Raw genomic sequence first — 144,179 nt, forward strand, 5'->3', positions numbered from 1 at the left:
CGGAACAGCCAATTTTTAAAAAAAACAGCAGTTAATAAGAGGCCGAAGGTAGAAGCTCAGCTTTATTCAGTTGCAGCTTCTTGGCAATAATATAAAGAAGACGCGACAGGACAACACTCGGTGGATGCCATATCTGTGTTTTCAATGGAAAAAAACCTTTCAGTTAATTACTTGCAGGAGAAAGTTTTTGTAGCTGGTGGCCAATTTTTTTAAAAAAAAGCAGTTAATAAGAGGCAGAAGGTAGAAGCTCAGCTTTATTCAGTTGCAGCTTCTTGGCAATAATATAAAGAAGACGCGACAAGACAACACTCGGTGGATGCCATATCTGTGTTTTCAATGGAAAAAACCTTTCAGTTAACTACTTGCAGGAGAAAGTTTTTGTAGCTGGTGGCCAATTTTTTTTAAAAAAAGCAGTTAATAAGAGGCAGAAGGTAGAAGCTCAGCTTTATTCAGTTGCAGCTTCTTGGCAATAATATAAAGAAGACGCGACAGGACAACACTCGGTGGATGCCATATCTGTGTTTTCAATGGAAAAAAACCTTTCAGTTAACTACTTGCAGGAGAAAGTTTTTGTAGCTGGTGGCCAATTTTTGTACTGTACCAGTTTTTTGTTGTATGTGTTTTTGTTTTTAATGTTAAAATGTCTGCATTTGAGATCTCTCCAGTATTTTCTTTTTTATAAGCAAAATACTGCAGTTTTACATCGGTTACATGGATACACAGGCAGCTTGGTGGTCAGTGGAGGAGTATTTAAAGTAGGGACCGCAGACAGGCTATCAAAGGCCTAAAATAACAAACAATAGGCTCATGGCAGTTTTACATCGGTTACATGGATACACAGGCAGCTTGGTGGTCAGTGGAGGAGTATTTAAAGTAGGGACCGCAGACAGGCTATCAAAGGCCTAAAATAACAAACAATAGGCTCATGGCAGTTTTACATCGGTTACATGGATACACGGGCAGGCAGCTTGGTGGTCAGTGGAGGAGTATTTAAAGTAGGGACCGCAGACAGGCTATCAAATGCCTAAAATAACAAACAATAGGCTCATGGCAGTTTTACATCGGTTACATGGATACACAGGCAGCTTGGTGGTCAGTGGAGGAGTATTTAAAGTAGGGACCGCAAACAGGCTATCAAAGGCCTAAAATAACAAACAATAGGCTCATGGCTGTTTTACATCGGTTACATGGATACACGGGCAGGCAGCTTGGTGGTCAGTGGAGGAGTATTTAAAATAGGGACCGCAGACAGGCTATCAAAGGCCTAAAATAACAAACAATAGGCTCATGGCAGTTTTACATCGGTTACATGGATACACGGGCAGGCAGCTTGGTGGTCAGTGGAGGAGTATTTAAAGTAGGGACTGCAGACAGGCTATCAAATGCCTAAAATAACAAACAATAGGCTCATGGCAGTTTTACATCGGTTACATGGATACACAGGCAGCTTGGTGGTCAGTGGAGGAGTAGTTAAAGTAGGGACCGCAGACAGGCTATCAAAGGCCTAAAATAACAAACAATAGGCTCATGGCTGTTTTACATCGGTTACATGGATACACGGGCAGGCAGCTTGGTGGTCAGTGGAGGAGTATTTAAAGTAGGGACCGCAGACAGGCTATCAAAGGCCTAAAATAACAAACAATAGGCTCATGGCAGTTTTACATCGGTTACATGGATACACGGGCAGGCAGCTTGGTGGTTAGTGGAGGAGTATTTAAAGTAGGGACCGCAGACAGGCTATCAAAGGCCTAAAATAACAAACAATAGGCTCATGGCAGTTTTACATCGGTTACATGGATACACAGGCAGCATTGTGGTCAGTGGAGGAGTATTGCAAGGAGTGTCTGTCCCAGTACTCCCAAAATATAAATAGATGTTAATGTCTCGCAAAACAACCAAAAAAAAAAAAAAGGTGGCATACTTAGGTACAGGGGTGGGCTCATCTGCTGAGTTTCTGACATAGTAATTTGGCAGTAACTATTTAATGGTGCCAATATAGGACACAGACACAGACTACTTTAAGTTGCATCATAGATGTCTACAAATTTGTATTGTCAGTGCCAGACATTGAATGATGTCAGCGAATAGACTAAACATTGGTGGAGCTGTGCGACATAATTTTTCACGTGGTAGAGCACAGTTTGAGCTGGGGGAGGGGGGAACTCTCTTGAGGCCGGCGGGACCGCCCCAGGGCCCCTCATGTTACAACGGTGTGTCTGACGTTGGGTGCGCACCACCACCGCCAGAGACACTACATTGTACTATGAGGGACCCAGTAGCAATGCCGTCAACCAAAAGCGAGCACACCCACCTCTTCAGACAAACAGCAGTCTCACGGGTGTCGCGATACCACGGCCCCGTGTGGGGAGTTTGGCCATTTAGGGAGGTGTAAACATGTCGTATGCTGTACAATCAGCTGCAGCAAATTAGACATTAGAAAAGTAATTCACAGGCAAGAGCTTTTCATAGGAAAGCTAGGTGTCGGCCGGGCAAGGTGGGGCAAAAGATTTCGAAATCCAGTTGTGGTTCATTTTAATGAATGTTAGATCGTCAACATTTTGGGTAGCCAGACGAGTCCTTTTTTCGGTTAATATTGAACCTGCAGCACTGAATACTCTTTCTGATAGGACACTTGCTGCCGGGCAAGCAAGCTCCTGCAATGCATATTCTGCCAATTCTGGCCAGGTGTCTAATTTTGATGCCCAGTAGTGTTGAGCGATACCTTCCGATATCGGAAAGTATCGGTATCGGAAAGTATCGGCCGATACCGTCAAAATATCGGATCTAATCCGATACCGATACCCGATCCCAATGCAAGTCAATGGGACGAAAATATCGGAATTAAAATAAACCCTTTCTTTCCTTGTAGGTTAATTCTACATGAAGGAAAACAACTAAGAATAATGTAGGCTGTATTGGGGGACGTGGCGGAGACATTAAAGGCACAGAGGTTTAGCCCAATCTAATAGAATAGCAGGATTTTTTTTTTTTTTTTATGACGTTCGGCGTTAGAAAGATTTTGACTATGTTAATTTTTTTTTTATTTTGTCAGATATTGATGTTTCACTACTTCCACGCCCTTCACCTTCTTTTTTACTTCTCCCACACTTTCTTCTTCATTATCCTCATCATCAGCTTCTTTGACATCAACTTCTTCACCTTATTCATCTTCTTCTTCATCTTCTACCTATTATTTTTTGGGTTACATTGTTCATATTCTTTTTATTTTACTATTATCTTCATCATATTCTACTTCTTCATCATATTCTTATTTGTACCTACACATAAAGTGTGATCTATAAGTAACTTGATCTCCACTCTGGTACTGATTTAAAACAACCAATTTTATTTAAGCATAGTTAAAACAAGTGTGTTAAAATTACTACATGTCAACAATGGTATAAATCCATACGAGGGACTCTCAGCCTGAGGATAATGCTAACAGTGGATATAGGCTATATATTAAATCAATATATTCATGATAGTATCACATAACAGGAGGTGGGATTAAAACTGACTCCCCTAATAGGGAATATATGCTTGCAACGTGACAGTCATGTTACCGCACCTCCTAAATGGTATACAACTAATGCAATATACAGGGTGTATTACCTTATACTTTAAGCCTAGAGCAAAGTCCTCGGCGTCCCTCTGCCCCGACGCGCGTTTCGCTTTCGCTTCTTCTTTCTGCCTCCAGAAGAAGCGAAAGCGAAACGCGCGTCGGGGCAGAGGGACGCCGAGGACTTTGCTCTAGGCTTAAAGTATAAGGTAATACACCCTGTATATTGCATTAGTTGTATACCATTTAGGAGGTGCGGTAACATGACTGTCACGTTGCAAGCATATATTCCCTATTAGGGGAGTCAGTTTTAATCCCACCTCCTGTTATGTGATACTATCATGAATATATTGATTTAATATATAGCCTATATCCACTGTTAGCATTATCCTCAGGCTGAGAGTCCCTCGTATGGATTTATACCATTGTTGACATGTAGTAATTTTAACACACTTGTTTTAACTATGCTTAAATAAAATTGGTTGTTTTAAATCAGTACCAGAGTGGAGATCAAGTTACTTATAGATCACACTTTATGTGTAGGTTCCAGTTTGGTGGTACATATACCCCCTGTGTGAAGGGAATTGTAATTAAGCAATATAGAGCAATTTTTTGTGAATACATATTCTTATTTGTGTCAGGCATTCCCGTAGTTGTTATCTATAAAAGTTTGAAGATTACACCTTCCGTTCTGCCTGTCACAAAACAGTTACATTTGTCCGCGTTCAGTTTGGCCTGCAGCATCAGGCTTTATCCAGGGGCACCACGAGGAGGAACGGACTCACCCCCATACACTGCTTAGTCTTCTTCTGCTTATAATTTAGATAATATTTTTTGCTCTGATATTTAGTCTTATGCTTAATGTTCTTCTGCTCTTTGTTCTGCAGCCTCTTGTTCTTCTGCTTCTCGGTCTTCCAGGTCGTCGTCGTCTCCAGGGTTGTCGTCTCCGGGGTCGTCGTCATCGGGGTGGTCTTCAGGGTCGTCGTCTCCGGGGTCGTCGTCATCGGGGTGGTCTTCAGGGTCATCGTCTCCAGGGTCGTCGTCATCACGGTGGTTGTCGTCTCTGGTGTCGTCGTCATCTTAGGGGTGGTCTTCCGGGTCATCGTGTTTAGTCTCTTGAACTTGGAAATGTAGCAGAAGGTACAAGAAGGCTGAGAAAATGCCGAGAACCAGCTGATGGAACTGGAACTCGGATGGCTACCCGAAGGTCCAAGAGCCAATGGAACTACCGAGGACCAGCTGACGTTACTGGAACCCGGTTACTAAGCAGGAGGTACCCGTGCCTGAAAGCACTACCAAGGACCACCTGACATTGGTGGAACTCGGATACCCAGAGGGAGGCACCTAAGCCAAAGGCTCTGCCCGGAACCAGCTGACGGTACTGGAACCAGGATGGGGAGCAGAAGGTACAAGAGCAAAAGACACTGCCGAGAACCAGCTGATGGTGCTGGAACCCGGATGGGTAGCCGAAGGTCCAAGAGCCAATGGAACTACCGAGGACCAGCTGACGTTACTGGAACCCGGTTACTAAGCAGGAGGTACCCGTGCCTGAAAGCACTACCAAGGACCACCTGACGTTGGTGGAACTCGGATACCCAGAGGGAGGCACCTAAGCCAAAGGCTCTGCCCGGAACCAGCTGACGGTACTGGAACCAGGATGGGGAGCAGAAGGTACAAGAGCAAGTGTCTGCGTGGCTTTTGCAGGACACGATGCCGGCTGCACAGCAGGGGAACAGCTGGCGGTGCTGAACCCCACTGACACATTGGCTGGTGTTTTTCTCTGTGCAGCTAGCAGTACCGGGCCCCAACTGGCGGTGTTAGAGCCCGGGGTCAGCAGGAGGAGGAGATGGAGCAGAGTGTAGGCCGAAGCCTGCACTGGCGGCAGCTTTGGGTCTGTTGTGCCTGCGTGGCAGTTGCAGGACACGTTGCCGGCTGCACAGCAGGGGAACAGCTGGCGGTGCTGAACCCCACTGACACATTGGCTGGTGTTTGGCTCTGTGCAGCTAGCAGTACCGGGCCCCAACTGGCGGTGTTGGAGCCCGGGCTCTGCAGGGGGAGCAGAGTGTAGGCCGAAGCCTACTTGAACCAATTTCAAAGGTAACCTTTAACCCCCCCTCAGGGGTTACAAAGTAGAAGAGCCACAGCTTATGCAGCAGTAGTGCTGCACAAGTCAAAGGTTGCTCTTTTAATTTTGCTCCTTGCACACGCTGAATGAAACACGTATAACATTTAGCCCTTTATACAGTCAAACTGTGTTGGAGGCGCGAGTTCCCTTTGTAATGAGACGCAGCACAGATGTCAAGAATCCCACCTTGGTGCTGGGTGCAGCCTCCTGAGCGTTGTTATTTGCTGTACAGGAGTCTGCGCTGTCGTGTTATCCCCTGGCCTAGCGCTGTTAGCGCTGCCCATCTTCTGACATCATTTAATGTCGGCCGGTGCGGTTCGCGATGACCATGAATCCCAGCCCCGTAGTGTCTTAACATTGTTAAAACACTGCGGGGCTGGGATTCATGGCCTGGCGCAGCACATATGTTCGCCTCTCACACTCGGGTCCTTACACCCGCTTCAGACTGTGCGGCGTCAGCTGATCCCTTATCGCATGCCACGGCCATGAAGCCGCACAGTCTGAAGAAGGCGGAAGGAGATGAGGGACAGGCGAAGTGATGCACTGCTCATGCCCATCAATCACACCCTCGCAGTCCCAAGAAATAAGACACCGAGGGGCGTTGTGTGGGGCAAGGTGGCCGCAGAGGCGCACCCAGCCAAACAATGATGCCAGAAGACGGGCAGCGTTACCAAGGAGCTTGTTGCGTGTCAATACAAAGGAAAATCACACCTGAGGGACGTTTTAATGGTCACAGAGGACACATTTTAGACGTGTTCAGTTCCACGAGTGCAAGGAGAATACGTTTCTGAGCCACCTTGCACACATGCAGCATTACTGCTGTACAAGGTGGCTGTAAAACATAGAAACACCTGGGGGAGGGGGGACAGGTTCCCTTCAATTTCAGTTCTTGTGTCTGCGTGGCGGTCGCAGGACACGTTGCCGGCTACACAGCAGGGGAACAGCTGGCGGTGCTGAACCCCACTGACACATTGGCTGGTGTTTTTCTCTGTGCAGCTAGCACATCTGGGCCAAAACTGGCGGTGTTAGAGCCCAGGGTCAGCAGGAGGAGCAGGGGGAGCGGAGTGTAGGCCGAAGCCTGCACCGGAGCAAGTTGAAAGGAAACCTTTAACCCCCCCCCCAGGCGTTTGTAGGTGAAAGAGCCATTGTGTACAGCACTAATGCTGGAAAAAGTAAACTTAGCTCTTTTAATTATGGTCCTTGCACATGCTGAACCTAACACTTATGAAATGTGTCCCCTCACAGCGTTAAACCGTCCGGTAGGTGGAACTTTCCTTTGTCGTGTGACGCAGCACAGCCATCATTTTTACCCCCTTGGCGCCGTGCGCCGCCTCCTCAGCGTTGTTTGAATCTGTCCCGGAGTCTGCGCTGTTAGGTTAGCCCTTGGCCATGCACACATTTTGCGCTGTCTACATTAGACGACACTGCGAGGTGGGATCTCGGCCAGCGCACCCGCACAGGCGCAGCCAGCCTGACACCAAATGATGTCAGAAGACGGGCAGCGCAAAATGTGTGCATGGCCAAGGGCTAACCTAACAGCGCAGGCTCCGGGACAGATTCAAACAACGCTGAGGAGGCGGCGCACGGCGCCAAGGGGGTAAAATTGATGGCTGTGCTGCGTCACACGACAAAGGAAAGTTCCACCTACCGGACGGTTTAACGCTGTGAGGGGACACATTTCATAAGTGTTAGGTTCAGCATGTGCAAGGAGCACCACGAAAAGAGGCACTTTTTCCCTTTGCATCATTACTGCTGCACAAGGTGGCTCCTTCAGTAACAAACGCCTGGGGGGGGGGGACAGGTTCCCTTAAATTTAACTTGTTGTGCCTGCGTGGCGGTCGCAGTACACGTTGCCGTATACACAGCAGGGGAACAGCTGGCGGTGCTGAACCCCACTAACACATTGGCGAGGTGTTTGGCTCTGTGCGTACAGCACTTCTGGACGGCAACTGGCGGTGTTGGAGCCCAGGGACAGGTGGAGGAAAAGGAGGTAGGAGGAGGTAGGAGGGATTGCCACACACACAGCAGGGGAACAGCTGACATTACTGAACCCCAATAACAGAGGAGGGACTGTTGACTGTGCGTACAGCACTTCCGGACGGCAACTGGCGGTGTTGGAGCCCAGGGACAGGTGGAGGAGGAGGAGGTAGGAGGAGGTAGGAGGGATTGCCACACACACAGCAGGGGAACAGCTGACGTTACTGAACCCCAATAACAGAGGAGGGACTGTTGACTGTGCGTACAGCACTTCTGGACGGCAACTGGCGGTGTTGGAGCCCAGGGACAGGTGGAGGAGGAGGAGGTAGGAGGAGGTAGGAGGGATTGCCACACACACAGCAGGGGAACAGCTGACGTTACTGAACCCCAATAACAGAGGAGGGACTGTTGACTGTGCGTACAGCACTTCTGGACGGCAACTGGCGGTGTTGGAGCCCAGGGACAGGTGGAGGAGGAGGAGGTAGGAGAAGGTAGGAGGGATTGCCACACACACAGCAGGGGAACAGCTGACGTTACTGAACCCCAATAACAGAGGAGGGACTGTTGACTGTGCGTACAGCACTTCTGGACGACAACTGGCGGTGTTGGAGCCCAGGGACAGGTGGAGGAGGAGGAGGTAGGAGGAGGTAGGAGGGATTGCCACACACACAGCAGGGGAACAGCTGACGTTACTGAACCCCAATAACAGAGGAGGGACTGTTGACTGTGCGTACAGCACTTCTGGACGGCAACTGGCGGTGTTGGAGCCCAGGGACAGGTGGAGGAGGAGGAGGTAGGAGGAGGTAGGAGGGATTGCCACACACACAGCAGGGGAACAACTGACGTTACTGAACCCCAATAACAGAGCAGGGACTGTTGACTGTGCGTACAGCACTTCTGGACGGCAACTGGCGGTGTTGGAGCCCAGGGACAGGTGGAGGAGGAGGAGGTAGGAGGAGGTAGGAGGGTTTGCCACACACACAGCAGGGGAACAGCTGACGTTACTGAACCCCAATAACAGAGGAGGGACTGTTGACTGTGCGTACAACACTTCTGGACGGCAACTGGCGGTGTTGGAGCCCAGGGACAGGTGGAGGAGGAGGAGGTAGGAGGAGGTAGGAGGGATTGCCACACACACAGCAGGGGAACAGCTGACGTTACTGAACCCCAATAACAGAGGAGGGACTGTTGACTGTGCGTACAGCACTTCTGGACGGCAACTGGCGGTGTTGGAGCCCAGGGACAGGTGGAGGAGGAGGAGGTAGGAGGAGGTAGGAGGGATTGCCACACACACAGCAGGGGAACAGCTGACGTTACTGAACCCCAATAACAGAGGAGGGACTGTTGACTGTGCGTACAGCACTTCTGGACGGCAACTGGCGGTGTTGGAGCCCAGGGAGAGGTGGAGGAGGAGGAGGTAGGAGGAGGTAGGAGGGATTGCCACACACACAGCTGGGGAACAGCTGACGTTACTGAACCCCAATAACAGAGGAGGGACTGTTGACTGTGCGTACAGCACTTCTGGACGGCAACTGGCGGTGTTGGAGCCCAGGGACAGGTGGAGGAGGAGGAGGTAGGAGGAGGTAGGAGGGATTGCCACACACACAGCAGGGGAACAGCTGACGTTACTGAACCCCAATAACAGAGGAGGGACTGTTGACTGTGCGTACAGCACTTCTGGATGGCAACTGGCGGTGTTGGAGCCTAGGGACAGGTGGAGGAGGAGGAGGTAGGAGGAGGTAGGAGGGATTGCCACACACACAGCAGGGGAACAGCTGACGTTACTGAACCCCAATAACAGAGGAGGGACTGTTGACTGTGCGTACAGCACTTCTGGACGGCAACTGGCGGTGTTGGAGCAAAGGGACAGGTGGAGGAGGAGGAGGTAGGAGGAGGTAGGAGGGATTGCCACACACACAGCAGGGGAACAGCTGACGTTACTGAACCCCAATAACAGAGGAGCGACTGTTGGGACTGTGCGTACAGCACTTCTGGACGGCAACTGGCGGTGTTGGAGCCCAGGGACAGGTGGAAAAGCAGAGGAACACAATGTAGGCCGAAGCCTGAGAAAGTCGAAAGGGAACCTTTAACCCCCCCCAAGGCGTTTGTAGCTGAAAGAGCCAGCTTGTGCAGCACAAAAGATGCAAAAGGAAAAGGTGGCTCTTTTCATCATGCTCCTTGCAAACACAGAACTAAACACTTATAAAATGTGTCCCCTGAAACCGTGAAACCGTCCCGGAGGTGGGACTTTCCTTCGTAATATGACGCAGCACAGCCGTCATTCCTACCCCCCCCCCCGGCGCCGTGCCCCGGCTCCTCAGCGTTGTTTGATTCCGTCCCGGAGCCTGCGCTGTTATGTTATCCCGTGGCCAGGCACACTTAGCGCTGCCCATCTTCTGACATCATTTGATGTCAGGCTGTCTGCGCCTGTGCGGCCGCGCTGGCCGAGAGCCCGCCTCGCAGTGTCTTCTGATTTAATCCCACTGGGGGCCTGGGATCCATGGCCATGCGCAGTGCATATCCTCGCCTCTCACTCCCCTCCCTACGGCTTCTTAAGACTGTGCGGTGTCATGGCCGTGGCATGCTATTAGGGACCAGCTGACACCGAACAGTCTGAAGAAGCCATAGGGAGATGAGTGAGAGGTGGAGGTTCAGATATGCACTGCGCATGTCCATGGATCCCAGGCCCCCAGTGGGATTAAATCAGAAGACACTGCGAGGCGGGCTCTCGGCCAGCACGGCCGCACAGGCGCAGCCATCCTGACACCAAATGATGCCAGAAGACGGGCAGCGCTAAGTGTGCCTGGTCACGGGATAACATAACAGCGCAGGCTCCGGGACGGAATCAAACAACGCTGAGGAGCCGGGGCACGGCGCCAAGGGGGTAGGAATGACGGCTGTGCTGCGTCATATTACGAAGGAAAGTCCCACCTCCGGGACGGTTTTACGGTATCAGTGGACACATTTTATAAGTGTTAAGTTCTGCGTGTGCAAGGAGCTAAACAAAAATAGCTACCTTTTCCTTGTGCAGCATTACTGCTGCACAAGGTGGCTCTTTCAGTAACAAACGCCTTGGGGGGGGGACAGATTCCCTTACATTTCAGTTGTTGTGTCAGCGTGGCGGTCGCAGGACACATTGCCGGCTACACAGCTGGGGATCAGCTGACGTTACTGAAACCCAATAACACTGGGTCGTATGTTTTGACTGTGCAGACGACACTTTTGAGCTTCAACTGGCGGTGTTGGAGCCCAGGAATTACAGTTCAGGTGGTAGAAAGATGAACACAACAGGAGACCTGGATACTGTAGACAGTCACCTAATTATTTAATCAGGAAGATGAGTGGCAAATTCCTGCGAGATCCAGGCCTTGTTCATTTTCAGGATAGTAAGCCGGTCAACGTTATCGGAGGATAGTCGCATGCGACGGTCAGTTAGTACACCACCTGCAGCACTAAAGACACGTTCCGATAATACACTGGCCGCAGGGCAAGACAGCACCTCCAATGCATACTGGCTTAGCTCTGGCCATGTATCCAGCTTTGAGACCCAAAACTTGAAAGGGGAAGAGCCGTCTGGGAGTACAGCAAGAGGGCAAGACATGTAGTCTGTCACCATCTGACGGAACCGTTGCCTCCTGCTGACTGGAGCTGTCTGTGATGGTGTAGACTTTTGTGGCGGGCACAGAAAACTTTGCCACAGTTGGGCCATACTGGTCTTGCCTTGGGCAGAGGCACTGCTTCTGCTCCCTCTTTGTGCAGAGCCTCCACCACTGCCTGGACGCACTGAGCTGCTTTGGAATGCACTAGCAGCACTTCTCTCAGTTGGAATGGAGAAGATGATGGAATTCACCAGTGTGTCTTGGTACTCCCGCATTTTTCGCTCCCGGTTCAACGGTGTGATGAGGCTTTCTACGTTGTCCCGGTAGCGAGGATCGAGGAGGGTGAACACCCAATAATCAGACATGTTGAGAATGTGGGCGATGCGGCGGTCGTTTCTCAGGCACTGCAGCATGTAATCCACCATGTGCTGCAGACTGCCAACTGCCCAAGAAACGCTGTCCCCTGCTGGAGGCGTGATCTCTGCCCGCTCGTCATCACCCCACCCTCGCTGTACACACTGAGTACTGGACAATTGTGTAACTCCCTCCTCTGGACGGATGTCTTCCTCCTCCATTGACTCCTCCTCATCCTCCTCACAAACTGTCCCCTGCCTACGCGTTTGTGAGGAACCACGTGGCGCTGACTGTCCAGAAGATGATGGAAATGGTGAATCCTCATCCTCCACCTCTTCCACAACATCATCCCTTAGCGCTTGCAGTGATTTTTCAAGCAGGCAGATAAGGGGGACAGTCATGCTGACTAGTGCATCATCTGCACTCGCCATCCGCGTGGAATAATCAAAGGGACGCAAAACCTGGCAGACGTCATTCATAGTGGCCCACTCTGTGGTTGTGAAGTCTGTACGGCGCTGACTGCGACTTCTTTGCGTCTGAAGCAGCTGGTACTCCATTACAGCTTGCTGCTGCTCACACAACCGCTCCAACATATGTAACGTGGAATTCCACCTGGTAGGTAGGTCACATATGATGCGATGTTCCGGCAGGCGGTGTCGGCGCTGCAGAGCCGCAATGCGCGCTTTTGCCGTGCTGGAACGCCGCAAGTGAGCACACTCTAGGCGGACCTTGTGCAGCAGTGCATCAAGATCCGGATAGTCCCTCAAAAAGCTCTGCACGACCAAATTGAGCACATGTGCCAGACATGGGATGTGAGTGAGGTTGCCGAGGCCCAGAGCTGCCACCAGATTTCGGCCATTATCACACACTACCATGCCTGGCTGGAGATTCGCTGGCACAAACCACACATCGCTCTCCTGCTTGATGGCATTCCAGAGCTCCTGCGCTGTGTGGCTACGATTCCCCAAAAAAATTAATTTCAAGACGGCCTGTTGACGTTTGGCCATGGCTGTGCTCATGTCGGTCGTAACAGGTACACGTTCATCACGGGTCCATGTGGAGGTGGACTGTGACGGCTCCTGCAGCGATGATTCTGAGGAACTGGTGTAAGAGGAGGAGTCAATGCGTACAGAATGGATTCCTGCAATCCTTGGAGTGGGCAGGACACGTCCTGCGCCACTCGCACGGTCTGTACCCGGCTCAACGACATTAACCCAATGGGCAGTGAGGGAAAGGTATCGCCCCTGTCCATGTTGACTGGTCCACGCATCGGTGGTGAGGTGGACCTTGCTACTGACGGCGTTCAGTAGCGCGTGTTTTATGTGTCCCTCCACATGCTTGTGCAGGGCAGGGACGGCTTGCCTGCTGAAGTAAAAGCGGCTGGGCACATTGTACTGTGGGACTGCCAATGACATCAAGTCACGGAAGCTGTCAGTCTCCACCAGCCTGAATGACAGCATTTCCAGTGACAGAAGTTTGGCAATGCCTGCAGTCAGAGCCTGTGCTCGTGGGTGGTTTGACGAGAAAGGCCACCTTTTCTCCCATGCCTGTACTACCGATGGCTGTAGACTGGGCTGGGAGTGTGTGGATGACTGGGAAAGTGGTGCTGCGGGTGGAATTACAGCGGGTCTCTGGACAACAGGGCCAGAGGTTCTTCCACGGCGATCCTGGGAGGAAGCCGAACCAGCTGCGTGTGAGCTGGAGGAAGAGGCAACACGAGCTGAAGAGGTGGTAGCTGCCGCTGTTGGTTGGCCTAGCTCTTCAGTGTGTTTTTCTAACTCCGCCGGGTGCCTGGTGCGCACATGTTTCCACATGTTGGAGGTATTGAGGTTGCTGACATTTCGACCTCTTTTGACTTTTTGATGACACACCTTGCATCTGACATAGCAAATGTCATCTGCAACTGTGTCAAAAAAGGACCAGGCACTGCAAGTCTTGGGAGCGCCCTTTTTGGCTTTTGGAAGAGACATGCTCCTAACGGGTGCCAAAGCGGAGGCTGCAGGATCCGCAGTCTTCCCCCTCCCTCTCCTTCTTTGGGCCGTACGGGGAATCTCTTCCTCAGAGCTGCTCCTACCACCTTCCTGTCCCTCACGCCAAGATGGGTCAAGGACCTCATCATCTACACTACCCTCTGCCCCCAACTGCTCCTCCTGGGTAGTCTCAGCAGCAGAGCACGCACCAGTAAGTGGCACCTGAGTGTCATCATCAGCTGATGCGGCCTGCGATGTGGTGACCGGAGCCACTGGCCCACCCGCCTCTTCAGAGGAAGAGAGAAAAAGCTGTTGGGCATCACTGCACCCTGCCTCTTCTTCCATTTCTCCAATGCTGCTTGGCTGGCCCCCTGTTTCCAAGCCAAGAGATTCAGAGAACAGAAGTAGAGACGGCTCCTGCCCTGGGCTCTCTGTCTGCCTGGGCAATTTGGCAGGTGGTGAAGAGACAGATGGCTGCTCTCCAGTGCTCTGTGTCTGAGAGGATGTGGCACTAATTGAAGTTGATGCATTAGCTGCCATCCATCTGACAACGGCTTCAATTTGTTCTTCACGCAGCAGCGGTGTACGGCACTCTGACACAAAGCTGCGCATGAACGACTGTTGCCTGGTGAAAGTGGGTGCTGATGAGTCACCGGTGCCCGCAGCAGGCACAGAATCCCCACGTCCCCTCCCTGCTCCGCGCCCACGCCCACGTGCCTTACTCGCTGCCTTCTTCATCTTGGTTGACTGATAAAGATAAGCAGAAAAGTACTAACGGCTTTGTGTGCTTATTCCTGAACAACTCCTCCTAACAGGTATAAGAAACACTAATTTTCTAAAGTGTGGACTAGACTTTAATATGAGCTAATGTGGCCTACACAAATGTAAAGTGGTGTAACTGGTGTGTTTGGTGAACTTTATTATTTATTTATTTTTTGGGGGCTGAACTGACAACGGATAGAGCTGCAGTCACACGGAGACCGTGCAGACAGCCGTAAACGGCGCTGCAAGGCCCAAAAACCCTCCTCTACGTTATCCTATCTAGTGTTTTTCCACAAATTAGCTGGAGACGGGTGGAAAGACACTAATAGGAATTTTTTGAAAAAATGTGCAGCAGCCTGCACTACTTAAAACAAAATGAAAATTGATTTGGCGGTATGACGCAGTGAACAACCCTGAGCTGGAGACAACCAGGCTATGGCTGCTCACAGACTCCAGGGCGAGCTGCAGTCACACGGAGACCGTGCAGACAGCCGTAAACGGCGCTGCAAGGCCCAAAAACCCTCCTCTACGTTATCCTATCTAGTGTTTTTCCACAAATTAGCTGGAGACGGGTGGAAAGACACTAATAGGAATTTTTTGAATAAATTAGCAGCAGACTACACTACTTAAAACAAAATGAAAATTGATTTGGCGGTATGACGCAGTGAACAACCCTGAGCTGGAGACAACCAGGCTATGGCTGCTCACAGACTACAGGGCGAGCTGCAGTCACACGGAGACCGTGCAGACAGCCGTAAAGGGCGCTGCAAGGCCCAAAAACCCTCCTCTACGTTATCCTATCTAGTGTTTTTCCACAAATTAGCTGGAGACGGGTGGAAAGACACTAATAGGATTTTTTTGAATAAATTAGCAGCAGACTACACTACTTGGAAAAAAAAAAAAAAAAGGACAGTATGAGGCAATGAACCACCCTCCCTGAACTAAATACAACTAGCTATGGATGGCCTATGTGGCTGCACTCAGACTAGAGAGTGGGCTGCACTCACACACACACACACACAGACCTTGCAGATCGCTGTGAAAACAGCGCTACAAGGCAAAAGCAAGGTGAATAGTAGGTGAACACAGCGGTTGCTAAATTAGCCTTTGGAAAGCACAAAGAAGCAAATCGCTATCTCTAAACTGGCCCTCAGTCAGCAAACAGCGTCCTGTCACTAACTGAATTCACAGCAGAGTGATCGCAAAATGGCGCCAGCGACTTTTAAACTGCATCATGACATCATTTCAGCAGCCAATCACAGCCATGCCAGTAGTTTCATGCCCTCCATGCTGAACAGGATGTGCCCACACTTGAAATCATTCTCATTGGCTGAATTTCTGCATTTTGAATCTGGGAACTTCCGATTCTGGTATCCGATACGTGGCAAGTATCGGAATCCCGGTATCGGAATTCCGATACCGCAAGTATCGGCCGATACCCGATACTTGCGGTATCGGAATGCTCAACACTAATGCCCAGTAATCAAATGGGAATGACGGTTGAGGGAGAACATCGATAAGGGATGAAAAATAGTTAGTAACCATACTGGACAAATGTTGTCTCCTGTCACTTTCAATTGATGCAGCAGTACCTGTCCTGTCTGCGGTCATAGCAAAATCACTCCACAACCTGGTCAGAAAACCCCTCTGTCCAACGCCACTTCTGATGTGTGCACCCCTAACACTCCTAGTCTGCTGCCCCCTGGAGCTCGTGTGAGAACGATCACGTGCGCTGTGTGCTGGGAATGCCTGAAGCAAACGGTCAACAAGAGTTGATTGTTTGGTTGCTAATATTAGTTCCAAGTTCTCATGTGGCATAATATTTTGCAATTTGCCTTTATAGCGTGGATCAAGGAGGCAGGCCAACCAGTAATCGTCATCGTTCATCATTTTCGTAATGCGTGTGTCCCTTTTTAGGATACGTAAGGCATAATCCGCCATGTGGGCCAAAGTTCCAGTTGTCAAATCTCCGGTTGTGATTGGTTGAGGGGCAGTTTCAGGCAAATCTACGTCACTTGTGTCCCTCAAAAAACCAGAACCCGGCCTTGCCACGCAACCAATTTCCAGTGCCCCCGGGAAAGCTTCCGCATTAAAAATATACTCATCCCCATCATCCTCTTCACCCGCTACCTCGTCCTGTACACTGCCCTGACCAGACAATGGCTGACTGTCATCAAGGCTTTCCTCTTCCTCTGGTGCAGACGCCTGCTCCTTTATGTGCGTCAAACTTTGCATCAGCAGACGCATTAGGGGGATGCTCATGCTTATTACGGCGTTGTCTGCACTAACCAGCCGTGTGCATTCCTCAAAACACTGAAGGACTTGACACATGTCTTGTATCTTGGACCACTGCACACCTGACAACTCCATGTCTGCCATCCTACTGCCTGCCCGTGTATGTGTATCCTCCCACAAAAACATAACAGCCTGCCTCTGTTGGCACAGTCTCTGAAGCATGTGCAGTGTTGAGTTCCACCTTGTTGCAACGTCTATGATTAGGCGATGCTGGGGAAGGTTCAAAGACCGCTGATAGGTCTGCATACGGCTGGCGTGTACAGGCGAACGTCGGATATGTGAGCAAAGTCCACGCACTTTGAGGAGCAGGTCGGAGAACCCAGGATAAGTTTTCAATAAGCACTGCACCACCAGGTTTAAGGTGTGAGCCAGGCAAGGAATGTGTTTCAGTTGGGAAAGGGAGATGGCAGCCATGAAATTCCTTCCGTTATCACTCACTACCTTGCCTGCCTCAAGATCTACTGTGCCCAGCCACGACTGCGTTTCTTGTTGCAAGAACTCGGACAGAACTTCCGCGGTGTGTCTGTTGTCGCCCAAACACTTCATAGCCAATACAGCCTGCTGACGCTTGCCAGTAGCTGGCCCATAATGGGACAACTGGTGTGCAACAGTGTCATCTGCCGATGGAGTGGTTGGCCGACTGCGGTCTGTGGAAGAGCTGTCGCTTCTGCAGGAGGACGAGGAGGAGGAGGAGGGGGTGCGAACGCCTACAGCCAACTGTTTCCTAGACCGTGGGCTAGGCACAACTGTCCCGAAATTTATGTCCCCTGTGGACCCTGCATCCACCACATTCACCCAGTGTGCCGTGATGGACACATAACGTCCCTGGCCATGCCTACTGGTCCATGCATCTGTAGTCAGGTGCACCTTTGTACTCACAGATTGCCTGAGTGCATGGACGATGCGCTGTCTAACGTGCTGGTGCAGGGCTGGGATGGCTTTTCTTGAAAAAAAGTGTCGACTGGGTAGCCCGTATCGTGGTTCAGCGTACTCCATCAGGCTTTGAAAGCTTCGCTTTCAACTAACCGGTAGGGCATCATCTCTAACGAGATTAGTCTAGCTATGTGGGCGTTAAAACCCTGTGTACGCGGATGCGAGGATAAGTACTTCCTTTTTCTAACCAGAGTCTCATGTAGTGTGAGCTGAACTGGAGAGATGGAGATCGTGGAACTTGCGGGTGTGCCGGTGGACCTGGCAGACTGAGAGACGGTTGGAGATGGTATTGTTTCCGCCGGTGCCCTAGATGCAATATTTCCTCCTACAAAACTGGAGATTCCCTGACCCTGACTGCTTTTGGCTGTCAAAGAAACCTGCACAGATACTGCCGGTGGTGCGGAAAATGGTGGCCTTACAGTGACGGAAGGGATGTTGCGTTGCTGACTAGCTTCATTGGCCGAGGGTGCTACAACCTTAAGGGACGTTTGGTAGTTAGTCCAGGCTTGAAAATGCATGGTGGTTAAGTGTCTATGCATGCAACTAGTATTGAGACTTTTCAGATTCTGACCTCTGCTTAAGCAAGTTGAACATTTTTGACAGATGACTTTGCGCTGATCAATTGGATGTTGTTTAAAAAAATGCCAGACTGCACTCTTCCTAGCATCGGATCCCTTTTCAGGGATTGCAGACTGAGCTTTAACCGGATGGCCACGCTGTCCTCCAACAGGTTTTGGCTTTGACACGCGTTTTGGGCCAGATACGGGCCCGGCAGATGGAACCTGTTGCGATGTTGATGCCTGCTGCGGCCCCTCCTCCACCTCCGCTTCTGAACTACTGCCGCCTGCACCCTGTTCCCCCAATAGCTGCCAATCGGGGTCAACAACTGGGTCATCTATTACCTCCTCTTCGAGCTCGTGTGCAACTTCGTCTGTGTCACTGTGTCGGTCGGTGGTATAGCGTTCGTGGCGGGGCAACATAGTCTCATCAGGGTCTGATTGCGGATCAGTACCCTGAGAGGGCAATGTTGTGGTCTCAGTCAAAGGAGCAGCATAGTACTCTGGCTGTGGCTGTGCATCAGTGCACTCCATGTCAGAATCTACTTGTAATGGGCATGGCCTGTTAAGTGTTTCACTTTCTAAGCCAGGGACGGTATGTGTAAAGAGCTCCATGGAGTAACCCGTTGCGTCGCCTGCTGCATCCTTCTCTCTTGTTGTTGTTTTTGCTGAGGAGGACAAGGAAGCGACTTGTCCCTGACCGTGAACATCCACAAGCGACGCGCTGCTTTTACATTTACCAGTTTCAGAAGAGGAGGCAAAAGAGCTAGAGGCTGAGTCTGCAATGTAAGCCAAAACTTGCTGTTGCTGCTCCGGCTTTAACAGCGGTTTTCCTACTCCCAGAAAAGAAAGCTTTCGAGGCCTTGTGTAGCCAGATGACGAAACAGCCTCCACAGCTCCAGACTTAGGTGGAATATTTTTATCCCCACGACCACCTGATGCTCCACTACCACTACCATCATTACCAGCTGACAATGAACGCCCACGGCCACGACCTCTTGCACCAGACTTCCTCATTGTTTGAAAAACTTAACCAAATTAACTTTATTTGTTGCTGTCAAACAACTTACACGTTGAGCTATAACTTCAGTATGATTTCAATATCCCTTAACAGGTTGGTGAGACCACAAGGAAAATCAGGCACAATGTTACACACTCTGTTTTCTGTGGCACCAAATCACAGAGATGACACACACGCAGGACTGTCACTCAAGCACAAATGTCATTAATCTCCCACCTATTTTTTTTTTTTTCTCAGGGAGACTTTAGAAACCAAATAAGATAAAATGTTTTTTTCAGGGAGACTTTAGAAACCAAATAATAAAATTAAAAAAAAAAGGCTTTCTATGGCCCACTGAATGAGAGATGGCACACACAGGAGTGGCACACAAGCCCTGACTGAGGCCAATATTTTTCTCCCACTGATTGATGTAGTGTTTTTATTAAAGGTAGATTTTAGAACCCAAATCAAGCAAAAAATAAATAGGCTTTCTATGGCCCACTGAGTGAGAGATGGCACACACAGGAGTCAGGAGTGGCACACAAGCCCTGACTGAGGCCAATATTTTTCTCCCACTGATTGATGTAGTGATTTTTTTAAAGGTAGATTTTAGAACCCAAATCAAGCAAAAAATAAATAGGCTTTCTATGGCCCACTGAGTGAGAGATGGCACACACAGGAGTGGCACACAAGCCCTGACTGAGGCCAATATTTTTCTACCACTGATTGATGTAGTGTTTTTTTTTCAGGTAGATTTTCGAACCCAAATCAAGGAAAAAAATAAATAGGCTTTCTATGGCCCACTGAGTGAGAGATGGCACACACAGGAGTGGCACACAAGCCCTGACTGAGGCCAATATTTTTCTCCCACTGATTGATGTAGTGTTTTTTTGTTAAGGTAGATTTTCGAACCCAAATCAAGGAAAAAAATAAATAGGCTTTCTATGGCCCACTGAGTGAGAGATGGCACACACAGGAGTGGCACACAAGCCCTGACTGAGGCCAATATGTTTCTCCCACTGATTGATGTAGTGTTTTTTTAAGGTAGATTTTAGAACCCAAATCAAGCAAAAAAATAAATAGGCTTTCTATGGCCCACTGAGTGAGAGATGGCACACACAGGAGTGACACACAAGCCCTGACTGAGGCCAATATTTTTCTCCCACTGATTGATGGAGTTTTTTTTTTTTAAGGTAGATTTTCGAACCCAAATCAAGGAAAAAAATAAATAGGCTTTCTATGGCCCACAATTTGAGAGAGAGAGGTGGCACACCCAGGAGTCAAGACTGGCACACAAGCTGAAAGGGCAATATTAATCTCCCACTGTTTTTTTTTTTATTTATTTTTTTTTCAGGGAGACTTTAGAAACCAAATAATAAAATTTTAAAAAAAAGGCTTTCTATGGCCCACTGAATGAGAGATGGCACACACAGGAGTGGCACACAAGCCCTGACTGAGGCCAATATTTTTCTCCCACTGATTGATGTAGTGTTTTTTTGTTAAGGTAGATTTTAAAACCCAAATCAAGGAAAAAAATAAATAGGCTTTCTATGGCCCACTCAGTGAGAGATGGCACACACAGGGATGGCACTCTAGCAGAAATGCCAATCTTAATCTCCCACAAAAAAAAAAAAAAAAAAACAGGGACTGTCCTACAATTACTATCTCCCTGCAGTAATCTCAGCCAGGTATGGCAGGCAGCAATAGGAGTGGACTGATGCACAAATTAAATAAAAAGTGTGGACAAACAAAAAAGATAGCTGTGCAGAAAGGAAGGAACAAGAGGATATGTGCTTTGAAAAAAGCAGTTGGTTTCCACAGTGGCGTACACACAGCAATACAGCTATCACGGAGCCTTCTAGGGCAGCCCAATGAGCTACAGCGCTGAGAAAAAAAAAAAAAAAATTAGCTTCCACTGTCCCTGCACACCGAAGGTGGTGTTGGACAGTGGAAATCGCTACAGCACAAGCGGTTTGGTGGTTTATGGACCCTGCCTAACGCTCTCCCTGCTTCTGACGAAGCGGCAGCAACCTCTCCCTAAGCTCAGATCAGCAGCAGTGAGATGGCGGTCGGCGGGAACGCCCCTTTATAGCCCCTGTGACGCCGCAGACAGCAAACCAATCACTGCAATGCCCTTCTCTAAGATGGTGGGGACCAGGACCTATGTCATCACGCTGCCCACACTCTGCGTTCACCTTCATTGGCTGAGAAATGGCGCTTTTCGTGTCATTGAAACGCGACTTTGGCGCGAAAGTCGCGTACCGCATGGCCGACAAGCACAGGGGTCGGATCGGGTTTCATGAGACGCCGACTTAGCCAAAAGTCGGCGACTTTTGAAAATGAACGACCCGTTTCGCTCAACCCTAGCTGCTGCTGCTGCTGCAATAAAAAAAAATGACATACCTCTCTTGCTGCCTGCAGCTCCTCAGCGTCCCGTCTCGGCGTCTCTCCGCACTGACTGTTCAGGCAGAGGGCGGCACGCGCACTAGTACGTTATCGCGCCCTCTGACCTGAACAGTCAGAGCAAGAGGATGGGAAGACAGAGCCGCGCCCGGCGTGTGGAACGGGGACAGGTAACTATGTAATACTCACCTGCTCCCGGCGTCCCTGGCTCCTTATCCCGGACAGATGATCTCCGGGTGCCGCAGCCTCTTCCTCCGTCAGCGGTCACCGTTACTGCTGATTAGAGGAATGAATATGCGGCTCCACCCCTATGGGAGTGGAGTCCACATTCATAACTTTAATGAGCGGTCCCACATGACCACTGAACAGGGGAAGAGCTGCGGCACCCGAAGACCATGGGACAGGCAGGGGGAGCCCCAGGACTAGGTGAGTTTGCGACAGCCTCTCTCCCCCTCACCCGCCGACCCCACCGCCGATCATGACTCGAGTATAAGCCGAGAGGGGCACTTTCAGCCCAAAAATTTGGGCTGAAAATCTCGGCTTATACCCGAGTATATACGGTAGTCTGATTGCCGTATGTGGAGTCGGGAAGGAATTTTTTTCCCCAATGTGGAGCTTACTCTTTGCCACATGGTTTTTTTTTGCCTTCCTCTGGATCAACATGTTAGGGCATGTTAGGTTAGGCTATGGGTTGAACTAGATGGACTTAAAGTCTTCATTCAAACTTAATAACTATGTTACTATGTTACTATGATATAGGGCTGATCCAGGAGGTCAGCAAGGTACATGGCCCTGATGTCTTCACCATCACAAGTAATCTGGGGAGCAGGGATAGCTAGGGCGCCCCTAGTGTTAGGGATAGGTAAAGAGCCCCTGGCCCCAAGTATTCTGACAACAGAATTATGACAGTAATGCTTTGAGAACTGGGATGGCAACCATTGGGGTACCTCTGATTGTGGTTAATAAACCTGTTGCTGCACCATCTGCTTCGAGTGTGACGGTTGATATGGTATTATTTAGATGACAGAGCTAGGGGTGAGGTTTATGTGGGCTTTGATGGCCCTTTGAGGGCTTATCTAAAGCAAGATGCTAGAGAGAAAATAAGGAAAGATGAATATGTTGAAATATTTTGTTTGCTACTGCTTGGGAAATTTAGCCTGGATAGGGTGAAACCAGATGAAAGTAAGAAGGATGAAGAGGTGTTATTGCCTCATTCCTTGTACATTTCATAACTAGTTACAGGCATTCACTATATTGGCGAGAAAGCTCCTGATAACTGTTCAATGTTGTTCTGCTTTTTAGATTCAATTGGTGAAGCATATCACATTTATGGGGGCACGACCTGGCTTTGCAGTGATGAGCAGTTTAGGCAAAGAAAGGTGGTTAGTCTGTGCATATGGTGGGACCATAAAGATATTAGCTTGTGGTTATGTTTGATGGCAGCACTTAGGTCCGCTTCACAGTCCTTTTCCGTGAGTTCTGGGGCTGCTGCCAATACAGCGACATCCTCCTCAGTTCACCAAAAAAGGCCTATGTTAGCAGTGTAATGAGTGAGTATGCCGCTCTGAATCGTCCTGCAAGTTTAAACATGAATGTTCAGATTTTGGAGGGTCCCACAGCCACACTAAGTGTTTTAAAAAAGGTAGAGGAATCTGGCCTGGTGTCACAGCACTGGCACTTCATCCTCTAGGGGAGTGAGCATAGCTCTCGAAAAGAACCTACGCTTTGTAATGAGAAACACCCTATCTGACCCGGATGGTAGATATATTATGGAAAAGGGCCTACTAGCTAACACTACAATTACCTTATGCAACCTTTATGCGCCCAATAGTAATCAAATTGAATGGCTTATTAAAATCCTACATACCCTCCGCTTATTTTCTGAAGGTCTCCTTATTGCAAGGGGAGACCTCAATATCCCACTTAATCCACTAGTAGCTACCTCATCTGGCCAATCTTCTATCTCCCAAAAAACCTTTAGAAAACTACACCTTAATTTGCAATCCCTTAATTTAATAAACCCATGGATGACTCTGCACCCTTCGACCAAGGAATTCACCTTTTTCTCTCCCCCACACAATAGCTATCACAGACTAGACTATCTCCTGACGCAATCCCCAAACCTTTAACTTGTTAAATCAGCAAATATCAATGTCATGTCAATTTCAGACCATGCCCCAATATTTTTAGAAATTATCAGATCCCTGCCTCACCCCCTCCACTCTTGGACCTTAAGCGAAACGCTCTTAGATTCTACAACCCACATTATTTAGCTTTCCAATTCTCTCAACCTTTTTGTCCAAGAAATCTCTCATTCATGCCCATCACATCCTATGGTATGGGAGGCTCATAAGGCCGTTATGATATGAGAATTTGTGGCATTGACCTCACACTTAAAGAAGAAACAATCGAGATAAATTATTTCTATCCTGCATCAAATTAACTCATTTGAAACCCTCCATAAACGATTTAGCAACCGAGGTACAAGAGGAACTAATTAAGCTACGACAAGCCCTTAGAGATTTATTAACTATCCACTCAGCCAAGATTTATATAAAAAGCCGCCAGAAGTTTTACCATCATGGCAATAAAGGCAGCAAACTTATGACCTCACTACTACAGAAATGCAATGATAAAACCTTAACTCCACTGATGGCTCAAAAGCCATTAAGACTGTCGATATAGCCAAAGAGTTTAAAAATTTCTATGAAGGGCTATATAATCTTGGCCCACCAATGGATACTTTTGATCCAACTGCGGCTTCAGAAAAGATTTCCTCGTTCCTTGACCCTTTACAATTACCTAAGCACCCCCAGAAGATCACTCCCTACTAACAGCTCTGCTTACTGCTCAGGAGATACTAGAAACTTTATCGACTATCCCCAATGGAAAAGCCCCTAGCCCTGACAGACTTCCTATCTCATACTACAAAAAATGTATCAAATTAATTCTTCCACATTTGATGACACTGTTTAGATCTTATTTAGCTGCACATCCCTTGCCTAAACAATCCTTAGAAGCCTTCATCTCTGTCCTCCCAAAATACGGGAAATATCCTAATCTCTGTGCCAGTTACAGACCGATTTCTTTGCTTAATGCTGATACTAAGCTGTGGGCCAAAATTCTGGCTAGGAGACTTGGCGCTGTCCTCCCAAAGTTAATCCATACAGACCATGCTAGGTTCGTGAGGTGCAGGGAGGGCAGGGACAATTCAGAGAGGATCATTTAATCTTTAACACTCAGAGATAATCCCAAAATAGCAAAAAGGACATATAACTCATAACCATTTAGATACCACAAACAAACTGGTGCAAAAAGACCAAAGACCTGAGTATAATCCAACCAATAATATCTTTATTGTATAGTATAAAAAAGATACATAAATCTAAAATAACTGGACACCAAGTCATGAAGACCGGGCGCACTCTCACACAATAACAGCCTAGAAAGTGTAACAAAAAGACATATATCCTCCACAAACACCCAGCCACTTCAAATAATCCCAGAATATGGGTGAAAACTCAAAAGTCAGCGGGAATGCTAATTAAAAAAACAGTACTAGAATAAGGTGCTAGTGCATGTGATAAGTTCAATATAAAGCCGCTGAACTACATAACAAATAGTTATAAGGAGTAATATAGCATGTCTTACCAGTAAAGCAGGCTGCTGTGTCGGTGACACCCGGTCCCCGCCGCCCCAACGCACGTTTCGTTAAGACTTCCTCAGGAGGGGTGCGTTAGGGAGGGGGTCCCTGCTATTTAAACACAGCCCGACCAATAGAAAAGCAATACCCTCTCATGTGTCCGTGCTCACATATTAACCCCTTAAGCCCCGAGGGTGGTTTGCACGTTAATGACCGGGCCAATTTTTACAATTCTGACTACTGTCCCTTTATGAGATTATAACTCTGGAACACTTCAACAGATCTTAGCGATTCTGACAATGTTTTCTCAAGATATACTGTACTTCATGATAGTGGTAAAATTTATTCGATATAACTTGCGTTTATTTGTGAAAAAAACAGAAATTAACAGAAATTTGGCGAAAATTTAGAAAATTTTGCAATTTTCCAAATTTAATTTTTATGCCCTTAAATCACAGAGATATGTCACTCAAAACACTTATTAAGTAGCATTTCCCACATGTCTACTTTACATCAGCACAATTTGGGAACCAAAATTTTTTTTTGTTAGGGAGTTATAAGGGTTAAAAGTTGTCCAGAAATTTCTCATTTTTACAACACCATTTTTTTTTTAGTGACCACATCTCATTTGAAATCATTTTGAGGGGTCTATATGATAGAAAATACCCAAGTGTGACACCATTCTAAAAACTGCACCCCTCATGGTGCTCAAAACCACATTCAAGAAGTTTATTAACCCTTCAGGAGTTTCACAGGAATTTTTGGAATGTTTAAATAAAAATGAACATTTAACTTTTTTTCACACAAAATTTATTTCAGCTCCAATTTGTTTTATTTTCCCGAGGGTAAGAGAAGAAACTGGAACCCAAAAATTGTTGTGCAATTTGTCCTGAGTACGCTGATACCCCATATGTGGGTGTAAACCACTGTTTGGGCGCATGGCAGAGCTCGGAAGGGAAGGAGCGCCATTTGACTTTTCAATGCAAAATTGACTGGAATTGAGATGGGATGCCATATTGCGTTTGGAGAGCCCCTGATGTGCCTAAACATTAAAAAACCCCACAAGTGACACCATTTTGGAAAGTATACCCCCTAAGGAACTTATCTAGATGTGTTGTGAGAGCTTTGAACCCCCAAGTGTTTCACTACAGTTTATAACGTAGAGCCGTGAAAATAAAAAATCCTTTTTTTTCTCACAAAAATGATTTTTTTAGCCCCCAGTTTTGTATTTTCCCAAGGGTAACAGGAGAAATTGGACCCCAATAGTTGAACAATTTGTCCTGAGTACGCTGATACCCCATATGTGGGGGGGAACCACTGTTTGGGCGCATGGCAGAGCTCGGAAGGGAAGGAGCGCCATTTGGAATGCAGACTTAGGCTACTTTCACACTAGCGTTAACTGCAATACGTCGCAAATGCGTCGTTTTGCCGAAAATACGCATCCAGCAAAAGTTCTTGCTGGATACGTTTTTTCGTCATAGACTAACATTAGCGACGCATTTGCGACACATTGCAAAACGTTGCGTCCGTTTTTCTACGCTTGGGCGTGTGGTAGCGGACCGTCGGGAGAAAAAAACGTTACATGTAACGTTTTTTGCTCCCGACGGTCCGCTTTTTCCGACCGCGCATGCGCGGCCGGAACTCCGCCCCCACCTCCCCGCACTTCCCCGCACCTCACAATGGGGCAGCGGATGCGTGGGAAAAATGCATCCGCTGCCCCCGTTGTGCGGCGGAGACCACGCTAGCGTCGGGAACCTCGGCCCGACGCACAGCGACGGGTTGTTCCCGACGCTAGTGTGAAAGTAGCCTTAGACAGATTGGTCTGCAGGCATCACGTTGCATTTGCAGAGCCCCTGATGTACTCAAACAGTACAAACCCCCACAAGTGACCCCATATTGGAAACTAGACCTCCCAAGGAACCTATCTAGATGTGTTGTGAGAACTTTGAACCCCCAAGTGTTTCACTACAGTTTACAACACAGAGCCATGAAAATAAAAAATCTTTTTTTCCCACAAAAATGATTTTTAGCCCCCCAAATTTTTATTTTCCCAAGGATAACAAGAGAACTTGGACCCCAAAAGTTGTTGTCCAATTTGTCCTGAGTGCCCTGATACCCCATATGGGGAGGAGCACTGTTTTACTTTTTCAATGCAGAATTGGCTGGAATTGAGATTGGACGCCATGTCGCGTTTGGAGAGCCCCTGATGTGCCTGAGCAGTGGAAACTCCCCAATTCTACCTGAAACCCTAATCCAAACACACCCCTAACCCTAATCCCAATGGTAACCCTAACCACACCCCTAACCCTGACACACCCCTAACTCTAATCCCAACCCTAATCCCAACCGTAAATGTAATCCAAACCCTAACCCTAACTTTAGCCCCAACCCTAACCCTAACTTTAGCCCCACCCCTAACCCTAACTTTAGCTCCAACCCTAGCCCCAACCCTAACCCTAGACCTAACCCTAGCCCTAACCCTAACCCTAACCGTAACCCTAGCCCTAACCCTAGCCCTAACCCTAACCCTAGCCCTAACCCTAACCCTAGCCCTAACCCTAATGGGAAAATGGAAATAAATACATTTTTTTAATTTTATTATTTTTCCCTAACTAAGGGGATGATGAAGGGGGGTTTGATTTACATTTATAGCATTTTTTATAGTGGATTTTTATGATTGGCAGCTGTCACACACTAAAAGACGCTTTTTATAGCAAAAATGTTTTTGCATCTCCACATTTTGAGACCTATAATTTTTCCATATTTTGGTCCACAGAGTCATGTGAGGTCTTGATTTTTGCAGGAAGAGTTGACGTTTTTATTGGTCACATTTTCGGACACGTGACAGTTTTTGATGGCTTTTTATTCCGATTTTTGTGAGGCAGAATGACCAAAAACCAGCTATTCATGAATTTCTCTTGGGGGAGGCGTTTATACCGTTCCATGTTTGGTAAAATTGATAAAGCAGTTTTATTCTTTGGGTCAGTACGATTACAGCGATATCTCATTTATATCATTTTTTTATGTTTTGGCGCTTTTATACGATAAAAGCTATTTTATAGAAAAAATAATTATTTTGGCATCGCTTTATTCTGAGGACTATAACTTTTTATTTTTTTGCTTATGATGCTGTATGGCGGCTCGTTTTTTGTGGGACAAGATGACGTTTTCAGCGGTACCATGGTTATTTATATCCGTCTTTTTGATCACGTGTTATTCTACTTTTTGTTCGGCGGTAGGATAATAAAGCGCTGTTTTTTGCCTCGTTTTTTTTTTTTTCTTACGGTGTTCACTGAAGGGGTTAACTAGTGGGACAGTTTCATAGGTTGGGTCGTTCCGGACGCGGCGATACTAAATATGTGTGCTTTTATTGTTTTTTTTTTATTTAGATAAAGAAATGTATTTATAGGAATAATCCATTTTTTTTTTCTTTGGGAATTTTTTTTTTTTTTTTTTTACACATGTGGAATTTTTTTATTTACGTTTTACTTTGTTCCAGGGGGGACATCACAGATCGCTGATCTGACAGTTTGCACAGCACTCTGTCAGATCAGCGATCTGACTTACAGTGCTGCAGGCTTACCAGCGCCTGCTCTGGACCCGGAAGTAGTCCCTGCAGGACCCAGATGCAGCCCCGTGGCTTAGGGGTTGAGCGAAACGGATCGTTCATTTTCATAAGTCGCCGACTTTTGGCAAAGTCGGCGTCTCATGAAACCGAGCCGATCCCTGTGTGGGGTCTGCCATGCGGTACGCGACTTTCGCGCCAAAGTCGCGTTTCAATTACGCTAAAAGTGCCATTTCTCAGCCAATGAAGGTGGACGCAGAGTGTGGGCAGCGTGATGACATAGATCTCAGTCCCCACCATCTTAGAGAAGGGCATTGCAGTGATTGGCTTGCTTTCTGCGGCGTCACAGGGGCTATAAAGGGGCTTTCCCGCCGACCGCCATCTTACTGCTGCTGATCTGAGTGTAGGGAGAGGTTGCTGCAGCTTCTTCGGAAGCAGGGATAGTGATAGGCAGGGTACATAAAGCCATACAATACCACCTTTTGTTTGCAGGACAGTGGAAGCTACATTTTTTTTTTCTCAGCGCTGTAGCTCATTGGGCTGCCCTAGAAGGCTCCCTGATAGCTGCGTTGCTTTGTGTGTACGCTGCTGTGTAAACCAACTGCTTTTTTCAAAGCACAAATGCTGTTTTTCCTTCCTTTCTGCACACCTATCTTGTGTGTTTGTCCACACTTTTGTGTGCAGCAGTCCTTTTACAGCTGCCTGCCATACTTTTCTGAGATAACTGCAGGGAGATAAATATTGGCAAGTCTGCCTCCGTGCCATTGCTGTGTGTGGCATCTCTCTCTCATTGTGTGGCACCGAAAACACTGTGTAATACTTGTCCTTTTTTTTTTTTTTTTTCTTCTAAATTCTCCCTTTTCCAAAAAAAAAATTAGTGGGAGATAAATATTGTCAAGTCTGCCTCCGTGCCATTGCTGTGTGTGGCATCTCTCTCTCATTGTGTGGCACCGAAAACACTGTGTAATACTTGTCTTTTTTTTTTTTTTTTTTCTAAATTCTCCCTTTTCCCCAAAAAAAATTAGTGGGAGATAAATATTGGCAAGTCTGCCTCTGTGCCATTGCTGTGTGTGGCATCTCTCTCTCATTGTGTGGCACCGAAAACACTGTGTAATACTTGTCCTTTTTTTTTTTTTTTGGGGGGGTAAATTCTCCCAGAAAAAAAAAAAATACTGGGGGATTAAGATTGGCATTTCTGCTTGAGTGCTGGGCCTGTGTGTGCCATCTGTCTCAAATTATTGGGCCACAGAAAACCTAGTGTGTAACATTGGGCCTGATTTTCCTTTCAGTGTCAAGCACCTATAAAGGTATATATAAATCCTACAGAAGTTTGAGTTCACCTTATAAGTTGTTTTACAGTAACAAATAGTGTTACTTTGGTTACGTTTTGCAAGAAATGAGGAAGTCTAGTGGAAGAGGTCGTGGCCGTGGGCGGTCATTGTCAGCTGGTAATGATGGTAGTGGTGGTGGAGCATCAGGTGGTCGTGGTAAAAGCAGTACAACACCTAAGTCTCGAGTTGTTGAGCCAGGTTCCTTGTCTGGCTACACAAGGCCTCGAACGCTCTCTTTTCTGGGAGTAGGAAAACCACTTTTGAAGCCGGAGCAGCAGGAACAAGTATTGGCTTTCATTGCTGACTCTGCCTCTAGCTCTTTCGCCTCCTCCTCGGAAATTGCCAAATGTCAGAGCAGTGCATCGTCAGTGGATGCTCCCGGTCAGGGACAAGTTGCTTCCTTGTCTTCTTCACCCAGAACAAGAGAGAAGCTCTTTACACATACCGTTCCTGGGTTAGACAGTGAAACAGTTAACAGGCCATGTCCATTAGAAGTTGAATCGGACATGGAGTGCACAGATGCACAGCCACAGCCAGATTACTATGCTGTTCCTTTGACTCAGACCAGAACATTGCCCTTGCAGTGTACTGAGGCAGAATCAAACCCAGCGGAGACTATTGTGCCCCGTCACGGACGCTATACCACCGGCTTACACGGTGACACAGACGAAATCGCACACGACATAGAAGAGGAGGTCATAGATGACCCAGTTGTGGACCCCGATTGGCAGCCATTGGATGAACAGGGTGCAGGCGGCAGTAGTTCTGAAGCAGAGGAGGAGGAGCCGCAGCAGGCATCAACATCACAACAGGTTCCATCTACCGGGCCCGTATCTGGCCAAAAACGCGTGGCAAAACCAAAACCAGTTGGAGGACAGCATGGCCATCTGGTTAAAGAAGCTCAGTCTGTAATGCCTGAAAAGGTATCCGATAGTAGAAAGAGTGCAGTCTGGCATTTTTTTAAACAACATCCAAATGATCAGCGCAAAGTCAAAAATGTTCAACTACCTTAAGCAGAGGGCAGAATCTTAAAAGTCTAAATACAAGTTGCATGCATAGACATTTATCCACCATGCATTTGCAAGCCTGGACTAACTACCAAACGTCCCTAAAGGTTGCAGCACCCTCGGCCAATGAAGCTAGTCAGCAACGCTACATCCCTTCCCTCCCTGTAAGCCGACCATTTCCCACACCACCTGCAGTATCTGTGCAGCTTTCGTCGCCAGGCCAAAGCAGTCAGGGAATCACCAGGTTAGTAGTAGGAAACACTGCATGTAGGGCACCGGCAAGAATACCATCTCCAACCCTCTCTCAGTCACCCATGTCCACCGGCACCACCGCTAGTTCCACGATCTCCAGCTCTCCAGTCCAGCTCACCCTACATGAGACTTGTTAGGAAAAGGAAGTACTCATCCTCGCATCCGCGTACACAGGGTTTGAACGCCCACATTGCTAGACTACTCTCATTAGAGCTGATGCCCTACCGGTTAGTTGAAAGCGAAGCTTTCAAAGCGCTGATGGACTACGCTGTACCACGCTACGAGCTACCCAGTCGGCACTTCTTTTCTAGAAAAGCCATCCCAGCCCTCCAACAGCATGTTAAAGACCGCATCGTCCATGCACTCAGGCAGTCTGTGACTACAAAGGTGCACCTGACAACAGATGCATGGACCAGTAGGCATGGCCAGGGACGTTACGTGTCCATCACGGCACACTGGGTGAATGTGGTGGATGCAGGGTCCACAGGGGACAGCAGTATTGGGACAGTTTTGCCTAGTCCACGGTCAAGGAAAGAGTTGGCTGTAGGCGTTCGCCCCCCCTCCTCCACTTCCTCCTCCTCATGCAGAAGCGAGAGCTCGTCCACACACCCCAGTCGCACATCCACTCCATCCGCAGCTGCCACTGTTGCACACCAGGTGTGCCATTATGGGACAGCTAGTGGCAAGCGTCAGCAGGCTGTATTGGCAATGAAGTGTTTGGGTGACAACAGACACACCGCGGAAGTTCTGTCCGAGTTCTTGTAGAATGAAACTCAGTCATGGCTGGGCACTGTACATCTTGAGGCAGGCAAGGTTGTGAGTGATAACGGAAGGAATTTCATGGCTGCCATAGCCCTTTCCCAACTGAAACACATTCCTTGCCTGGCTCACACCTTAAACCTGGTGGTGCAGTGCTTCCTGAAAAGTTATCCTGGGTTACCCGACCTGCTCCTCAAAGTGCGCAGACTTTGCTCGCATATCCGCCGTTCGCCCGTACACTCCAGCCGTATGCAGAACTATCAGCGGTCTTTGAACCTTCCCCAGCATCGCCTAATCATCGACATTTCAACAAGGTGGAACTCCACACTGCACATGCTTCAGAGACTGTGCGAACAGAGGCGTGCTGTTATGTTTTTGTGGGAGGATACACATACACGGGCAGGCAGTTGGATGGCAGACATGGAGTTGTCAGGTGTGCAGTGGTCGAAGCTACAAGACCTGTGTCAAGTCCTTCAGTGTTTTGAGGAATGCACATGGCTGGTTAGTGCAGACAACGCCATAATAAGCATGAGCATCCCCCTAATGCGTCTGCTGATGCAAAGTTTGACGCACATAAAGGAGCAGGCGTCTGCAGCCGAGGAAGAGGAAAGCCTTGATGACAGTCAGCCATTGTCTGGTCAGGGCCGTGTAGAGGACGCGGTAGCGGGCGAAGAGGAGGAGGAGGACGAGGAGGATGATGGGGATGAGTACTTTTTTAATGAGGAAGCTTCTCCTGGGCCAACAGAAATTAGTGGCGTTGCAAGGCCGGGTTCTGTTTTTTTAAGGGAGACAAGTGACGTAGATTTGCCTGTAACTACCCCTCAAACCAGCACAACCGCAGATTTGCCAACAGGAACTTTGGCCCACATGGCGGATTATGCCTTACGTATCCTCAAAAAGGACCCACGCATTACTAAAATGATGAGCGATGACGATTACTGGTTGGCCTGCATCCTTGACCCTCGCTATAAAGGCAAATTTCAAAATATTATGCCACATGAGAACCTCGAACAAATCTTAGCAACCAAACAAGCTACTCTTGTAGTCCGTTTGATTCAGGCATGCCCAGCACACAGCGCCGGTGATGGTTCTCACACAAGCTGCAGGGGGCTACATGGCAGAGGTGTTAGGGGTGCACAGATCAGAAGTGGCGTTGGACAGAGGGGTTTTCTGACCAGGTTGTGGAGTGATTTCGCAATGACCGCAGACAGGACAGGTACTGCAGCATCTATTCAAAGTGACGGGAGACAACATTTGTCCAGTATGGTTACTAACTATTTTTCTTCCCTTATCGATGTTCTCCCTCAACCGTCATTCCCATTTGATTACTGGGCATCAAAATTGGACACCTGGCCTGAATTGGCAGAATATGCGTTGCAGGAGCTTGCTTGCCCAGCAGCTAGTGTGCTATCAGAAAGAGTATTCAGTGCTGCTGGTTCAATATTAACCGAAAAAAGGACTCGTCTGGCTACCCAAAATGTGGATGATCTCACCTTCGTTAAAATGAACCACTCCTGGATTTCAAATTATTTTGCCCCACCTTTCCCGGCTGACACCTAGCTTTCCTATAAAAAGGTCTTGCTTGTGGACTGGTCTTACTGAGTGTTCCAATCTGTTAATTTGCAGCAGCTGTTTGTCCAGCATACGACATGTTTACACCTCCCCCAATGGGAAAAATCCCCCCACTGGGCCGTTGTCTCGCCACTTGGAGCAAGCACCCGTTACAGTGCTGATTGTCTGAAGAGGCGGGTGTGCCCGCTTTTGGTCGACGGCATTGCCACTGGGTCCCTCATAGTACAATGTAGTGTCTCTGGCGGTGGTGGTGCGCACCCAACGTCAGACACACCGTTGTAACATGAGGGGCCCTGGGGCGGTACCGCCGGCCACAAGAGAGTTCCCCCCCCCCAGCTCAAACTGTGCTGTACCACGTGCAAAATTATCTCGCACAGCTCCACCAATGTTTAGTCTATGCACTGACATCATTCAATGCCTGGCAATGACAAACAATACCAATTTGTTTGCATCTATGATGCTAGTTAAAGTAGTCTGGGTCAGTGTCCTATATTGACACCAGTAAATACTAATTTACTGCCAAATTACTTTGTCATAAACTCTGCAGATGAGCCCACCCCTGTACCTAAGCATGCCACCCTTTTTTTACTTATAGTTGTTTTGCGAGACATTCACATCTATTTATTTTTTTGGAGTACTAACTGTGTCAGACACTCCTTGCAATACTCCTCCACTGACCACAATGCTGCCTGCCTGTGTATCCATGTAACCGATGTAAAACTGCCATGAGTCTATTGTTGGTTATTTTAGGCCTTTGATAGCCTGTCTGCCGTCCCTAATTGCATTACTCCTCCACTGACCACAATGCTGCCTGCCTGTGTCCATGTAACCGATTTCAAACTGCCATGACTGCCTACTGTTTGTTATTTTAGGCCTTTGTGAGCCTGTCTGCGGCCCCTACTTGCAATAATCTTCCACTGACCACAATGCTGCCTGGAGTGCCTGCCTGTGTATCCATGTAACCGATGTAAAACTGCCATGACTGCCTACTGTTTGTTATTTTAGGCCTTTGTGAGCCTGTCTGCGGCCCCTACTTGCAATACTCCTCCACTGACCACAATGCTGCCTGGAGTGCCTGCCTGTGTATCCATGTAACTGATTTCAAACTGCCATGACTGCCTACTGTTTGTTATTTTAGGCCTTTGTGAGCCTGTCTGCGGCCCCTACTTGCAATACTCCTCCACTGACCACACCAATGCTGCCCGTGTACCCCTGGAAACTATTTAAAAGTTCATAGAGCCTAGTTATATATTTTATTTACTATTAATAAGGCCATGATGGACTACGCTGTACCACGCTACAAGCTAACCAGTCGAAACTTCTTTTGCGAGAAAAGCCATCCCAACCCTCCACCAGCATGTAGAAGACCGCATTGTCTATGCACTCTGGCAATCTGTGAGTACAAAGGTGCACCTGACAACAGACGCATAGACCTGTAGGCATGGCCACGGAAGATTACGTGTCCATTACGGCGCAATGGGTTAATGTGTTGGATGCATGGTCCACAGGGGACAGCCTACTAAGTCTGTCTGCAGTCCCTAATTCAAATTGTCCTCCACTGTCTAAATCGGAGCTTCCACCTTCTGGCTTTCGGCCTATAGTATCAGAAATTAAACTGCATTTGGCCTTCAACTTTGGTTACGGCCTACTAACGGTGTCTGCCCCTGCCTGGTGTTTGTCCTCAACTGAATAAAGCTGAGCTTCATCCTTCTGGCTCTCATTAAGTTCTGTGTTTTTAAAAATTGGTGGTTAGGGCCTACTAACGGTGTCTGCCCCTCCCTGGTGTTTTTCCTCAACTGAATAAAGCTGAGCTTCAACCTTCTGGCTCTCATTAAGTGCTGTGTTTTTAAAAATTGGTGGTTAGGGCCTACTAACGGTGTCTGCCCCTCCCTGGTGTTTTTCCTCAACTGAATAAAGCTGAGCTTCAACCTTCTGGCTTTCGGCCTATAGTATCAGATATTAAACTGCATTTGGCCTTCAACTTTGGTTACGGCCTACTAACGGTGTCTGCCCCTGCCTGGTGTTTTTCCTCAACTGAATAAAGCTGAGCTTCATCCTTCTGGCTCTCATTAAGTGCTGTGTTTTTAAAAATTGGTGGTTAGGGCCTACTAACGCTGTCTGCCCCTCCCTGGTGTTTTTCCTCAACTGAATAAAGCTGAGCTTCAACCTTCTGGCTCTCATTAAGTGCTGTTATTTTAAAAATTGGTGGTTAGGGCATACTAACGGTGTCTGCCCCTCCCTGGTGTTTTTCCTCAACTGAATAAAGCTGAGCTTCAACCTTCTGGCTTTCGGCCTATAGTATCAGATATTAAACTGCATTTGGCCTTCAACTTTGGTTACGGCCTACTAATGGTGTCTGCCCCTGCCTGGTGTTTGTCCTCAACTGAATAAAGCTGAGCTTCATCCTTCTGGCTCTCATTAAGTGCTGTTATTTTAAAAATTGGTGGTTAGGGCATACTAACGGTGTCTGCCCCTCCCTGGTGTTTTTCCTCAACTGAATAAAGCTGAGCTTCAACCTTCTGGCTTTGGGCCTATAGTATCAGATATTAAACTGCATTTGGCCTTCAACTTTGGTTACGGCCTACTAACGGTGTCTGCCCCTGCCTGGTGTTTGTCCTCAACTGAATAAAGCTGAGCTTCATCCTTCTGGCTCTCATTAAGTGCTGTGTTTTTAAAAATTGGTGGTTAGGGCCTACTAACTGTGTCTGCCCCTCCCTGGTGTTTTTCCTCAACTGAATAAAGCTGAGCTTCAACCTTCTGGCTTTCGGCCTATAGTATCAGATATTAAACTGCATTTGGCCTTCAACTTTGATTACGGCCTACTAACGGTGTCTGCCCCTCCCTGGTGTTTGCCCTCAACTGAATAAAGCTGAGCTTCAACCTTCTGGCTTTGGGCCTATAGTATCAGATATTAAACTGCATTTGGCCTATTAGTGTGGTTGGGCCCTTAAAACAGTGTCTGCTGCTCCTGGGTTTGCTACTCCACTGAACAAAGCAATGCCGCCTGTTTAGTCCTGTTACCAATTTTGAACTGCATTTAGCCTACTTTATTCTTTGGCCCTATATCTGTTTCCTCCTCATCCTGCCCATTGCCCAGCCACTGCTAGATGAGTCTGCTGGTACATTGACCTAGACCACTACATTCCCCTTGCACTCTACACAGCCAGAATCTGACCCTGCTGAAAGTAAGGTTCCCCTTCCCGCATGTTATACCACCTTACACAGGGACAAAGAGGAAGGTGCAGATGAAAGTGCAGGTTCCTTCATCAGGTGGGGGGGCATACTCGTTGGCGACGTCACTGTCACAGGGCCCCTCAGAGTACGCAAAAGTGTCGCTGCTGGTGGGAGGCGCCCCCGCCGTGCAAACACACCGCTGTACTTTGAGGGGCCCTGTGCCAGTGCCAATGCGAACAAGTGTGCCCCCCTGCTTGCTCAGGATCACAGCACTTGCAAGGTTGAAATACTTACCTCTCCCTGCTCCACCGCCGTGACGTAGTCCACGTTTCCTGGGCCCACTAAAGCCTTGAACCAGCCCTACCCCCCACAACTTTTGCCAAATGACCCCCAATTTCCTATGCCCAACTATTATTATAAAGTTAATTAAGATTGACAAGCTTCATAAACATGAATGGATGTTTTTGGCATTAAAATGGGCACTGTAGGTGTTTTCCTGGCCTCCACTCACTGCCGACTATGCTTCCCCATTGACTTGCATTGGGTTTCCTGTTTCGGTCGATCCCCGACTTTTAGCGACAATCGGCCGACTGCACTCGACTCGACTCTGGACAAAGTCGGGTTTCACAAAACCCGACTCGATCTTAAAAAAATGAAAGTCGCTCAACCCTACAGTGGCCATTTTGGATCCGTGGCCTGCAGGGATAGGAGGTAAGAGATGCTTGGAGCAACGCGATCACATCGCGTTGCTCCGGGGGTCTCAGGGAAGCCCGCAGGGAGCCCCCTCCCTGCGCGATGCTTCCCTATACCGCCAGAACACTGCGATCATGTTTGATCGCAGTGTGCCGGGGGTTAATGTGCCGGGGCGGTCCGTGACTGCTCCTGGCACATAGTGCCGGATGTCAGCTGCGATAGTCAGCTGACACCCGGCCACAATCGGCCGCGCTCCCCCCGTGAGCGCGGCCGATCACATATGACGTACTATCCCGTCAGTGGGAATTAAGGCCCACCCCACCTCGACGGGATAGTACGTCATATGGGATTAAGGGGTTAATGGCCGGCATATTGATTAGAATGAAGCAGATGTTCATCCCGTATATACGGCATATGCGCCGTCTCAATGGCAACCATCGGGACCTTCACAGAAGCGGCAGTGGGACGCAAACACCTGCCGCCGTCAAGGAGACGGCGCACACGTGATGCATCCCCGTCGCCGCCCACATGAAGATCCGGAGCCAGAGAGACCGCACATGCGCACCGTGATATCCAGCACCGCATGAATGGACACAGTAACTATAAAGTGCTACATATGTTAAAAAACATTATTAAACATGCCGTGATGAACAAAGAATAATGGAAAAAGGTGATGAATATGAATAAAGTGCATAATATGTCAAATCTAATGAACAAATTCACAAAATACATGCAGCATACCAAGTATATAATAATAAAAATACAAATACAATCATTGGTATATATGGACAATTATGTACAGCATTACTGATGGTGATCAAAATATAAAGTACTTATACTGACAGTGAGAATAAATATATAAATACTGAATCCACACATTGATGACACAGAAAATAAATTAAAATCTTAGTCTATAATTAGGCATGTGATAATCCAATGGTCCGCCACGAAACACCGACGACGAGGCTATCCTTTAAAAATACAATATTGTCTTCAAGCAGCTTCAACATAAGGACACAATATAATAATGGGTCATGCAATTCAAACTTGAATCCACACATACTATTGGAACAGGGCTGCAAAACCACAGAAAACATGAAAATTAGCATAAAAACAGATAAAAACAAACAGAAACCCACCCCCTAAAAAACGTGAAGGATATCCTATAAAAATGAGCCAAATCCAAAGTTTTCATTTAGACCAACCGGGGTAATGGTGTTGAGCCGATAAATCCACCGGCTCTCTACCTGGGCTAAGGCCTTGAAGAGATCCCCTCCCCGTGGGAGCACAGAGATGAAAACGTTAGCTTTTGCAGATGATTTATTATTTCTCACAACTAGGGTTGAGCAAAACGGGTCGGCCATTTTCAGAAGTCGCCGACTTTTGGCAAAGTCGGGTTTCATGAAACCCGACCCGACCCCTGTGTGGGGTCGGCCATGAGGTCGGCGATCTTCTGAATCTGGTATCGGAATTCCGATACCGAGTTCCGATATGTTTGTGATATCGGAAATCGGTATTGGAATCCACATTCAAGTGTAAAATAAAGAATTAAAATAAAAAATATTGATATACTCACCTCTCCGGAGGCCCCTGGACATCGCCGCTGGTAACCGGCAGCCTTCTTTGCTTAAAATGAGCGCGTTTAGGGCCTTCTATGACGTCACAGCTTCTGATTGGTCGCGTGCCGCTCATGTGACCGCCACGCGACCAATCACAAGCCGTGACGTAATTCTCAGGTCCTAAATTCCTCATTCTAGGAATTTAGGACCTGAGAATTACGTCACGGCTTGTGATTGGTCGCGTGAGCGGTCACATGGGCGGCCGCGACCAATCACAAGCCGTGACGTCATCTAAGGCCCTTCACGCGCTCATTCTTAAGAAGGAAGGCTGCCGGAAAGAAGCAGGGCGCGTCCGAGGGTGAGTATATACCTAATAGGAATATACTCACCCTCGGCTTCTTTCCAGCAGCCTTCCTTCCTAAGAATGAGTGCGTGAAGGGCCTTAGATGACGTCACAGCTTGTGATTGGTCGCGGCCGCCCATGTGACCGCTCACGCGACCAATCACAAGCCGTGACGTCACCGCAGGTCATTCACGCGCTCATTCTTAGGAAGGAAGGCTGCCGGTTAGTACCAGGGCTCGTCCGAGGGTGAGTATATCAATATTTTTTATTTTGATTCTTTATTTTACACTTAAATATGGATCCCAGGGCCTGAAGGAGAGTTTCCTCTCCTTCAGACCCTGGGAACCATAGTATCCCATTGCACTGCATTGGGTTTCGTGTTTCGGCCGACCCCGACCCCGACTTTTTTATAGGATCGGCCGATTTCACTCGACCCGACTTTTGAGAAAGTCGGGTTTCGTGAAACCCGACCCGATCCTATAAAAATAAAAGTCGCTCAACCCTACTCACAACCAATCCGCTCTTAGCCTTTCCAACAATATTTAGCATATTAAATCAATTTGGCCATATATCCAATTTCAAACTCATTCCTACCAATTTGGAAGCCCTCAATATAACCATACCGAGTTCCCATCTAGCCATCCTCTGCAAATATTCACTCTTTAACTGGCCCATGCAAACATTAAAATACTTGGGAGTATTTATCACTAAACACCCTACACGTTTATACCACGCTAGTTACATTCCACTTTTGAATAAGATGGAAACATTAACAAAATCTTATGATTTGCCTACCCTCTCCTGGATGGGGCATATTAATGTATTTAAAGCCTATATACTACCCATATTTCTCTATACAGGGCGGGGTGCACGCATGCATCCAATAAACAAAGCATCACAGAAGCTAAGCATCAAGAAAAAGCAGTTATTCCATGGCAAAGAACTAACATCCATCTTCTCTCTTCACACAGGTACAGCTCCCCTCTGCTTGCTGTCTCATCTGCTGCAATATATTCTAATGGTACAACTCCCCTCTGCTTGCTGTCTCATCTGCTGCAATATATTCTAATGGTACAACTCCCTTCTGCTTGCTGTCTCATCTGCTGCAATATATTCTAATGGTACAACTCCCCTCTGCTGTCTTATCTGCTGCAATATATTCTAAGTACAACTTCCCTCTGCTTCCTGTCTCATCTGCTGCAATATACTCTAATGGTACAACTCCCCTCTGCTTGCTGTCTCATCTGCTGCAATATATTCTAATGGTACAACTCCCCTCTGCTTGCTGTCTCATCTGCTGCAATACATTCTAATGGTACAACTCCCCTCTGCTTGCTGTCACATCTGTTGCAATACATTCTAATGGTTCAACTCCTCTCTGCTTGCTGTCTCGTCTGCTGCAATATATTCTAATGGTACAACTCCCTTCTGCTTGCTGTCTCATCTGCTGCAATATATTCTAATGGTACAACTCCCCTCTGCTTGCTGTCTCATCTGCTGCGATATATTTTAATGGTACAACTCCCCCTGCTTGCTGTCTCATCTGCTGCAATACATTCTAATGGTACAACTCCCCTCTGCTTGCTGTCTCATCTGCTGCAATACATTCTAATGGTTCAACTCCCCTCTGCTTGCTGTCTCATCTGCAGCAATATATTCTAATGGTACAGCTCCCCTTTGCTTGCTGTCTCATCTGCTGCAATACAGTCTAATGGTACAACTCCCCTCTGCTTGCTGCCTCATCTGTTGCAATACATTATAGTGGTTCAACTCCCCTCTGCTTGGTGCCTCATCTGCTGCAATAAAGTCTAATGGTACAACTCCCATCTGCTTCTGTCTCATCTGCTGCAATTTATTCTAATGGTACAACTCCCCTCTGCTTGCTGTCTCATCTGCTGCAATATATTCTAATGGTACAACTCCCCTCTGCTTCCTGTCTCATCTGCTGCAATATATTCTAATGGTACAAATCCCCTCTTCTTCCTGTCTCAACTGCGGCAATTTATTCTAATGGTACAAATCCCCTCTGCTTGCTGCCTCATCTGCTGCAATGCAGTCTAGTGGTTCAACTCCCCTCTGCTTGCTGTCTCATCTGCAGCAATATATTCTAATGGTGCAGCTCCCCTCTGCTTGCTGTCTCATCTGCTGCAATACAGTCTAATGGTACAACTCCCCTCTGCTTGCTGTCTAATCTGTTGCAATACATTCTAGTGGTTCAACTCCCCTCTGCTTGGTGCCTCATCTGCTGCAATACAGTCTATTGGTACATCTCCCATCTGCTTCTGTCTCATCTGCTGCAATTTATTCTAATGGTACAACTCCCCTCTGCTTGCTGTCTCATCTGCTGCAATTTATTCTAATGGTACACCTCCCCTCTGCTTGCTGTCTCATCTGCTGCAATATATTCTAATGGTACAACTCCCCTCTGCTTGCGGTCTCATCTGTTGAAATATATTCTAATGGTACAAATCTCCTTTGCTTGCTGCCTCATCTGCTGCAATACAGTCTAATGGTACAACTCCCCTCTGCTTGCCGTCTCATCTGCTGCAATATATTCTAATGGTACAAATCCTCTCTACTTGCTGTCTCATCTACTGCTATATATTCTAGTGGTACAACTCCCCTCTGCTTGCTGTCTCATCTACTGCAATGTATTCTAATAGTACAACTCCCCTCTGCTTGCTGTCTCATCTGTTGCAATATATTCTAATGGTACAACTCCCCTTGCTTGCTGTCTCATCTGCTGCAATATATTCTAATGGTACAACTCCCCTCTGCTTGCTGTCTCATCTGTTGCAATATATTTTAATGGTACAACTCCCCTGCTTGCTGACTCATCTGCTGCAATATATTCTAATGGTACAAATCCCCTCTGCTTGCTGTCTCATCTACTGCAATATATTCTAATGGTACAACTCCTCTCTGCTTGCTGTCTCATCTGTTGCAATATATTTTAATGGTACAACTCCCCCTGCTTGCTGTCTCATCTGCTGCAATATATTCTAATGGTACAGCTCCACTTTGCTTGTTGTCTCATCTGCTGCAATATATTCTAATGGTATCCATCTCATTTGACTCCTGCATGTGTTCACTCTATTCTATGGCAGCAAGCAGCTTCTAATGGTACAATCTCTGCTTGCTGTCTGCTGTCTGTCATTTGCCATTTTACCATCTAGCAACATATTAATGTAGAAATTTGATTCCAGCTCACCCATTTGCTCTATGCTCATCCACCTGGGGCTCAGACACCGGCCTCACCCTGGCCTCACATCAAGGAAAATAGAAAAAATTGGAGTCTGGCTCAACAAGACTGGATTTTCCTTTTCTTTTTCTTTTTCAAAAGAAAATATAGTGCATACAAAAGAAAAATTTACATGTTCGACATGACCCAGGTGATCATTTCGACCATGTAAATTTTTCTTTTGTATGCACTATATTTTCTTTTGAAAAAGAAAAAGAAAAGGAAAATCCATTCCTGTTGAGCCGGACTCCAATTTTTTTTAACATTTTAATGTGCCTGCTAAATCATTGGTATAATCAATTTGCTGCATTGTACTTATTACTCACTGTTTTATATCCATGACTGGGATCAGTCTAGATGTTATCTAGTGGAAGGTGCTATAGCACATAGATGTAGCCAGGTCTAAAGTGCTTGATCATCTAACCACCCCCTGGTGTGCTGGCTATCAAATTATCCTAAACCAGCTCCCACAATCCATCTCTTCTGACCCTTTATTGTGACCTATAAATTTGGAAACATCTTAAGGGGTGCACGCAGGGTGGGGTGCACACATGCATCCATAAGCAAAGCATTACAGAAGCTAAGCATCAAGAAAAATCAGTTATTCCATGGCAGATAGTCAAGGCAGGAGTCAGGTAACCCACATTTTGCTCTCCCTTCTATCCATGTGCTCTATTTGTATCCTCCTATGTTTTCTCGCCATCCAAATTCACAGCCCATCCCCCTCTATCATGACTCATGCACATCTGCCCCTCTCTACTTCCCTCTCCCATGTACAGCTACCATGCACTCCTCACCTTCCTGAAAAAACCTCAGCCCATCTTGCCCAAACAAATCGCGCAAAAAAATTTCTTACAATTCCAAAAACTAATTGCTCTTTATCTTCCTACTCCTACTGATTTCAGGGTACATCTCCCCCAACCCTGGTCCACCATCAACCCCTACCCTACCTCACATCGAAACCTTACTAACCTTATTAATATTAGCTGCACTCCTTCATCCTCTTCTATTAATTGTGCCCTTTGGAATCCACGGTCTGTATCTAACAAGCTTCCTTTCCTACACAATTACTTTCTGAACAACTCTCTTAAACTGTTCGCCCTCTCGGAAACCTGGATTCAGAATTCTGACACTGTCTCCTCTGCTGCCATTTCCCATGGTGGCCTACAATTCTCACATTCCACCGAGACCTACAAACAGACTTGGTGGTGGAGTCGATATACTCCTGTCCCTACAATGCACTTTCCAGGTCATCCCCCCAGTTCCATCACTCTCATTCCCTTCATTTGAGCCCCACACCATCAGGCTCCTCCGTTCCCTCTCCCTCAGAGTAGCAGTCAAATACCGGCCCCCAGGCTCACCCACCCACTTCCTGGACCATTTATCTGCCTGGCTGCTGCAATTCATGTCCTCAAAACTACCAACCCTTATCCTGGGAGACTTCAACATCCCCATTAACAGCCCCACTTCCACATCTGCATCCCAGCTTCTATCACTAACCACTTCTCTAGGCCTCTCACAGATCTCAACCTCTGAAACACACAAAGACGGTAACACCCTTGACCTGGTCTTTGTCCGGCTCTGTTCAATCTCCTACCTAGATAACTCACCGCTTCCCCTCACTGGCCACAACATTCTCTCTTTCATACTCACAATTTCTCGCCCACCCCAGCACACTCCTACCTACCACACATTCAGAAATCTACATGCCATGAACCCTCATACACTTTCAGACTCCCTACACTCATCATTGTCCCCAATCTCCTCTTTTTCCTGTCCTGATCAGGTTGTACATCACTACAACACTCTTAGAAGCACCCTTGACCAAGTAGCTTCCCTCACCCTCAGAAGCTCCAAGCACAGAGTAAAACAGCCCTGACTTACATCACAAACCCGATTTCTCTAACGATGCTCTAGGTGTGCTGAATGCTTATGGAGGAAAACTAGCACACCAGAAGACTTCATCCACTTCACATTTTATGTTAAGAACCTATAATTCTGCCCTTCACCTCGCCAAACAGACCTACTTCACCACCCTGATCTCCTCACTACCCAACAACCCCAAGAAACATTTTGACACCTTTCACTCCCTCCTCAGGCCAAAAGCACAAGCCCCTATCACAGACATTTGTTCTGATGACCTGGCCTCCCACTTTATAGAGAAAATAGATAATATCCATCAGGAAATCCGCTCCCAGCCACCAAGTGCAGTGACCCCATCCCTCCCTGCATTTCCACTGGCTCACTCTCCACATTCGATCCCATCACAGAAGAAGTCTCCAAGCTCCTCTTTTCTTCTCGTCTGACTACATGCACTACTGACCCCATTCCCTCACATCTCCTCCAGTCTCTCTCTCCAGTCGTCACAATTCTCCTAACTACAATCTTTACCTCTCCCTCCCCTCTGGCATTTCCCCTCGTTCAAACACTCTATCGTTACTCCATTATTAAAGAAACCTGCCCTCAACCCATCCTGCACAAACAACTACAGACCAGTCTCCAATCTCCTCTTCATCTCTAAACTCTTGGAGTACCTGATCTATTCCCGCCTTACCCATTAGCTCTCCACTCTTTCCCTCCTAGACCCTTCACAGTTCAGTTTCCACCCCTTGCATTCGACAGAAACTGCACTCATCAAAGTGACCAACGACCTTCTGACAGCAAAATGTAATGGTAATCACTCTCTGCTCATTCTTCTCAACCTTTCTGCAGCTTTCAACACTGTTGACCACCCTCTCCTCCTCTCTAGGCTCCAGTCAGTAGACATTAAGGACACTGCTCTCTCCTGGTTCTCTTCCTATCTTTCTGACCGCTCCTTCAGTATTCTGTTAGCTGGCTCCACTTCATCTCCTCTTCCTCTCGCTGTTGGGATATGTACCGAGCCCTGTTATGCGCCCAAATATTAGCATTCTCCCACAAATGGGGTAGCACCGTACTCATTGGAAAATGTACAACACATTTTGTGGTTCAGCTTCCCCTGTTACCCTTGTGAAAGAAAAAAAAATGGGTTAAAAGTACATATTCATAATTGGTGGTAGAATGTGATTTTCTTATTTTCATAGCTCTACTTTGTAAACTTCTGTGAAGCACCTGGGGTTTGCAGGTGCTCATGACACATCTACATAAGTGCCCTAAGGCTGTGTGCCCACGTTGCATTTTTTAAACGTTTCTGCCGTGTTTTTCCACAGCAGAAATGCTTAAAAAGGCTAACAAAGCGCATCTTATTAATTTTAATTGCATTCCTCAATTGCTGTGCCCATGCTGTGTATTTTTCCGCAGCGGAATCGCATCATGGTAAAATACGCAGCATGTTCATTTATTTTGCGGAATTGTGGTGATTCCGCCACCATAGACTTGTATTGGAAAGCTTGAAATCCACAAATATTAAAAATGTTTGAGGATTTCAAGCGCATTTGCTGCGGTTTTTAAAATCAAAAAATAGTTTTGATATGACATTGTTTACTGTATGTAAACCATGTGTCATATGATCATGTCAGGTTCTGTAATGAGTTTTGTGCTAGGGTTAGGGCTAGGTTTAGGGCTAGGGTTAGGACCAGGGTTAGGGCTAGGGTTAGGGCTAGGGTTAGGACTAGGGTGGCCAGGGTTAGGGCTAGGGCTAAGGTTAGGGCTAGGGATGGGATTAGGGTTAGGGGTTTGCTGGGGTTAGATTTGGAGTTAGCATTGGGGGGGTTCCACTGTTCAGGCACATTAGGGTCTCTACAAATGCAACATGCCATCTGATCTAAATTCCAGCAAATTCTGCGTTGAAAAAGTCAAATGGTGCTCCTTCCCTTCCAAGCTCTGCCATGCAACCAAACAGTGGTTTACCCTCACATATGGGGTATCAGTGTACGCAGGACAATTGCACAACAACATTTGGGGTCCAATTTCTCCTGTTACCCTTGGGAAAATAACAAACTGGGGTCAAAAAGATAATTTCTCAATGGAAAAAAAAACGTTGCTTTGTGCGTTGTGGTGCTTACATGTTTATCAGTGTCTCCGGGAATATGTCAAAAATGTCATCACGACCCGTACCGGAGATTCTGTTGAAAGAGCCGTGTAGAGGGGGTTGTGTGTGTGTGCGTGCACATATGTTTACACGGATTCATACATATAAACATCGGTTTGCGTGTGTGTTCCAGTATGGATATATATGAATATATGTGTGCAAATGTATATATAGATATAATACTTTGGTTTTTAAATCCACAATTTTTTTAAATAAATTTATTGACTTGTAATCTTAATAAACATTATAGATTGAGAAACATCTGGAGGTGTGGGACCGCGCAAGTGAAGACTAAAAGGCCTCACATACCAAACGTGATGCGTGGCCGGCCATAATGACAAATATATACCCCCAGTGGCCTCAGCTACCAAAAGCGGGACAAAAACTGATTTGTTAGTATTTATTAATTTGAATGAATTTGTGTACTTTTTGAAACATAGATTTTGGAAATTCTCATTTTTTTATTATTTCATTAAAGTGGATGACGTAAAGAAGAGGTGGCGTTCTGTGACCAACCGGCTGGTCAAGTCCCTGAGGACGCCAAGCGGCATCTCGCCATCCAAGAGCAGGGTGCCCTATGCAGACCAGATTCAGTTTATTTTGACAAGCAGGAATTTGCGGAGGTAAATTATATATATATATTTTTTAATCTCCAATTTTTCCAATAGTCTTTTATTAACATGGCTTTTTTATTCTTTATACAGGACTGAAGGCAATATAAGGGCCCAAACTCCTAGGACCCATAATGGCAACAGCCCAGAGCACAGTCTAGGCGAGGAGTTCAATGACTTTTCTTTGTGTTTCTTGCCAGATCCTCTGGAGGCCAGGACTTCTTCCCCAATGTCTGAAGCTGGTTCGTCCATTCCGTGGGACAGGCAGATCATATATATGTCAGCAGCCAATGTTCTGCTCATGGCTGTTGATGTTCCATCCCCTATACCCCCGTCACCAGCCATAATGATGGGGATTATTAATTTATTTATCCCCAATAAATATTTTATTAATCCCCAAAGTGTGCCTCCACCACCACCACCACCAGCAGCTGCATTGCAGCGTTTTAGGCAGGCGGCAGCATGCAGGCCCCCTGACTCTGCTGACGCCTACAGCTATGGCTGCCCACCAGCCCCTCCAACAACTGGTCACCACTCAATGTCAAAAAAAACAAAAACAGGCAGAAATGCTTACCTGTGTGAACAGAGGCCACAGTTTACAGAACCATTTGGGCCCAACTGCACCCTGAAAAAAATATTACGTGCAAAAAAACATATCAATATATGTAAGGTATTGGTTGATATTCTGGCCATAATATGTAAGCTGGCAACCCGCGTCAAGGGTCCTTACCTTTTCCAGTCCTACTCTAACATGAAAACCACAAAAAGAGGAAAAAATCATCCAATATTAAAGAAAAAAACAAAAGCAGGCAGAGATGCTTACCTGTCTAAATGGGCCTCAAAACAATTGCACTACCAGGGTGCAGCGGACCCAAGTAAAATGGCAACTGCACAGGTGCAATACCAAATGAAACAGACAACCTTCAATCAGGGATTGGCCGTGTGGTACACCAATGCAAAAAATATACTCTCTATGTGGCAATGTTCACACAAGGAATGTAGAGCATCTGGTTCTCAGCCTATTAATGACACGCTATGGCGGGCTGCCCAGGGCTAACTATGATGCATCCTGTGTAAACAGAGGCCACAGATTACAGAACCATTTGGGCCCAACTGCACCCTGAAAAAAATATAACGTGCAAAAAAAAAATCAATATATGTAAGGTATTGGTTGATATTCTGGCCATAATATGTAAGCTGGCAACCCGCGTCAATGGTCCTTACGTTTGCCAGTCCTACTCTAACATGAAAACCACAAAAGAGGAAAAAATCCTCCACCACTCAATGTCCCCAAATATTAGTGTGTCCTCCCAAGACATGTTCCTGGGGTATGGGTACGAGTCGGAGTACCAACAGTTTTAAATATATTATTTCTCCACCAACCAGCCCGGCCGTCCCAAACCCCCCCCTCCCTTGTCTTGTCCTGTTGACAGGTCATTATCCTGTCCATTTTTGAAGGACAAAAAGTTTGGACAATGTTTGTCCAATTGTTTTGATATTAAATCAGTATAGCTAACATTTGGGATATATGTTTGTTACATATATAATCTTTATAAAAAAAAAAGTTTATTTGAAAAACTGTATGTAGAAAAGCCGCGGAGACACCATCACGTGTTTCTCAACGCAAGCAATGAATAGCCAGGTCTTTCAACGGGAAGGAACAACCACGGGAAGGGCAGCATCCAATAAAGGAAAACCACCTATGCCAAAACATGGTATCCATCCACAGACAGCTGTTTCGGGGTATTTGCCCCTCATCAGTGTGGAGTATGAAACTGGTTATTAGGAGCAGTGCCTAGTGAAAAGACTATAAACATAAGGGTGAATGACCTCGGGGAGATCAAAACATCCAACACCGCGGAGACACCATCACGTGTTTCTCAAGGCAGTGATCCAGAACACTGCCCCCATCCCTAATGGGAAATATGTGTCAGCGAGAGACTAGGTGAGCGAGAGCTATTAACCCGGGCCCCTGCAATTTCCCTAAGACTAGGGAAATCCTGACTGACCCTCTACCTGAAGTTTACACTGATGGTGTGCATGTCCAGGCCTCGAACCTCACCCTAACTCCTGAGCTCAGCCCTAGGCTGAAACCTCCACCCACCACCCAGTGAAGAGGTAATACTTAAATACCCACAGTTAGCACAGACAGAGGATAAAGGAAAATATACACCACGCCGCAGACACTCAGGAATACACTATAAATGTGCAGGGCAAAATAAACACAAATATAGGAAGGAGTAAATAAGACGAAGGAATATACACCACCAGCAACGAATCTCCAACCACTGGCTCTCCACTCCAGACCGAGATAACAACGCAAGACAGAAGCTATAATCGGCGACGCCCAATGATCAAGAGAACTATTTAAAGGCCATGGAAATGGCCCAGCTTCCAATCCGAGGATCAGGTAAATTAACCCCGGAACAGCTAGACAAAATCTAGCAGACGCCAATGAGTAAATAGTGGTCAAAAGCGGAATTACCGCTGTCTGTTGGACGACCTGGTCTGAACAGCGTCCGACATGACAATATGCAAATTCATGTAGAAAATCCGCGGAGACACCATCACTTGTTTCTCAACGCAAGCAATGAATAGCCAGGTCTTTCACCGGGAAGGAACAACCACAGGAAGGGCAGCATCCAATAAAGGAAAACCACCTATGCCAAAACATGGTATCCATCCACAGACAGCTGTTTTGGGGTATTTGCCACTCATCAGTGTGGAGTAGGAAACTGGCTATTAGAAGCAGTGCCTAGTGAAAAGACTATAAACATAAGGGTGAATGACCTCGGGGAGATCAAAACATCCAACACCGCGGAGACACCATCACGTGTTTCTTAAGGCCGTGATCCAGAACACTGCCCCCATCCCTAAAGGGAAATATGCAAATGCATGTAGAAAAGCCGCAGAGACACCATCACATGTTTCTCAACGCAAGCAATGAATAGCCAGGTCTTTCACCGGGAAGGAACAACCACGGGAAGGGCAGCATCCAATAAAGGAAAACCACCTATGCCAAAACATGGTATCCATCCACAGACAGCTGTTTTGATCTCCCCGAGGTGATTCACCCTTATGTTTATATTTGAAAAACTGTGTCTTGTCATTTTGAAAAAATAATGGTAGTATATGCTTAATTAGAGTTTGGGTACTGTCAATGGAAAATGGGATCAGAAAAAGTGTCAGTCAAAAAGAGTCAAAAATTCATGGAGACAAGATTTAAAATGTAAATAGTTTAAGTAATTTTTTATTAACCTTTTTTTTGGCTTCAATAATTGTGCAAGAAAAGCAGGTCTTGATCGCTTGTGGTTAGGCATCAGATCTTCTCTGCTGTTCAGGCTGCTCAATACTGGCACAGGAGTATTGCCAGTGCATGGCACCTTCAGGACTCATGAAGTAGTCAGTGAAGGTTTCTTGCTTACGCACACCCCAGTTGGATTGCCTTCCTTGACCCAAGTTGTCAACTGCAATTAATTCAGACAGCTGTGACTCCTCATCTACCTCTGTGCTGTATTCATGAGCGGAGTTGTGGAGTACACAGCATGCCTTAATTACAGTGTCAACGGTCTCCGTATCTAACAAGATGGCAGTGTGAAAGATCCTCCACTGACTACACATGATTCCGAAGGTGCATTCCACATATCTTCGTGCACGGCTCAGCCAATAATTAAAAATCCTCCGCCGGTCATCCAGCCCCCTTCGTGGGTATGGGCGCATCAGGTTGGTCTTTAAGGGAAATGCCTCATCTGATACCATCACTAAGGGAACTGGATGTGTGGAACCCGGCAAAGGTCTTGGGGCTGGGAGCGTTCCGCCATCTCGAAGAATTTGCAGTCCAATCTGTAATGATTGCAACACCTGAGAGTCTCCAGAACTGCCATAGGCACCAACATCAATGGCAACATATTTGTAATGTGCATCAGCCACTGCCATCAGGACCACAGAAAAATACTTCTTAGAATTAAAGAAGCGTAATCCTGATCGTGGTGGCTTCTGCACTCTCACATGTTTGCCATCGACAGCACCTATGCAGTTGGGAAAATTGGCCACAGTTTGAAAGCCTGCTGCGACCTGCAGCCAAGTCTCCTCGGTTGGGCAAGGCATCTCCATGGGCTGCAACTTCTGCCAGATGATGGTACATGTGCACCTCACAATTCTTGAAATGGTTGATTTAGCAACCCTAAATTGGAGGTGCAGTGATGTGTAGCTCTCTCCTGTGGCCAAAAACCTGAAAAGAAAAAAAAATTAGAAAAGCGAAAAAAATAAAAGACATATAAGCCAAGCTTAGAATGGCACATTTGAAATTTATACGGAAACATATATGGTCTTTTTAATAAATAAGATTCAAGCACTGAGTGAACTTTTTTTGTTGCACTGGGCCTGGCAGTACTATGGGGTCACTGTGGCAGCATTATGGGACACTGAGTCTGGCAGTATTATGGGGCAAAATGTGTTACCAAAAAAAATAAATAATAATACACTTACAGCAAAGTGATGAGCAGCCTTTCCTCAGCAGAGATGGCTCTTCGCACAACTGTGTCCACGTAATTTAAATCAGGAGACAGAAAAGCGAGTAGGCGTTCGAAAGCTTCTATCGTGAGCCTGCAGAACTGGACAAATTTCTCTGGATAACTGTAAACAAAAAAAAAATGTTAGGTTTATCACACGTATTAAAATTTGACATCTTAAGGATGCCACCAACAAAAAAATCATTTAAAAAATACATTAGGTGCACACAGATGACAATATAAATTTTTTCCCTAATATATCTTACCTCCTTAAATCATGGTAAAGGAGATTGAAGTGGCCCTTGTCCGCCTGCTCCTGAAGAATGGGGTGCACCCACATTCTTTTCCATGTTCTCCTCCTCCAAGAGCGCTCCTATGAGAGAATATAGTCTTTAGTACAAAATACATCCAAATATTAAACAGATAAAAAATCTACTGACAGTATGTTACCTGCTCGCTGTGGTGGTGCAGCAGAATCAGTAATCAAATAAGCAGCAAAATATGCATCTTTTCTTGGCTGAGACTCCGCTGGGGCAGCACTTGTGGCATCTTGAATCTAACAAGAAAATAAAAAACGTAGAAGAGGGGTTGGACTAGAAAATGACCTCATAGGAGCCTTTTTTTATCCCAACTTTATTTGTGCTCAAAAATGCTTAAAAACTCTTAGAAAAAAAACGCATGAAAAACGCATGAAAAATGCAACAAAATCCATATGCATTTTTCCTGGCAAGGGTGTGCGGTTGTGATGAGGAAAAATCTGCTTCTATTCTGCAACATGGGCACATACCCTAAGAGGTCTAGTTTCCAAAATAGTGCCAATTGTGGGGGTTTTCATTGTTTAGGCAAATGAGGGGTTCTCCAAATGTGACACGGCGTCTGCTCTCGATTCCAGACATGTTTTGCTTTCAAAAAGTCAAACAGTGCTCCTTTCCTTCCGAGCCCTGCTGTGTTCCCAAACAGTGGATTTCCCCCACATATGGGGTATTGGCATACTCACGGGAAAATTTTAGGGTTCATTTTCTCCTGTTACTTTTCTGAAAATGACAAATTTGGAGATAAAGTAAGCATTTTTTAACAAAAAAAGTTCATTTTTTCTTTCGACATTGCTTTAGCTCCTGTGAAGCACTGAAAGGGTTAATAAACTTCTTGAATGTGGTTTTGAGTTCCTTGTGGGTGCAGTTTTTAGAATGGTGTCAATTATGTGTATTTTCTGTCACATAGGCCAACCAAAGTCACTTTAAATGTGAGGTGGTCCCTAAAAAAGGTTTTGCAACTTTTGTTGTAAAAATGAGAAATCACTGGTCGACTTTTAACCCTTATAACTTCTTTAAAAAATGATGTTTCAAAAATTGTGCTGATGTAAAGTAGACATGTGGAAAATGTTATTTATTAACTATTTTATGTGACATAACTCTGATTTAAGGGCATAAGAATTAAAAGTTTGAAAATGGAAACATTTAAAATTTTTCACCACATTTCCGATATTTTTACAAATAAATGCAAGTCATATGGAAGAAATGTTACCACTGTCATGAAGTACAGTAAGTCATGAAAAAATAATCTGAGAATCAGTGGGATCCATTGTAGGATTTGGCTTGGTCATAAAGATGAAAATTGGCTTGATCACTAAGGGGTTAAATAAGTTGCTCCCCAACTGCCTGAAAGAGCAGTCAGACATCTTCCAATTGGACATTGATTTATGCAGTTTTTCTGGACAAACATTTGAAATTCATTGTTTTTTCCAATATCCTTATTGATACTAGTAAAAATTAGTGTTGAGCATTCCGATACCGCAAGTATCGGGTATCGGCCGATATTTGCGGTATCGGAATTCCGATACCGAGATCTGATACCTGCCGCATATCGGATACAGGAATCGAAAGTTCCCAGGATTCAAACTGCACGAATTCAGCCAATGAGGAATGATTCCAAGTGTGGGCACATCCTGTTCAGCATGGTGGGCATGTAACTACTGGCAAGGCTGTGATTGGCTGCTGAAATGATGTCATGATGCACTATAAAAAACGCTGCTGCCCTTTCTGGCTCACTCTGCTGTGAATTCAGTTAGTGACAGGACGCTGTGTTCTGACTGAGGGCCAGTTGAGATAGCGATTTGCTTCTTTGTGCTTTTCCCAGGCTGATTTACCAACCGCTGTGTGTTCACCTTGCTTTTGCCTTGCAGCGCTGTTTTCACAGCGATCTGCAAGGTCTCTGTGTGTGTGTGTGAGTGCAGCCCACTCTGTAGTCTGTGTGCAGCCATAGCTGGTTGTATTCAGGTCAGGGTGGTTCACTGCCTCATACTGTTCTATCCTTTCCATTGTCCTTTTTTGCAAGTAGTGCAGGCTGCTGCACATTTTTTTTCAAATAATTCCTATTAGTGACTTTCCACCCGTATCCAGCTAAATTGTGGAAAAACACTACATATGATAACCTAGAGTAGTTTTTTGGGGCCTGGCAGCGCCGTTTACGGCTGTCTGCATGGTCTCCGTGTGAGTGCAGCTCGCCCTGTAGTCTGTGTGCAGCCACAGCCGGTTGTATCCAGCTCAGGGTGGTTCACTGACTCATACAGTTCTATCCATTCCATTGTCCTTTTTTGCAAATAGTGCAGCCCGCTGCACATTTTTTCAAATAATTCCTATTAGTGGCTTTCCACCCGTATCCAGCTAAATTGTGGAAAAACACTACATAGGATAATGTAGAGGAGGTTTTTGGGGCCTTGCAGCGCCGTTTACGGCTGTCTGCACGGTCTCCGTGTGAGTGCAGCTCACCCTGTAGTCTGTGTGCAGCCACAGCCGGTTGTATCCAGCTCAGGGTGGTTCACTGACTCATACAGTTCTATCCATTCCATTGTCCTTTTTTGCAAATAGTGCAGCCTGCTGCACATTTTTTCAAATAATTCCTATTAGTGGCTTTCCACCCGTATCCAGCTAAATTGTGGAAAAACACTACATAGGATAACCTAGAGGAGGTTTTTGGGGCCTTGCAGCACCATTTACGGCTGTCTGCACGGTCTCCGTGTGAGTGCAGCTCACCCTGTAGTCTGTGTGCAGCCACAGCCGGTTGTATCCAGCTCAGGGTGGTTCACTGACTCATACAGTTCTATCCATTCCATTGTCCTTTTTTGCAAATAGTGCAGCCCGCTGCACATTTTTTCAAATAATTCCTATTAGTGGCTTTCCACCCGTATCAAGCTAAATTGTGGAAAAACACTACATAGGATAACCTAGAGGAGGTTTTTGGGGACTTGCAGCGCCGTTTACAGCTGTCTGCACGGTCTCCGTGTGATTGCAGCTCTCCCTGTTGTCAGTTCATCCCCCAAAAAAGAAATAAAGAATAAAGTTCACCAAACACACCACTTTACAGTTGTGTAGGCCACATTAGCTCATATTAAAGTCTAGTCCACACTTTAGAAAATTAGTGTTTCTTATACCTGTTAGGAGCTGTTCAGGAATAAGCACACTAAGCCGTTAGTACTTTTCTGCTTATCTTTATCAGTCAACCAAGATGAAAAAGGCAGGGAGTAAGGCACGTGGGCATGGGCGCGGAGCAGGGAGAGGACGTGGGGATTCTGTGCCTGCTGCGGGCACCGGTGACTCATCATCACCCAGTTTCAGCAGGGAACAGTCCTTCATGCGCAGCTTTGTCGGAGAGCGCCATACACCGCTGCTGCGTGAAGACCAAATTGAAGCCGTTGTCGGATGGATGGCAGCTAACGCATCGACTTCAATTAGTGCCACATCCTCTCAGACACAGAGCACTGGAGAGCACCCATCTGTCTCTTCGCCACCTGCCAAATTGCCCAGGCAGACAGAGAGCCCAGGACAGGAGCCGTCTCTACTTCTGTTCTCTGAATCTCTTGGCTTGGAAACAGGGGGCCAGCCAAGCAGCATTGGAGAAATGGAAGAAGAGGCAGTGTGCAGTGATGCCCAACAGCTTTTTCTCTCTGAGTCTGAAGAGGCGGGTGGGCCAGTGCCTCCGGTCACCACACCGCAGAACGCATCCGCTGATGACACTCAGGTGCCACTTTCTGGTGCGTGCTCTGCTGCTGAGACTACCCAGGAGGAGCAGTTGGTGGCAGAGGGTAGTGTAGATGATGAGGTCCTTGACCCATCGTGGCGTGAGGGACAGGGAGGTGGTGGGAGCAGCTCTGAGGAAGAGATTCCCCGAATGGGCCAAAGAGGGAGAGGGAGGGGGAAGACTGCAGATCCTGTAGCCTCCACTCTGGCACCCGTTAGGAGCGTGTCTCTTCCAAAAGCCAAAAAGGGCGCTCCCAAGACTTGCAGTGCCTGGTCCTTTTTTGACACAGTTGCAGATGACATTTGCTATGTCAAATGCAAGGTGTGTCATCACAAAGTCAAAAGAGGGAGAAATGTCAGCAACCTCAATACCTCCAACATGTGGAAACATGTGCGGACCAGGCACGCGGCGGAGTTACAGAAACACACTGAAGAGCTAGGCCAACCAACAGCGGCAGCTACCACCTCTTCAGCTCGTGTTGCCTCTTCCTCCAGCTCACACACAGCTGGTTCGGCTTCCTCCCAGGATCGCCATGGAAGAACCTCTGGCACTGTTGTCCAGAGACCCACTGTAATTCCACCCGCAGCACCACGTTCCCAGTCATCCTCAAACTCCCAGCCCAGTCTACAGCCATCGGTAGTACAGGCATGGGAGAAAAGGCGGCCTTTCTCGGCAAACCACCCACGAGCACAGGCTCTGACTGCAGGCATTGCCAAACTTCTGTCACTGGAAATGCTGTCATTCAGGCTGGTGGAGATTGACAGCTTCCGTGACTTGATGTCATTGGCAGTCCCACAGTACAATGTGCCCAGCCGCTTTTATTTCAGCAGGCAAGCCGTCCCTGCCCTGCACAAGCATGTGGAGGGACACATAAAACACGCGCTACTGAACGCCGTCAGTAGCAAGGTCCACCTCACCACCGATGCGTGGACCAGTCAACATGGACAGGGGCGATACCTTTCCCTCACTGCCCATTGGGTTAATGTTGTTGAGACGGGTACAGATCGTGCGAGTGGCGCAGGACGTGTCCTGCCCACTCCAAGGATTGCAGGAATCCAGTCTGTACGCATTGACTCCTCCTCTTACACAAGTTCCTCAGAATCATCACTGCAGGAGCCGTCACAGTCCACCTCCACATGGACCCGTGAACGTTTACCTGTTACGACCGACATGAGCACAGCCATGGCCAAACGTCAACAGGATGTCTTGAAATTAATTTCATTGGGGAATCGAAGCCACACAGCGCAGGATCTCTGGAATGCCATCAAGCAGGAGAGCGATGTGTGGTTTGTGGCAGCGAATCTCCAGCCAGGCATGGTAGTGTGTGATAATAGCCGAAATCTGGTGGCAGCTCTGGGCCTCGGCAACCTCACTCATATCCCATGTCTGGCACATGTGCTAAACTTGGTCGTGCAGAGTTTTTCGAGGGACTATCCGGATCTTGATGCACTGCTGCACAAGGTCCGCCTAGAGTGTGCTCACTTGCGGCGTTCCAGCACGGCAAAATCGCGCATTGCGGCTCTGCAGCGCCGATTCCGCCTTCCGGAACATCGCATCATATGTGACCTACCTACCAGGTGGAATTCCATGTTACATATGTTGGAGCGGTTGTGTGAGCAGCAGCAAGCAGTAATGGAGTACCAGCTGCATCAGGCGCAAAGAAGTCGCACTCCGCGCCATTCAGACTTCACAACCACAGAGTGGGCCACTATGAAGGACGTCTGCCAGGTTTTGCGTCCCTTCGATTATTCCATCCGTCCAGAGGAGGGAGTTACACAATTGTCCAGTAGTCAGTGTGTACAGCGAGGGTGGGGTGATGACGAGCGGGCAGAGATCACGCCTCAAGCAGGGGACAGCGTTTCTTGGCCAGTTGGCAGTCTGCAGCACATGGTTGATTACATGCTGCAGTGCCTGAGAAACGACCGCCGCATCGCCCACATTCTCAACATGTCTGATTATTGGGTGTTCACCCTCCTTGATCCTCGCTACCGGGACAACGTACAAAGCCTCATCACACCGTTGAACTGGGAGCGTAAAATGCGGGAGTACAAGACACACTGGTGAATTCCATCATCTTCTCCAGTCCAACTGAGAGAAGTGCTGCTAGTGCTTTACAAAGCAGCTCAGTGCGTCCAGGCAGTGGAGGAGGCTCTGCACAAAGAGGGAGCAGAAGCAGTGCCTCTGCCCAAGGCAAGACCAGTATGGCCCAACTGTGGCACAGTTTTGTGTGCCCGCCACAAATGTCTACACCATCACAGATGGCTCCAGTCAGCAGGAGGCAACGGTTCCGTCAGATGGTGACAGACTACATGTATTGCCCTCTTGCTGTACTCCCAGACGGCTCTTCTCCTTTCAAGTTTTGGGTCTCTAAGCTGAATACATGGCCAGTAGGGTTGAGCGAAACGGGTCGGCAATTTTCAGAAGTCGCCAACTTTTGGCAAAGTCGGGTTTCATGAAACCCGACCCCTGTGTGGGGTCGGCCATGAAGTCGGCGATCTTCTGAATCTGGAATCGGAATTCCGATACCGATTCCCGATATGTTTAAGATATCAGGAATTGGTATCGGAATTCAGATTTAAGTGTAAAATAAAGAATTAAAATAAAAAATATCGCTATACTTACCCTCTGATGCGCCCTGGTACTAAGCGGGAACCTTCCTTCCTTAGAATCAGCCTTCCAGGACCTTGCGGTGACATCGCGGTGACGTCGCGGCTTGTGATTGGTCGCGCGGCCGCCCATGTGACCGCTCGCACGACCAATCACAAGCCGCGACGTCACCGTGACGTCACCGAAGGTCCTGGAAGGGCTGATTCTTAGGAAGGAAGGCTGCCGGAAAGAAGCAGGGCGCTTCCGAGGGTGAGTATATACCTAATAGGAATATACTCACCCTCGGCTTCTTTCCGGCAGCCTTCCTTCCTAAGAATCAGCCCTTCCAGGACCTTCGGTGATGTCACGGTGACGTCGCGGCTTGTGATTGGTCGTGCGAGCGGTCACATGGGCGGCTGCGCGACCAATCACTAGCCGCGACGTCACCGCAAGGTCCTGGAAGGCTGATTCTAAGGAAGGAAGGTTCCCGCTTAGTACCAGGGCGCATCAGAGGGTAAGTATGGCGATATTTTTTATTTTAATTCTTTATTTTACACTTAAATATGGATCCCAGGGCCTGAAGGAGAGTTTCCGCTCCTTCAGACCCTGGGAACCATTGGAAACCCAATGCACTGCATTGGGTTTCGAGTTTCGGCCGACCCCGACTTTTTTATAGGATCGGCCGATTTCACTCGACCCGACTTTTGAAAAAGTCGCGTTTCGTGAAACCCGACCCGATCCTATAAATGTAAAGGTCGCTCAACCCTAATGGCCAGAGCTAAGCCAGTATGCATTGGAGATACTGGCTTGCACTGCTGCTAGTGTATTATCGGAATGCGTCTTTAGTGCCGCAGGTGGTGTACTAACAGACCATCGCATGTGACTATCCTCCAATAACGTTGACTTACTTTTCTGAAAATGAACAAGGCCTGGATCTCGCAGGAATTTGCCACTCCTCTTCCAGATTAAAATAATTGGTTGGCTACAGTATCCAGGTCTCCTGTTGTGTTCATGTTTCTACCACCTGAACTGTAATCCCTGGGCTCCAACACTGCCAGTTAGGGTTGAGCGACTTTCATTTTTTTACGGTCGAGTCGGGTTTTGTGAAACCAGACTTTGTCCAGAGTCGAGTCGAGTGCAGTCGGCCGATTATCGGTAAAAGTCGGGGATCGACCGAAACACGAAACCCAATGCAAGTCAATGGGGAAGCATAGTCGGCAGTGAGTGGAGGCCAGGAAAACACCTACAGTGCCCATTTTAATGGCAAAAACATCCATTCTTGTTTCTGAAGCTTGTCAATCTTAATTAACTTTATAATAATAGTTGGGCATTGGAAATTGGGGTCATTTGGCAAAAGTTGTGGGGGGTAGGGCTGGTTCAAGGTTTTAGTGGGCACAGGAAACATGGACTACGTCACGGCGGTGGAGCAGTGAGAGGTAAGTATGTCAAGTTTGCAAGTGCTGTGATCCTAAGCAAGCAGGGGGGCCCACTCGTTGGCATTGGCACTGGCACAGGGCCCCTCAAAGTACAGCGGTGTGTTTGCACGGCGGGGGCGCCTCCCACCGGCAGCGACACTTTTGCGTACTCTGAGGGGCCCTGTGCCAGTGACGTCGCCAACGAGTATGCCCCCCCTCCTGATGAAGGAACCTGCACTTTCATCTGCACCTTCCTCTTTGTCCCTGTGTAAGGTGGTATAACATGCGGGAAGGGGAACCTTACTTTCAGCAGGGTCAGATTCTGGCTGTGTAGAGTGCAAGGGGAATGTAGTGGTCTAGGTCAATGTACCAGCAGACTCATCTAGCAGTGGCTGGGCAATGGGCAGGATGAGGAGGAAACAGATATAGGGCCAAAGAATAAAGTAGGCTAAATGCAGTTCAAAATTGGTAACAGGACTAAACAGGCGGCATTGCTTTGTTCAGTGGAGTAGCAAACCCAGGAGCAGCAGACACTGTTTTAAGGGCCAAACACACTAATAGGCCAAATGCAGTTTAAAATCTGATACTTTAGGCCAAAAGCCTAAGACTGAAGCTCAGCTTTATTCAGTTGAGGGCAAACACCAGGGAGGGGCAGACACCGTTAGTAGGCCCTAACCACCAATTTTTAAAAACACAGCACTTAATCAGAGCCAGAAGGTAGAAGCTCAGCTTTATTCAGTTGAGGACAACACCAGGCAGGGGCAGACACTGTTAGTAGGCCGGAACCACCAATTTTTTTAAAAACAGCAGTTAATCAGAGCCAGAAGGTAGAAGCTCAGCTTTATTCAGTTGAGGACAACACCAGGCAGGGGCAGACACCGTTAGTAGGCCGGAAACCACCAATTTTTTTAAAAACAGCAGTTAATCAGAGCCAGAAGGTAGAAGCTCAGCTTTATTCAGTTGAGGACAACACCAGGCAGGGGCAGACACCGTTAGTAGGCCGGAACCACCAATTTTTTTAAAAACAGCAGTTAATCAGAGCCAGAAGGTAGAAGCTCAGCTTTATTCAGTTGAGGACAACACCAGGCAGGGGCAGACACCGTTAGTAGGCCGGAACCACCAATTTTTTTAAAAACAGCAGTTAATCAGAGCCAGAAGGTAGAAGCTCAGCTTTATTCAGTTGAGGACAACACCAGGCAGGGGCAGACACCATTAGTAGGCCGGAACCACCAATTTTTTTTAAAAACAGCAGTTAATCAGAGCCAGAAGGTAGAAGCTCAGCTTTATTCAGTTGAGGACAACACCAGGCAGGGGCAGACACCGTTAGTAGGCCGGAACCACCAATTTTTTTAAAAACAGCAGTTAATCAGAGCCAGAAGGTAGAAGCTCAGCTTTATTCAGTTGAGGACAACACCAGGCAGGGGCAGACACCGTTAGTAGGCCGGAACCACCAATTTTTTAAAAAACAGCAGTTAATCAGAGCCAGAAGGTAGATACTCAGCTTTATTCAGTTGAGGACAACACCAGGCAGGGGCAGACACCGTTAGTAGGCCGGAAACCACCAATTTTTTTAAAAACAGCAGTTAATCAGAGCCAGAAGGTAGAAGCTCAGCTTTATTCAGTTGAGGACAACACCAGGCAGGGGCAGACACCGTTAGTAGGCCGGAAACCACCAATTTTTTTAAAAACAGCAGTTAATCAGAGCCAGAAGGTAGAAGCTCAGCTTTATTCAGTTGAGGACAATTTGAATTAGGGACTGCAGACAGACTTACCAGGCTGTCCCCTGTGTGGACCATGCATGCAATACATTAACCCATTGCGCCACAAAGGACACGTAACCTTCCGTGGCCATGCCTTCCGCTCCATGTGTCTGTTGTCAGGTGTACCTTTGGACTCACAGATTGACAGAATGAAAGGACAATGTGGTCTTTAACATGCTGGTGGAGGGGTGGGATGGCTTTTCTCGCAAAAGAATTGTCAACTGGGTAGCTCATAGCGTGGTACAGCGTAGTCCATCATGGCTTTATTAATATTAAATAAAATAAAACAATAGGCTCTATGCACTGTAAAATAGGTTACAGGGGTACACGGGCAGCAGTGGTCTGGTGAGTGGAGGCATAGTGGAAGGAGGGACCGCAGACAGGCTTCGAAGGCCTAACACAATAAAATGGGCTGGCTGTAGGCACTGTAACATAGGTTCAAGGGGTACACAGGCAGCAGTGGTCTGGTCAGTGGAGGCCTAGTGGAAGGAGGGACCGCAGACAGGCTTCGAAGGCCTAACACAATAAAATGGGCTGGCTGTAGGCACTTTATAATTGGTTACAGGGGTACACGGGCAGCAGTGGTCAGGTCAGTGGAGGCCTAGTGGAAGGAGGGACCGCAGACAGGCTTCGAAGGCCTAACACAATAAAATGGGCTGGCTGTAGGCACTGTAACATAGGTTCCAGGGGTACACGGGCAGCAGTGGTCTGGTCAGTAGAGGCCTAGTGGAAGGAGGGACCGCAGACAGGCTTCGAAGGCCTAACACAATAAAATGGGCTGGCTGTAGGCACTGTAAAATAGGTTCCAGGGGTACACGGGCAGCAGTGGTCTGGTCAGTGGAGGCCTAGTGGAAGGAGGGACCGCAGACAGGCTTCGAAGGCCTAACACAATAAAATGGGCTGGCTGTAGGCACTGTAAAATAGGTTCCAGGGGTACACGGGCAGCAGTGGTCTGGTCAGTGGAGGCCTAGTGGAAGGAGGGACCGCAGACAGGCTTCAAAGGCCTAACACAATAAAATGGGCTGGCTGTAGGCACTGTAAAATAGGTTCCAGGGGTACACGGGCAGCAGTGGTCTGGTCAGTGGAGGCCTAGTGGAAGGAGGGACCGCAGACAGGCTTCGAAGGCCTAACACAATAAAATGGGCTGGCTGTAGGCACTTTATAATTGGTTACAGGGGTACACGGGCAGCAGTGGTCAGGTCAGTGGAGGCCTAGTGGAAGGAGGGACCGCAGACAGGCCTTGAAGGCCTAACACAATAAAATGGGCTGGCTGTAGGCACTGTAACATAGGTTCCAGTGGTACACGGGCAGCAGTGGTCTGGTCAGTGGAGGCCTAGTGGAAGGAGGGACCGCAGACAGGCTTCGAAGGCCTAACACAATAAAATGGGCTGGCTGTAGGCACTGTAACATAGGTTACAGGGGTACACGGGCAGCAGTGGTCTGGTCAGTGGAGGCCTAGTGGAAGGAGGGACCGCAGACAGGCTTCGAAGGCCTAACACAATAAAATGGGCTGGCTGTAGGCACTTTATAATTGGTTACAGGGGTACACGGGCAGCAGTGGTCAGGTCAGTGGAGGCCGATTGTAATGAGTGTCTGCCAGTTAGTAGTCAAAAACAAAAAATAAATGTGAAGGTCTCGCATTAAAACAAAACAAAAACACTAAAGGGTGCAATCGTTAGGTTCAGGGGTGGGATCCTCTGCGTTGTTTCAGACCTACTAATTTAGCGCAAAGTATTTACTGTGGTAAATAGAGGACACTGCCCCTGACTATGTTAAGTACCATCATACATGTCAACACAATGGTATTGTCAGTGGCAGGTATGGAAGGATGTCAGCGCATAGACTAAACATTGGTGGAAGTGTGAGAGATAACTGTGGAAGTGGTAGAGCAATGTTTGACCTGGGGGTGGGTGAACTCTCTTGTGGCCGGCGGTACAGGCCCAGGGCCCCTCATGTTACAACAGTGTGTCTGACGTTGGGTGCGCATCACCACCGCCAGAGACACTTTATTGTACTATGAGGGACCCAGTAGCAATGCCGTCGACCAAAAGCGAGCACACCCACCTCTTCAGACAAACAGCAAGTCTCACGGGTGCTTGCGCCAAGTCGCGATACCACTGCCCCGTGTGGGGAGTTTGGCCATTTAGGGAGGTGTAAACATGTTGTATGCTGGACAATCAGCTGCAGCAAATTAGACATTAGAAAAGTAATTCACAGTAGTCCACAGGCAAGAGCTTTTCATAGGAAAGCTAGGTGTCGGCCGGGCAAGGTGGGGCAAAAGATTTCGAAATCCAGTTGTGGTTCATTTTAATGAATGTTAGATCATCAACATTTTGGGTAGCCAGACGAGTCCTTTTTTCGGTTAATATTGAACCTGCAGCACTGAATACTCTTTCTGATAGGACACTTGCTGCCGGGCAAGCAAGCTCCTGCAATGCATATTCTGCCAATTCTGGCCAGGTGTCTAATTTTGATGCCCAGTAATCAAATGGGAATGACGGTTGAGGGAGAACATCGATAAGGGATGAAAAATAGTTAGTAACCATACTGGACAAATGTTGTCTCCTGTCACTTTCAATTGATGCAGCAGTACCTGTCCTGTCTGCGGTCATAGCAAAATCACTCCACAACCTGGTCAGAAAACCCCTCTGTCCAACGCCACTTCTGATGTGAGCACCCCTAACACTCCTAGTCTGCTGCCCCCTGGAGCTCGTGTGAGAACGATCACGTGCGCTGTGTGCTGGGAATGCCTGAAGCAAACGGTCAACAAGAATTGATTGTTTGGTTGCTAATATTAGTTCCAAGTTCTCATGTGGCATAATATTTTGCAATTTGCCTTTATAGCGTGGATCAAGGAGGCAGGCCAACCAGTAATCGTCATCGTTCATCATTTTCGTAATGCGTGTGTCCCTTTTTAGGATACGTAAGGCATAATCCGCCATGTGGGCCAAAGTTCCAGTTGTCAAATCTCCGGTTGTGATTGGTTGAGGGGCAGTTTCAGGCAAATCTACGTCACTTGTGTCCCTCAAAAAACCAGAACCCGGCCTTGCCACGCAACCAATTTCCAGTGCCCCGGGGAAAGCTTCCGCATTAAAAATATACTCATCCCCATCATCCTCCTCGTCCTCCACCTCCTCTTCGCCCGCTACCTCGTCCTGTACACTGCCCTGACCAGACAATGGCTGACTGTCATCAAGGCTTTCCTCTTCCTCTGGTGCAGACGCCTGATCCTTTATGTGCGTCAAACTTTGCATCAGCAGACGCATTAGGGGGATGCTCATGCTTATTATGGCGTTGTCTGCACTAACCAGCCGTGTGCATTCCTCAAAACACTGAAGGACTTGACACATGTCTTGTATCTTCGACCACTGCACACCTGACAACTCCATGTCTGCCATCCTACTGCCTGCCCGTGTATGTGTATCCTCCCACAAAAACATAACAGCCCGCCTCTGTTGGCACAGTCTCTGAAGCATGTGCAGTGTTGAGTTCCACCTTGTTGCAACGTCTATGATTAGGCGATGCTGGGGAAGGTTCAAAGACCGCTGATAGGTCTGCATACGGCTGGAGTGTACAGGCGAACGTCGGATATGTGAGCAAAGTCCACGCACTTTGAGGAGCAGGTCGGAGAACCCAGGATAAGTTTTCAATAAGCACTGCACCACCAGGTTTAAGGTGTGAGCCAGGCAAGGAATGTGTTTCAGTTGGGAAAGGGAGATGGCAGCCATGAAATTCCTTCCGTTATCACTCACTACCTTGCCTGCCTCAAGATCTACTTTGCCCAGCCACGACTGCGTTTCTTGTTGCAAGAACTCGGAAAGAACTTCCGCAGTGTGTCTGTTGTCGCCCAAACACTTCATAGCCAATACAGCCTGCTGACGCTTGCCAGTAGCTGGCCCATAATGGGACAACTGGTGTGCAACAGTGTCATCTGCCGATGGAGTGGTTGGCTGACTGCGGTCTATGGAAGAGCTGTAGCTTCTGCAGGAGGACGAGGAGGAGGGGGTGCGAACGCCTACAGCCAACTGTTTCCTAGACCGTGGGCTAGGCACAACTGTCCCGAAATGTATGTCCCCTGTGGACCCTGCATCCACCAAATTCACCCAGTGTGCCGTGATGGACACATAACGTCCCTGGCCATGCCTACTGGTCCATGCATCTGTAGTCAGGTGCACCTTTGTACTCACAGATTGCCTGAGTGCATGGACGATGCGCTGTTTAACGTGCTGGTGCAGGGCTGGGTAGCTGGTATCGTGGTTCAGCGTACTCCATCAGGGCTTTGAAAGCTTCGCTTTCAACTAACCGGTAGGCATCATCTCTAACAAGATTAGTCTAGCTATGTGGGCGTTAAAACCCTGTGTACGCGGATGCGAGGATAAGTACTTCCTTTTTCTAACCAGAGTCTCATGTAGGGTGAGCTGGACTGGAGAGCTGGAGATCAAGGAACTCTCAGGTGTGCCGGTGTACATGGCAGACTGAGAGACGGTTGGAGATGGTATTGTTTCCGCCGGTGACCTAGATGCAATATTTTCTCCTACAAAACTGGTGATTCCCTGACCCTGACTGCTTTTGGCTGGCAAAGAAACCTGCACAGATACTGCCGGTGGTGCGGAAAATGGTGGCCTTACAGTGACGGAAGGGATGTTGCGTTGCTGACTAGCTTCATTGGCTGAGGGTGCTACAACCTTAAGGGACGTTTGGTAGTTAGTCCAGGCTTGAAAATGCATGGTGGTTAAGTGTCTATGCATGCAACTAGTATTGAGACTTTTCAGATTCTGACCTCTGCTTAAGCTAGTTGAACATTTTTGACAGATGACTTTGCGCTGATCAATTGGATGTTGTTTAAAAAAATGCCAGACTGCACTCTTCCTAGCATCGGATCCCTTTTCAGGGATTGCAGACTGAGCTTAAACCGGATGGCCACGCTGTCCTCCAACAGGTTTTGGCTTTGACACGCGTTTTGGGCCAGATACGGGCCCGGCAGATGGAACCTGTTGCGATGTTGATGATTGCTGCGGCCCCTCCTCCACCTCCGCTTCTGAACTACTGCCGCCTGCACCCTGTTCCCCCAATGGCTGCCAATCGGGGTCAACAACTGGGTCATCTATTACCTCCTCTTCGAGCTCGTGTGCAACTTCGTCTGTGTCACTGTGTCGGTCGGTGGTATAGCGTTCGTGGCGGGGCAACATAGTCTCATCAGGGTCTGATTGTGGATCAGTACCCTGAGAGGGCAATGTGGTGGTCTGAGTCAAAGGAGCAGCATAGTACTCTGGCTGTGGCTGTGCATCAGTGCCCTCCATGTCAGAATCTACTTGTAATGGGCCTGGCCTGTTAAGTGTTTCACTTTCTAAGCCAGGGACGGTATGTGTAAAGAGCTCCATGGAGTAACCCGTTGTGTCGCCTGCTGCATCCTTCTCTCTTGTTGTAGTTTTTGCTGAAGAGGACAAGGAAGCGACTTGTCCCTGACCGTGAACATCCACAAGCGACGCGCTGCTTTTACATTTACCAGTTTCAGAAGAGGAGGCAAAAGAGCTAGAGGATGAGTCTGCAATGTAAGCCAAAACTTGCTGTTGCTGCTCCGCCTTTAAAAGCGGTTTTCCTACTCCCAGAAAAGAGAGCGTTCGAGGCCTTGTGTAGCCAGACGACGAAACTGGCTCCACAGCTCCAGACTTAGGTGGAATATTTTTATCCCCACGACCACCTGATGCTCCACTACCACTACCATCATTACCAGCTGACAATGAACGCCCACGGCCACGACGACCTCTTGCACCAGACTTCCTCATTGTTTTACAAACTTAACCAAAGTAACTTTATTTGTTGCTGTCAAACAACTTACACGGTGAGCTATAACTTCAGTATGATTTCAATATCCCTTAACAGGTTGGTGAGACCACAAGGAAAATCAGGCACAATGTTACACACTCTGTTTTCTGTGGCACCAAATCACAGAGATGCCACACACGCAGGACTGTCACTCAAGCACAAATGTCAATATTAATCTCCCACTGTTTTTTTTTTTTTTCTTTTTCAGGGAGACTTTAGAAACCAAATAATAAAAATAAATAGGCTTTCTATGGCCCACTGAGTGAGAGACGGCACACACAGGAGTCAGGAGTGGCACACAAGCAGAAAGGGCAATATCAATCTCCCACTGTTTGAATTTTTTTTTTTTTTCAGGAAGACTTTAGAAAACAAATAATAAAAATAAATAGGCTTTCTATGGCCCACTGAGTGAGAGATGGCACACACAGGAGTCAGGAGTGGCACACAAGCAGAAAGGGCAATATTAATCTCACACTGTTTGAATTTTTTTTTTTTTTTCAGGGAGACTTTAGAAAACAAATAATAAAAATAAATAGGCTTTCTATGGCCCACGAGTGAGAGACGGCACACACAGGAGTCAGGAGTGGCACACAAGCCCTGAGGCCAATATTTTTCTCCCACTGATTGATGTAGTGATTTTTTGTCAGGTAGATTTTAGAACCCAAATCAAGCAAAAAAATAAATAGGCTTTCTATGGCCCACTGAGTGAGAGACGGCACACACAGGAGTCAGGAGTGGCACACAAGCAGAAAGGGCAATATTAATCTCCCACTGTTTGAATTTATTTTATTTTTTTCAGGGAGACTTTAGAAAACAAATAATAAAAATAAATAGGCTTTCTATGGCCCACTGAGTGAGAGATGGCACACACAGGAGTCAGGAGTGGCACACAAGCAGAAAGGGCAATATTAATCTCACACTGTTTGAATTTTTTTTTTTTTTTCAGGGAGACTTTAGAAAACAAATAATAAAAATAAATAGGCTTTCTATGGCCCACTGAGTGAGAGACGGCACACACAGGAGTCAGGAGTGGCACACAAGCCCTGAGGCCAATATTTTTCTCCCACTGATTGATGTAGTGATTTTTTGTCAGGTAGATTTTAGAACCCAAATCAAGCAAAAAAATAAATAGGCTTTCTATGGCCCACTGAGTGAGAGACGGCACACACAGGAGTCAGGAGTGGCACACAAGCAGAAAGGGCAATATTAATCTCCCACTGTTTGAATTTTTTTTTTTTTTTTCAGGGAGACTTTAGAAACCAAATAATAAAAATAAATAGGCTTTCTATGGCCCACTGAGTGAGAGACGGCACACATAGGAGTCAGGAGTGGCACACAAGCAGAAAGGGCAATATTAATCTCCCACTGTTTGAATTTTTTTTTTTTTTTTCAGGGAGACTTTAGAAACCAAATAATAAAAATAAATAGGCTTTCTATGGCCCACTGAGTGAGAGACGGCACACACAGGAGTCAGGAGTGGCACACAAGCCCTGAGGCCAATATTTTTCTCCCACTGATTGATGTAGTGATTTTTTGTCATTTAGATTTTAGAACCCAAATCAAGCAAAAAAATAAATAGGCTTTCTATGGCCCACTGAGTGAGAGACGGCACACACAGGAGTCAGGAGTGGCACACAAGCAGAAAGGGCAATATTAATCTCCCACTGTTTGAATTTTTTTTTTTTTTTCAGGGAGACTTTAGAAACCAAATAATAAAAATAAATAGGCTTTCTATGGCCTACTGAGTGAGAGACGGCACACACAGGAGTCAGGAGTGGCACACAAGCAGAAAGGGCAATATTAATCTCCCACTGTTTGAATTTTTTTTTTTTTTTCAGGGAGACTTTAGAAAACAAATAATAAAAATAAATAGGCTTTCTATGGCCCACTGAGTGAGAGACGGCACACACAGGAGTCAGGAGTGGCACACAAGCAGAAAGGGCAATATTAATCTCCCACTGTTTGAATTTTTTTTTTTTTTTTTTCAGGGAGACTTTAGAAACCAAGTAATAAAAATAAATAGGCTTTCTATGGCCCACTGAGTGAGAGATGGCACACACAGGAGTCAGGAGTGGCACACAAGCAGAAAGGGCAATATTAATCTCACACTGTTTGAATTTTTATTTTTTTTTCAGGGAGACTTTAGAAAACAAATAATAAAAATAAATAGGCTTTCTATGGCCCACTGAGTGAGAGACGGCACACACAGGAGTCAGGAGTGGCACACAAGCCCTGAGGCCAATATTTTTCTCCCACTGATTGATGTAGTGATTTTTTGTCAGGTAGATTTTAGAACCCAAATCAAGCAAAAAAATAAATAGGCTTTCTATGGCCCACTGAGTGAGAGACGGCACACACAGGAGTCAGGAGTGGCACACAAGCAGAAAGGGCAATATTAATCTCCCACTGTTTGAATTTATTTTTTTTTTTTCAGGGAGACTTTAGAAACCAAATAATAAAAATAAATAGGCTTTCTATGGCCCACTGAGTGAGAGATGGCACACACAGGAGTCAGGAGTGGCACACAAGCAGAAAGGGCAATATTAATCTCCCACTGTTTGAATTTTTTTTTTTTTTTCAGGGAGACTTTAGAAAACAAATAATAAAAATAAATAGGCTTTCTATGGCCCACTGAGTGAGAGACGGCACACACAGGAGTCAGGAGTGGCACACAAGCCCTGAGGCCAATATTTTTCTCCCACTGATTGATGTAGTGATTTTTTGTCAGGTAGATTTTAGAACCCAAATCAAGCAAAAAAATAAATAGGCTTTCTATGGCCCACTGAGTGAGAGATGGCACACACAAGGATGGCACTCTAGCAGAAATGCCAATCTTAATCTCCCACAAAAATATAAAAAAAAAAACAGGGACTGTCCTACAATTACTATCTCCCTGCAGTAATCTCAGCCAGGTATGGCAGGCAGCAATAAGGAGTGGACTGATGCACAAATTAAATAAAAAGTGTGGACAAACAAAAAAGATAGCTGTGCAGAAAGGAAGGAACAAGAGGATTTGTGCTTTGAAAAAAGCAGTTGGTTTGCACAGCGTCGTACACACACAGGCACAGCAACGCAGCTATCAGGGTCAGGGAGCCTTCTAGGGCAGCCCAATGAGCGACAGCGCTGAGGAAAAAAAAATTTAGCTTCCACTGTCCCTGCAAACAAAAGGTGGTGTTGGACAGTGGAAATCGCTACAGCACAAGCGGTTTGCAGCTTTATGTACCCTGCCTATCACTGTCCCTGCTTCTGAAGAAGCGGCAGCAACCTCTCCCTACGCTCAGATCAGCAGCAGTAAGATGGCGGTCGGCAGGAACGCCACCTTTATAGCCCCTGTGACACCGCAGAAAGCAAGCCAATCACTGCAATGCCCTTCTCTAAGATGGTGGGGACTGAGATCTATGTCATCACGCTGCCCACACTCTGCGTTCACCTTCATTGGCTGAGAAATGGCGCTTTTCGCGTCATTGAAACGCGACTTTGGCGCGAAAGTCGCGTACCGCATGGCCGATGCAACGCTGGGATCGGCTCGGCTTCATGAGACGCCGACTTTGCCAAAAGTCGGCGACTTTTGAAAATGAATGACCCGTTTCGCTCAACCCTACTGCCAGTTGATGCTCAGAAGTGCCATCTGCACAGTCAAAACACATGACCCAGTGTTATTGGGTTACAGTAACGTCAGCTGATCCCCAGCTGTGTAGCCGGCAATGTGTCCTGCGACCGCCACGCTGACACAACTACTGAAATTTAAGGGAACCTGTCCCTCCCCCAGGCGTTTGTTACTGAAATAGCCACCTTGTGCAGCAGTTATGCTGCACAAGGAAAAGGTAACTATTTTTGTTTAGCTCCTTGCACGCGCAGAACTTAACACTTTTAAAGTGTGTCCACTGATAACGTAAAACCATCCCAGAGGTGGGACTTTCCTTTGTAATGTGACGCAGCACACCCGTCACTCCTTCCCCCTTGGCGATGTGCGCCGCCTCCTCCGCGTTGTTTAATTCTGTCCCGGAGCCAGCGCTGTTATGTAATCCCTTGGCCAGGCACACTTTGAGATGCCCGTCTTCTGACATCATTTGGTGTTCAGGCTGGCTGCGCCTGTGCGGCCGCGCTGGCCGAGATCCCGCCTCGCAGTGTCTTCTGATTTAATCACACTGCGGGCCTGGGATCCATGGGCATGCGCAGTGCATATCTTCACCTCCGCCTCTCACTCATCTCCCTCCACCTTCTTCAGACTGTGCGCCATCAGCTGATCCCTAATAGCATGCCACGGCCATGACACCGCACAGTCTGAAGAAGCCGGAGGGAGGGGAGTGAGAGGCGAGGATATGCACTGCGCATGGCCATGGATCCCAGGCCCGCGGTGGGATTACATTAGACGACACTGCGAGGCGGGATCTCGGCCAGCGCGGCCGCACAGGCGCCACCAGACTGACACCAAATGATGTCAGAAGATGGGCAGCGCTAAGTGTGCCTGGCCAAGGGATAACATAACAGCGCAGGCTCCGTGACAGAATCAAACAACGTTGAGGAGGCGGCGCACGGCGCCAAGGGGGTAGGAATGATGGCTGGGCTGCGTCACATTACAAAGGAAAGTCCCACCTCCGGGACGTTTTAACGGTGTGAGGGGACACATTTCATAAGTGTCTAGTTCAGCCTTTGAAAGAAGCATAATTAAAAGAGCCACCTTTTCCTTTTGCATCATTAGTGCTGTACAAGATGGCTCTTTCAGCAACAAACGCCTGGGGTGGGGGTTAAAGGTTCCCTTTCAACTTGCTCCAGTGCAGGCTTCGGCCTACACTCTGCTCCTCCTGCTGACCCCGGGCTCTAACACCGCCAGTTGGCGCCCGGAAGTGCTAGCTGCACAGAGAAAAACACCAGCCAATGTGTCAGTGGGGTTCAGCAACGCCAGCTGTTCCCCTGCTGTGTAGCCGGCATCGTGTCCTGCAAAAGCCACACAGACACAAAGCTGCCACCAGTGCAGGCTTCGGCCTACACTCTGCTCCCTCTCCTCCTGCTGACCCTGGGCTCTAACACCGCCAGTTGGCACCCGGAAGTGCTAGCTGCACAGAGAAAAACACCAGCCAGTGTGTCAGTGGGGTTCAGCACCGCCAGCTGTTCCTCTGCTATGTAGCTGGCAACGTGTCCTGCAAAAGCCACGCAGACGCAAGAACTGAAAAACTGAAATTGAAGGGAACCTGTCCCCCGCCCAGGCGTTTGTATGTATTACAGCCACCTTGTACAGCAGTCATGCTGCATTTGTGCAAGGTGGCTCATAAACTTATTCTCCTTGCACACGTGGAACTGAACACGTCTAAAATGTGTCCCTGAGACCATTAAAACGTCCCTCAGGTGTGACTTTCCTTTGTAATGACACGCTGCACCCCCCTTGGTAGCGCTGCCTGTTTTCTCACATCATTGTTTGGCTGGCTGCGCCTCTGCTGCCGCCCTGCCCGACATAACGCCCCTCGGTGTCTTATTTATTTTGACTGCGAGGGTGTGATTGATGGGCATGAGCAGTGCATGTGTTCGCCTGTCACTCATCTCCTTCCGCCTTCTTCAGACTGTGTGGCTTCATGGCCGTGGCATGCGATAAGGGATCAGCTGACGCCGCACAGTCTGAAGCAGGTGTAAGGACCCGAGTGAGAGGCGAACATATGTACTGCGCAAGGCCATGAATCCCAGCCCCGCAGTGTGAAACAATGTAAAGACACTGCTGGGCTGGGATTCATGGGCATCGCGAACCGCACCAGCCGACACCAAATGATGTCAGAAGACGGACAGCGCATGGCCAAGGGATAACGCAACAGCGCAGACTCCTGTACAGCAAAATGCGATGCTCAGGAGGCCGCACCAAGCACCAAGGTGGTATTTTTGCCAGCTGTGCTGCGTCTCATTAAGAAGGGAACTCCCTCCTCCAAGACAGTTTTGACTGTTTAAGGGCCTAAATGTGGTACGTGTTTCATTCAGCGTGTGCAAGGAACAAAATTAAAAGAGCAACCTTTGACTTGGGCAGCATTACTGCTGCCCAAGGTGGGGCTCTTCTAGTTTGTAACACCTGAGGGGGGGTTAAAGGTTACCTTTAAAATTGGTTCAATTAGGCTTCGGCCGACACTCTGCTCCCTCTCCTCCTGCTGACCCTGGGCTCTAACACCGCCAGTTGGCGCCCGTAAGTGCTGGCTGCACAGAGCAAAACACCCACCACTCTGTCAGTGGGGTTCAGCACCACCAGCTGTTCCCCTGCTGTGTAGCTGGCAACATGTCCTGCAAAAGCCACGCAGACACAAAGCTGCCATCAGTGCAGGCTTCGGCCTACACTCTGCTCTCTCTCCTCCTGCTGACCCTGGGCTCTAACACCACCAGTTGGCGCCCAGAAGTGCTAGCTGCACAGAGAAAAACACCAGCCAATGTGTCAGTGGGGTTCAGCACCGCCAGTTCTTCCCCTGCTGTGTAGCTGGCAACGTGTCCTGCAAAAGCCACGCAGACACAAGAACTGAAATTGAAGGGAACCTGTCCCCCCCCAGGCGTTTGTATGTATTACAGCCACCTTGTACAGCAGTCATGCTGCATTTGTGCAAGGTGGCTCATAAACTTATTCTCCTTGCACACGTGGAACTGAACACGTCTAAAATGTTTCCCCGGAGACCATTAAAACGTCCCTCAGGTGTGACTTTCCTTTGTAATGACATGCTGTACCCCCCTTGGTAGCGCTACCTGTCTTCTCACATCATTGTTTGGCTGGCTGCGCCTCTGCGGCCGCCCTGCCCGACACAACGCCCCTCGGTGTCTTATTTATTTTGACTGCGAGGGTGTGATTGATGGGCATGAGCAGTGCATATGTTCGCCTGTCACTCATCTCCTTCCGCCTTCTTCAGACTGTGCGGCTTCATGGCCGTGGCATGCGATAAGGGATCAGCTGACGTCGCACAGTCTGAAGCAGGTGTAAGGACGCGAGTGAGAGGCGAACATATGTACTGCACAAGGCCATGAATCCCAGCCCCGCAGTGTGAAACAATGTAAAGACACTGCTGGGCTGGGATTCATGGGCATCGTGAACCGCACCAGCCGACATCAAATGATGTCAGAAGACGGACAGCGCATGGCCAAGGGATAACGCAACAGCGCAGACTCCTGTACAGCAAAATGCGATGCTCAGGAGGCCACGCCAAGCACCAAGGTGGTATTTTTGCCAGCTGTGCTGCGTCTCATTAAGAAGGGAACTCCCTCCTCCAAGACAGTTTTGACTGTATAAGGGCCTAAATGTGGTACGTGTTTCATTCAGCGTGTGCAAGGAACAAAATTAAAAGAGCAACCTTTGACTTGGGCAGCATTACTGCTGCCCAAGGTGTGGCTCTTCTAGTTTGTAACACCTGAGGGGGGGTTAAAGGTTACCTTTAAAATTGGTTCAATTAGGCTTCAGCCTACTCTCTGCTCCCTCTCCTCCTGCTGTCCCTGGGCTCTAACACTGCCAGTTGGTGCCCGGAAGTGCTGGCTGCAAAGAGCAAAACACCCGCCACTCTGTCAGTGGGGTTCAGCACCGCCAGCTGTTCCCCTGCTGTGTAGCTGGCAACGTGTCCTGCAAATGCCACGCAGACACAACAGACCTCCAAATGCCTCCAGTGCAGGCTTCGGCCTACACTCTGCTCCCTCTCCTCCTGCTGACCCTGGGCTCTAACACCGCCAGTTGGCACCCGGAAGTGCTAGCTGCACAGAGAAAAACACCAGCCAATGTGTCAGTGAGGTTCAGCACCGCCAGCCGTTCCCCTTCTGTGTAGCTGGCAACATGTCCTGCAAATGCCACGCAGACACAACAGACCTCCAAATGCCTCCAGTGCAGGCTTCGGCCTACTCTCTGCTCCCCCTGCTGACCCTTTGCTCCAACACCACTAGTTGGGGCTGTAAGAAGACAAGCTTGAATAGGTCCCCATCATGGTTCCAGTACCGTCAGCTGGTTCCAGGCAGAGCCTTGTTATGGTTACCCCAATGACCATGGGAAAAAAATACAAAACGGACTAGCTCTCGGGTGATGGAAACTAAGGTCGACCGTGACCTGAACCTGACCCAACACTTACAGTAGCCGGGGGATGTACCTACGATGCCCTAGACACCACGCGCCAGCCGGAGATCTAACTACCCCTATAAGAGGAACATACAGGCCTGCCTTACCTCCAGTGAGGAACCCCAAAAGATGATAGTAGGCCCCCACAGATATTGACGGTGAGTTCAGAGGAAATGACATACGTAGGATGAACAGCAGATTTAGCACAGTGAGGTCCGCTTACTAGATAGCAGAAGGACAGGAAAGAGTTACTTCACGGTCGACCTAAAAATCACTATTCAAAAACACCATCCAGAAATTACTTTAAACTCCAGTGACAACTCATGCCACTGGAGTAGTAATTTTCTGTCCACAAGAGCTTCCAGCACTGAAGAGTCACATTGCAGATAGCTGGACAAAAATAGCAAAACAAGAAACAAAATTCAACTTAGCTGAACTGGAACTTGAGGCAGGTGAATGCAACAGAATGCTACTAGCACATTGTTGGCCGGCATGTGACTAACAGCCAAGCAGCCTTAAATAGGAAACTCCCCAAGAGGGTGGCGACAGGTAATCAGAGATGGAGGAAGGCACATAAGAGACACTACCATAACAGACCACCGGGGGAGCCCACAAACCGAATTCACAACAGTACCCCCCCCTTAAGGAGGGGGCACCGAACCCTCACCAGAACCACCAGGGCGACCTGGATGAGCACTATGAAATGCACGAACCAAATCGGGAGCATGAACATCGGATGCTGTCACCCAAGAATTATCCTCCTGGCCATAACCTTTCCACTTAACCAGATACTGAAGTTTCCGTCTGGAAACACGGGAGTCCAAGATCTTTTCCACCACATACTCCAATTCACCCTCAACCAACACAGGAGCAGGTGGATCAGCAGAAGGAACAACCGGTACCTCATACCTCCGCAATAATGACCGATGGAAAACATTATGGATATTAAAAGATGCTGGGAGGTCCAAACGAAAGGACACAGGATTAAGAACCTCCAGAATCCTATAAGGGCCGATAAACCGAGGCTTAAACTTAGGAGACGAGACCTTCATAGGAACAAATCGAGAAGACAGCCACACCAGGTCCCCAACACAAAGACGAGGACCAATACGCCGATGACGATTAGTGAACTGTTGAGTCTTCTCCTGGGACAACTTCAGATTGTCCACAACCTGTCCCCAAATCTGATGCATCCTATCAACCACAGCATCCACTCCAGGACAATCCGAAGACTCCAATTGACCGGACGAAAACCGAGGGTGAAACCCTGAATTACAAAAAAATGGAGAAACCAAAGTGGCAGAACTAGCCCGATTGTTAAGGGCAAACTCTGCCAATGGCAAAAAGTCAAGCCAATCATCCTGATCAGCGGACACAAAACACCTCAAGTAAGTCTCCAAGGTCTGATTAGTACGCTCAGTCTGGCCATTAGTCTGAGGATGGAATGCAGACGAAAAAGACAAATCGATACCCATCCTGGCACAGAACGTCCGCCAAAATCTAGACACAAACTGAGTACCCCTGTCAGACACTATATTCTCAGGAATACCATGCAAACGCACCACATTCTGAAAAAATAGAGGAACCAACTCAGAGGAGGAGGGCAACTTGGGTAAAGGTACCAAATGAACCATCTTGGAAAAACGGTCACAAATCACCCAGATGACAGACATCCTACGAGAAACCGGAAGGTCAGAAATAAAGTCCATAGAGATGTGCGTCCAAGGCCTCTTAGGAATAGGCAAGGGCAACAACAACCCACTGGCCCTAGAACAGCAGGGCTTGGCCCGAGCACAAACATCACAAGACTGCACAAACATGCGCACATCTCGAGACAAAGAAGGCCACCAGAAGGACCTAGACACCAAATCCCTGGTGCCAAAAATTCCAGGATGACCTGTCAACGCGGAAGAATGAACCTCCGAGATAACTCTACTGGTCCAATCATCAGGGACAAACAGTCTACCAGGCGGACAGCGATCAGGCCTATCCACCTGAAACTCCTGCAAAGAACGCCGCAGGTCTGGGGAGACAGCTGACAATATCACCCCATCCTTCAGGATGCCGGTAGGTTCGGAATCACCAGGCGAGTCAGGCTCAAAACTCCTAGAGAGGGCATCCGCCTTCACATTCTTGGACCCAGGCAGATATGACACCACAAAGTTAAATCGGGAGAAAAACAACGACCAGCGCGCCTGTCTAGGATTCAGACGCCTGGCCGACTCAAGATAAATTAGATTCTTGTGGTCAGTGAGGACCACCACCTGGTGTCTAGCACCCTCAAGCCAATGACGCCACTCCTCAAACGCCCACTTCATGGCCAGAAGTTCCCGATTTCCCACATCATAATTTCGCTCAGCGGGCGAAAACTTTCGGGAGAAAAACGCACATGGTCTCATTACTGAGCAGTCAGGATCTTTCTGCGACAAAACTGCACCTGCTCCGATCTCCGAAGCATCCACCTCAACCTGGAACGGAAGTAACACATCAGGTTGGCGCAACACAGGAGCGGAAGAAAAGCGGCGCTTAAGCTCTTGAAAGGCCTCCACAGCCGCAGAGGACCAATTAGCAACATCAGCACCCTTTTTGGTCAAATCAGTCAAAGGTTTAGCAATGGCAGAAAAACCCGCTATAAATCGGCGATAGAAATTAGCAAAACCCAAGAACTTTTGCAGACTCTTCAAAGAAGTAGGTTGCATCCAATCACAAATAGCCTGGACCTTGACAGGGTCCATCTCCATAGATGAAGGGGAAAAAATATATCCCAAAAAGGAAATTCTCTGAACTCCAAAACTACACTTTGAGCCCTTTACAAAAAGAGAATTAGCTCGCAAAACCTGAAAAACTCTCCTGACCTGTTGAACGTGAGATTCCCAGTCCTCCGAAAAAACAAGAATATCATCCAAATACACAATCATAAACTTATCCAGATATTCACGGAAAATATCGTGCATAAAGGACTGAAAAACGGAAGGGGCATTTGCGAGACCGAAAGGCATTACCAAATACTCAAAATGGCCTTCAGGCGTATTAAATGCGATCTTCCACTCATCCCCCTGCTTAATCCGCACCAAATTATACGCACCACGTAGATCGATCTTAGTGAACCACTTAGCCCCCTTTATACGAGCAAACAGATCAGTCAGTAAAGGTAACGGGTACTGGTATTTAACTGTAATCTTATTCAAAAGTCGATAGTCGATACAAGGTCTCAATGAACCATCCTTTTTACCTACAAAGAAAAATCCTGCCCCTAGTGGAGACAACGAGGGGCGAATATGACCCTTTTCCAAGGATTCTCTGATATACTCCCGCATAGCAGTATGTTCAGGTACAGACAAATTAAACAAGCGACCCTTAGGAAATTTACTACCGGGGATCAATTCAATAGCGCAGTCACACTCTCTGTGGGGAGGGAGAGAATCAACTTTAGGCTCTTGAAAGACATCATAAAAATCTGACAGAAATGCTGGGATCTCAGAGGGAGTAGATGAAGAAATAGGAACCAAAGGTGCATCCCCATGAATACCCCGACATCCCCAGCTCAACACAGACATAGATTTCCAGTCCAAGACGGGATTATGAATCTGTAACCATGGTAATCCAAGCACTAAGACATCATGTAGGTTATATAATACAAGGAAACGAATAATCTCCTGATGGTCTGGGGTAAGACGCATAGTCACTTGTGTCCAATATTGTGGTTTATTGCTAGCCAAAGGTGTAGAATCAATACCCTTCAGGGGAATAGAAACTTCCAACGGCTCCAAATCAAACCCACAACGCTTGGCAAAGGACCAATCCATGAGACTCAGAGCGGCGCCAGAATCCACATAAGCATTCACAGTCACAGATGATAAGGTACAAATCAATGTCACGGACAAAAGAAATTTTGACTGCAAGGTACCTGTAGAAAAAGATTTATCAACCTTTTTATCAACCTTATTTATACGTTTAGAGCATGCTGATATAACATGAGCTGGATCTCCACAGTAGAAGCACAATCCATTTTTGCGCCTGTAATTTTGACGTTCGCCTCTAGACAAAACACGATCGCATTGCATATGCTCTAATGCCTTTTCAGAGGTCACCGCCAAATGGTGCACAGGTCTTTGCTCAGAAGACACCGCCATATGGTGCACAGGTTTTTGCTCAGAAGATACCGCCATATGGTGCACAGATTCTTCCTCAGAAGACCCCGCCATATGGTGCACAGATTTGCGCTCCCGCAAACGCCGATCAATCTGGATAGCCAATTTCATGGCATCATTCAGACCTGTAGGCACAGGGAACCCCACCATGACATCCTTCACGGCATCAGAGAGACCTTCTCTGAAATTAGCTGCTAAAGCGCACTCATTCCATTTAGTAAGCACCGACCATTTACGGAATTTCTGGCAGTATATCTCAGCTTCATCTTGCCCTTGGGAAAGAGCTATCAAGGCTTTCTCAGCCAAAATCTCCAAATTAGGTTCTTCATAAAGCAACCCCAGAGCCTGAAAAAACGCATCTACATTTAACAACGCAGGATCCCCTGGCGATAATGCAAATGCCCAACTTTGTGGGTCGCCGCGCAGTAGAGAGATAACAATTTTAACTTGTTGAGTCTGATCACCAGCAGAGTGAGATCTCAGAGACAAAAACAATTTGCAATTTTCTCTGAAACTCAAAAACCGGGATCTGTCTCCGGTAAAGTATTCAGGCAGAGGAATCTTAGGTTCAGACATTGGAGCACGTATAACAAAATCTTGTAGGTTCTGTACTTTTGTCGCAAGTTTATTCAAACCCGCAACTAAACTCTGTGGATCCATGTTTCAAATGGGTGTAACCCAAGCATTCAGAGGTTAAGAGGAGAGGAGAAAAAAAAGGCTGAAGACTGCAGTTTAAGCAAGGAATACAAATGATCAAACTAAGGTGCACTTTCAAACACAGAAAAAAAAAAAAAACCTTTTCTTCTCCTTCCTACTTTAGTGCATATTTTAACACATAGATTTTTTACAGGCCGGCCAAACTGTTATGGTTACCCCAATGACCATGGGAAAAAAATACAAAACGGACTAGCTCTCGGGTGATGGAAACTAAGGTCGACCGTGACCTGAACCTGACCCAACACTTACAGTAGCCGGGGGATGTACCTACGATGCCCTAGACACCACGCGCCAGCCGGAGATCTAACTACCCCTATAAGAGGAACATACAGGCCTGCCTTACCTCCAGTGAGGAACCCCAAAAGATGATAGTAGGCCCCCACAGATATTGACGGTGAGTTCAGAGGAAATGACATACGTAGGATGAACAGCAGATTTAGCACAGTGAGGTCCGCTTACTAGATAGCAGAAGGACAGGAAAGAGTTACTTCACGGTCGACCTAAAAATCACTATTCAAAAACACCATCCAGAAATTACTTTAAACTCCAGTGACAACTCATGCCACTGGAGTAGTAATTTTCTGTCCACAAGAGCTTCCAGCACTGAAGAGTCACATTGCAGATAGCTGGACAAAAATAGCAAAACAAGAAACAAAATTCAACTTAGCTGAACTGGAACTTGAGGCAGGTGAATGCAACAGAATGCTACTAGCACATTGTTGGCCGGCATGTGACTAACAGCCAAGCAGCCTTAAATAGGAAACTCCCCAAGAGGGTGGCGACAGGTAATCAGAGATGGAGGAAGGCACATAAGAGACACTACCATAACAGACCACCGGGGGAGCCCACAAACCGAATTCACAACAGAGCCTTTGGCTTAGGTGCCTCCCTCTGGGTATCCGAGTTCCACCAACGTCAGGTGGTCCTTGGTAGTGCTTTCAGGCACGGGTACCTCCTGCTTAGTAACCGGGTTCCAGTAACGTCAGCTGGTCCTCGGTAGTTCCATTGGCTCTTGGACCTTCGGCTACCCATCCGGGTTCCAGTACCGTCAGCTGGTTCTCGGCAGTGTCTTTTGCTCTTGTACCTTCTGCTCCCCATCCTGGTTCCAGTACCGTCAGCTGCTTCCGGGCAGAGCCTTTGGCTTAGGTGCCTCCCTCTGGGTATCCAAGTTCCACCAACATCAGGTGGTCCTTGGTAGTGCTTTCAGGCACGGGTACCTCCTGCTTAGTAACCGGGTTCCAGTAATGTCAGCTGGTCCTCGGTAGTTCCATTGGCTCTTGGACCTTCGGCTACCCATCCGGGTTCCAGTACCGTCAGCTGGTTCTCGGCAGTGTCTTTTGCTCTTGTACCTTCTGCTCCCCATCCTGGTTCCAGTACCGTCAGCTGCTTCCGGGCAGAGCCTTTGGCTTAGGTGCCTCCCTCTGGGTATCCGAGTTCCACCAATGTCAGGTGGTCCTTGGTAGTGCTTTCAGGCACGGGTACCTCCTGCTTAGTAACCGGGTTCCAGTAACGTCAGCTGGTCCTCGGTAGTTCCATTGGCTCTTGGACCTTCGGGTAGCCATCCGAGTTCCAGTTCCATCAGCTGTTTCTCGGCATTTTCTCAGCCTTCTTGTACCTTCTGCTACATTTCCAAGTTCAAGACCCTAAAGACGATGACCCGGAAGACTACCCCTAAGATGACGAAGACACCAGAGACGACAACCACTGAGATGACGACGACCCTAAAGACGATGACCCTGAAGACCACCCCGATGATGACGACCCCAGAGACGATGACCCTGGAGACGACGACGACGACATGGGAGACCGAGAAGCAGAAGAACAAGAGGCTGCAGAACAAAGAGCAGAAGAACATTAAGCATAACACTAAATATCAGAGCAAAAGATATTTTCTAAATTATAAGCAGAAGAAGACTAAGCAGTGTATGGGGGTGAGTCCGTTCCTCCTCGTGGTGCCCCTGGATAAAGCCTGATGCTGCAGGCCAAACTGAACGCGGACAAATCTAACTGTTTTGTGACAGGCAGAACGGAAGGTGTAATCTTCAAACTTTTATAGATAACAACTACGGGAATGCCTGTCACAAATAAGAATATGATGAAGAAGTTGAATATGAAGAAGAATAATAGTTAAATAAAAAGAATATGAACAATGTAACAAAAAAAAATTATAGGTAGAAGATGAAGAAGAAGATGAATAAGGTGAAGAAGAACTTGATGTCAAAGATGCTGATGATGATGAAGAAGAAAGTGTGGGAGAAGTAAAAAAGAGGGTGAAGGGCGTGGAAGTAGTGAAACATCAATATCTGACAAAATAAAAAAAATCTTAACATGGTCAATATCTTTGTAACTCCGAACGTCTTAAAATTTTTTTTAAAATTCCTGCTATTCTATTTGATTGAGCTAAACCTCTATGCCTTTAATGTCTCCGCCACCTCCCCCAATACATCCTACATTATTCTTAGTTGTTTTCCTTCATGTAGAATGAACCTACAAGGAAAGAAAGGGTTTATTTTAATTCCGATATTTTCATCCCATTGACTTGCATTGGTATCGGGTATCGGTATCGGCGAGATCCGATATTTTTGCCGGTATCGGCCGATACTTTCTGATACCGATACTTTCCGATATCGGAAGGTATCGCTCAACACTAGTAATAATACATTATGTGTGTTAAGACTTAAAGTTAATCTGCTGACAGGTTTTTGCCACTCAATCTGAGATCATAATAATATAAAGATAGAGACCCTGACACCCGTGTCAGTTATTGGACTGCTTCCTGTAGTTTTGATAAAATCACTGTTTTTTCAGCAGATTGTCACTGAGGGACTGGTTAACCTGCTGCTATGTAGTTAAACCACACCGCCATCACAGATTGGCAGCTTTCTGACAATCAGTAGTGTTGGTAAAGTTATACAGAGCTCAGCATTCAGAGAAGTGGTAGATCTGCAGCAGATAAAATGGTGATTTTATTAAAACTACAGCAAGCAGCCCTGTAAGTTATGCACGCCTGGAATTGGGGCCTATGTGAACACATAATGCTGCTCTAAGATGGGGTATAGAAAACCTGGTGACAGATTCCCTTTATAAATATGCCTCATGCAAATGGCCTTATTGCGACATACAGTGGGTACGGAAAGTATTCAGACCCCTTTAAATTTTTCACTCTTTGTTTCATTGCAGCCATTTGGTAAATTCAAGAAAGTTATTTTTTTCACATTAATATGCACTTTGCATTTTTGCAAATTTAATAAAAAAGAAAAACTGAAATATCACATGGTCATAAGTATTCAGACCCTTTGCTCAGACATTCATTTTTAAGTCACATGCTGTCTATTTCCTTGTGATCCTCCTTGAGATGGTTCTACTCCTAAATTGGAGTCCAGCTATGTTTAATTAAACACATTAAACTGATAGGACTTGATTTGGAAAGGCACACACCTGTCTATATAAGACATTACAGCTCACAGTGCATGTCAGACCAAATGAAAATCATGAGGTCAAAGGAACTGGCCAAGGAGCTCCGAGACAGAATTGTGGCAAGACACAGATCTGGCCAAGGTTACAACAGAATTTCTGCAGTACTCAAGGTTCCTAAGAGCACAGTGGCCTCCATAATCCTTAAATGGAAGATGTTTGGGAGCACCAGAAGCTTTCCTAGACCTGACTGTCCAGCCAAAATGAGCAATTGTGGTAGAAGAGCCTTGGTGACAGAGGTAAAGAAGAACCCCAAGAACACTGTGGCTGAGCTCCAGAGATGCAGTAGGGAGATGGGAGAAAGTTCCACAAAGTCAACTATCACTGCAACCCTCCACAAGTCGAGCCTTTATGGGAGAGTAGCTGGACGGAAGCCATATGTCAGTGCAAGACATATGAAAGCCTGCATGGAGTTTGCTAAAAAACACATGAAGGACTCCCAGACTATGAGAAATAAGATTCTCTGGTCTAATGAGATGGAGATAGACCTTTTTGGTGATAATTCTAAGTGGTATGGGTGGAGAAAACCAGGCACTGCTCATCACCTGCCCAATACAATCCCAACAGTGAAACATCGTGGTGGCAGCCTCATGCTACGGGGGTACGAAACATCCCTGCCAGCATCACTGCATGGCTTCCCATCTCCCCTCTTACTCACCACTCCGGGCCATGCTGTAAGTTCTGTCCTCCGCCGGCTCCATTCTGTGGGCCTCATGTCCTTGCTTGCTTCATACTTCCTGGCAGTATGCTTAGAACGGTGGCCCTGTACTTCCTGTTTCTTACAGAGACTGTGTGCACTGTTGTGAATTTGGATTCTGGGCTCCCCCGGTGGCTACTGGTGGAATTGAACTGGTGTCTTCATCTTCTCTGTTCACCTGTTCCCATCAAGATGTGGGAGTCGCTATATAACCTTGCTGCTCTGTTAGTTGCTTGCCGGTCAACAATGTTATCAGAAGCCTCTCTGTGCTTGTTCCTGCTCCTAGACAACTACTAGATAAGTTGGACTCTTGTCCATGTTTGTTTTTGCATTTTGTTCCAGTTCACAGCTGTAGTTTCGTTACTGTGTCTGGAAAGCTCTTGTGAACGGGAATTGCCACTCTGGTGTTATGAGTTAATGCCAGAGTTTTAAAGTAATTTCTGGATGGTGTTTTTGATAGGCTTTTCAGCTGACCATGAAAGTTCCCTTTCTGTCTTCTGCTATGTAGTAAGTGGACCTCAAATTTGCTAAACCTATTTTCATACTACGTTTGTTATTTCATCTCAACTCACCGCCAATACATGTGGGGGGCCTCTGTCTCCTTTCGGGGTATTTCTCTAGAGGTGAGCTAGGACTAATATTTTCCTCTGCTAGCTTTATTTAGTCCTCCGGCTGGGCTGGGCATCTAGAATCAACGTAGGCATGCTACCCGGCCACTGCTAGTTGTGCGTTAGGTTTAGTTCATGGTCAGCTCAGTTCCCATCTTCCAAGAGCTAGTTCCTATATATGCTTATGCTATGTTCTCTTGCCATTGAGATCATGACAGTTTGACCGGCCCGCAAAGTGTTAATTGTTTGGGCTGAAGCAGGAGAAAAAGAAGTGTTGAAGGGAAATTTTTTTTTTTCCCCTCAGAGTTTTGCTGCCTAGCCCTTAATTGCTGTCTAGCTGCTTCTTACCTCCTCTTAACCCTTGAATGGCTCTGTGTCCACCTGTTTGTAATGGATCTTCAGAGTGTAACTGCAGGTTTGAATAATCTCGCCACGAAGGTACAAAATTTGCAAGATTTTGTTTGTCATGCACCTGTATCTGAGCCGAGAATTCCTTTGCCGGAATTTTTCTCGGGGAATAGATCTGGGTTTCAGAATTTTCGAAATAATTGCAAATTATTTTTGTCCCTGAAATTTCGCTCTGCCGGAGACCCTGCACAGCAGGTCAGGATTGTGATTTCCTTGCTCCGGGGCGACCCTCAAGACTGGGCTTTTTCATTGACACCAGGGGATCCTGCGTTGCTCAATGTGGATGCGTTTTTTCTGGCCTTGGGGTTGCTTTATGACGAACCTCATTTGGAGCTTCAGGCAGAAAAAACTTTGATGTCCCTATCTCAGGGGCAAGATGAAGCGGAAATTTACTGCCAAAGATTCCGTAAATGGTCTGTGCTTACTCAGTGGAATGAGTGCGCCCTGGCGGCGACTTTCAGAGAGGGTCTCTCTGATGCCATTAAGGATGTTATGGTGGGGTTCCCTGTGCCTGCGGGTCTGAATGAGTCCATGACAATGGCTATTCAGATCGATAGGCGTTTGCGGGAGCGCAAACCAGTGCACCATCTGGCGGTGTCCACTGAGAAGTCGCCAGAGAGTATGCAGTGTGATAGAATTCTGTCCCGAAGCGAGCGGCAGAATTTTAGACGGAAAAATGGGTTGTGTTTCTATTGTGGTGATTCTACTCATGTTATATCAGCATGCTCTAAGCGCACTAAAAAGCTTGGTAAATCTGTTTCCATTTGCACCTTACCGTCTAAATTTATTCTATCTGTGACCCTGATTTGCTCTTTGTCATCTATTACCACGGACGCCTATGTCGACTCTGGCGCCGCTTTGAGTCTTATGGATTGGTCCTTTGCCAAACGCTGTGGGTATGATTTAGAGCCTTTGGAGACTCCTATTCCTCTGAAGGGGATTGACTCCACCCCATTGGCTAATAATAAACCACAATACTGGACACAAGTAACTATGCGTATTAATCCGGATCACCAGGAGATTATTCGCTTTCTGGTGCTGTATAATCTATATGATGATTTGGTGCTAGGATTGCCTTGGCTGCAATCTCACAACCCAGTCCTCGACTGGAGAGCTATGTCTGTGTTGAGCTGGGGATGTAAGGGGGCTCATGGGGATGTACCTGTGGTTTCCATTTCATCATCCATTCCCTCTGAAATTCCTGAGTTCCTGTCTGACTATCGTGACGTCTTTGAAGAATCCAAGCTTGGTTCGTTACCTCCGCACCGAGAGTGCGATTGTGCCATAGATTTAATCCCGGGTAGTAAATACCCAAAGGGTCGTTTATTTAATCTGTCTGTGCCTGAACATGCTGCTATGCGAGAATATATAAAGGAGTCCTTGGAAAAGGGACATATTCGTCCATCGTCATCTCCCTTAGGAGCCGGTTTTTTCTTTGTGTCAAAAAAAGACGGCTCTTTGAGACCATGTATTGATTATCGGCTTTTGAATAAAATCACTGTTAAATATCAATACCCATTGCCGTTGCTGACTGATTTGTTTGCTCGCATAAAGGGGGCCAAGTGGTTCTCTAAGATTGACCTTCGTGGGGCGTATAATTTGGTGCGAATCAGGCAGGGGGATGAGTGGAAAACCGCATTTAATACGCCCGAGGGCCACTTTGAGTATTTAGTGATGCCTTTTGGTCTTTCTAATGCTCCGTCAGTTTTCCAGTCCTTTATGCATGATATTTTTCGCGATTATTTGGATAAATTTATGATTGTGTATCTGGATGATATTCTGATTTTTTCGGATGACTGGGACTCTCATGTCCAGCAAGTCAGGAGGGTTTTTCAGGTTTTGCGGTCTAATTCTTTGTGTGTGAAGGGTTCTAAGTGTGTTTTTGGGGTACAGAGGATTTCCTTTTTGGGATATATTTTTTCCCCCTCTTCCATTGAAATGGATCCTGTCAAGGTTCAAGCTATTTGTGATTGGACGCAGCCCTCTTCTCTTAAGAGTCTTCAGAAATTTTTGGGCTTTGCTAACTTTTATCGTCGATTTATTGCTGGTTTTTCGGATATTGCTAAGCCATTGACCGATTTGACTAAGAAGGGTGCTGATGTTGCTGATTGGTCCCCTGATGCTGTGGAGGCCTTTCGGGAGCTTAAGCGCCGTTTTTCCTCTGCCCCTGTGTTGCGTCAGCCTGATGTTGCTCTACCTTTTCAGGTTGAGGTCGACGCTTCTGAGATCGGAGCTGGGGCAGTGTTGTCGCAGAAAAGTTCTGACTGCTCCGTGATGAGGCCTTGTGCCTTCTTTTCCCGTAAATTTTCGCCCGCTGAGCGGAATTATGATGTTGGGAATCGGGAGCTTTTGGCCATGAAGTGGGCTTTTGAGGAGTGGCGCCATTGGCTTGAGGGGGCCAGACATCAGGTGGTGGTATTGACTGACCACAAAAATTTGATTTATCTTGAGACCGCCAGGCGCCTGAATCCTAGACAGGCGCGCTGGTCATTATTTTTCTCTCGGTTTAATTTTGTGGTGTCATACCTACCGGGTTCTAAGAATGTTAAGGCGGATGCCCTTTCTAGGAGTTTTGAGCCTGACTCGCCTGGTAACTCTGAGCCCACAGGTATCCTTAAGGATGGAGTGGTATTGTCAGCCGTTTCTCCAGACCTGCGGCGGGCCTTGCAGGAGTTTCAGGCGGAGAGACCTGATCGTTGCCCACCTGATAAACTGTTTGTTCCTGATGATTGGACCAGTAGAGTCATCTCTGAGGTTCATTCTTCTGCGTTGGCAGGTCATCCTGGCATTTTTGGTACCAGGGATTTGGTGGCAAGGTCCTTCTGGTGGCCTTCCCTGTCACGAGATGTGCGAGGCTTTGTGCAGTCTTGTGACGTTTGTGCTCGGGCCAAGCCTTGTTGTTCTCGGGCTAGTGGATTATTGTTGCCCTTGCCTATTCCTGAGAGGCCTTGGACGCACATCTCGATGGATTTTATTTCAGATCTGCCTGTTTCTCAGAAGATGTCTGTCATCTGGGTGGTGTGTGACCGTTTTTCTAAGATGGTCCATTTGGTTCCTCTGCCCAAGTTACCTTCTTCTTCCGAGTTGGTTCCTCTGTTTTTTCAAAATGTTGTTCGTTTGCATGGTATTCCTGAGAATATCGTTTCTGACAGAGGGACCCAATTCGTGTCTAGATTTTGGCGGGCATTCTGTGCTAGGATGGGCATAGATTTATCTTTTTCGTCCGCTTTCCATCCTCAGACGAATGGCCAGACCGAGCGGATTAATCAGACCCTGGAGACATATCTGAGGTGTTTTGTGTCTGCTGACCAGGATGATTGGGTTGCTTTTTTGCCATTGGCGGAGTTCGCTCTCAATAATCGGGCCAGCTCTGCCACTTTGGTGTCCCCGTTTTTCTGTAATTCGGGGTTTCATCCTCGATTTTCCTCTGGTCAGGTGGAATCTTCGGATTGTCCTGGAGTGGATGCTGTGGTGGAGAGATTGCATCAGATCTGGGGGCAGGTGGTGGACAATTTGAGGTTGTCCCAGGAGAAGACTCAGCTTTTTGCCAACCGCCACCGTCGTGTTGGTCCTCGGCTTTCTGTTGGGGATTTGGTGTGGTTGTCTTCTCGTTTTGTCCCTATGAGGGTCTCTTCTCCTAAGTTTAAGCCTCGGTTTATCGGCCCGTATAAGATATTGGAGATTCTTAACCCTGTTTCCTTCCGTTTGGACCTCCCTGCATCCTTTTCTATTCATAACGTTTTTCATCGGTCATTATTGCGCAGGTATGAGGTACCGGTTGTGCCTTCCGTTGAGCCTCCTGCTCCGGTGTTGGTTGAGGGTGAGTTGGAGTACGTTGTGGAGAAAATCTTGGACTCTCGTGTTTCCAGACGGAGACTCCAGTATCTGGTCAAGTGGAAGGGATACGGCCAGGAGGATAATTCTTGGGTGAATGCATCTGATGTTCATGCCTCCGATCTGGTTCGTGCCTTTCATAGGGCCCATCCTGATCGCCCTGGTGGTTCTGGTGAGGGTTCGGTGCCCCCTCCTTGAGGGGGGGGTACTGTTGTGAATTTGGATTCTGGGCTCCCCCGGTGGCTACTGGTGGAATTGAACTGGTGTCTTCATCTTCTCTGTTCACCTGTTCCCATCAAGATGTGGGAGTCGCTATATAACCTTGCTGCTCTGTTAGTTGCTTGCCGGTCAACAATGTTATCAGAAGCCTCTCTGTGCTTGTTCCTGCTCCTAGACAACTACTAGATAAGTTGGACTCTTGTCCATGTTTGTTTTTGCATTTTGTTCCAGTTCACAGCTGTAGTTTCGTTACTGTGTCTGGAAAGCTCTTGTGAACGGGAATTGCCACTCTGGTGTTATGAGTTAATGCCAGAGTTTTAAAGTAATTTCTGGATGGTGTTTTTGATAGGCTTTTCAGCTGACCATGAAAGTTCCCTTTCTGTCTTCTGCTATGTAGTAAGTGGACCTCAAATTTGCTAAACCTATTTTCATACTACGTTTGTTATTTCATCTCAACTCACCGCCAATACATGTGGGGGGCCTCTGTCTCCTTTCGGGGTATTTCTCTAGAGGTGAGCTAGGACTAATATTTTCCTCTGCTAGCTTTATTTAGTCCTCCGGCTGGGCTGGGCATCTAGAATCAACGTAGGCATGCTACCCGGCCACTGCTAGTTGTGCGTTAGGTTTAGTTCATGGTCAGCTCAGTTCCCATCTTCCAAGAGCTAGTTCCTATATATGCTTATGCTATGTTCTCTTGCCATTGAGATCATGACAGTGCACCTTCCTAAGGTGTCCCCAACCAATTACCAAGAGGCCTCAGGTACTTAAGGCTTTCCCACTACTAGGGGGATGCCTGAGCAACGTACTTCCTCTATTAGTGTCTTGCTGCTGAGGTGCCAGGTCCTGTCTTGCTTTATCTCTCGTTTCTAGCACCCAGTGGGGCTTCATACCCTGGCCTGAGTCCTTGTTCCTGTGCCTTGTCCTGTACCTGACCCTGTCTGAACTATTTCCTATACCTGTGTCCATTTGTATCCCTATCTGTAGCCTTCCCTATCTCACTATGTGTTCCCTTGTGTTCAGTCCCATCTCGCTACTTGCAGCTCTGCTCTTTGCTCCGCAATCTGCGGCTCTGCGTCCTGTGGCTCTGTCCTTTGCTCTACATCCTGCGGTTCTACTCCTTGCTCTGCAACCTGCGGCTCGGTCCTTTGCTCCACGTCCTGCGGCTCTGCCCTTTGCTCTGGATCCTGTGGCTCTGCTCTTTGCTCCATGTCCTGTGGTTCTGCTTTTTGCTCCGCGCTCTGTGGATCTGCTCTTTGCTGCGCACCTTGCGGCTCTGCTCTGCTCCGCCTTCTACGGCTCTGCTCTGCTCCACCTCCTGTGATTCTGTTCCGCCTTCTGCGGTCCTGCTTTGCTTCGCCTCCTGCGGTTCCACTTTGTTCTGCTTCAGCTTCGCGCCCTGTGTGTCCTTGTCCTTCTAGTCTGTCCCTCCAGTCTGTACTGGTTCCTACCTGCTCCCTTATCCTACTCCTACCTGCCTGTGTTCCTGTGTCTTCTCAAGCAGTTCATGTCCCTCCAGTCTGAACTGGTTCCTAACATTTCCTGTCCCTCCAGTGTGAACTGGTTCCTATCTGTTCCCTACTCGTTCCTTCCCTACCCATTACCATCCCGATTCTTTCAGTGTGTTCTGTGACTGCCTGCCTGCTTAGAGTGCCAGCTGCGTCCGCCTGCCTGCCAAGAGTGCTAGTCATGCCGGCCTGCCTGCCAGAGTGCAAGCCGTGCCCGCCTGCCTGCCAGAGTGCCAGCCGCATCCGACTTCCTGCCAGAGTGGCAGCCGTACTCGCCTGCCTGCCAGAGTGCCAGTCGTGCCTGCCAGAGTACCAGTCTTGCTCCTCTGCACTTGCTCGCACCAGTTTATAGCGTTCAGTCCCTCAGTGGGATCAGCTGCCACAGCCAGACACCGCCCTGGAGTGGTACCTTGCAACTACCTGCCCCACCAGCCTGACCTCACCATCAGAGGCTCCAGTGAACACCAAGGTAGCTGCTTAGTCACGCCCTTCCAAGGTAGTCTGGTTTGTGGCACAGTGGGGCCACAATCCCCCAGTCGCGCCATCCAGCCTAGGTGCGAGCGTAACAGGGTGTTTTTCACCTGCAGGAACAAGACGACTGGTTGTCATTGAAGGAAACATGAATGTGGCCAAATACAGAGATATCCTGGAAGAAAAACTCTTCCAGAGTGCTCTGTACCTCAGACTGGGCAAAAGGTTTACCTTCCAACAAGATAATGACCCTAAGCACACAGCTGAAACAACAAAGGAGTGGCTTCAGAACAACTCTGTGACCATTTTTGACTGGCCCAGCCAGAGCCGTGACTTAAACCCAATTGAGCATCTCTGGAGAGACCTAAAAATGGCTGTCCACCAACGTTCACCATCCAACCTGACGGTACTGGAGAAGATCTGCAAGGAAGAGTGGCAGAGGATCCCCAATTTCAGGTGTGAAAAACTTGTTGCATCATTCCCAAGAAGACTCATGGCTGTACTAGCTCAAAAGGGTGCTTCTACTCCATACTGAGCAAAGAGTCTGAATACTTATGACCATGTGAAATTTCAGTTTTTCTTTTCTAATAAATTTGCAAAAATTACTACATTTCTGTTTTTTCAGTCAAGATGGGGTGCAGAGTGTACAGTAATGGGAAAAAATGAACTTTTTTGAATTTGCTAAATGGCTGCAATGAAACAAAGAGTGAAAAATGTAAAGTGGTATAAATACTTTCCATACCCACTCTATCTCCACCCAGTCTTTAAGGATATTGGCAATGTGATTACTAAGAAACCTGGTAAATTTCAGTAACAATGAAAGATTAGGACTGAAAAGCCACAGTCACAGAACTCTGAAATCAGCTGATAAGGGAAGGTGGAGACGCATTTGTCATTCAGCATAAAGTTCAGTATCTGAGTCACCTGAGAGATATCAGTATAGCAACAGAATGAACAAATAGTCGATTGGGCATTTATTACAGCAATAATGGATTAGGAATTAAATGGGTTTTCCCGCTAACAAAGTACATTTTAATTAATAGATCTTGTATTAAAAATAAGTTCTACAATTGGATGTGTTAAAACAATTGTCCCTGAGCAGAGATAATCTTTTAGGCTACTTTCACACTAGCGTCGGACGACGCACGACGAATTGCGTCGTTGCGACATACCGACGCTAGCAGTGAATGCGCCGCACAATGGGGCAGCGGATGCTGTTTCTCAACGCATCCGCTGCCCCATTGTGAGTTGCGGGGAGGCGAGGGCGGAGTTCCGGCCGCGCATGCGCGGTCGGAAAAGACAGGAATGACGCACCAAAAAACAATACAAGCAACGTTTTTTGGTGGCGACGGTCCAACGCAACACGACGCAACCGTTGCATGACGGTTGCAACGTGTGGCAATGCGTCGCACTGCGTCGCTAATGCAAGTCAATGGAGAAAAAACGCATCCTGCAAGCACTTTTGCAGGATGCGTTTTTTCTCCAAAACAACGCATAGCGATGTGCAGTGCATGACGCTAGTGTGAAAGTAGCCTCAAATGTTCCCCTGCTGTGTACTGTGCAATGGCTGTGTCTAACAAATGCAGTAACATTGCCTGATCATACCACGTGTCCTGGCAAGGGAAGGCCATTTAACTTTTTGAATGCAAAATATGCTGGATAATTAGCAGATGCCATGTCGCGTCGCGTTTGGAAAGCCCCTGATGTGTCTAAACAGTGGAAACCCCTAACAAGTGACATCATTTTGGAAACTAGACCCCTTGGGGAACTTATCTAGATGTGTATTGAGCACATTGCATGCACAGGTGCTTCACAGAAGTTTATAACGTAGACCCGTGAAATTGAAAAAAAAAATCATCTTTTTCCCAAATAATATTTTTTTAGCTCCAAATTTTGCATTTTGAATAAGGGTAAAAAGGAGAAATTGCTTCATACAATTTGTTGTGCAATTTCTTCTGAGTGCACAAATACCCAATATGTGGAGGAAAGCAACTGTTTGTGTGCATGGCAGGGCTTGGAAGGAAAAGAGAGAAACTTTACTTTTTGAAAGTAAAATTTACTGGAATAATTAGCGGATGCCATGTCGCGTTTGGAGAGCCCCCGATGTGCCTAAACAATGGAAACCCCCCACAAGTGACACCATTTTGGAAACTAGAACCCTTTGGGAACTTATCTAGATGTGTATTGAACAACTTGAACCCCCAGGTGCTTCAAAGAAGTTTATAATGTTAACTCCTTCCCGACCCATGACGCCACGTAGGAGTCATGAAAGTCGGTGCCAATCCGACCTGTGACACCTATGTGGCGTCATGGAATGATTGCGTCCCTGCAGATCGGGTGAAAGGTTAACTCCAATTTCACCCGATCTGCAGGGACAGGGGGAGAGGTACTTCAGCCCAGGGGGGTGGCTTCACGCCCCCATGGCTAAGATCGCTCTGATTGGCTGTTGAAAGTGAAACAGCCAATCAGAGCGATTTGTAATATTTCAATATGAAAACTGGTGAAATATTACAATCCAGCCATGGCCGATGCTGTAATATCTTTGGCCATGGCTGGAAACCCTGATCTGTCCCTCCCACCGCCACCGATCTCCTCCCCAGTCCTCAATCCTGTGCTCCGCTCCCCTCCGTCGTCCTGTCCGCTCCCCCCGTGCTCCGATCCCACCCCCCGTGCTCCGATCACCCCCCGTGCTCCGATCCCCCCCCTCATACTTACCGAGCCTCCCGGTGTCCGTCCGTCTTCTCCACGGGCGCCGCCATCTTCCAAAATGGAGGGCGCATGCGCAGTGCGCCCGCCGAATCTGCCGGCTGGCAGATTCGTTCCAGCTACATTTTGATCACTGTGATAAAACCTATCACAGTGATCAAAATAAAAAAATAGTAAATGAACCCCCCCTTTATCACCCACATAGGTAGGGACAATAATAAAATAAAGAAAATATGAACTAGGGTTAGCGTTAGAATTAGGCTATGTGCACACGGTGCGGATTTGGCTGTGGATCCGCAGCCGATTGGCCGCTGCGGATTCGTAGCAGTGTTCCATCAGGTTTACAGTACCATGTAAACCTATGGAATACCAAATCCGCTGTGCCCATGGTGCAGAAAATACAACGCAGAAATTCTGCGTTGTATTTTCCACAGCATGTCAATTCTTTGCGCGGATTTCGCAGCGTTTTACACCTGTTCCTCAATAGGAATCCGCAGGTGAAATCCGCATAAAAAACACTGGAAATCCGCATTCTCAAAAATGGTGCGGAAAAATCTCACACGAATCTGCAACGTGGGCACATAGCCTTAGGGTTGGAATTAAAGTTAGGGTTGGAATTAGGGCTAGGGTTGGAAATAGGGTTAAGAATAGGCTTGTGGTTAGGGTTAGGGGTGTGTTGGGGTTAAAGTTGTGGTTAGGGTTGGGGTTAGGGTTAGGGTTGGGATTAGGGTTAGGGTTGTGGTTAGGGGTGTGTTGGGATTAGGGTTGTGATTAGGGTTATGGCTAGAGTTGGGATTAGGGTTAGGGGTGTGTTGGGGTTAGTGTTGGAGTTAGAATTGAGGGGTTTCCACTGTTTAGGCACATCAGGGGTCTCCAACGCAACATGGCGCCACCATTGATTCCAGCCAATCTTGCGTTCAAAAAGTCAAATGGTGCTCCCTCCCTTCCGAGCCCCGACGTGCACCCAAACAGTGGTTTACCCCCACATATGGGGTACCAGCATACTCAGGACAAACTGGGCAACAATTATTGGGGTCCAATTTCTCCTGTTACCCTTGCGAAAATAAAAAATTGCTTGCTAAAACATAATTTTAGAGGAAAGAAAAATTATTTTTTATTTTCACGGCTATGCGTTGTAAACTTCTGTGAAGCACTTGGGGGTTCTAAGTGCTCACCACACATCTAGATAAGTTCCTTGGGGGGTCTAGTTTCCAAAATGGGGTCACTTGTGGGGGGTTTCTACAGTTTAGGCACATCAGGGGCTCTGCAAATGGAATATGTGATGTCCGCAGACCACTCCATCAAAGTCTGCATTTCAAAACGTCACTACTTCCCTTCCGAGCCCCGACTTGTGCCCAAACAGTGGTTTACCCCCACATATGGGGTATCAGTGTACTCAGGACAAACTGGGCAACAACTATTGGGGTCCAATTTCTCCTGTTACCTTTGTGAAAATAAAAAATTGCTTGCTAAAACATCATTTTTGAGGAAAGAAAAATTATTTTTTATTTTCACGGCTATGCGTTGTAAACTTCTGTGAAGCACTTGGGGGTTCAAAGTGCTCACCACTATCTAGATAAGTTCCTTGGGGGGTCTAGTTTCCAAAATGGGGTCACTTGTTGGGGGTTTCTACTGTTTAGGCACATCAGGGGCTCTGCAAACGTAACGTGACGCCCGCAGAGCATTCCATCAAAGTCTGCATTCCAAAACGTCACTACTTCCCTTCCGAGCCCCGGCATGTGCCCAAACAGTGGTTTTCCCCCACATATGGGGTATCAGCGTACTCAGGAGAAACTGGTCAACAACTCTTGGGGTCAAATTTCTCCTGTTACCCTTGGGAAAATTAAAAAATTCTGGGCTAAAAAATATTTTTGAGGAAAGAAAACACATTTATTATTATTTTCACGGCTCTGCGTTATAAACTTCTGTGAAGCACCTGGGGGTTTAAAGTGCTCAATATGCATCTAGATAAGTTCCTTGGGGGGTCTAGTTTCCAAAATGGGATCACTTGTGGGGAGTTTCTACTGTTTAGGCACATCAGGGGCTCTGCAAACGCAACGTGACGCCCACAGAGCATTCCATCAAAGTCTGCATTTCAAAACGTCACTACTTCCCTTCCGAACCCCGACGTGTGCCCAAACAGTGGTTTACCCCCACATTTGGGGTATCAGCGTACTCAGGAGAAACTGATCAACAACTTTTGGGGTCCAATTTCTCCAGTTACCCTTGGGAAAATAAAAAATTGTGGGCTAAAAAATCATTTTTGAGAAAAGAAAAATTATTTTTTATTTCATGGCTCTGCGTTATAAACTTCTGTGAAGCACTTTGGGGTTCAAAGTGCTCACCACACATCTAGATTAGTTCCTTGGGAGGTCTAGTTTCCAAAATGGGGTCACTTGTGTGGGAGCTCCAATTTTTAGGCACACAGGGGCTCTCCAAACGCGACATGGTGTCCGCTAATGATTGGAGCTAATTTTCCATTCAAAAAGTTAAATGGCATGCCTTCCCTTCCGAGCCCTGCCGTGCGCCCAAACAGTGGTTTACCCCCACATATGGGTTATAATCGTACTCAGGACAAACTGGACAACAACATTTGGGGTCCAAATTCTCCTGTTACCCTTGGGAAAATAAAAAATTCCGGGCTAAAAATCATTTTTGAGAAAAGAAAAATTATTTTTTATTTTCATGGCTCTGCGTTATAAACTTCTGTGAAGCAACTGGGGGTTTAAAGTGCTCACTATGCATCTAGATAAGTTGCTTGGGGAGTCTAGTTTCCAAAATGGGGTCACTTGTAGGGGAGCTCCAATGTTTAGGCACACAGGGGCTCTCCAAACGCGACATGGTGTCCGCTAACGATTGGAGCTAATTTTCCATTCAAAAAGTCAAATGGCGCGCCTTCCCTTCCGAGCCTTGCCGTGCACCCAAACAGTGGTTTACCCTCACATATAAGGCATCGGCGTACTCAGGAGAAATTGCCCAACAAATTTTAGGATCCATTTTATCCTGTTGCTCATGTGAAAATGAAAAAATTGAGGCTAAAATAATTTTTTTGTGAAAAAAAAGTACTTTTTCATTTTTACGCATCAATTTGTGAAGCACCTGAGGGTTTAAAGTGCTCACTATGCTTCTAGATAAGTTCCTTGGGGGGTCTAGTTTCCAAAATGGGCTCACTTGTGGGGGAGCTCCAATGTTGAGGCACACAGGGGCTTTCCAAACGCGACATGGTGTCCGCTAACGATGGAGATAATTTTTCATTCAAAAAGTCAAATTGCGCTCCTTCCCTTCCGAGCCTTACCATGTGCCCAAACAGTGGTTTACCCCCATATGTGAGGTATCGGGGAAATCAGGAGAAATTGCCCAACAAATTTTAGGATCCATTTTATCCTGTTGCCCATGTGAAAATGAAAAAATTGAGGCTAAAATAATTTTTTTGTGAAAAAAAAGTACTTTTTCATTTTTACGGATCAATTTGTGAAGCACCTGGGGGTTTAAAGTGCTAACTATGCTTCTAGATATGTTCCTTGGGGGGTCTAGTTTCCAAAATGAGGTCACTTGTGGGGGAGCTCCAATGTTTAGGCACACGGGGGCTCTCCAAACGCGACATGGTGTCCGCTAAAGATTGGAGCCAATTTTTCATTCAAAAAGTCAAATGGCGCTCCTTCCCTTCCGAGCCCTGCCGTGCGCCCAAACAGTGGTTTACCCCACATATGAGGTATCAGCGTACTCAGGACAAATTGGACAATAATGTTCGTGGTCCAGTTTCTCCTTTTACCCTTGGGAAAATAAAAAAATTGTTGCTAAAAGATCATTTTTGTGACTAAAAAGTTAAATGTTCATTTTTTCCTTCCATGTTGCTTCTGCTGCTGTGAAACACCTGAAGGGTTAATAAACTTTTTGAATGTGGTTTTGAGCACCTTGAGGGGTGCAGTTTTTAGAATGATGTCACTTTGGGGTATTTTCAGCCATATAGAACCCTCAAACTGACTTCAAATGTGAGGTGGTCCCTAAAAAAAGGTTTTGTAAATTTTGTTGTAAAAATGAGAAATCACTGGTCAAATTTTAACCCTTATAACTTCCTAGCAAAAAAAAATTTTGTTTCCAAAATTGTGCTGATGTAAAGTAGACATGTGGGAAATGTTATTTATTAACTATTTTGTGTCACATAACTCTCTGGTTTAACAGAATAAAAATTCAAAATGTGAAAATTGCGAAATTTTCGTTTTTTTCACAAATAAACGCAGAAATTATCGACCTAAATTTACCACTAACATGAAGCCCAATATGTCACGAAAAAACAATCTCAGAACCGGTAGGATCCGTTGAAGCGTTCCTGAGTTATTACCTCATAAAGGGACACTGGTCAGAATTGCAAAAAACGGCCAGGTCATTAAGATCAAAATAGGCTGGGTCATGAAGGGGTTAAGCTGTGAAAATGCAAACATTCAATTTTTCCAGCAAAAATCTTTTTCAGCTACAAATTTTTTTTTTTACAAGGGTAAGAGGGGAAAATGGACCCCAAAAATTGTTTTGCAATTTCTCCTGAGTACACTGTACACCATATGTGACGCTGATCTCTCCTTCAAACCACATATCCAAGCCCTTTCCACTTCCTGCCGACTTCAACTCAAAAATATTGCATGAATCCGTTCATTCCTAAACCAAGAATCTGCAAAAACCCTAGTCCATGCCCTCATCATCTCTCGTCTTGACTACTGCAACCTCCTGCTCTGTGGCCTCCCCTCAAACACTCTCGCACCCCTCCAATCTATTCTAAACTCTGCTGCCCGACTAATCCACCTGTCCCCCCGCTATTCTCCGTCCTCTCCCCTCTGTCAATCCCTTCACTGGCTCCCCATTGCCCAGAGACTCCAGTACAAAACCCTAACCATGACGTACAAAGCCATCCACAACCTGTCTCCTCCTTACATCTGTGACCTCATCTCCCGGTACTTTCCTACACGCAACCTCCGATCCTCACAAGATCTCCTTCTCTACTCCCCTCTTATCTCCTCTTCCCACAATCGTATACAAGATTTCTCTCGCGTATCACCCCTACTCTGGAACCCTCTACCACAACACATCAGACTCTCGCCCACCATCGAAACCTTCAAAAAGAGTCTGAAGACCCACCTCTTCCGACAAGCCTACAACCTGCAGTAACCACCGATCAACCAACCGCTGCACGATCAGCTCTATCCTCACCTACTGTATTCTCACCCATCCCTTGTAGATTGTGAGCCCTCGCGGGCAGGGTCCTCACTCCTCCTGTACGTACCAGTTATGACTTGTATTGTTCAAGATTATTGTACTTGTTTTTATTATGTATACCCCTCCTCACTTGTAAAGCGCCATGGAATAAATGGCGCTATAACAATAAATAATAATAATAATAATAATATGTGGTCGAAAACTACTTTTGGGGCACAGTACAAAGCTCAGAAGGGAAGTTGTGCCATATTACAGTGCTGATTTTGCTGCACTTGTTTGAGAGTGCCATGTCACATTGGCAGAGCCCCTGAGATGCCAGAACAGAAGAACCCACCATAAGTGACCTCATTTTACAAACCACAACTTGCAATTAATTAATCTAGGGTTGCAGAGATTATATTGACACCACAGGTGTGTCACAGAATTTCATACAATTGGGCAGTGAAGAAAAAATAATTTACATTTCTACAACCAAAATTGTGTTAGTCCCAAATTTTACATTTTCATTCTGGAAAATGGTAAAACTGGCACCAAAACTTGTCCCACAATTTATATTGAATGTAGAAATACCCCATATGTGGCTGTATAGTACTTCTAAGCCATACGGAGAGACTCGGGAGGGACGGAGCGCTATTTGCCTCCTGGATCACATATTTTCCTAGACTAGTTTGCGGACTACATATAAAGAGGCCCTAAGTGCTAGAAAAGAAGAATCCCCCCCAGAAACAGGAAGCAGTGGATGTTGCTGAGTGAAAATTTAAAACTGCCATTGTAGTGAGTAGTAGGCTGTAGTGACCAGTATGCTGTAGTTACCAGTACATTATGTCCAGCTCATGTTTCTCGAGACACACATCCGTAAGTCACGGGGCTCTCATCACCACAGAAATGACCAACATGTGGGTGCTGAATGTGGTTTAGGCACACTGGGGCTCAGAAGGGAGGGGGCATTTGCATTTGGGAGCAGAAAATCTGCTCAATTTTTTTTTCTGGGGGTTAGGAACCATTTCACTGTTCTGGAGCCTTTGTGCTACCAGTAATGTAGAAGCCCCTATATTTCTGTTAACAGATGACAGGCCTGAGTGAGGGCTTGTTTTTTTATGGATTGAGTTGAAGCTTTTATTGGGAACATTTTACAAAACATTTATGATCACATTTATCCATTGCTCTGCTCTGAACACCTACATCAGAGTTTACATATAAAATCTCTGAGTTACCTGACAGATGCAACCTCTGATGGATCTATTTACATAATGAGTTAGCAGAGTTACTTTGGACTTTGTCTGGCCTCTGTTCAGGGGTGTCTTTCTGTCTTTCTATTCAGAAGTGCACAAAACTGTGGCCGTCGGCACTTTTATGCAATTCTAAAAAGACGGACACCGTTGGACCACAGGTCCTATGGCATCCACAGTGCCTCCATCTGCCTCATTATAGGGAATCTTCCACCAGAGGTTCCATCTGAATCACGTATTTCAGAAATTTACAAGGAAACCCCGGTGTAGGCGCTATGCGCAGGATAAATGTGCACCAAGCCTTACTTCTTTCTTTCAGTGTTCTTTTTATTTAACAATATTAAAACATACAATGAATGATAAGCCATGAATAGAAAGATAGAAAGACATACAATACATTCACAGACAATATTATAACCATATAAGTATTGTAAAGCCTATAGATGAGTATAAACAGAAGAAGGCTAATATTACAGTAACATAAATCAGATAATCCATCTAAGGGGAGGCTCAGCGAGAGTCCGAGTGTGAGAAGTCACATATAGGTAATAGCTTTACAAAGTTAAACTTAATGCAACAAATGATCAGACATGGCTAGATCTGTTTAAGAAGTATTACTTTTAGAATTTTTTATAGTTATATAAGACTAGATTATATCAAAATTATTTATTTTCATTAGACAAATTTAAGGACAGATAATAAAGAGGGTATAGCTAAAAAAAAGGAAAGTATCAAAGCAAGGGAAAGAAGAGTCTAGACAGGTAGGAGGGTGAAGGGTGAAGGGTGGAGGGAAGGGCCGCAGTAGGGGAAGGGGGATGATGGAGGAGGAGCTATTCGGGAGACGTGAGCAATGCTTAGTTATGATGAGATTGTAGTGTAATGCAAAGGTTTGCATCGAACAAGGATCCCGGGCTGCCAAGGTTCACCGAATTTATTAACGCAATGGTTCACCTTGGCCGCTAATTCCGCAATGTGGCAGATTTGGTCTATTTTGTGGTAAAGTTGTTGTGTTGTGGGTATTGCCAGTATCTAGGTATCAAAGATTTCCCAGCTGCAATTATAGATTCCGCTAGCTTAGAGTCTAGTTTATTATTAGGCCAGATTGGAAAATTTAATAAAGCCGTTTCAGGTGTCAGTGTGAATTTCTTGCCTATAATTTCAGAAATAGTATTGGACATTGTATTCCAAAAACTCTGCAGAATTGGGCAGGACCACCATATGTGGAAGAATCCTCCTTCATCTTTGCAGCACCTCCAGCATGTATCGGGTACCGAGTTGTGCCATTTGTGTATCTGTTTAAGAGTGGTATACCACCTAGTTATTATTTTAAAGGAATTTTCCTGGATTCGCACGCAGTGCGATGATGCATGTGAATTCTGGTAGATATGCTTTATCTGAGCATCTGAAAAGTTGTGGTTTGGGTGTGAATATTGGTATAGAGAATCTTGGTGGGGTTCAGTAGCAGTGAGCATAATAAGCAAGGATGCTGAGCCTTACCAAAATCTTTTGGAGGCAGAATGAAAAAATAAACAGCATGTGAAGAATTGGTTTTATTTATTTTTTATACCGTTCCTTGTGCAGTATAAGTGATTAGGTGACTTTATTCTTCAGGTCGGTGCGATTACAGTGATACCAGATTTTTATTGGGTTTTTATGTTTGACTGCTGTCACACTAAAAGATGCTTTTTATTGCGAAAACTAGTTTTTGCATCACCATATTTTGAGAGCTATAATTTTTCTATATTTCATCAGACAAAATCATGTTATGGCTTGGGTTTTGCAGGATGAGCTGACGTTCTTATTGGTACCACTTTTGGGCACATAACATTTTTTGATCACTTTCTATACCAATTTTTGGAAGACAAAATGAACAAAAACCAGCAATTCAGGAATTGCTTGGGTCTCTTTTTATACTGTTATGTGTGTGGTAAAACTGGTAAGGCAGCTTTATTCATTGGGTCAGTAAGTAAGGCTACTTTCACACTAGCATCGGGCTCGGTCCGTCGCAGTGCGTCGGGCCGAGGTCACCGACGCTAGCGTTGTCTCCGCCGCACAACGGGGGCAGCGGATGCATTTTTCCAGCGCATCCGCTGCCCCATTGTGAGGTGCGGGGAAGTGCATTACATGTAACGTGTTTTGCTCTCGACGGTCCGCCACAACACGGCGCAACCGTTGCACGACGGTTGCGACGTGTGTCAATGCGTCGCAAATGCGTCGCTAATGTTAGTCAATGCAGAAAAAACGCATCCTGCAAGCACTTTTGCAGGATGCGTTTTTTCGGCAAAACGACGCATTGCGACGTATTGCAGTTAACGCTAGTGTGAAAGTAGCCTTAGATTACAGTGATGCCCAATTTATATTTTTTGTATGTTTTGGAGCTTTTGCACAATAAAAACTATTTTAAAGAAAAAAAAATATTTTCCATTATTTCATTCTGAGAGGTATTTTTGCTTTGTTTTTTGCGGGACAAGATGACGTTTTCAGCGGTACCATTTTTATTTACATTTTTTTATCGCGTTTTATTGCACTTTTTGATCAGCGGGGGAAATATATTTGTTTATTTTTTTATCCGTTATTTGGGAATTTTTTACACTTTTTAATATTTTTTTAAACTTTTTTACATTTTCCTATTTTGGGACATTACTGTATGGTGTCAGATCGCTGATCTGATATTCTGCATTGCAGAGTATCATATCAGCATCTGACAGGCAGGTAAGGAGGCATTTCAGCATCTTCTGTCAGCAGGCACTTATAAGCCACCTTCCCTGAAGGACCCCGCGGCCATTAAAGGAAAATTACTTATGAAGGATATTCCACATTATTAAGCGGGGCACAGATTTCAAGCAATATAGGAAACAATAAGGATCTCTCTGCTGCTGAAAAGCATCAAATGTGTCGGACAAGATATGAAAACACTAGAAATTGTAATGATATTGTAAGAGTGATCATCGTACTGTGAAGAGATTTGTGGCTGAGACAGAGCACAGACGGGTTTGTACAGATAAAGGCTTAATAAGCAAGGTTTCTGCCAGTCAAATTAATTGTATTAAGAGAGCAGCTGAAAAAATGCCATTACAAAATACACAATAGGTGTTTGAAATTGCTGGTGCCTCTAGAATCTGCAAACATCAGACTATTTAGACCACCCCTAAGTGGTGCTTACAAGCAAATGGTGGCAGTTGGCCCAGGCATACATAAACACTTATTTTAAAACAGTCTTGTTTACTGATGACTGCCATATGACACTGGATGGTCCAGATGGATGAAGTAATGGATGGTTGCTGGATGGCCACCATGTCTCAACAATGCTGCAACATGGGTAAGGGAGTCGCAGAGTTATGTTTTGGGCCAGAATTATGGCGAGAGCTGCTAGGCGCCCCTATGGGACTAATGAAGTAACTAAACTAAATAGGGCTGTGGTGTTGGTGGGGAATCCCTCATCTACCATATAGTTACTAATTTTCTAGCAAGAAATATAGTTTCAAGTATAAAGATCCTTGAATAATGATGCTATAGCTCCTCATCAATGAATTTTCAGACTGTTAGGAAGTTTTAAAAGAAGGCAAATTGGTTAATTTGTGCTGAAATATGAAAAGTTCCTATGAATTTTTTACCCAGTTTAGCAGATGGTGCTTATGTTTCAGATTTTTAGTAGACCGCCAAATAATAATAATAATAATTTTTTATTTATATAGCGCCAACATATTCCGCAGCGCTTTACAACTTATAGAGGGGACTTGTACAGACAATAGACATTACAGCATAACAGAAATCACAGTTCAAAACAGATACCAGGAGGAATGAGGGTCCTGCTCGCAAGCTTACAAACTATGAGGAAAAGGGGAGACACGAGAGGTGGATGGTAACAATTGCTTTAGTTATTTGGACCAGCCATAGTGTAAGGCTCGGGTGTTCATGTAAAGCTGCATGAACCAGTTAACTGCCTAAGTATGTAGCAGTACAGACACAGAGGGCTATTAACTGCATAAAGTGTATGAGAGAACATGATGTGGGGAACCTGGTTGTGTTCTTTCTTTTTTTTATTAGTAGGCCACACAGGGATAGTTAGGTTAATGCATTGAGGCGGTAGGCCAGTCTGAACAAATGAGTTTTTAGGGCACGCTTAAAACTGTGGGGATTGGGGATTAATCGTATTAACCTAGGTAGTGCATTCCAAAGAATCGGCGCAGCACGTGTAAAGTCTTGGAGACGGGAGTGGGAGGTTCTGATTATTGAGGATGCTAACCTGAGGTCATTAGCGGAGTGGAGGGCACGGGTAGGGTGGTAGACTGAGACCAGAGAGGAGATGTAGGGTGGTGCTGAGCCATGGAGTGCTTTGTGGATGAGGGTAGTAGTTTTGTACTGGATTCTGGAGTGGATGGGTAGCCAGTGTAATGACTGGCACAAGGTAGAGGCATCGGTGTAACGGTTGGTGAGGAATATGACTCTGGCAGCAGCATTCAGGACAGATTGGAGCGTGGAGAGTTTGGTAAGAGGGAGGCCGATTAGTAGAGAGTTACAATAGTCCAGATGAGAATGAATAAGTGAGACAATAAGAGTTTTTGCAGAGTCAAAAGTAAGAAAAGGGCGAATTCTAGAAATGTTTTTGAGATGCAGATAAGAAGAGCGAGCCAATGATCGGATGTGGGGGGTGAATGAAAGCTCGGAATCAAGGATGACCCCAAGGCAGCGGGCATGTTGCTTTGGAGTAATGGTGGAACCGCACACGGAGATGGCAATGTCAGGCAAAGGTAGGTTAGTAGAGGGAGAGAACACGAGGAGTTCAGTTTTTGACAGGTTCAGTTTCAGATAGAGGGAGGACATGATGTTAGAGACAGCGGTAAGACAATCACTGGTGTTTTCTAAAAAGGTTGGCGAGATAACAGGAGAAGAGGTGTATAATTGGGTGTCGTCAGCATAGAGATGGTACTGGAAACCAAATCTACTGATTGTTTGTCCAATAGGGGCAGTATACAAAGAGAAGAGGAGGGGGCCTAGGACTGATCCTTGAGGAAGGAGGGAAGGTGAGAGGAGGAGGAACCAGTAAAACATACAATGAAGGATCGGTCAGAGAGATAGGAGGAGAACCAAGAGAGAACGGTGTCCTTGAGGCCGATGGAGCAGAGCATAGTGAGGAGGAGCTGATGATCCACAGTGTCGAATGCTGCATAGAGATCCAAGAGAATTAGCATGGAGATCCAAGAGAATTAGCATGGAGTAGTGACCATTAGATTTAGCTGTTAGTAGGTCATTAGAGACTTTAGTGAGGGCAGTTTCAGTAGAGTGTAAAGAGCGGAACCCAGATTGAAGAGGGTCAAGAAGAGAGTTATCTGAGAGATAGCGGGTAAGACGGGAGTGGACCAGGCGTTCGAGGAGTTTAGAGATGAAGGGAAGATTAGAGACAGGTCTATAATTAGCGGCACAATTTTGGTCTAGGGAGGGTTTTTTAAGTAATGGATGTATGATGGCATGCTTAAATGAGGATGGAAAAATACTGGAAGTGAGGGAAAGGTTGAATATTTTTGTTAGGTGAGAGGTGACAGCCGGGGAAAGGGACTGGAGGAGATGTGACGGAATGGGGTCACTGGTGCAAGTGGTCGGGTGAGAAGATGCAAGGAGCCTGCTTACTTCTTCTTCTGTAACTGGTTCAAAGTCAGAGAGTGAACTAGATGCAGTGGGGGAGGGAGGACAGTGCATGGTATGAAGAGATTGGGAGATGATTTCCTGTCGAATGTGGTCAATTTTTTCTTTGAAGTAATTGGCCAGATCATCAGCATGGAGATCTGTGGTTGGGGCCTGCTCTCTTGGGTTGAGTAGGGACTGGAAAGTGTCAAAGAGACATTTAGGGTTATTTGACAGTGAGGTGATGAGGGTGTTGAAATAGGTTTGTTTGGAGAGGTGAAGGGCAGAGTTGTATGTTTTGAGCATGAACTTATAATGGATGAAATCTTCGGGTAGATTAGATTTTCTCCACAGACGTTTGGCGCACCTGGAGCACCGCTGCAGGAAACGTGTTTGCAGCATGTGCCACGGTTGTCGCCGTCTTGTCACCAACCTGATAAGTAGATGGGGCTGCTTCTTTATCATCTTCTTTGGCTTTTCCTAACATCTCCATTTGTTCATTCGGGGATTCCTTCAACTTTGTGAGCCTGTTAGGAATAGAGGTAATAAATGGAAGATAGGTATATATACTGGACGCAAGCCATATTTAGCATAAATGGACTTTGGGATGTAGAACTGTGTTTGGAGTTGCTATTTGCCAATAGTCTACCCAATCATCCTAAAGGAAGGAAATATAACTGCAGGGGTATTGTTAGCGAGTCCGATTAGTCCCTTCAGTCTGGCCATTGGATTGCGGATGGACAGTGGTAGGCAGATTAACAGTGAATGTACAGAAGCTTTTCCAAAATCTTGTAAACTGAACATCTCTATCAGAAACTACATAGTCAGGAATTCCATGCAGCCTAAATATCACTCTGAACAGTAATTCTGAAGTTTGTTCAGAGGTTGGAATCCCTTTAGTTGGAATGAAATGAGCTATTTTTGTAAGTCGGTCCACCACGACAAGGATCACAGTCATCTCTTTAGAAGGAGGTAGGTCCACTATAAATTCCATTAAGATTGATCCCCAAAGCCTGGATGGAACAGGAAGAGGTTGAAAGAGTCTGGAAAGAGAAGATCGTGGTGCCTTGTTTTGTGCATATGTTAAACAGAAGGAATCATATTCTCTCACATCCTTCCTAAAATTAAGCCACCAAAATAAATGAAGCAGTAGTTATTGAGTTTCCATAACTTCAGGATGTCCTGACAGTTTAGAATTGTGGATTAGTTTGAGTACTTCATGTCTAGCAGATTCCTTAAAAAAAAGTATTGATGGTTAAAAAAAATACTAACCTTGGAATCCATCTTTAATTTTTGTTAAAGATTCTTTAGAGACCAGTATTCCCAATTAATTTTTATTGCATAAACTGGTACAGTTAGTGTTACACCGTCCTGAGGTTCAGCAAATGTCCTGAACAGAGCATCAGCTTTGCTGTTTCATGAACCAGGCCAATAGAAAATTAAAAAATTTAATCTGGAGAAAAAACAAGGCCCATCATGTTTACCTTTCAGACAATCTTTTAGCTGTATTGATGAATTCTAAATTTTTGTGGTCAGTAAGGACATTCACTGAATGATTCGTATCTTCCAATAGGTGTCTCCATTTGGAGAAGGCGACTTTAATAGCCAAAAGTTATTTTATTTCCAATGTCATAGTTCTTTTCTGCAGATGACAGGGTATGAGAAAGAAGTGTATGGATGAAGCTGCATCATGTCTCCAACTTGCTGAGACAAAACAGGCTCCCACTGCAGAGTCTGAAGCGTCTACTTCAACAAAAAACGTCAGTTCATGATTTTGATGGAATAGTAATGGTGCAGAAGTAAAAAGAGTCTTTAGTTTGTCAAAATCGATCTGTGCCTCTGGAAACCAGAGAAATGCTTTGGTTTTCTTTGTGAGTGAAGTGATTGGTGTGATCTTTGAAAAGTTTTTTATGATCCTTAGAAATTGGCAAATCCTAAAAAATGATGGGCGTCTTTTACATTTCTTGGAGTAGGCCAGTCAATCACAGTTTTAGTTTGGAAGAAAATCCATGCTTAGACTTTCTGGGGAGATGATCTACAGTTAGGTCCATATATATTTGAACAGAGATATTTTTCTAATTTTGGTTATAGACATTACCACAATGAATTTTAAACAAAACAATTCAGATGCAGTTGAAGTTCACACTTTTAGCTTTCATTTGAGGGTATCCACATTAAAATTGGATGAAGGGTTTAGGAGTTTCAGCTCCTTAACATGTGCCACCCTGTTTTTAAAGGGACCAAAAGTAATTGGACAGATTAAATAATTTTAAATAAAATGTTCATTTCTAGTACTTGATTGAAAACCCTTTGTTGGCAATGACTGCCTGAAGTCTTGAACTCATGGACATCACCAGACGCTAGCAAAAGAGAAAAAAAAACGTGGCAAAACCAGCTCACCTACTAGGCATTTGTTGTGGGGAAGCCCGGATAACGTGCAGTCTTCACGTGAGGCAATGGAATGCTGCCATTTCTTCTCCTGTGAACCATGTTTTTGGATCTTGGATTTTATCTTCAATAAATTTTGATATTTTTGGAAGCTGGATTTTCTCCTCCATTTGTTCCATCACCAGACGCTGTGTTTCCTCCTTTTTGATGCTCTGCCAGGCCTTCACTGCGGTGGTTCTCAGTTGCTGTTTGTTTGTGGGCCTTTCTGTCTGAAGTTTAGTCTTTAACAAGTGAAATGCATGCTCAATTGGGTTGAGATCAGGTGACTGACTTGGCCATTCAAGAATATTCCACTTCTTTGCTTTAATAAACTCCTGGGTTGCTTTGGCTTTATGTTTTGGGTCATTGTCCATCTGTAGTATGAAACGGCGACCAATCAGTTTGGCTGCATTTGGCTGGATCTGAGCACACAGTATGTCTCTGAAGACCTCAGAATTAATTCGGCTGCTTCTGTCCTGTGTCACATCATCAATAAACACTAGTGACCCAGTGCCACTGGCAGCCATGCATGCTCAAGCCATCACACTGCATCCGCCGTGTTTTACAGATGATGTGGTATGCTTTGGATCATAAGCTGTACCACGCCTTCGCCATGCTTTTCTCTTTCCATCATTCTGGTAGAGGTTGATCTTGGTTTCATCTGTCCAAAAAATGTTCTTCCAGAACTGTGCTGGCTTTTTTAGATGTTTTTTAGCAAAGTCCAGTCTAGCCTTTTTATTAATGATGCTTATGAGTGGCTTGCACCGTGCAGTGAACCCTCTGTATTTACTTTCATGCAGTCTTCTCTTTATGGTAAATTTGGATATTGATATGCCGACGTCCTGGAGAGTGTTGTTCACTTGGTTGGCTGTTGTGAAGGGGTTTCTCTTCACCATGGAACTTATTCTGCGATCATCCACCACTGTTGTCTCCCGTGGATGCCCAGGTCTTTTTGCATTGATGAGCTCACCAGTGCTTTCTTTCTTTCTCAGGATGTACCAAACTGTAGATTTTGCCACTCTGTTTTTGCAGCTTAAAGATGGCTTGTTTCACCTGCATGGAGAGCTCTTTTGACCGCATGTTTACTTCACAGCAAAACCTTCCAAATGCAAGCACCACACATCAAATCAACTCCAGGCCTTTTATCTGCTTAATTGAGAATGACATAGCGAAGGGAATGCCCACACCTGTCCATGAAATAGCCTTGTAGTTAATTGTCGAATTACTTTTGGTCCCTTTAAAAACAGGGTGGCACATGTTAAGGAGCTGAAACTATTAAAAACCCTTCATCCAATTTTAATGTGGATAACCTCAAAAGAAAGCTGAAAGTCTGAACTTCAACTGCATCTGACTTGTTTTGTTTAAAATTAATTGTGGTAATGTCTATAGCCAAAATTAGAAAAATGTTTTCTCTGTCCAAATATATATGGACCTAACTGTATCTAAGAAATTGAATCCTGGTTTGTTCAAATTCACATTTGTCGAATTTGATATGACTTTGATTCTCTTGTAGATGTTCCAGGACGAATTGGAAATGCCTGCTGTTAGGCGTCGGGATTCTCCCACTGCGCGGGATAGATCCCAAGCATTGCCTGGTGTTGTGGTTTCGCATTTTGGCCCGGCCGCTGCAAGTGCTGCTCAGCACAGACGTCAGTCTCAGTGTCTTGCTCGGGTTCATGGTATTTGTTTGCTTACTGCTGGCTTTCCAGTCAAGCCTATGGTAGCCAGTGGTATGCAGGTGCAGCTTGATGCTTGGGAGTCTAAGTCTAGAGATCTCCCTACTGAGCATGTCTGTGATGGGGCGTCTGCTCATTGGTGGTCAGACGGTTGTTACACCGGTGAGGTGGCAGCTTCGGATTGGCCCATGGGTGATGCCTCGGCCGACTGAGCTTGAGTGTTTGGGATGGAGCCTTGTGTATAAAAGGCCCTCAGCGGTGCACGCGTGCTAGTATCATTTATGTTTGGTGTGAATGGGTGGATACTCTACCACTCTGTCTGCACATTCATGCGATTTCGTTCCCTTGACTTTACGACAGAGTCTCTAGTCTGCTACATGCTTTGAGTGCCAGCTAGGCACAGGTTCGGTAGTGTCAGGACTGGGGTAACCAGCTGCTTGGCTTTGCATCTGTTTCATTCATGTGTGTGGTTAGCACAGTTTAGTCACAGAGCAAGCTCAACCCTTATGCTTTACTTCTCAGTGGAGGCAACAGGGTATTTTATCTAGCATCTTTAGGGTTCTATCTATTAGCTTAGCATCTGTGTCATTCATGTGTGCTACTGACACAGTTTAGTTGTAGAGCAAGTCTAATCCATGTGCTTACATCCCTGTGTCGTGAGCAGGGTTTTGCACTTTGCGTTCTAATTGGAGTACCTCTTGGTGAAGTAACTGAGCTTGGTACTCAGTGTTCCAAACACACTGTGTGGCGTTATCTCAGTGTATCTAGGGAAAACGCTCACTGCTAGGTTCTGTCATCATTCACTAGCAGCAGGTTACATCTCTGCACGGTGAACCCGGGTTGCACTTTAATTCATATTTTATTTTGTGCAATCCCCCAACCCTAACAGTATACTAGAGACAGAATCTGGCTAGTAATGGTGGACAAGCAGCATTTCCAATGGTATATTCAGCAGCTGGAGGGCAGGTTGTCCACGCTTGAGTGGGCAACTTCAGCTGTGGATTTATTCGCAGTAGTGGTACAAGCAGCCATCAAAGCCATCATTAGGGTTTCTGCTGCCACTCTTACACTGTCTTTCTCATACTTCCCACTTCCCACTACCCAATAAGTTATCAGGGGACAGCAAGGCTTGCAGGGGATTTGTGAACCAGTGCTCGATTCAGCTGGAGTTACGTTTCACATCTGAATGGGCAAAGGTGGGATATGTGGTGTCCCTGTTGACAGACAGAGCTTTGGAGTGGGCTACATTGCTATGAGAGTGTAATGATCCGGTGGTCCAGAGCTCCTCTCGCTTTCGGGGTGCTCTGAAGCAGGTCTTTCTAGGACCTCAGGTTACCCATGACGCTGCAGTCCAACTCCTGGCATTAACCCAGGGCTTCTCCATGGTCAGCCAGTTTGCTATCCAGTTCCAGACTTTAGCTTTCGTTTTGGAGTGGCCAGACAAGGTCCTGATTCCTGTTTTTGGAGGGGCCTTGCAGACCACATTAAGGTTGCTTTGGCCACTAGGGAGATTCCAACTACACTAGAGGATTTAATATCTGTGTCCACTCGCACTGATCTTCGGTACGCTGAGCGAAGATTGGAGTGAGCCCAGTGTAGACCAAGGATTCGGTTAGCTCCGAACTTTACCAATCCTTTGGAATCTCCGGCTCAACTGAGTGATCATGTGGAGCCCATGGAGGTCTCTTGGGTGGAATCTAGATCCCGGCCTGTATGTCCACAATCGACCTGCTTTGTTTGTAGGCAGGCTGGTCATTATGCCAATAAGTGTCAAAGGTGTCAGGGAAATTACCGTGTCTAGTTGCTATCGGAGGAGGCTCACTACACACAGCAGACATGTCCTCCAAATTAACCTTTAAGGTGTCCTTGATGTATGGATTGACTACTCACACTACTGAGGCTTGCGTGGATTCCAGGGCAGAGTGCAATTTTCTGTCTTCCCCCTTCGCTCAATGGAATGCAATTCCCTTGGTGATGCTCCCTAAGCCAGTCACCATCCAAGTGGTTAATGTGTCCATTATTCCTACCCAGATCACCCATCAAATGATTCCCCTTACCCTAATGATGTCTCCAAAACATCAGGAGATCATTTCCTTCTTAGTCATCTCCGAGGGCATGGATGAAGCACTTCTGAGTACACCTTGGTTGCATCGCCACTCTCCTCGTATAGATTGGGTTACTGGGAACATACTGAGTTGGAGTAGTTCATGTGAGGGACAATGCCTGAAGGCCCAAGTTCAGATTGGATCATCTGAGGTCACCATAGATCTATCTTCCTTACCTAGGCACTACTGGCAATATGCCGATGTGTTTTCCAAAAAGGCCTTAGAGACTCTTCCTCCTCTTCGCCCCTATGATTGACCCATAGACCTCATTCTGGGGACAGAGCCTCCATGTGGGCGTGTCTACCCTTAGTCTCTCCCAGAGACTGAGGCTATGTCAGAATACATCAGGGAGAATTTGGCGAGGGGGTTAATCAGGAAGTCGGTGTCTCCTGCTGGGGCTGGTTTCTTCTTTGCCCAAAAAAAGAGTGAGGAATTACATTCCTGTATTGATTACAAAGGTTTGAACACCATCACTATCAAAAATAAATATCATTTGCCACTAATCTCTGACCTCTTTGATAGACTGCAGGGTGCTAGGATATTTACCAAGTTAGACTTGTGTGGGTCTTATAATTTAGGGATGGTCATTATTAGTGATGGGCGAGCACTAAAATGCTCGGGTGTTCGTTGCTCGGGTCGAGCAAATTGGAATACTCGGGTACTCGGACAGAACAACGAGCCCAATGTAAGTCTATGGGAGACCCGAACATTTTTACCGCGATCCCTTCGGGGGTCCTTTTAAGGTGTTAAAATGTCTGAAAATGATGGAAACATTGCTCAAATGACACAGGGACCTCATGGGGATAGCCCCTGGAAGCATTCCTGACTCCTAGTTCACAGCCCTAATCATTGTTTCCGAGATTCATGCCATTTTTTTCATTGCCACAAAACACACATGGAAACGAAACCAAAACGGGTTTTGAGTGGAAATATGTCAACGTACATCCTTTGCAGGTTAATGACTTGCCAATAGGGCCAAATATTTAACCCCAGACCGAAAATTTTCTCTCCCACTTGGGCTTAGTTCAGACGCTGCATTTTTGAAGTGTTTTTCAACTTTAACATTGCTTTCAACCACTACAAATGCATTCACTGGGAAATCTCATTGTAACATTTAACAACCCTAGCTGGCCATGTGGTGTGTGACACATAAGCAGACCCATCTTGTTTCATTTATGAAGGAGGGACTCTTAAAGTCACAGAGCCTATTTTTACTGGTGCGGCATTAATCTTCTTAAAGGGTAATTATTAAACAGTGGGTCTCCTAAGCTGTTGTAGCCTACGCTGTAAGTGGATGGGCTGCCCAGAATTACAATGCACCACAATACCCCTCTCATAAGATGTCCAGGGGGGACTCCTGAAAAATTGTTGCATTGAATTCAAGGCCTGCCCTGCTACCAATTCATATGCACCCCAATAAGCCTTTGAACCCACATACTGGATGGGCCCAGGAAAATCCACTTCACAATATGCATTTTGTACTCCTTGCTCCTTTGTTTTATACATTGGCAGCAAGGCCAGCCCTGTTACATAGTCAATCATATGCACCCCATTAGGCCTTGGAACCCACATAGTGGATGCGCCCATGAAAATCCACTTCACAATATGCATTGTGTGCTCCATACTCCTTTGTTTTATACATTGGCAGGAAGGCGAACCCTGCTGCATAGTCAGTTATATGCACCCCATTAGGCCTTGGAACCCACATACTGGATGGGCCCAGGAAAATTCTCTCATATTTTTTAATGGTATGATGGTTCCCTCTATGCACAATTATTTACAGGAGAATTTTGCAATTTTATTTGACATGTTTTTAACACTAAGGTTCAGATACGGCTTTAAAAAAGGCAAATACTTGCTATACAAGGCAATTTTATTGCAAACTACAAAATTCAAGATATAGTATGATTGAATAGTGTGAGTGCATACACTTTTGTATGTGTTAACATACACAGGTTAATAAGTACATATAAAGATTAAATAAATATAGTGATTATGTATATATGAAGATTAACTACATACAGTATAGTTAGATCATCACCAAGAGGCTTTTAAACATCATCCATCTGGAATATCAGAAAAGCAACACCAAGACAGAGAACCCCTAAGAGATTACCTACACTGCATGGGCGTCCCCAATTATGCAGGTATCAGCACACTGTACATGTACAGGTACCCCAGTTTTGGCATCTGTCTTAGTCATGTTTCTCTGGTCTTATATAGTGAATAACACTATGTAGTAACTCTATCTTCACCCACACCTTCATGTGGCCACTTTTCAAGGTTGGATGAAACTGAGATATCATGGAGTCATCAGACGAGGGGCCATAAACCCCTAGAAAATAAAAGCCACAAGGATTTAGATCAAACCACCACCGGCATAGTTTCAGTAAACCTTAATGTTTTACAATGACAAACAGCAAACATATAGAGGCTTAGAACTGTTTGTGAAGTGAATAAACAAACATTTATCAAGATTGTGTCACTTGGGGCATTGTTTGTCACATCTCTAAATGTTTTACAAGAAATGCAGCTATGTGATTGTCTGAATACATTCGGTATACAGTATTTCAATCTTGCATACATATTGGTCCTTATAACCTAAGCTGCATACTATAGGTCACACTCTGTATGAAAGTATATGTACTCACAAAGCCAAATCAAATTCATGGCACAAAGAATGTAAGAAAAATCTATAATTTTATTTACAAGAAAAATCCATATAAAATCATGTCAATACATATAGGTACCTAAAAAATAGAACTAGAAAGAAACAACAGAAATGGGCACAGAAACAGTCACAGTGGATACAATAAACGCTACGTGGCACCCATAACAATAACTGCAGCTTGATCTGAAGTCATCAATGATCCAAGCATTATAAATCTCCAGTATAATTTTTTTACAGCCAAAGCTGCCAATATTGCAACTTTTATATCAGTGGCTCATAAAGAAAATGCTGATCATGACCATCTGCAAGGTTTGAAATAACTAGGGACCATGAATATATGCATATAATCAATATAATACCTGTAGCGTGCCCAAGCTGCCGTAATTTCCCACCCCGACACGTGTTTCGCCTGTTTTTCTTCCGGGGGCGTGTCTACAAGGGAGGCGAGAGGTCTTTTTAACTACCCGATAGCTAATCACGATCCAGTGCCATTGATAAAACTATGTAAGTGTCCATGACGAAAACGTGCAACGACAGGGATATAACGGCGCATCCGGCGCTGAGATCACTCGACACAGGAACCACCCACCTCCGGTCAATGGAACGCCTGCGTTCCACCCAGCCATAGCCGGGCGAAAGTCACCCGTTACCATCGGTGGCCAGAGCCAGGAGATCCAGAGCAATCCAAGCAGCGCATGCGCACAACCCTGTAAAATGAAATGCTAAGTGTATGTGTATAGTAAACATATGGTAATCAAGTCTGTTATTATATTAAACTGATAATGTGCATAACCGTATTAAATCTAGGTGTATAGTAAACATATGGTAATCAAGTATGCTATATTATATTAAAGTGATAATGTGCATGACCGTATTAAATCACATGGGCTGCCAGAATTGAACAATTCAAAATAATCCAAACAGCGCATGCGCACAGCCAAATATTATAAAGTGCAAATATGTGCTGTCATCAAAGTGCTAATTATGTCAATATAACAAAATATGCCACCATCAGTAATTAAATAGAATAAAATATCAACTATATTAAAGTGATAACGTGCATAAACCACGAAATATAAATAAATATATACATTAAAAATTATGTAATACAGACTTCCCAGCATATAACATATGGCATCCCCAGACTCAGATTATAAAAATGAAAAATGGTATACCTCACCCCACCCTCACTATATAATAAGTACCCATAGACTCCAGTATTAAACTTACCAAGTAATTCTAATTAATCCAATAATCTACGGCACATAAAAATAAGTGGGCGTAAGACCCAAATCATTCAATGTATATATTTTTTGAAGTTAATCTTCTTCTTTGACAGATACCAACTTCCATAATGGTCATCTGGAATGCAAAAGGGTATATAGCAAGACCACATGTACAAAATAGTTTCTAACAAAACAAAAATAGCTGTCAATACACACAAATAAATGAAACAAATAACCCCCCCATAAAAAAAACTGCCATATGAAAAGGAGACCAACAGCTTATACTTACAAGAACGCACCAAAGCCAAAGCTTTTATTAAGTCCCTGTGGTGCCACAGTACCTAATCGATAGATCCACTGACTCTCAACTTGTGCTAGTGTTTTACCAATGTTACCACCTCTGACCCACATTGATACAGAGTCAATGCCTTTAATCTTCAGGCCATGTGGATTACATTGGTGAAATTGTTTAAAATGCCTAGGCATAGTTTTGAGAGTCAATTCTTCCTCGATTGTTTTAGCCTTGATAATGTCCCTACAAAGTTCCTGCGTCCACATTTTTAATTCGCGTGTGGTAAGTCCTATATACACCTTATTGCAGGGACAAGTGGCGTGATAATTACACCAAGGGAAGCACCTGTGATACGTTTTCTGATATTATATACTTTGGTGTTACCAAAATTGGAGAAAGTTCTAGTCTTGATGTGGTTAAGACATGCCTTGCATATTCCACATGGAAAAAAGCCGGAATCAGTGGTACTATTCAAATTCCTACCTCCTACTGGACTATATAAACTATGTACCAAAATATCACGCAGATTTCTTGTTCTTTTGGCCACAATCATTGGTTTTTCTGGCAAAAATCTTCTCAAAACAGGGTCTGTATGGAGTACCTTCCAATGTTTTTGTAAAATCTCTCTAAATTGATACCATTTATTATGAAATGTGGTAATAAAACGTACCCCACTTTGCTTCTCAGGATCTTGAACTCTTGTTTCTCGTTTATACAGAAGATCATTTCTCTGCGTTTTCAATGCTCGCTGGTACCCTCTCTTTATATTCCTCTTACTAAAACCTCTTTCACGAAATCTACTACTAAGGTTAGCAGACTGCCGTTCAAAATCTTCAGAGTTTGTACAAATTCTCTTAGCACGCAAAAACTGTCCCGTTGGAATTCCTCTAATGGTTGCTGGCGGGTGTGCGGAAGTAGCATGAAAAAAAGAGTTTGTTGACGTAGGTTTTCTAAAAAGGTCTGTAAATAGAAAGCCTTTATCATCAACCTTAATTGACAAACCCGTTGAAATGACCGTCGTTTAAGCTTTCACACTCCTTTGTATATACACCCCCATGCCGTGAAAATTGTCATGCAATAAAGAATTACCTGCTCTGAAGATCGATGAGTGCTGCCGCTTCCTTCTTTTTGATCATCTTGTCTTTGTTTACCCCCATTTAGTGTGTTATGTTTGGTAAAATAGTTTGCATCACGTTCACTCCTGGATGCATTACATTCAGAGATTGATGAAGTGGAGCTGAACGACGATTCCCGTAGCCGTGGTTGTTTTAATTGTTTGAATTGCCACCTAAAGATTTTATTTTCCTCATAATCAGTCACATCTCTTGGTATTTTTTAATTTTTCTATCACAGATCTCTTTTTCCCATTTCTCCATGTCATCATTCAGATCATTTGACCATGTTTCTAAAATATCTTTCTTTATATCCTTCTTCATTGATTGTTCTAATTATTCTAAATCATTTTCAATAGTCACCAGAGACTGAGCATTACTTTCAATAATAATTTTGAGAAATTCCAATGAACAAGCAGAAGCAGCTGCTGACCACCTTTTAACTAGAGATTCATCATTCAACTCAAACGTGGGAAAAAGTTGTATTCTCAGACCATTGGAGAACTATGTCAGCCATCAGATAATTCCAAAAGATGTCTTAGTCCACCAAATTCTTGTCTTCTTAAACATTGCACTCCTATATTGCTTAAAAGTCTCCTTATCAGATATGGAAGTATCACTAGTCGATTTAGAGGCACCAGAATTAAACATATTAGTAGCTTTCTGCCGCCAGGCAGATTCCCTGGCTTTATAATCCATATTACAAATGCGGACTCTCTGTTTGAAAACAGAAAATACAAATGCATACATATTAGTCCTTATAACCTAAGCTGCATACTATAGGTCACACTCCTCTGCATTGAAAACGCAGAGAAATGATCTTCTGTATAAACGAGAAACAAGAGTTCAAGATCCTGAGAAGCAAAGTGGGGTACATTTTATTACCACATTTCATAATAAATGGTATCAATTTAGAGAGATTTTACAAAAACATTGGAAGGTACTCCATACAGACCCTGTTTTGAGAAGATTTTTGCCAGAAAAACCAATGATTGTGGCCAAAAGAACAAGAAATCTGTGTGATATTTTGGTACATAGTTTATATAGTCCAGTAGGAGGTAGGAATTTGAATAGTACCACTGATTCCGGCTTTTTTTCCATGTGGAATATGCAAGGCATGTCTTAACCACATCAAGACTAGAACCTTCTCCAATTTTGATAACACCAAAGAATATATCAGAAAACGTATCACATGTGCTTCCCGTGGTATAATCTTTCACGCCACTTGTCCCTGCAATAAGGTGTATATAGGACTTACCACATGCGAATTAAAAATACGGACGCAGGAAAATTGTAGGGACATTATCAAGGCTAAAACAATCGAGGAAGAATCGACTCTCAAAACTATGCCTAGGCATTTTAAACAATTTCACCAATGTAATCCACATGGCCTGAAGATTAAAGGCATTGACTCTGTATCAATGGGGGGCAGAGGTGGTAACACTGGTAAAACACTAGCACAAGTTGAGAGTCGGTGGATCTATCGATTAGGTACTGTCGCACCACAGGGACTTAATGAAAGCTTTGGCTTTGGTGCGTTCTTATAAGTATAAGCTGTTGGTCTCCTTTTCATATGGCAGTTTTTTATGGGGGGGTTATTTGTTTTATTTATTTGTGTGTATTGACAGCTATTTTTGTTTTTTAGAAACTATTTTGTATATGTGGTCTGGCTATATACCCTTTTGCTACCCTTTGATCCTGCTGGAATTCCAGATGAGCGTTATGGAAGATGATATCTGTCAAAGAAGAAGATTGGCTTCAAAAAATATATACATTGAATGATTTGGGTCTTATGCCCACTCATTTTTATGTGCTGTATAGTATTGGATTAATTAGAATTACTTGTTAAGTTTAATACTGGAGTCTATGGGTACTTATTATATAGTGGCGGTGGGGTGAGGTATACCATTTTTTCATTTTTATAATCTGAGTCTGGGGATGCCATATGTTATATGCTGGGAAGTCTGTATTACATAATTTTTAATGTATATATTTATTTCCTTTTCGTGGCTTATGCACGTTATCACTTTAATATAGTTGATATTTTATTCTATTTAATTACTGATGGTGGCATGTTTTGTTACATTGACATAGTTAGCACTTTGATGACAGCACATATTTGCACTTTATAATATTTGGCTGTGCGCATGCGCTGTTTGGATTATTTTGAATTGTTCAATTCTGGCAGCCCATGTGATTTTAATACGGTCATGCACATTATCACTTTAACCCCTTCCCGACCCATGACGCCACATAGGCGTCATGAAAACCTGTGCCAATCCGACCCATGACGCCTATGTGGCGTCATGGAATGATCGCGTCCCTGCAGATCGGGTGAAGGGGTTAACTCCCATTTTACCCGATCTGCAGAGACAGGGGGAGTGGTGCTTCAGCCCAGGGGGGGTGGCTTCACCCCCCCGTGGCTACGATCGCTCTGATTGGCTGTTGAAAGTGAAACTGCCAATCAGAGCGATTTGTAATATTTCACCTAAAAAACAGGTAAAATATTACAATCCAGCCATGGCCGATGCTGCAATATCATCGGCCATGGCTGGAAAACCTGAAGTGACCACCCCCCACCCCACCGATCGCCCCCCCAGTGCTCCGGTGCGTGGTCCGGTCCCCTCCGTCCTGTGCTCCGCTGCCCCGTGCTCCTGCCCGCTCCCCCGTCCTGCTGTCCGCTCCCCCAGTCCTCCGATCACCCCCCCTGTGCTCAGATCCACCCCCCCACCACCCCTTCATACTTACCGATCCTCCCGGTGTCCGGCCGTCTCCTCGCTGGGCGCCGCCATCTTCCAAAATGGCGGGCGCATGCTCAGTACGCCCGCCGGCCGGCAGATTCCTTACAGGTACATTTTGATCGCTGTGGTAGTTTCTACCACAGCAATCAAAATAAAAAAAATAATAAATAAACCCCCCCCTTTATCACCCCCATAGATAGGGACAATAATAAAATAAAGAAAATATTTTTTTATTTTTTTTTTTCCCACTAGGGTTAGGGTTAGAACTAGGGTTAGGGTTAGATCTAGGGTTAGGGTTACGGGTAGGGTTAGGGTTATGGCATGTGCGGATTTGGCAGCGGATCCGCAGCGGATCGGCCGCGGATCCGCAGCGGATCGGCCGCGGATCCGCCGCGGATCCGCCACGGATTGGCCGCGGATCCGCAGCGGATTGGCCGCTGCGAATTCGTAGCAGTTTTCCATCAGGTTTACAGTACCGTGTACACCTATGGAAAACCAAATCCGCTGTGCCCATAATGCGGAAAATTCCGTGCAGAAACGCTGCGTTGTATTTTCCACAGCATGTCAATTCTTTGTGCGGATTCCGCAGCGTTTTACACCTGTTCCTCAATAGGAATCCACAGGTGAAATCCGCACAAAAAAACACTGGAAATCTGCTGTAAATCCGCAGGTAAAACGCAGTGCCTTTTACTTGCAGATTTTTCAAAAGTCGTGCGGAAAAATCTCACACGAATCCGCTACGTGGGCACATACCCTTAGGGTTAGGGTTGGAATTAGGGCTAGGGTTGGAATTAGGGTTACGGGTGTGTTGGGGTTAGGGTTGTGGTTAGGGGTGTGTTGGGGTTAGGGTTGGGATTAGGGTTATGGCTACAGTTGGGATTAGGGTTAGGGGTGTGTTGGGGTTAGTGTTGAAGTTAGAAATGAGGGGTTTCCACTGTTTAGGCACATCAGGGGTCTCCAAACGCAACATGGCGCCACCATTGATTCCAGCCAATCTTGCATTCAAAAAGTCAAATGGTGCTCCCTCCCTTCCAAGCCCCGACGTGTGCCCAAACAGTGGTTTACCCCCACATTTGGGGTACCAGCGTACTCAGGACAAACTGGGCAACAACTGTTGGGGTCCAATTTCTCCTGTTACCCTTGCAAAAATAAAAAATTACTTGCTAAGACATAATTTTTGAGAAAAGAAGAATGATTTTTTATTTTCACGGCTCTGCGTTGTAAACTTCTGTGAAGCACTTGGGGGTTGAACGTGCTCATCACACATCTAGATAAGTTCCTTGGGGGGTCTAGTTTCCAAAATGGGGTCACTTGTGGGGTGTTTCTACTGTTTAGGCACATCAGGGGCTCTGCAAATGCAACGTGACGCCCGCAGACCATTCCATCAAAGTCTGCATTTCAAATGTCACTACTTCCCTTCCGAGCCCTGACGTGCGCCCAAACAGTGGTTTACCCCCACATATGGGGTATCACTGTACTCACAACAAACTGGGCAACAAACATTGGGGCCCAATTTCTCCTGTTACCCTTGTGAAAATAAAAAATTGCTTGCTAAAACATCTTTTTTGAGGAAAGAAAAATGATTTTTTATTTTCACGGCTCTGCGTTGTAAACTTCTGTGAAGCACTTGGGGGTTGAATGTGCTCATCACACATCTAGATAAGTTCCTTGGGGGGTCTAGTTTCCAAAATGGGGTCACTTGTGGGGTGTTTCTACTGTTTAGGCACATCAGGGGCTCTGCAAATGCAACATGACGCCCGCAGACCATTCCATCAAAGTCTGCATTTCAAATGTCACTACTTCCCTTCCGAGCCCTGACGTGCGCCCAAACAGTGGTTTACCCCCACATATGGGGTATCACTGTACTCACAACAAACTGGGCAACAAACATTGGGGCCCAATTTCTCCTGTTACCCTTGTGAAAATAAAAAATTGCTTGCTAAAACATCTTTTTTGAGGAAAGAAAAATGATTTTTTATTTTCACGGCTCTGCGTTGTAAACTTCTGCGAAGCACTTGGGGGTTGAATGTGCTCATCACACATCTAGATAAGTTCCTTGGGGGGTCTAGTTTCCAAAATGGGGTCACTTGTGGGGTGTTTCTACTGTTTAGGCACATCAGGGGCTCTGCAAATGCAACGTGACGCCCGCAGACCATTCCATCAAAGTCTGCATTTCAAATGTCACTACTTCCCTTCCGAGCCCTGACGTGCGCCCAAACAGTGGTTTACCCCCACATATGGGGTATCACTGTACTCACAACAAACTGGGCAACAAACATTGGGGCCCAATTTCTCCTGTTACCCTTGTGAAAATAAAAAATTGCTTGCTAAAACATCTTTTTTGAGGAAAGAAAAATGATTTTTTATTTTCACGGCTCTGCGTTGTAAACTTCTGCGAAGCACTTGGGGGTTGAATGTGCTCATCACACATCTAGATAAGTTCCTTGGGGGGTCTAGTTTCCAAAATGGGGTCACTTGTGGGGTGTTTCTACTGTTTAGGCACATCAGGGGCTCTGCAAATGCAACGTGACGCCAGCAGACCATTCCATCAAAGTCTGCATTCCAAAACGTCACTACTTCCCTTCCGAGCCCCGGCATGTGCCCAAACAGTGGTTTACCCCCACATATGGGGTATCAGCGTACTCAGGAGAAACTGGACAACAACTTTTGGGGTCCAATTTCTCCTGTTACCCTTGCAAAAATAAAAAATTCTGGGCTAAAAAAATATTTTTGAGGAAAGGAAACACATTTATTATTTTCACGGCTCTGCGTTATAAACTTCTGCGAAGCACTTGGGGGTTCAAAGTGCTCACCACACATCTAGATTAGTTCCTTGGGAGGTCTAGTTTCCAAAATGGGGTCACTTGTTAGGGAGCTCCAATGTTTAGGCACACAGGGGCTCTCCAAACGTGACATGGTGTCCGCTAATGATTGGAGCTAATTTTCCATTCAAAAAGCCAAATGGCGTGCCTTCCCTTCCGAGCCCTGCCGTGTGCCCAAACAGTGGTTTACCCCCACACATGGGGTATCATCGTACTCAGGACAAACTGGACAACAACATTTGTGGTCCAATTTCTCCTATTACCCTTGGAAAATTAAAAAATCCTGGGCTAAAAATCATTTTTGAGGAAAGAAAAATTATTTTTTATTTTCACGGCTCTGCGTTATAAACTTCTGTGAAGCATCTGGGGGTTATAAGTGCTCACTATGCATCTAGATAAGTTCCTTGGGGGGTCTACTTTCCAAAATGGGGTCACGTGTAGGGGAGCTCCAATGTTTAGGCACACAGGGGCTCTCCAAACGCGACATGGTGTTCGCTAACGATTGGAGCTAATTTTCCATTCAAAAAGTCAAATGGCACGCCTCCCCTTCCGAGCCTTGCCGTGCACCCAAACAGTGGTTTACCCCCACATATGAGGTATCAACATACTCAGCAGAAATTGCCCAACAAATTTTAGGATCCATTTTATCCTGTTGCCAATGTGAAAATGAAAAAATTGAGGCTAAAAGAAATTTTGTGTGAAAAAAAAGTACTTTTTCATTTTTACGGATCAATTTGTGAAGCACCTGAGAGTTTAAAGTGCTCACTATGCTTCTAGATAAGTTCCTTGGGGGGTCTACTTTCCAAAATGGGGTCACTTGTGGGAGCGCTCCAATGTTTAGGCACACGGGGGCTCTCCAAACGTGACATGGTCTCTGCTAGCGATGGAGATCATTTTTCATTCAAAAAGTCAAATGGCGCTCCTTCCCTTCCGAGCCTTGCCGTGCACCCAAACAGTGGTTTACCCCCACATATGAGGTATCAACATACTCAGCAGAAATTGCCCAACAAATTTTAGGATCCATTTTATCCTGTTGCCCATGTGAAAATGAAAAAATTGAGGCTAAAATAATTTTTTTGTGAAAAAAAAGTACTGTTTCATTTTTACGGATCAATTTGTGAAGCACCTGGGGGTTTAAAGTGCTCACTATGCTTCTAGATAAGTTCCTTGGGGGGTCTAGTTTCCAAAATGGGGTCACTTGTGGGGGAGCTCCAATGTTTAGGCACACGGGGGCTCTCCAAACGCAACATGGTGTCCGCTTAAGATTGGAGCCAATTTTTCATTCAAAAAGTCAAATGGCGCTCCTTTCCTTCCAAGCCCTGCCGTATGCCCAAACAGTGGTTTACCCCCACATATGAGGTATCAGCGTACTCAGGACAAATTGGACAACATCGTTCGTGGTCCAGTTTTTCCTTTTACCCTTGGGAAAATAAAAAAATTGTTGCTAAAAATCATTTTTGTGACTAAAAAGTTAAATGTTCATTTTTTCCTTCCATGTTGCTTCTGCTGCTGTGAAACACCTGAAGGGTTAATAAACTTCTTGAATGTGGTTTTGAGCACCTTGAGGGGTGCAGTTTTTAGAATGGTGTCACTTTGGGGTATTTTCAGCCATATAGAACCCTCAAACTGACTTCAAATGTGAGGTGGTCCCTAAAAAAAATGGTTTTGTAAATTTTGTTGTAAAAATGAGAAATCACTGGTCAAATTTTAACCCTTATAACTTCCTAGCAAAAAAAAAATTTGTTTCCAAAATTGTGCTGATGTAAAGTAGACATGTGAGAAATGTTATTTATTAACTGTTTTGTGTCACATACCTCTCTGGTTTAACAGAATAAAAATTCAAAATGTGAAAATTGCGAAATTTTCAAAATTTTCGCCAAATTTCCGTTTTTTTCACAAATAAACTCAGAAATTATCGACCTAAATTTACCACTAACATGAAGCCCAATATGTCACGAAAAAACAATCTCAGAATCGCTAGGATCCGTTGAAGCGTTCCTGAGTTATTACCTCATAAAGGGACACTGGTCAGAATTGCAAAAAACGGCAAGGTCATTAAGGCCAAAATAGGCTGGGTCATGAAGGGGTTAATATAATATAGCATACTTGATTACGATATGTTTACTATACACCTAGATTTAAAACGGTTATGCACATTATCACTTTAATATAATAGCAGTCTTGATTACCATATGTTTACTATACACATACACCTAGCATTTCACTTTACAGGGTTGTGCGCATGCGCTGCTTGGATTACTCTGGATCTCCTGGCTCTGGCCGCCAATGGTAACGGGTGACTTCCACCCGGCTGTGGCTGGGTGGAACGCATGCGTTCCATTGACCGCAAGTGGGTGGTTCCTGTGTCGAGTGATCTCAGCGCCGGATGCGCCGTTATATCCCTGTCGTTGCACTTTTTGATCACGGACACTTATGTAATTTCATCAATGGCGCTGGATCGTGATTAGCTTTAAAAAAACCTCTCACCTCCCTAGTAGACACACCCAGAACAGGCGAAACAAGTGTTGGGGTGGGACGTTACGGCAGCTTGGGCACGCTACAGGTATTATATTGATTATATGCATATCTTCATGGTCCCTAGTTATTTCAATCCTTGCAGATGGTCATGATCAGCATTTTCTTTATGAGCCACTGATATAAAAGTTGCAATATTGGCAGCTTTGGCTGTAAAAAAATTATACTGGAGATTTATAATGCTTGGATCATTGATGATTTCAGATCAAGCTGCAGTTATTGTTATGGGTGCCACGTAGCGTTTATTGTATTCACTGTGACAGTTTCTGTGCCCATTTCTGTTATTTCTTTCTAGTTCTATTTTGAGGTACGTATATGTATTGACATGATTTTATATGGATTTTTCTTGCAAAAAAAAAATTATTGATTTTTCTTACATTCCTTGTGCCATTAATTTGATTTGGCTTTGTGAGTATATATAGTATTTCACTCTTGTATACAAATCGCCATTTGTATATTCTCCATTTGTACATTTGAGGCAGACAAAGTTAAGGCTCGCAAGGAGAGAAACAAATATATTGGACAAAGCTATATTTTTAATGAACTACTGAGGCAAAGTAACCGCATTGCTTTATCAAATTTATATGAAGTGTATTGTGTCCAATGTTAGCAACCAGGCAACACAAAAAGGAACTTTTCAAGTGAGCTCTTTAAGGTACACAAATGTTATGAAGTGTTTTCCAACAAGGATGTGGTTTCACCAATGGGGGGTACCTTTTGTAAAAATAGACTAGTGCCATCACAGCCCCCTTGACCAAACTTCACCAGCCTATAACAGTACAAAGCACGTTCACCAGTTCTAGTGGCAGTTAAACAAGAAACATTGCAGGAGACAGAGTTAAGAAGTAGGTCCAATGGAATGCCATGCCAAATTCCCCAATGTGGGGTCCTTTTTGGACTGATTAAAATATTGCCATCACAGCCCCCTAGACCTAAATGCCCCGTACAGACCATGTTCACCCTTGTGATCTACTGGTAGGTACAGGACAGATTGCAGAAGACCGAGTTAAGAAGTAGGCCCAAAGAAATGCCATGTCCAATTCCCCAATGTGTTATCCTTTTTGGACTTAAAAATATAGTGCCATCACAGCCCACTTGCCCAAAATTCACCAGCCTCTAACAGTACTGAGCATGTGTACCCTGGTCGTCTAGTGGCAGTTAAAGGACACATTGCAGGAGACAGACTTAAGAAGTAGGCCCAATGTAATGTAATGCCCAATTCCCCAATGTGGGGTCCTGTTTTTACAAAATTAAATAGTGCCTTCATAGCCCCTGTGCCCAAAAATCACCGGCCTATAACAGTACTGAGCAAGAGCACTGATACTTTTAATGCAGTGCAGTGATCTAGTGGCAGGTACATTTTAGATTGCAGGAGACCGAGTTAAGAAGTCGGTCCAATGTAATGCCATGCCCAATTCCCCAATGTGTTGTCCTTTTTTAAAAAATAAGAGTGCCATCACAGCACCCTTGGCCAACATGCACTGTACAGAGCACGTTCACCCTGGTGATCTAGTGGCAGGTACAGGACAGATTGCAGGAGACCGAGTTAAGAAGTAGCCCCAATGTAATGTCATGCCCAATTCCCCAATGTGTTGCACTTTTTAAAAAAAATAAGAGTGCCATCACAGCACCCTTGGCCAACATGCACCGTACAGAGCATATTCATCTTGGTGATCTACTGGCAGGTACAGGACAGATTGCAGGAGACAGAGTTAAGAAGTAGGCCCAATGTAATGTCATGTCCAATTCTCCAATCTAAAATCATTTAGTTTAAAAATAAGAGTGCCATCACAGGCCCCTTTGCCAACATGCACCGTACAGAGCACGTTCACCCTAGTGATCTACTAGCAGGTACAGAACAGATTGCATGAGACATAGTTAAGAAGTAGGACCAATGGAATGTCATGCCCAAGTCCTCAATGTAAAATCCTTTTTTTTTTTAAATAAAAGACTGCCATCACAGCTCCTTTGGCCAAAATGCATTGTACAGAGCATGTTCACCCTGGTGATCTAGTGGCAAGTACATTTTAGATTACAGGAGACTATTAGGTATATACTCACCGTCGGACGCGCCCTGCTTCTTTCCGGCAGCCTTCCTTCCTAAGAATGAGCGCGTGAAGGACCTTAGATGACGTCGTGGCTTGTCCATGTGACCGCTCGCGAACAATCACAAGCCGCGACGTCACCACAGGTCATTCACACGCTCATTCTTAGGAAGGAAGCCTGCCGGTTAGTACCAGGGCACGTCCGAGGGTGAGTATATCAATATTTTTTATTTTGATTCTTTATTTTACACTTAAATATGGATTCCGATACCGATTCCCGATATCGCAAACATATCGGAACTCGGTATCGGAATTCCGATACCAGATTCAGAAGATCGCCGACCTCATGGCCGACCCCACACAGGGGTCGGGTCGGGTTTCATGAAACCCGACTTTGCCAAAAGTCGTCGACTTCTGAAAATGGCCGACCCGTTTCGCTCAACCCTACATTTGAGGTTATGTTTCACTGTTTCCACTTGGTGGTGTACAGAAGTCTTTCCCAATCCAGGCCTTGTTCATTTTGATAAGAGTCAGCCTGTCAGCATTTTCAGTTGACAGGCAGATGCGCTTATCTGTTATAATTCCACCAGCGGCACTAAAAACCCTCTGACAGAACAGGGCATGCCAGGGCCTCCAAGGCGTAGAGAGCCAGATCATGCCACGTGTCCAGCTTGGATACCCAATAATTAAAAGGCACAGAGGAATCACGGAGGACGTTTGTACAATCTGCACGGTACTCCCTCACCATCTTCCCAAACATTGCACTTCTTGTGACAGCACCCCCTGCCTCTGTGCCGCCACGATGGGAGGGTCTGAGAAAACTGTCCCAGAACTTGGACATTGTTCCCATGCCTGAGCTGGATTGTACTTTTGTCTCTCTCGCTTGGAGTCCTTGGCTGTACAACAAACTCTGACATCTGCTGCCAGCGTTCTCACATGGGAATTTTCTAAGTAATTCCGCTACAAGGGCCCTGTGGTACTGCAACATTTTAGATCACCTCTCTGCCTCAGGCAGAAGAGATTGAAAGTTCTCCTTGTAGCGTGGGTCTAGAAATTTCACCAACCAGTAATGAGTGTCACCCAAAATTTTGATAATCCGAGGGTCACGTGAAATGCAGCGCAACATAGTCAGCCATGCGTGCTAGACTTCTAACAGGAAAGACTTCCATGTCCTCACCAAGAGGACGACTGACCATGCTGTCCTCATCCTCATCCTTAGGCCATCCCCGCTGAATAGAAGCTAATACAGATATGTTTGTAGTACCCTCTAACGCGCATGAAAGTAGCTCCTGTTCTTCCTCCTCCTCCTCATCGCCTACCAATCCACATTGAGAAGACATGAGGCTGGGCTGAGTGTAATCCTTTTGTATGTTTCCTTGCTCCATGACCTCATGCTCCGTCTGCAATGCATCCTCTTTGATTGTGAGCAGAGAGTTTTTCAGAATGCTGAGAAGCGGGATGGTGATGCTAATTATGGCGTCATTGCCGCTCACGATCTTGGTGCAGTCCTCAAAGTTTTGGAGGATGTTACATATGTCTGACATCCATGTCCACTCCTGAGTTCTTATGTGTGGAGTCTGACCTGAACTTCAATGGCTTTGTTGATGTTGGTAGTCAACAACGGTCCTCTTCTGCTCACAAATCCTTTCCAACATATGCAGCGTAGAGTTCCAGCGCGTGGGGACATACACAACAGTTGGTGAGCTGGAAGCTGAAACTGCTGCTGAAGCACGGCAAGGGTGGCTGAAGCTGTAGCTGACTTTCTAAAATGGGCAGACAGATGGCATACTTTCACTAGCAGATCTGGCAGCTCCAGGTAGCTTTTCAGAAAACATTGAACCATGAGGTTAAGCACATGAGTCAAGCAAGGTACGTGTGTGAGCTCACCTTACCTCAGAGCTGCCACCAGGTTATGGCCATTGTCACACACGACCATGCCTGGGTGTAGGTTCAGCGGTGTCATCCAAACAGACTGCTCTTTCAGCGCTGTCCACAACTCTTCTGCATTGTGCGGTTTGCCACCTATGCAGATTAGCTTCAGCATAGCCTGTTGCCACTTGGCTGAGGCAGTGCTGTAGTGCTTCCAGCTTCAGACTGATGTGTTGATTTCAGAGATGGAGGATGAAGAGGAGGAGGAGGCGCAGGAGCTGTAGACTGTAGGGGCAACCCTGATTGACGTAGGGCCAGCAATCCATGGCGTGGGGAGGATGTGTTCCATCCCAAGGTCCGACTGGGTGCCGGCTTCCACTATGTTAACCCAGTGTGCCGCAATTTAGATGTACCATCCCTGCCCACAAGCACTTGTCCACGTGTCCATGGTTAGGTGGACTTTCCCAGTAACAGCATTGTTGAGGGTACAGGTAATGTTGTGGGACACATGCTGGTTTAATGCCGGTACAGCACACCGGGAGAAATAGTGGCGACTGGGGACCGAGTACCTTGGGACAGCCGCAATCAGGTTGCGGAAAGCTTCCATCTCAACAAGCCTAAAATGCAGCATTCATAGCACAAGCAGAAGAGAAATATTAGAATTGAGGACTGTGGCCTGTGGGGCATTGGCTGAGTATTTCCACTTGCGTTCCAAAGACTGGGCTATAGACAATTGAACGCTGTGCTGGTACAAGGACGTGGACGACCTTGCTGATAGTTCTGCTTGACTGTGGGCCACAACAGGTGCAGGGCTAGAGGCATCTTCACATGCTCGGTGTACTGGGGATTGGCTTCTATGCAAAAAAGTGGAAGAAGCAGTGGTGTGACCAGCTGGCAGAGGTCCTTGAGCCTGGAGTTCACCCACAAAGTCGGGTGCTTTGCTTGCATGTGCCTGATCATGCTGGTGGTGGTCAGGCTGGTATTTTTGCTACCCCTGCTGATGCGGGCATGGCAGGTGCTGCAAATAGCCTGTTTGGGGTTATCAGCAGAGTCTTTAAAAAATAGCCAGACTCAGGAAGATCTCACAGGAGGAATGGCAACTTCACTCATGTTGGTGTTACGGGGAACGGATGCACGCCTTCTGTCTGTGGCCACCACACTGCTTCTTCCTGCCTGTTGGGGGGATATGCCTCCTTCCCCATTTGTGCTGCTGTCCTCGCTATGCATGTCCTCCTGCCAGGTTGGGTCAGTCACTATGTCATCCACCACTTCGTCTTCCACATCCGCACCCTGCTCCTCCTCCTGACTTTCTAGCAATTGTGTCTCATTATCGTCCACCTCTTGTGACACTTTCGCCTTCATGTGACCGGGGCTGGTAAAAGCTTTGGGCAGCTCTACATGCGATCTCATATTTCCCCACTTCAAGTTAACCGGCAGAGATTTCTGAATCTTGAAATGGAAAACTGAACAGCTCTTCAGTGTCCAAGTGTGGGATCAGTTGTCTCAGGCACTCGGCATGGTGGGAGGAAGAAGGATCAGAGTGAGGAATATCTTTGCCACACTCACGGCTACTCAGATTTGACCGTGTGGAAGACAAGGTGGTGGTGGCTAAGTGACAGGAAACATTATCCACTATCCAACCAACAACCGTTTCACACTGCTCTGGCTTCAATAGTGGTGTGCTGCGGTCCCATAGAAACTGGGACAGGAAGGTCGAGCGAGAAAAAGTGGGTCTTTGATGTTGCCCACTTTCACCTTGCCCACGGCCTTGTCCTCTGGATGCACCATCAGCATCACGTCCACTTCCCCGTCCCTTGCCTTAACCATTTTAAATTGACTACTGCACTATTTCAAATGCTCAACACAAATGTCTTTATTAGTAGCGAAATAATATGTGATCAGTATGCCTGCAAATCTATGATTTTTCAAACCCAAACACCAGGCAGGCCTCAGCCTGTCCTAACAGACTGTATTGAATTTTTGCAAAATAGTGCTTTATAGAATTTGAGTATCACATAGCCAAAAAATAAGTACACCGGCTTACAATGCCCAAACTTGGAGCAGAGATATATGAGGGCTCTCACAGAAATACCACACTGGCAAATCTGTGGACTTTTAATTTTTTTGGATGCTAAATAGCGCTGTATAGAATTTGAGTATCACACAGCCACAAAATAAGTACACCAACCTCCAATGCCCAAACTTAGAGCACAGAGGTATATGACGGTTGACGGATGTAACAGAAATACCACACTGGCAAATCTGTGGCCTTTCAATTTTTTTGGATGCTAAATAGCGCTGTATAGAATTTGAGTATCACACAGCCACAAAGTAAATACACCGGCCTACAATGCCCAAACTTAGAGCACAGAGATGTATGACGGCTATAACGGAAATACCACACTGGCAAATCTGTGGCCTTTGAATTTTTTTATGCTAAATAGCGCTGTATAGAATTTGAGTATCACACAGCCACAAAGTAAGAACACCGACCTCCATTGACCAAACTTGGAAACAGAGATATATGACGGTTGATGGCTGCAACGGAAATACCACACTGGCAAATCTGTGGCCTTTCAATTTTTTGGGATGCTAAATAGCGCTGTATAGAATTTGAGTATCACACAGCCACAAAGTAAGTACACTGGCCTCCAATGCCCAAAATTAGAGCACAGAAATATGACAGCTGTAATAGAAATACCACGCTGGCAAATCTGTGGCATTTGAATTTTTTTGGATGCTAAATAGTGCTGTATAGAATTTGAGTATCACACGGCCACAAAGTAAGTACACCGACCTCCAATGCCCAAAATTAGAGCACAGAGATATATGACGGCTGTAACGGAAATACCACACTGGCTAATTTGTGGCCTTTCAATTTTTTGGGATGCTAAATAGCGCTGTATAGCATTTGAGCATCACACAGCCACAAAATAAGTACACCGGCCTCCAATGCCCAAACTTAGAGCACAGAGATATATGACGGCTGTAACAGAAATACCACAGTGGCAAATCTGTGGCCTTTCAAATTTTTGGAAGCTAAATAGCGCTGTATAGAATTTGAGTATCACACAGCCACAAAGTAAGTACACCGGCCTCCAATGCCCAAACTTAGAGCACAGAGATTTATGACAGCTGTAACAGAAATACCACAGTGGCAAATCTGTGGCCTTTCAATTTTTTTTCATGCTAAATAGTGCTGTATAGAATTTGAGTATCACACAGCCACAAAATAAGTACACTGGCCTCCAATGACCAAACTTGGAGCACAGAGATATTTGAGGCCTTTTTTAGTAAATTTAAAACACCAAAAAAAAGGGGGAAAAAAGGTATATAGACAGTAAATAAGCTGCAGCAGCAGCAGGCAGTTGTGGAGCTTTGGGAAGGGTCTCTATCACAACCCGGGCTCTATGCGCCACTGTGGTTCCTGGATATTAGGGCGGACAGGTTATGTGTAGTTCAGCTGTCCTGCCGGTTTCTGCTGCAAGTCTTAGAGTCCCTCACAACCTCGGTCTTCTGGCTACCGGTATCTGGGCTTCGCAGGGAAATATCCCAATCGCAGCTGTCCTCCCCAGTTGTCACTTGCCTGTGCTTCGCTCTCCTGCACGCTTACTACAAATCTGTTCGTCTTTCTGTGTTATCTCTGTCTAGGAGCGGCAGCACCATCTTGGCTACATGGCTCCTCCAGTCCTCCTGACTGCTCTCTTCTATCTCTTCCTGCCACGAGCTGCAGAACCCCACGTCTGCTCAGCTATAATCCTCTCTTACCAGCTCCGCGTAGCTGAAGTTCCATGACAAGCTCCTCTCTGGCTTCCTCTCACTCACTAACTCTGCTCTTTCCCTCTGACAGACTGACTGCTTTCCCTCCAAGCCAGAATATATATATATATATATATATATATATATGTTGTGAAATTGGATTCTGGGCTCCCCCGGTGGCCACTTGTGGAATTGTACTTGTGTGCATCATCCCCTCTGTTCACCTGCTCCTATCAGGATGTGGGAGTCGCTATATAACCTTGCTCCTCTGTCAGTTTCATGCCGGTCAACAATGTAATCAGAAGCCTTTCTGTGCATGTTCCTGCTACTAGACAACTCCCAACTAAGTTGGACTTTTGTCCTTGTGTGTTTTTGCATTTTGTTCCTGTTCACAGCTGCTGTTTCGTTACTGTGTCTGGAAAGCTCTTGTGAGCGGAAATTGCCACTCTGGTGTTATGAGTTAATGCTAGAGTCTTAAAGTAATTTCTGGATGGTGTTTTGATAGGGTTTTCTGCTGACCATGAAAGTGCCCTTTCTGTCTTCTTTCTATCTAGTAAGCGGACCTCGATTTTTGCTAAACCTATTTTCATACTACGTTTGTCATTTCATCTAAAATCACCGCCAATATATGTGGGGGCCTCTGTCTGCCTTTTGGGAAAATTTCTCTAGAGGTGAGCCAGGACTGTCTTTTCCTCTGCTAGGATTAGGTAGTTCTCCGGCTGGCGCTGGGCATCTAGGGATAAAAAAACGTAGGCATGCTACCCGGCCACTTCTAGTTGTGCGGCAGGTTTAGTTCATGGTCAGTATAGTTTCCACCTTCCAAGAGCTAGTTCTCATATATGCTGGGCTATGTTCTCTCGCCATTGAGAATCATGACATATATATATATATATATATATATATATATATATATATATATATATATATGATCCAGCTGGCACAAGCTGGATCAGGGCTCCCCCTTCTGGCCTGGAGTGTGAACATGTAGTGTGCTTTGTGGTTACCTGATGAAAGAGATCTTCCTTCGCTTCCAAGCGTGACATCACTCTCCCCGTGAGGAAAGCAATGCCACTGTGACAACCAGGACCATGGGGCATCACAGATATGCATTGGAGTCAGTCATACAGCTGAAGAGTTGTGGACAGCTCTCAAGGCCAAGTTTGAACAATGGCTGTCTAAGATCAACCTGCATCCAGGGAAGGCCATGTCTGATAACAGTGCAAACCTGGTGGCAAGCCTTATGACAAGACAAGCTCACACACGTGCCTTGCATGGCTCACATCCTCAACCTGGTGGTACAGTTTTTCTCTGCCACTATCCTGGCCTGGGTGAACTGCTGCAGAAAGCACGGAAGCTGTGTGCATTGATACAGAGGTCTTTGTCCATGCCAGTTAACAGGTTGATATGCGATCTGCCAACATGGTGGCATTCCACTCTGCACATGTTGTAGCGACTGTGGCAGCAGCAGCGAACCCTGATGCAGTATGTCATGTTGTATAGGCAGGGCCAATGCAGTACAGACTTGATGCATATCACATTTATGGATGTCATGTCGTATAGGCAGGGCCACAGTTTGAAAATGGCTACTAAGATGGTTAGCGCTGACGCTGCCATCATCAGCATCACTATTTCGGTCATCTATATGTTGGAGCAGACTTTGAGTAGCCTGTTGGAGGAGGTGGTGGTCCCAGAGGAAGATGAGGAAGCAGAGGAGAATGGTGAGGGGATAACATGGTCTTAAAGTACCAAACTGTTATCACATAGGCGGGTGCCAAGGGATCGTGCAATCGAGGGGGGCTGGTGATAACAGACAAACTGTTAGTGAAAATGCAAGATCCGAGGAACAAATGGAGGAGGAAGAGTTGATGGGCGAGCAACTGTCAGGAGATGAAGAGGGTAATCCTTGCATCTCTGTTGTTTGCAGTTGGCCAGAAAGGACAGAGGAAATAAGCATCAGTGTTACCCAGCTACCAACACAGCATGAGCTTGGACCTCATGGTAGAGCCTGACATATGAGTGTCTTCTTGCTGCACTATCTGCAACATGATTCCCGTATAGTTATGATTAGAAATAGTGCTGACTACTGGGTTGCCATTCTGTTACATCCACATTATAAAACCAAATTTTACCAGATACTTCCCACCCTGGAAATGAACCTGCGAATGTTAGGGGTCAAGTTCCCGCCTCTGCACAGGGGGAATCTCAGACCATCTCCGCTGCGGTCTCCCATTCTTCTCCTGCCGCGGTGGAGGCTGCTAGGCGGAGACGTCAGTCTCAGCGTCTCGCTCAATCTGACTCTGTGAGGAGGATTACTGCTGCTCTTCCAGCTTCTGCTATTGTAGTCAGCGCTGGGCAGCAGCGAGCAGACGCTTTTGGGACTAAGTCTTGCTTTTCTCCTTCTGAGCATGCCCAGGGTAAGAGCTCTCATTGGAGATCGAGGGTCACATGCTTGGATACTGCAGCAAAGCCCATTGGTCCTTTTTTGGAAGGTCCTGTTCAGGCTGCAGCTATAAAAGGCTCGCATGGCCGCACGGCCATGCGCTAGTGTCTTTCTAAATTATGTGCTTTGCGCCAGTGTGGTCATGTGTGATTGTGTTCAGGGACCCGGCTGAAATAAGCCCCTAGAATGCTGGCACCTCCGGTGAGGAGTTTGTGTGTCTGAGTACATTCAGGGACCTGGCTGAAATAAGCCCCTAGAATGCTGGCACCTCCGGCGAGGAGTTTTGTGTGCATGCATGACCACTGACTGCTCTCTCTTGGGTAGTTAGCCTGTGCTCCTGTGAAGTTAACAGGGCACAGAGCTTTGCTTTCACGGCTGCTCTGTGAGTTAACCGAGCTAGCCAATACCGCCATATAGTGCTGCCATTTGTCTAGCAGCAGGTTCTCCTGCATGGTGGACCCTGGGCTGCGAACGCACCAATAACAATAAAAACTATTTTCCTCGGTGCGTTCTGCTAGCCCTAACAGTACACTAGCGCCAGGGTCTGGCTAGTAAATGGTGGACGATCAGCATTTACAGCGGTATGTCCAGCAGCTGGAGGGAAGGTTGGCGGCTCTAGAGCATACAACCTCAGCTGTGGACATCACTGCTGTCGCTGTTCGGGCTGCAAGTGCAGCTGCAGCCAGTTTGTCCGCAACCACTCCTGCTCTGACTATATCCCATCTCCCGCTTCCAGACAAGTTTTCTGGTGACAGTAAACTATGTCGCGGATTTGTGAGCCAGTGCTCCATACATCTCGAGCTCCTGGCTGCACGTTTTCCTTCGGAACGGGCGAGAGTGGGATTCATTTTGTCTCTTTTGTCGGGCAGGGCATTGGAGTGGGCAACGCCGCTTTGGGAGCGCAATGATCGTGTAGTGCAGAGTGCTCCTCTCTTCCTGGACGCTCTGAGGCAGGTCTTTTTAGGACCTCGTGTCACTCACGATACCGCGCTCCAATTGTTGGCAATTTCTCAGGGTTCGTCCATGGTCAGCCAGTTTGCCGTTCAATTCCGGACTCTAGCCTCTGAGTTAGAATGGCCGGATAAAGTCCTTATTCTGTTGTACTGGAAAGGACTGGCTGATCATGTAAAGGACGCTTTGGCCACCAGGGAGATTCCCGCCACACTGGAAGAGCTCATTACAATATCTACCCGCATCGACCTCCGTTTTAACGAGCGGAGGTTGGAGCGGACCCAGTGTAGGCAGAGGTTTCGGCTGGCTCCCACCTTCGCCAAACCTCTAGAATCTCCCGTCCTGGCATCCGACTCCCATGAGGCCATGGAGGTTTCTCGAGCGGGACCTAAGTCTCAGACCATTCGAGTACCTGTGGTGTGTAGAAATTGTCAGCAACTGGGACATTATGGTAACAAGTGTCCACAGCGGTTTGGTAAACGATCGCGTCTAGTGACTATAGGAGGAGGTTCACTGGACACAGCAGCCTTTTCCTCCAAGTTGTCCTGTAAAGGGACAATTCTGTTGGACTCATTCACTCTTGCAGTTGAGCTTTGTGTGGATTCAGGAGCTGAGGGAAATTTCATGTCCTCTACTTTTGCTCTGCGCCACAATGTACCTCTGGTGATGCTCACTAAACCAGTAACTGTTAGAGTGGTGAATGGGTCGACACTTCCATTACAAATCACACACCAGACTGTCCCTTTCACATTAGCCATGTCCCCATCCAACCAGGAGATTATTTCCCTTCTTGTTCTTCCCGAGGGAATGGATGAAATTTTGCTGGGAATACCCTGGCTCCGTTTTCACTCTCCACATATTGAGTGGTCCTCTGGGAGGATATTGGGTTGGAGTGAGTCTTGTAAGTGCAGATGTGTGAAAGAGTGTGTTCAGGTTTCCACCACTGCGATACCTGCAGATCTGTCTTCTCTTCCCGAATGCTATCGGTCCTATGCAGACGTTTTCTCCAAGAGGGCTGCTAAGACCCTTCCGCCTCACCGTCCCTATGACTGTCCTATAGATCTCTTGCCTGGAGCAGAAATTCCTAGGGGACGTGTCTATCCCCTCCCTCTCCCGGACACTGAGGCTATGTCCCTATACATCCAGGAGAACTTGGCAAGAGGGTTCATTAGGAAGTCAGTGTCACCGGCATGGGTGGGGTTCTTTTTCGTTCAGAAGAAGAACGGAGAGTTACGTCCTTGCATAGACAACAGGGGTCTTAACGCCATCACCGTTAAGAATAAATACCCACTACCCTTGATTTCTGAGCTTTTTGATAGGCTACGGGGAGCAAGAATATTTACCAAATTAGATCTGCGGGTGTTGTGAATTCTGTTCTTGGGCTCCCTCCGGTGGTTATAAGTGGTAGCTCTGCTGTCTGTCCTTCACAGCAGTCATCAGGTGTTTCCACTTTGGACTGGGCTATTTAGTCTGGCTTCACCCTTTAGCCAGTGCCAGTTGTCCATTGTTTCTGGAGGATTCACAGGGTCCTGGTCTCTCCTGCTTGCTGTTCTTTTCAACAAGATAAGTCCTGCTTGTTTTTGCAGTCCACATTTTGTGGGCCTCATTGTTTAGTGCATTTCATGTCTTTTCTTGTCCAGATTAATCTGTGTAAGGATTTATGCAGTCAAGCTGGAATCTCTGGAGAGGCAGATATACCCTCCATGTCTTTAGTTAGATGTGGAGTTTTTTGTATTTTCTGTGGTGGATATTTCCTAGTATTTTAATACTGACAGCATAGTTCTATGTCCTATCTTTCCTATTTAGATAGATTGGCCTCCTTTGCTAAATCCTGTTTTCAGCCTGTGTATGTTTTTTCCTCTCCTCTCACAGTCAATATTTGTGGGGGGCTGCGTATCCTTTGGGAATTTTCTCTGAGGCGAGATAGTTTTCCCTTTTCTATCTATAGGGTTAATTAGTCCTCCGGCTGTGTCGAGGTGTCTAGGATCAGTAGGTACATCCCACGGCTACTTCTAGTTGCGGTGTTAAGTTCAGGGTCCGCGGTCAGTACAGATACCACCTTCTCCAGAGTACGTCTTATGCTGCTCCTAGGCCACCAGATCATAACAGTACAACTGGCCAACAATGAGTTAACCGCATCTCAGAAGAAGGGAAAGAAAGTGCTGAGCCATTTTTTTTTTCTGTACTCTGTTGTGTTTTTTTTTTTCCCTCTTTACCTCTGGTGTTGTGAATTTGGTTTTTGGGCTCCCCCGGTGGTCACTGGTGGTACTGGACTTGTGTGCTTCACTTTCTCTGTTCACCTGTTTCCATCAGGATATGGGTGTATCCTATTTAGCCTTGCTGCTCAGTTATTCTAGTGCCGGCCATCAATGTAACCAGAGCCTTTCTGTTGCATGTTCCTGCTTCTAGACTACTATCAGCTAAGTTGGACTCTTAGTCCTAAGTTTGTTTTGCATTTTTGTTCCAGTTCACAGTTATGTTATTTTTCTGTAGCTGGAAGCTCTTGTGGGCCGAAATTGCCACTCCGGTGTCATGAGTTGACACATGAGTCTTAAAGTAATTTCGGGATGGTATTTTAATAGGGTTTTCAGCTGACCGTGAAGTTCCCTATTGTATCTTCTTGCTATCTAGTAAGCGGACCTCGCTTTGCTGAACCTACCTTCATACTGCGTATGTCTTTTCCTCTGAACTCACCGTCAATATATGTGGGGGGCTTCTGTCTCCTTTTTGGGGGAATTTCCCTAGAGGTAAGCCAGGTCTGTCTTTTCCTCTATTAGGGTTAGTTAGTCCTCCGGCTGGCGCTAGGCGTCTAGGGATAAAACGTAGGTACGCCACCCGGCCACTGCTAGTTGTGTGGTAGGTTTAGCTCACGGTCAGCTCGAGATTCCATCACCCAAGAGCTAGTCTGTTGTTTAAGTTCTCTGACGTTCCCTTGCCATTGGGAACCATGACAGTATGGCCGGCCAAGGGTTAAAACCGTTGGCAGAAGAAAGGAGAGAAAAAGAAGTCTGCAGATTTTTTTTTTTTTTTCTTCTGAGCTTGCTTTTTAGTTGACTCAGTTGCATTTCTGCTCTAATTGCAGCCTTTGTCTCTCTCTCTCCTTCTAATCCTTGAATGGCTCTGATCTCACCTGATTAATATGGATCCTCAGAGTTTGGCTACAGGTTTGAATAATCTTGCTACGAAGGTTCAAAATTTACAGGATTTTGTTATTCATGCTCCTATATCTGAACCTAGAATTCCTATACCAGAATTTTTCTCCGGGGATAGATCTCGTTTCCTGAATTTCAAAAATAATTGTAAATTATTTCTTTCCCTGAGATCTCGCTCCGCTGGAGATCCTGCACAGCAGGTTAGGATAGTAATTTCCTTGCTGCGGGGTGACCCTCAAAACTGGGCATTTGCATTGGCACCCGGGGATCCTGCGTTGCTCAATGTGGAGGCGTTTTTTCTGGCTTTGGGGTTGCTTTATGAGGAACCTAACTTAGAGATTCAGGCTGAAAAAGCCTTGATGGCCCTATCTCAAGGGCAAGATGAAGCTGAAATATACTGCCAAAAATTTCGTAAATGGTCTGTGCTTACTCAGTGGAATGAGTGCGCCCTGGCGGCGAATTTCAGAGAGGGTCTCTCTGATGCCATTAAAGATGTTATGGTGGGGTTCCCTGCACCTACAGGTCTGAATGAGTCCATGACAATGGCTATTCAGATTGATCGGCGTTTGCGGGAGCGCAAAAATGTGCACCATTTGGCGGTGTCTTCTGAGAAGGCTCCAGAAAATATGCAATGTGATAGAATTCTGTCCAGAAGCGAACGGCAGAATTTTAGGCGAAAAAATGGGTTGTGCTTCTATTGTGGTGATTCAACTCATGTTATATCAGCATGCTCTAAACGTACAAAAAAGGTTGATAAGTCTATTTCAATTGGCACTTTACAGTCTAAGTTTATTCTGTCTGTGACCTTGATTTGTTCATTATCGTCAATTACCGCGGATGCCTATGTCGACTCTGGCGCCGCTTTGAGTCTAATGGATTGGTCCTTTGCCAGGCGCTGTGGGTTTGATCTAGAGCCTCTGGAAGTTCCTATACCTCTGAAGGGTATTGACTCTACACCATTGGCTAGTAATAAACCACAATACTGGACACAAGTGACTATGCGTATGAATCCAGACCATCAGGAGATGATTCGCTTCCTTGTGTTGTACAATCTACATGACGTTTTGGTGCTCGGATTACCATGGTTACAATCTCATAACCCAGTCCTTGACTGGAAAGCTATGTCTGTGTTAAGCTGGGGATGTCAGGGGGCTCATGGGGACGTACCTTTGGTTTCCATTTCGTCATCTATTCCCTCTGAGATTCCGGAATTTTTGTCTGATTATCGTGATTAGTGTTGAGCGATACCGTCCGATACTTGAAAGTATCGGTATCGGAAAGTATCGGCCGATACCGGCAAAGTATCGGATCCAATCCGATACCGATACCCGATACCAATACAAGTCAATGGGACTCAAGTATCGGACGGTATTCCTGATGGTTCCCAGGGTCTGAAGGAGAGGAAACTCTCCTTCAGGCCCTGGGATCCATATAAATGTGTAAAAGAAAGAATTAAAATAAAAAATATCGCTATACTCACCCTCCGACGCAGCCTGGACCTCAGCGAGGGAAGCGGCAGCGTTGTTTGTTTAAAATTCGCGCTTTTACTTGGTTACGTGAAGTCCCGGCTTGTGATTGGTCAGGGCGGCCATGTTGCCGGGACGCGGACCAATCACAGCAAGCCGTGACGAAATTACGTCACGGCTTGCTGTGATTGGTCCGCGTCCCGGCAACATGGCCGCCCTGACCAATCACAAGCCGTGACGTCACGGGAGGCTGGACACGCGCGCTTTTTAAAATGGGCGCGTGTCCAGCCTCCCGTGACGTCCCGGCTTGTGATTGGTTGCGCCGCGGTCAACCAATCACAAGCCGGGAGGCTGGACACGCGCGCATTTTAAAATTTTAAAATTTTAAAATGGGCGCGTGTCCAGCCTCCCGGCTTGTGATTGGTTGATCGCGGCGCAACCAATCACAAGCCGGGACGTCACGGGAGGCTGGACACGCGCCCATTTTAAAAAGCGCGCGTGTCCAGCCTCCCGTGACGTCACGGCTTGTGATTGGTTGCGTCTCCCATGTGACTGCGACGCAACCAATCACAAAGCCGGGACGTAATTTTAAAATCCTTAAGGACCTGAAATTACGTCACGGCTTGCTGTGATTGGTTGCGTCGCCCATGTGACTGCGACGCAACCAATCACAACGCCGGAACGTAATTTTAAAATCCTGAAGGACCTGAAATTACGTCACGGCTTGCTGTGATTGGTTGCGTCCCGGTCACATGGGCGGCACGCAACCAATCACAAGCCGGGACTCACGTAAAGGAAAGAAAAGCGCGAATTTTAAACAAAGAACGCTGCCGCTTCCCTCGGGAAGGTGCAGGCTGCGTCGGAGAGGTGAGTATAGCAATATTTTTTATTTTAATTCTCTCTTTTACACATTTTTACATTAATGTTGTTTCGATACCGATACCCGATATCACAAAAATATCGGATCTCGGTATCGGAATTCCGATACAGCAAGTATCGGCCGATACCCGATACTTGCAGTATCGGAATGCTCAACACTAATCGTGATGTTTTTGAGGAGCCTAAGCTTGGTTCACTACCTCCTCACAGAGATTGCGATTGTACCATAGATCTGATTCCGGGCAGTAAATTTCCAAAGGGTCGTTTATTTAATCTATCTGTACCTGAACATGCTGCTATGCGAGAATATATTAAGGAGTCCCTGGAAAAGGGACATATTCGTCCTTCTTCATCTCCCTTAGGAGCCGGTTTTTTCTTTGTATCTAAAAAAGATGGCTCTTTGAGGCCGTGTATTGATTATCGACTCTTGAATAAAATTACAGTCAAATATCAGTATCCTCTGCCACTGCTGACTGATTTGTTTGCTCGAATAAAGGGGGCTAAGTGGTTCTCTAAGATTGATCTCCGTGGGGCGTATAATTTGGTGCGAATTAAGCAGGGGGATGAGTGGAAAACCGCATTTAATACGCCCGAGGGCCATTTTGAGTATTTAGTAATGCCTTTTGGTCTTTCAAATGCCCCTTCAGTCTTTCAGTCCTTTATGCATGACATTTTCCGTGAATATTTAGATAAATTTATGATCGTGTATCTGGATGATATTTTGATTTTTTCGGATGACTGGGATTCTCATGTCCAACAGGTCAGGAGGGTTTTTCAGGTTTTGCGGGCTAATTCCTTGTGTGTGAAGGGTTCTAAGTGTATTTTTGGGGTTCAAAAGATTTCTTTTTTGGGGTACATTTTTTCCCCCTCTTCCATTGAGATGGATCCTGTCAAGGTTCGGGCTATTTGTGATTGGACGCAACCTTCTTCTCTTAAGAGCCTTCAGAAATTTTTGGGCTTTGCTAATTTTTATCGTCGATTTATAACTGGTTTTTCTGATGTTGCTAAACCTTTGACTGATTTGACCAAAAAGGGTGCTGATGTTGCTGATTGGTCCCCTGCTGCTGTGGAGGCCTTTCGGGAGCTTAAGCGCCGCTTTTCTTCCGCCCCTGTGTTGCGTCAGCCTGATGTTACTCTTCCTTTTCAGGTTGAGGTCGATGCTTCCGAGATCGGAGCTGAGGCGGTCTTGTCGCAGAAAAGTTCCGACTGCTCCGTGATGAGACCTTGTGCGTTCTTTTCTCGAAAATTTTCACCCGCCGAGCGAAATTATGATATTGGTAATCGGGAGCTTTTGGCTATGAAGTGGGCTTTTGAGGAGTGGCGTAATTGGCTTGAGGGGGCTAGACATCAGGTGGTGGTATTGACCGATCACAAGAATTTGATTTATCTTGAGTCTGCCAGGCGCCTGAATCCTAGACAGGCGCGCTGGTCGTTGTTTTTCTCTCGGTTTAATTTTGTGGTCTCATACTTACCAGGTTCTAAAAATGTGAAGGCGGATGCCCTTTCTAGGAGTTTTGAGCCTGATTCCCCTGGTGATTCTGAACCTACAGGTATCCTTAAGGATGGGGTGATATTTTCTGCTGTTTCCCCAGACCTGCGACGGGCTTTGCAGGAGTTTCAGGCGGATAGACCTGATCGTTGCCCGCCTGGTAGACTGTTTGTTCCTGATGATTGGACCAGTAGAGTCATCTCGGAGGTTCA

The sequence above is a fragment of the Ranitomeya variabilis genome, chromosome 1 (genome assembly GCF_051348905.1).
Source record: "Ranitomeya variabilis isolate aRanVar5 chromosome 1, aRanVar5.hap1, whole genome shotgun sequence".
NCBI classification, from domain to species: Eukaryota; Metazoa; Chordata; class Amphibia; order Anura; family Dendrobatidae; genus Ranitomeya; species Ranitomeya variabilis.